The sequence below is a fragment of the Lytechinus variegatus genome, chromosome 4 (genome assembly GCF_018143015.1).
Source record: "Lytechinus variegatus isolate NC3 chromosome 4, Lvar_3.0, whole genome shotgun sequence".
Classification (NCBI taxonomy): Eukaryota; Metazoa; Echinodermata; class Echinoidea; order Temnopleuroida; family Toxopneustidae; genus Lytechinus; species Lytechinus variegatus.
Genome location: NC_054743.1, coordinates 8,829,348 through 8,947,087, shown reverse-complemented (window position 1 = coordinate 8,947,087; position 117,740 = coordinate 8,829,348). Strand labels below are relative to the sequence as shown.

At 36.5% G+C, this 117,740-nt stretch overlaps 4 protein-coding genes across 5 annotated transcripts; 2 read left to right on the top strand and 2 right to left on the bottom strand.

Moving 5' to 3' along the window:
* The first annotated feature begins 22,877 nt into the window (after nucleotides 1-22,877).
* Nucleotides 22,878-30,681, top strand: LOC121412470. Its single transcript, XM_041605283.1, has 2 exons — nucleotides 22,878-29,833; nucleotides 30,578-30,681. The coding sequence occupies exon 1, from the start codon at nucleotides 22,878-22,880 to the stop codon at nucleotides 28,287-28,289; it is 5,412 nt and encodes a 1,803-aa protein (XP_041461217.1). The 3' UTR covers nucleotides 28,290-29,833; nucleotides 30,578-30,681.
* A 7-nt stretch (nucleotides 30,682-30,688) lies between these two features.
* Nucleotides 30,689-38,585, bottom strand: LOC121413308 (guided entry of tail-anchored proteins factor 1-like). Its single transcript, XM_041606087.1, has 4 exons — nucleotides 38,492-38,585; nucleotides 32,903-33,068; nucleotides 31,918-31,985; nucleotides 30,689-31,289 (listed from the first exon to the last, which is right to left on the bottom strand). Exons 1-4 carry the CDS (start codon nucleotides 38,576-38,578, stop codon nucleotides 31,062-31,064), a joined length of 549 nt encoding a protein of 182 aa, XP_041462021.1. The 5' UTR covers nucleotides 38,579-38,585; the 3' UTR covers nucleotides 30,689-31,061.
* Nucleotides 38,586-42,413: 3,828 nt separating this feature from the next.
* On the bottom strand, nucleotides 42,414-72,709 carry LOC121412469 (protein SFI1 homolog). Its single transcript, XM_041605282.1, has 28 exons — nucleotides 72,171-72,709; nucleotides 71,111-71,221; nucleotides 69,915-70,009; nucleotides 69,322-69,546; nucleotides 68,592-68,756; nucleotides 66,790-66,951; nucleotides 66,174-66,244; nucleotides 65,597-65,689; nucleotides 64,424-64,521; nucleotides 63,942-64,008; nucleotides 63,057-63,190; nucleotides 61,965-62,046; nucleotides 60,154-60,246; nucleotides 58,627-58,712; nucleotides 57,838-57,913; nucleotides 57,330-57,425; nucleotides 55,980-56,056; nucleotides 53,794-53,896; nucleotides 52,904-53,000; nucleotides 52,273-52,433; nucleotides 51,752-51,826; nucleotides 50,388-50,639; nucleotides 48,284-48,576; nucleotides 47,605-47,709; nucleotides 46,833-47,269; nucleotides 46,044-46,245; nucleotides 45,429-45,537; nucleotides 42,414-43,408 (listed from the first exon to the last, which is right to left on the bottom strand). Exons 1-28 carry the CDS (start codon nucleotides 72,707-72,709, stop codon nucleotides 43,301-43,303), a joined length of 4,212 nt encoding a protein of 1,403 aa, XP_041461216.1. The 3' UTR covers nucleotides 42,414-43,300.
* An 18,025-nt stretch (nucleotides 72,710-90,734) lies between these two features.
* Nucleotides 90,735-105,078, top strand: LOC121413307. 2 transcript variants are annotated; one of them, XM_041606085.1, is made up of 7 exons: nucleotides 90,735-90,925; nucleotides 91,041-91,385; nucleotides 95,190-95,392; nucleotides 99,527-99,626; nucleotides 100,997-101,308; nucleotides 102,228-102,430; nucleotides 103,249-105,078. In XM_041606085.1, the coding sequence occupies exons 2-7, from the start codon at nucleotides 91,076-91,078 to the stop codon at nucleotides 103,393-103,395; spliced, it is 1,275 nt and encodes a 424-aa protein (XP_041462019.1). In that variant the 5' UTR covers nucleotides 90,735-90,925; nucleotides 91,041-91,075; the 3' UTR covers nucleotides 103,396-105,078. The 2 variants fall into 2 exon arrangements, with proteins under 2 accessions (XP_041462019.1, XP_041462020.1); XM_041606086.1 differs by having other exon boundaries at nucleotides 90,787-90,925; nucleotides 91,038-91,385.
* Nucleotides 105,079-117,740: the final 12,662 nt, after the last annotated feature.

Genomic DNA, 117,740 nt, shown 5'->3' with positions numbered 1-117,740 from the left:
TTTTGGTCCTAAGAAATTTGACAAGGAAAAAAGTTTCACAAATAAATATAGGTCATTTTGCTTACATTTATCAATTTTTACTCCAACCAGAATTTTAGGGGTGCTGCTTATGGAGAATAATACAGGTAGCACCCCCATGCAAGTACAATCTTTGGGGTGTTTTAGCACCCCCAGCACCCTCGTTTCCCCGGACCATGATGATCGCTGTGATTAACAAAATACACTACAGGGTCCAAAAGGTATACACAATAACAATTATATTGAAATCTATACAATGGTAATAATTTTAAGGCCTGGTCCCACTGGACGCAAAACGTATTCAGAAACACAGGGGACGAGCAAAATTTCGGGGGTTGCTCCATCCATTTTCATCTGCTTCAAAATGGAAATAATTAGCGAAAAATTTGCGTAAACATTACGGAAAATAACGGACGCTGGTAGTATTTAGCGGGTATGTTAAACGGATGTTCATAGGAAGCCTAGTGGATGGAAGCTCCGAAGGGGTTACCGGGGGTTTTGAATACTTTATATACGAGATGCATCCGCCTACATCCTTTCAATTTCTGCGCTATTAACGATGTATAGACGTTATCTCCCCCCCTTCCCGTTTTTCAGCTGCAGTGGATACGAGTTGCGATTATGCAGAGAGAATATAGCGGAGGTTTAGCGGATGGTAACGGGCATGGGACGTTTGTTGCCCGTTTACGTTGCGGATTTACATCGTACATGGCGGGAAGTTCATCGGTTCTAAAAGTTTTGTGCAGCTCAAAACTTTTTGTGCGTGTGAAATCACAGTGGACGGATGCTCGATGGATATGTAACACGTATGCAACGAGTACACAATGGATGCATAGCGGTTTCCAACGGATGGCAAGATTTTGTTACATTTTACATCCGATTTGCATCCATAAGAGCAGTGGGACCGGGGGGCGTTTCATCAATATTTTCGTCCGATAAGTTGTCAGATCTGACAACTTTCCTGGATTCTGATTGGTTGAGAAGCACTGTTACTATAGTAACTGTCGGATAAAACAGGACTTGTCGGATAAAACGTCTGACAAGTCCTTTCATGAAACGCTCCCCTGGCCTTTAATAGTAATAAAAATGATGATATTAATGGTAGAGAATGTCACGAATAAAACCATATGAAAAACAATATTTCAAGTGATACATGCAGGCAATCAATCAGAGAAAGATATTGAACAGTATCAACCAATAGAGCATTGCCTGCAGCAAGATAGATTCATGAGTATGGGAATTCATCGAAGATTTATCTCTAATTGGCATGACGTACCGATTTGCAACATGGGGTAAACCGTGTCTAAAACATTGTTAGCCCGCCTACTTGATCAACTTGGGTTTCCCTCCTCATCTAATTGTCGGGATTAAATAACGAATTAACCTTTACCCCTACACTCCTACGCCTCACCATTGAAAAGAAACCGACTCCGTTTTTCTCCTTTTAGCCGAAGTTATTGAATTCATGTTCTTAAATGAATGTGTTTTTCTGTAACTTTTACCACGTAATTGAATGTCTTCACACGTCACAGTATAAACAGACTGGATCTATGTCTATAATTTGTAGGCCTACAGCCTCTTTTAAAAACGATCGCGGTATCAATAGAAAGTTAACAAAGTTCAATCAATAACAAAAAAATATGAAGGTGTGCATATAAATTCTATGTGTAAAGATTAACCCCAATTGAACGAGTACAGTACTGAGTTGAATCTGCATTGATAAATACCCCAATCAATAACAAAAATATAACGTCGGTTTTGACGTAGTACCTATTCGTAAATAAGTATGTTAGTGTATATATGTATACATATACATACATATACACATCCTCACACACCCACTCACACACACACCCATACACACACACCCACTCTCTCTCACACACACACACACATATATATATATGTATATATATATATATATATGATCCTGATGAAGGGCATGTGCCCGAAAGCTTGATGAAGACGGGTATTGACCTTGCTACGGCCCTCTCCATACTACTGATCTCAAATATAATTATGAAGGAGACCCGTACACGTACATCATCAAGAGTGATCACATTTATATGTATATATATATATATATATGAAAACATGAAAACATTTTCTTGATATATATACATATAAGCAAATATTTTCATTCTTGATACACTATTACCATCCCTGGTCACGATTTTTTTATTTGCCCCCTCCCCTCTCCATATTGCCGAAATCACCTGTTTCTTCCGCAGAAAGCTATGCGACAGATTTCAAGTAAGAAATCTCTCTACTCTGTCCTCGTAAGATCGGATTCTCGAGTGTTATGGTTAAGGCTATCGGTTTCCGATGTGATTTCAAGTCAGATTTGAATATCGATCCAGGGGTGTTTTACAAAGACGAATAATGACTAAATCACACATGACATTGAAAGCTACTAGACGTTCTAAACTATAGGGCCTACAAATTTGAAAGTCTCCTAAAACAATGGGATCGAAATACCATTTTGATAGTTTGCATTTTCAGATGTTAAGACCACTATCCGTAACTTGCACTCAGTAGGCCTTGAGGAGGGGAGGGGGTTCATAACCATTCTGTCTACAGTGTTTTAATACATATTTCTTCATTAACAGTAAATATACTGTTATTCATCCACATCTGGTGCATAAAATAAAACAAGAAAGAGAGACAGACAAAGAGGGAAGGAGAGAGTGAGAAAGAGAGAGAGAGAGGGGGGGGGGGTATCCATGCAAAATAAAGTAAACTGTCGAGCTTTGCTTGATTTTCAGGATTAAATTCAATATCGGTAAAAAAAAATATATAAAAAGGTTAGAACTCAAATAAACGTGACGCAATGCAGTTGACAGTTCGTAACAGTTCAGCTATGATTTGTAATATTAGACAATCGGTAATAACCTAGCAGTGAGCAGATGTATTCCCTCACAATATGGATTGATTATGGCGATTTAATTTTGCTTCATTAATAACGCTGTAGTTTTCATGCATTTGCAGGAAAAGTTTAGTGGGTCCAAATTGTGCCAACTGTACTCATCGGGAAAGTAAATGAAAAATGTTTGATGGGATAAATGCGGCCAAATTGCTTCATTACGACTTCCTGAATTTCCTTTAAAAACTTATTTTTAACAGTGACAGTTAGACGAACAGTTTCAGTTGCATTATGGTAGAGAAGACCAATTGTTCTTATTGAGTAGTATCCAGATGTGCACTCTTTCCCTCTTACAATATGGAATGATTATGATTTTATACTTCATCAGTCAGACTGTGATATTACTGCACTTACAAAAAAAAGATAAGTGGGCTCAAATTTTACCAACTGAATCTCCTCAGGAAAGTAAATATCTTCATCAAGAGCTTGCAATGGATTAACTTAACAGTACAAGTTGAAGTTAAGTTTGAGTTCCATAATGCAACTGCGCGTTGATTGTACTTATTGAGCAGCGCGCAGATGTGGAATACTTTTCTCTAACAATATGAAATAATACTTTGATGCATTAGATCCGGTTGCAATATTCTTGCATTTACAAAAAAAATGGTTCAACGTGTGCATTCTGCAATCATCGAGTAAGCAAATGTAAGGGTCGGATGAATATATGGCGCCAAAAAGCTTCACCAAGATTTCTAAGATTTCATGAAAAGTTTTAACTATTGAGATTAATCATTTATTCGAATTGCTCAATGCAGCATTTCTTGTAGACTTCGAATCCTAGGCTGACAAGAATGAAAAAGAGTAAAATATTAATGCGTGGTTGGATGAATAGAGAAGTAGGTTATTTTCAGCTAAGGTATTTGCCACATTCGTCCTTTTATGGAATATTGCGTCCCAGTTTTTAATGGAGGGCTTACAAAGAAACATGTAAGAAGTTTAGAGCAAATTCAGAAAAGAGCTTGTAGAATCATGTTGGGCCCAAACTACACAGATTATGCCAGTGCTTGCCTATCATGTGAAATTCCTACTCTAAAATACAGAAGGGAGAAACTCAGCCAGGATTTCGCAATGTCTTTAACCAAACATCCAACATTCAGTACCTCCTCCAAAAACTTAACAATCAATCTCCGACGTACTCCTAGATATCAGCAATACAAATGTTAGATAAATCGATTTCGCAATAGCCCCATACCATTTTTCATAGATCTCCTGAATAAAGACATGCCCAATCAATAAACCCATTGCTCATTTGAAAGCAATTATACCAGCCTACCTGCAATATCAAGTTTTTTCATGAATGAGGAAATCAACTCTTCTATTTAATATCCATATATTTTTATTGATCTTTTACAGCTTACTTATCTTGTTTTTATTTTTCTTAATTTATCTTTTCCTCATTATCTTATGTACATGTATATAAATTTTCATTGCCTAAGTATTTGTGCCTATACACAATTTTTTTTATGTCAGTTTTTACAAAGGTTACTGTTTTTCAATGTTTGAAATATGTAACGAGTTTTTTAATTGTTTTTACTGTGTATACGAAACCAATTCAGCCATTTGGCTGCGACTCATGTTTGTAATGAACCTTAAATTGAATTGAATTAAATTAAACACACATTTCGTTTTTAACAAAATCTTCATTTATGGAAATAAATCAGTCATATGAGCTTGAGCGTTCATCTCGTAGTACGCTATATATTGATTTTGAACATTATACTGTCAATAAATCCCGCTTCTCAAAACTGTTGATACTTTCTTTTGTTCTCATTTGAAATATTTTAACCCTTTCTTCAGTTGGGAATACTGTGCAATATCAAATTTTGCTTCGATTGGTTTATATCTAACCAAGATTCGAATATTGTTCAGTGTATGTAGATGAAAGAATGTTATTTATCTATCTATCTATATCTAAACTACTCTTTTTCAACCTCTTTACGATGTCCTCAATTAAAGATCAATTGCAATCCATGATTTAAGACAGGCCGATTGGAAGTTTTCTGTTACAGGGCACCAATCACCATGTACAGTGGCTTAATGGATCAATATTTCGAAGGGTTCGAAACATGGCATAAAAGACAACATTACCTAAAAGCTAAGAGAGAGAGAGAGAGGGAGCGAAGCTAGCGAAAAAATACTAGCTTTGTGATTGATTACGATAGATCCAGAATTCCTTTTATTTTTGTTTTCTTGTTTAATTTATTGCAAGTGAAAATTTTTGAGGGTCTATGGCCCAAAGCTGGCTCCCCCGCCCCAAGCTGTATACGCAAGTGATGGCGTATGTTCCAAAAGATTCATCCGTCATGAATCTTGTAGACATTCTTTGAGACAAGCTCAGCTTTTGCTTTAAATCTTCCCTGTAGAAAGCGGGACACTGAGATAAACCCAGACTTCGTGACTTAACCTGTTCCGGGTACGACCTTGACGTTTCATCCCTGACATATCAACGACACTTCCTCGTCAAGAGGCCGTCATTGATCGGCTAATCGTCCACGATGGGAATCTGGGGTAATGAAGTTTCAACTCGCTCGTCCACCGAGTCTACCGTCCAAGGGTTACACGATCACCTGACCGGTTACATCTCTTCAACCTCAGAGAATCGTCTCGTTTCGATCGATACCAGCTATTATACAACGACCAGGAGAATTAGGTCCGTTTTCCAAGAGGATGAACACTGGATATTTGGCTCTATTTTTTAGAACAATATACCCTCAAAGTATTTCTAATAGCATTCGATTAAAATGACTTTATTGATCAATTTTGGACTTCATTTTATTCTGAACTAAATAGGGAACCTCCCCCTTTTTTGGGGGGTGATGGGTCTTCCAATTATCACTTTTTTAACAAAGATAACTACCCAAGTAATGTGTTACAAATACAATATATAAAAATTAAACCTATAGACATAGTGATATACTGAGGTATTTTTTTTTTTTAGGATGTTAAGGAATGAAAAATAAAGTGATGATAACCAACATGATTTACATGAGATATTTTCTTTTTTGTTATCACTACACGATCGTGGATCGATTCATTACAGTTTTAGGGAAATAGAAAGTGTCTATTATGCCCAATAAGAAGACAATTTTTACATTTTCATCTTCAGAGCTTATCGATAGACATTTCAACTTTACCAAGTCAAATACATACTATAGTTTGTGCAATGTCGTTTACTGTCACACACTGTAGACATGGTAGAGTTCTTCTGCAAGAAAAAAAATGTTTTGAAATAAAACTTTTAAGTTAATAAATCTGCACTTCAAACCAGGGCAACAGATTAGACAACATTCTTCACAACAGCCGTAAATTAGCAGCGTTTTGTTTACCTGAAAAAGAATAGCAAGATAGATTGTGGCATTAAAAAATAAAACAAGTGTGGATCACAAATATAACATTGCTTATCATGTACTTACATGTAGTAATCAGTGAATATCACCGAAGAAAAAAAAATCATACTTTGAACATAACAAGAAAATAAAAACAAATACCAGCACAAGTTCCAATCTATCAAAAGTTTGATTGGACCGGAAATAAAATTTTGCGAAGTGGGCTGCCATTTTGACGCATGAATACCTGGGGAACCACATTTCAAATGTTGTTTCAACTTGAATGATATCTGTCTTTAGTTTCATACCGTTTTATTGCAGCATGGATTGCGATTACAGCTACTACTACTTATATGATATTTCATGCATTTCAGAGCCTGGTAAGAACTGTCAACGCGCTTTACACACATAATAGTAACAAAAGTAGAATTATAATAATAATAATGAACACAGGAAATTCATTATTCTACACTTAATAAAGAAAATCTCCAAGAAATCACTTAAATTGTTTATTTAAGTTACTGCAGATTATCGTAACGTTAATAATTGCACATTCCCAATAATGATAAATGTCGACACCATTTCCTTTCGCTTGCGTATATAATGAGAAATACATCATCAAGCTTTATTCATTGCATCTTTTACCTTTTTAGAAATGGCTTGTAGTCATGCCTCGAAGATCTACCTGGCTATACTGATGAAAAAGGTATTGGACAAAAAATTATCAAAATCCAATTATCTGTTTTAAACCTGCAAGAAGAGATTTCATGCAATGTAAACATTAGCTAGTCCCTAATTGATTATAGTCGGTTATTTGTATTTCCTTACTCAACGCTAATAATGGCATCTAATCAAATATAAATTCCGTTAAATCTACTGGACTTAATAAATTAAAGTAATCTTGCATAACCGTACACAGCACCCCACCCCAAACAGATTTACGAAGTTTTTATGCCAACTATTACCGAAATCGAATGTAGTAAGGAACTAATTTTCTTCCATCTATTGGTTTAAACACACACATCTTTTATTTGGTCATTATTTCATTGGTTTCGATTTATTGGTTGATGTTTTTCATAATTTGGCGTGTGAAGTGGTGACTGCGTTTCACTATCCGACATCCTATGTGTGACCACGCATTTCATAAATACAAGACGTCTCTACTTCTTCTTTACCCTGTTGCTGATGTACTCAAATCAGACACTGTACATGGTGCCACAATCTCCTGTCTAATTCTACGGTAGCGTTTTAAAGTTGCAGTGATGCACAGGGATTTTAGAGATAGACACGGGATTTCGTGTGTGAAAGGAGTCGGAGACGTGGACAAACAGTGGGGATGGTCAGGTGCAATGCTCTTGCTAATGAATTTCATGAAGATTCACCGCTCTTTAACGAGAGCAACTAGATTAAACCATCTTCTCACTGCCGCCAAAGTTGTGCTTGGTCATGAGCTAGCTACGAAGAAATCGGCGACGCCCTGAATAAGTTCTTTTCTATTGCACATGAATGTACACTAATTTCAAGTCTCCATATCCAGGGATGAGCGCAGCATCTGTAAAGGCATCTCAGACATGCTGAACAAGGAATCTAAATTCTGTCGGTTTCAGTGTGAATGTAGATTGACCGGAATACTGTGGTCCTAATGAGGCGGTGTGTTTCAACAGCTGATCGCCAAGGTGATTAGAAGGTCTTTTTCTTTAACCGATCATGATGTTAACATGTTCCTTCCTGCGTTTCAAAACTTGCATAGGCCTTAACGTATACATCGCTGTTTATTCATATGGAAGTTATTCCATCATGATTTTAATTTGCGAGAATATAGAAAGTGAGTAAAGGAACAGGAAATGGCAGTTAAGAGTAAAATTAAGAGTAAATTCAGAACTGCAGAAATGTACTTTGCATTAATAGTCCATGAAGAATTTGAATCAAAACTTTCGATCAAGCATGCTAGCAAACGTTTCTAGTTGCAGATATTAGATGTGTATAAGTTGCAATTTCGAGAGTTTGAAGATTCATATATTAAGTTTTATGATGCAACAGGTGAATATTTAGAGGTAATCTTAAAAAATATTGGTTGATTAAATGGTCAAGTTCATTCAACATTGAAATGAATATTGATATGTAAGACGAGCATAAAACTGAAAATGAAAACTGAAATGGGTGGATGTAAAATAAAGAAAGTTCCTGCATTGATTTAATTTCATTTAATTTCATAAGGTAAAATGCAATGCAATTTATTGTGTATATCTCTGTACAAATGTTTTTACTGATGTAAAAGTCTTTGTCTCAACCTTCTGGTTATGGAAATATATTTTGAAATAAACCATTAGTACTAGAATTTGAATTATTATATTTATATCATTTATTCTGGGGGAAAAGATGAAAACAAATTAGATGAAAGCACATCATCGAACAAATAAAGAGACATTCGTCTGTTTCCTTATTTCTATTTTCACTATTATCATTTTGTATTTCTTTGTTTCTTAATACTTTCTCAATCAGAACCGTACGAAACTGGAAATATAACGGCATTATTTGAGCTTGTCATACGACATTGTGTTCTCCATTACATGTATTCTGGGAGAAAAGTGAAATGCATACAACTAAATATTATGTCAGGCAAATTGTCATGCAGACTCATGATTTTTGGTCTCATGTGCAAATTATCGGAGTTCACGAACGGGAAAATCGGGTTGAGATGCGATCACATTTCTGTGACTAAAGACACAAAAACGTACGTCTTCAATTTTCAAAGATGTCCATGAAAAAGATTTAAGTTTAAAAGAGGAAAATATTCATTATTTTGGGGTAAAAGGAAGTGATATGCTGGAATTGCATTTACAAGGAAATAATTTAAATGTTGTCTGTAATCCAGGCAAGAGGGGTGTATTATTACAGACAAGTTAGGGTGTGTGTAAATGTGCGTTTGGTGAAAAGTGGGATGAGTGTGTTTATGTAAGGGTGAGTGTGGCGGAGTGTGGGGGTGGGTGTGTATGGATGCGTACGGTAGAGGTGGGGTAAGTGTATGTGTAATGGTGCGTGTTGTGTAGGGTGAAGAAAGTGTGCGTGACTGTGTGTGTGTGTCCAAGGATTTCAGAGGAGGGTGTGATGTGTGTAAGTGAGCGTGTAGTATAAGATGAGTGTTTATGTGTGCGCGTATGGTGAAGGTCAGGATAGGTGTGTGTGTGTGTGTGTAAGAGTTCGAGTGGTGGAAGCTGAAGTCAATTTTTGCTTGTGTAAGGGTTCGAGTGTTGGAGGACGATTGAGTGTGGAAGATTGCTTGTGGTGTAGGGTGAAGTCGTGCACTTTGTGCGTGCGCGTGTGTGTAAGGGTTCGAGTGAGGGAGTGTGGGGTGTATGTAAGTGAGCATGTAGTGGAAGGTGGTGAGGCAAGTGTCTGTGTGTAAGTGTTCTTGTGGTGGAGGGTGGCCGTGCGCGTGTGTGTAAGGGTGAGTGTGTATGCAAGAAAGAGTGAAATGGAGGATGAAGTAAGTGTGAGAGGTTGTGTGCGTGTGTGTGTGTATGTATGTGAGTACATAATGGTCCCAGTGGATGGATGTGCACAGCAAAAACTGTGGTGTTAACCGGTGTACATAGAGAACCACGCCAGTTATTTTACACCGGTGTTAAATTGGTGGTGTTAGTTTTACACCTATAGGTGTTATCACAACACAATTTGTTGTTACATTTACACTATTTGGTGTTGTGTTTAATCTCTAGGGTGTAATTTTAACACCTCAGGGTGTGGTATTCTATTAACGCTAATTGGTGTCAGTTTTAACACCGCAGTTTTTACAGTGTGGGTGTGTGAGTGAGCGTATTGTGGAAGGTGAGGTGTGTGTGGGGGAGTGGGGTCTGTTCGCATGTGTAAAACATGGATTTTGGGTGCGGGAATGGAATAGAAGGGGGGATTCAACTCTATTACCATGATTTGAAACAGCAATTTCTTTCATCATAAAATAATATTCGATATATTCGAATAATCGTATTATTTGTTTCTTTTAGTAACCTGTCCATTTTTAAAAGTTCATTTTAATCATATTGTAGTATCATGACTACTATCATTTTGGCCTACTAGTAATTCAACAATATAAATTCTTATAATGGTCTTGATGTTTTGAATTCAATTTCATGAAAAGCAAAGTTAGTCGAGCCTGTTCTGCCAAAAGGACACTGAAAGGTTATGTGAGGGAGGTTTATAGTCACTTGGAACGTCTATGATCAGAGGACGTGCTCAAGAGTTTGTAAATATGCATACTTGAAGAAGGAAATAGAGCATGGTTTATATTGCATCGTTCTTCTCTAATGGGTATTATGGGGTCGTGTCTTACAACCTAGATCATACTCACCTTGGATTTTTTTTTACATCAATTGCATACTGAAAACATTATGTCAGTACAACTCCATTTCGTGATTTTACAAAAAGTTAAACTATGTAACCCGTATTTTAAAGTCTTTATATTAAACCCCTTAGATAACGATCATACGTCTCTCTTTCACTTTTCCATCTCCAATGTCAAACACAACAAGTAAAACTAAATCTGAAAATACCCGGATTCCGATTATTAATTATGATTCAAATGCCATAATAGGTCTCAAATTCAAAGAAATGTTTAGCGGTATTTTTTTATTGCTAACTGCCATAAACAAAAAAAAAATCGACAAAATAAATTTCGTTGCTAGAGGACGAATTATTTGAGCACCTCATAGGCTGTCGCTCGAGAAAGATGACATATATCTTGCTGAGAGTATTCTTAATTCGTTTCTATATCTATTTGACATGCTTGTTATAAATCCTACGTTATAAAGTTAAAATGGTAATCTCTACCGTGCACATGATTACATGAAAATAATGTGCACAAAATCATTAGCAGTTTTTAGCCGTCGAATTCTTAAAACTAAATGAAGTTGTATCTAACTAATAATTTCTCTATATAACCGGGATTAAATAAAAAAAATAATATTCTATGATAATGTCCACCACATTTTTCATCAGTATAAGTCTCAGAATTTGTTGCCATCCTTATATTTGCCCGGGATTTATACCGATCGGTGTTTTTTTAAAAATAGTTTTTAAATTATTTTTCAAAGACATAATTATAAAACACTAGAACCTAATGCAAAATAGCCGTAGTAATTTTTATTAACGTCTTTGAAATTATTTATTTCCCTTTTCGTAAAATTTGCAGGTTTTCAAATGGGATGGTCGTGAAAGCTGTTACCTCATATGTTGTTCCCCCTCCCGGGGGGGCCACTTACATTGACGAGTGGATACCATGCGCGACCAAAAAACCACGTAAAAAGGATGTCTTTTTCACGATAGGGCACGTTACGTACGTAACGTGATAAGGGTGTCAAAAACACAAAAATAATGAAAAAAGGGTATCTATTTCGCTAGGAAAATTACGTGTTTAGGGTCGAATTTGCGGGGATGATGAAACAAAATTAAAATGTTTTATAAAGGATGTCCTTTTTGCCCCAACACTTCGTGTTTAGAGTCCGATTTGCGCGAGGTGGTAAAGCCGGCGATCCGAATGATCGTAACAATAAAACATCCTGTACTTGTTTAGGGGTTCATTGTTCAGGGAATATTTGCCAAGAGTATCGTTTTGTTTCCAATACTTGTTAAGGGTAGGGTTTCACACGCCAATACTTGTTAAGGGGTGCATTTTCAGAACATGAAAATTACGTGTTTAGGGTGCTTTTCGAGACCCCATGGTCGCGCATGGTATCCACTCGTGAATGGAAGTGGCCCCCCGGGCTCCCCCTTCCGTGCTAATGACTGTCATTTCCGCTCGGCCTTCTTCTTCGTCTTTTCAGCATTTTCTCTTCTTTTTTCATTAAAAATTAATTGTCTGTCACAACTTCTAAATCAGTTTCTAATCAATCATCCTTTTGGAAGTTAAGATGACTCACTTGACTCGGTTTCTTAGATTTATTGGAGGCATATTATCATGCTATGTTTGCCACTCTTCACCCAGGTGTAGACGACAAAAATAGACAGCTGGTATAAAAGCCTAATACAATATATTTTTAGATGTCAATGTGACGGAACAAAACTTACTCTCCCCCATTTTTGTAACCTTTTTTCATCATTTGAAACTGATAAACATACCATAGCACAAAGGAAAGGCAAATTAGAGAAACATGATGGCAAGTGGGCCATCATTCTGAATACTTTAAAGAGGCGATAAAGCAGAAGGCTGTTTTTGTTATGTTTGTTATTATTTTTTTATATAGGCCAAGTGCCTGATTTTTTTTGTTGTAAACAAACATATATGTTTTTTTATCTTATACTATTTTGTATATTAGACATGTTATTTTATATGTCAACGTCATCTGAAATTTTATATGTGATCCATTATAACATATATGTTTTGTTATGTATACTTTGATGAATTGGATCAATTAAACATGAATTACAAAAAAATGAACGCCTAATACGAACTTCGAATAATTATCAATGGCAACATATTTATTCTATTTTCGAGATGTATTTTGTATTTTTTTCTAACTCATAATATCTCCATTTGCGATGAACATTCCTAAGGTACACTGAATAAATGACCACTTACTTCCATCTATTTTCTATTTGCTTTAATTTTTTTGTCTCTGCTAAATTTCATAATTTTGCCTTGTCTATAAGCGATACATTTTTCATATTTATACTTACATGTAATATCTATCTTTACGATATTTTATTTATAAGAACGTGTTCTCATTATGATAATAATAAAGAGGGTGCTTACGAAGATAAGTTGCTATTGTGTTTGCAAGGTCTGTTTAAACATATTTCTGTGTAAAATATTTCGAGAGAATTCCGGGAAATTTTAATCACTCCACTCATCTCCACCGTCCTTTTTGTTTAATATACTTACAATTATTTTATTTCCCTTTTATTATTTTTTCTTCGATTTCTTAAGTTTTCAGTTATCTTCCCTCATCCTCCCCTTTAATCAAGTGTTTACCTCAAACGTGGTCATCTGGACGGTTATTTCCCAGGTTCATCAACTCTCCTAACCCCCCCCACTATCTATCTGTATGTCCTTCCTTTCGAGGTGCCCTCGTCCGGACGGCGTCTTCCGGAGCCACTAGGATTCTCAAAAAGCGGGACTAACAGCCCTCGTAAATGGGCGCGACTTCGCCTCTGTCCCAGAGCAGCCCTATATCATCGGGTGATTCTACACTCCTAATCATCAAGCATCTAGAGTGATTTGTCAATGTTTGGAGACGATGACCAGCTTAATGTCAATCTCTTAAACGGATAATGCCATTTCTATGTTTTGAATCTCCCCGGACCATTTGCAAGAGCTTCTACATTTTTGATGTCGTATCGAAAGGGCGTAAGAAGCATCCAACAACTATAAGAATATACACTTTAAATGCAAGCAGCTCGGACAATTTACTTGATCGTAAGGATCGTAAGGAACTTCGTGTATCTATACTCAAAAGTACTTTTTAAAAGTAGTTTTACTGATTAATTCCCAGCATTTGTATCGAGGTTAAAGTTTATTTAAAAGTATTTTGAAGACGCTTAGACACTTTACAATTCACCCAAAGCCGCAAAGAATCGGGACAACTGGTTGACATATGCGAGGAGATATCTGTTATGATAGTAGGAGTTTTTTTTTTAAGAGAGGTTATCGAGATTCGAAACAGTGCAGTGTTGACTTAAACGTCAGCATTAATTAAATACTAGATAAAGGATTTTAGTACAAATGAGCACAAACATTCACAAACTATGAATAAATAAAGGATCTGTCAAATCATGAGCATCAATATTATATAGTAATTGTCAATATCGTTGAAGAAGGCCCAGTCCAAGCTAAAAGATACATCATTAAAGGGGGAAAAAATCACAAGAGTCAATGATTCATTTTGGCCAACAAATTAAATGGTACAACTCTGTCGATATTTGCATGCTTTCTATGCGGTTTCCTAGAATTCAATTCAATTATGATCCCTTTGCTTTGACAAACTTCAAGAGACAGGACACATAATACCTTATAGCGCCCTCCCCCTTTCCCAGGTCCCTTTTTATGAGTGCATCCCTGGGAGAAATAATGAGTGGTTTGGGGACTATTTTCATTGTATGATTAAGGGCTTTTAAAGGTTTATCTAAACTCACTCATAAGAAATATGCCGAGGAAAAAGTTATCTATCATCGCTTTAATGGATAATGTAAAATTACTTTTTGAAATAAAACTGTCATGAAGAGTATTTACGGCAGAAGAAACATGGTCAGTAATTATATTCTTAACACAACATCCCTATCAGACATTGAATATTGATAGGTGCGATTCGTCATCGTCATCACTAGCACCACCACTGACACCAAGACCACCACCATCACCATTATCGTCGTTATCATCATCATCATCATCAGCATCAGTATCATCATCATCAACACCACCCTCATCATCACCATCATCACCATCATCGTCGTCATCATCAGCATCATCACCATCATCATCAGCAGCATCAGTATCATCATCATCATCAACACCACCCTCATCATCACCATCATCACCATCATCGTCGTCATCATCAGCATCATCATCATCATCATCTTCACTATCACCCTCATCAGCATCATCAACACCACCACCATCATCACCACCACCATCATCATCGTCGTCATCATCACCATCATGATCATTTTCATAATCAACAACACCACCCTCATCATCATTATCATTTTCATAATCAACAACACCACCCTCATCATCATCATCATCATCATCATCATCATCATCATCATCACCATCATCATAATAGTCGTCATCATCATCATCATTATCATAATCAACAACACCACCCTCATCATCATCATCACCATCATCATCATCGTCGTCATCATCACCATCATCATAATTTTCATAATCAACAACACCACCCTCACCATCATCATCATCGTCGTCATCATCACCATCATCATCATTTTCATAATCAACAACACCACCCTCATCATCATCATCATCATCACCATCATCATCATCGTCGTCATCATCACCATCATCATCATTATCATTTTCATAATCAACAACACCACCCTCATCATCATCATCATCACCATCATCATCATCGTCGTCATCATCACCAACATCATCATCATCATTATCATTTTCATAATCAACAACACCACCCTCATCATCGTCGTCGTCATCATCAGCATCATCACCACCATCATCATCATCTTCACCACCACCCTCATCACCATCATCATCACCCTCATCAGCATTGATGATGTTAATGATCATTACCATCATCAACCCTAATCACCCCTTTCGTCGACATTCTATCATAACCTCTAACCATTTAACCCATTCAACAAAATCATTATTAATTACTTTTAAAATTACAACACAAAGATTTAGAAACAAAAATAAAATGATATTAATAAAAAAAATCCGACGTGAATAATATTCAATCAATGATTATTTGGAATTTATGCATTTTTTTAATTAAAGAGCTTTGAAGATTGATCCAACTAATCTGTCATCAATAAGGTGTTTGCATTGTCCATCTTTCTGTCTTAAATGAAAGAACATGGAAAGGAATTCATGCAATATACACGGGTATCATTGTCATTATTATATTCGAGAAACAATCACAACTTAAACCACATATTTATGAAATAACAGTGCATAGCATATCAAAATACATATTTTTCAAAGTACAGATATCATTCGACCTCAAGTAATATATACCGATTATCAATTATTAAAAATAAAAATTCGAGACTACCCTGGATAAACAAGACTTTATAATTATGATAAAACTATTGGACCGAGTCGCCATTACTTTCATTCAAATCTTACGGAGGTACCTTCGCAGGTCATGTATTTCTGGAAGAAGATCAACAAACCAATACTTTGGATACTGTACAGAGATGTAAGGGGATGTAATGATACATGATATGTGAGAAAAATTGACAGCACGCAGGTCCGAATTATATTTCGTGTTATATCGATCTGTGTGAATAATCAATTGTAAATGGGGCATTCCAGTAGGAAAAAAAGAATCAAAATGAATAAATCAACTTCGTTTAAACCTCTGATCAGGTGGTAACAAAACCAGAAATGACAGGCTGTTGGATGGAGAGGGAAAATGGACGGAAAAGCGGATGTGAGTTTGTTAGCCAAGCTAATCACCTATGTGATTAGTTTTTCCAGAGTAATTTCGCCGAACCAGATACACCGAGGAGCAAATTTGATTACAATACACAGATGATGACAGTTGACAACTCACGTCCTTGTTCTGGTAAAACAACAACAACAACAAAAATCGTAACAACTTGATTTTTTGTTAATGTCCCTCATTAACATTATCTTTTTTTAGCAATCCTCATAATCATCATCATCATCACCATCATCATCATCATCACCATCATCATCATCATCATCACCATCATCATCATCATCACCATCATCATCACCACCATCATCATCATCACCATCATCATCATCATCATCATCATCATCATCATCATGATCATCACCAACACAACCACCACCACCACAACCATCATTATCAGCACAACCACCACCAAAATTATCACTGCTACCATTCCCACCAACACCTCTACCCGCATCGTCATCATCGTCGTCATTGAAATCCCAAAATACTTATCAACATATTCATCTTCCTAGCTTTAAAATGAAGGCCTGATCTAATGGGACGCTGAATATTTTTTTATGAAAAAAATCTAAAATGATGCAGATGCTTGGATGAAGAAAGACCATTATGACGGATCACTCGAAGGGGACAAGAGCTTCTAGTTGAGTTCAATTTTCTTGGAATACATTCGCATCCCTCAAGAAATGTATTCTCAATAGAAGATGATTGATGTTTGATGGGTCATACATAAAAAGCTTAACACATCCTCGTTTAAAATGTTGGATTCCTACCTAGAGTCAATGCATTCTTTGTGTGTTTAAGATTCCATCGTTTTGATTTAATATGATTTTCATTGCCATTGTAAGCAATTGCTTAAAAATATACAAAATGATTTCCTTATTGGTTACCATGGTTGCCCAAATTCAAATCATATTTTCAAAATGTATGAATAATAAATACCTACTTTTTACTCATCAAATTTACTTCGGCTTTAAATGTGTTAGCAATAGGGCAAACATGTAACAAAATCTGTGCCCAAACCACACAATTCTACATTTCAGTGAGCAACGGTTCGCCATGGAAGATAATAGATAAACTAAGAATTCATCCTTGGTATTGCAAAATGATCGGGAACGTAGAGGGAGTTTTAACACATCTCTTGTTGAAGTGATCGACATCAAGCACAATACGATCGCACGCTTGTTAGCCTCTTATGAAGAGAGCAAAGAAAAAAAATAATCTGAGTCTCTTGCAGGTGGGGTCAGATGGAAACATGTGATGACATGATAGTTAAAAGAAAGAGGTTTACAGGCAAATGGTAATCTAGTTTTTAAGGAAAGTAGTGAAAGAAAATAGCAAGAACTATTGGACACTTTTACAGTATGACAAGTATAGTAGTAATGATCGTGGTGATAGTAATGATAAGATTTAGGACTCCTGCTACTACTAAAACTACTACTACTTTATGCTTCCGCCAATCGTACGTGGTTGCTACTGGGGTTGCTACTACTACTACTTCAGTTTGAACTACTTCGTTCTATCCATTTATCCATCACCATTCCATCATCCTTCACATCATTTGCAAGTATTTAACCCGCTCTGCTACAGAAGTTAGTACATGCTCTGATATCATCTCGACTTGATTTTGGCAATTCTCTTTTGTTTCAGCTTCCACAATCCCAACTCTCACGCTTTAACAAAATTCTGCAGCCCGTATTGCTTCCCTTATCAGACGCTCTACTCATATATCTCCAAATTTGTCCTCACTGCATCGGTTACCCATTGAGTACCCTATTGTATTTGAATTGTTATTGTTAGTTTTTCACTGTATCCATGGATATGCCCCAGAATATGTTAATTTGTTGATGCCATCATCTTCATCATCACCATCATCATCATCACCATCACCATCATCACCATCATCATCATCACCATCATCATCACCATCATCATCACCATCATCACCATCATCATCACCATCATCATCATCACCATCATCACCATCATCATCACCATCATCATCACCATCATCATCATCACCATCATCATCACCATCATCATCATCACCATCATCACCATCTTCATCACCATCATCATCACCATCATCTTCATCATCCTCATTGTTGCCATCATTACCATCGGTATCATTTGCTATTCTTTATCTTTTCTGTTGTCGTAACTTCCCTCCATGACCATTATCCCACGTTAATGATCTTCATGCTGCATCTGAATTTTTTTTTACCACATCTTCCCCATCTCTTGGATACACTTACATACACTTACATCCATTATTACAATGACTAATCTCTTTCATCACCAACATCAATATCATATTCAAACAGATGCATAGAACGTTTTAAAAGTATGTGACAGCTCATTTTATAAAGAGTTGAGATACATGTACAGCGCTTTTAGCTCAATCCATCACAAAAGATGAACAATATTTAATTACTGTATTCATTTCTAGAAATTTGGCATCAAAATTATAATAGGGTGATGTTTACTATTTAGGAAATAATTGTCCATTTTTTTCATGATAAATTCTGCTCCAGATATTTAGAAAATATAATACTCTTCAAATAAAGTCATGTCCAAACATAATAACGTATCAAGTTGATTGTCTCTTCACCACTATCCCTTTCTATTATTCAATATAACTTGCATATGATTGAGGAAGGGTATAAATAGAGGATAGACATCTAGAAATTGAAATGTTTTCACAGTAAGCAAAGCTAATATTTGACTATAATTAACTTACAAATACCATAATGCAAGATACATGCAATGATAATGAAGTCTTTGCGATTTTGCATTTGTAAGAACTCATAGAACAATAATACTGGTTGTTAACTATCACAATACGAATTTCAACAGAACCTTACTAGATAATCTGAAAGTGTTGGTATTAATGATTCAGAACAATTCAATGTTGCTAAGTAATTAACAATGAAATGTTATTTAGGAATAACAATGAGTAAGGCATTTATTATCGAATGGTTGAATCAGTGCATGTCCCCATGTGTGGTAAATTTGTGCAGGCAATTTTTTATTACTTCAAGTTTGACTTGATTAAATCATGTAATAATAATAATATATAGTATTTATGAGGCGCCGATCTATCTAGTTGCATATTCAGTGGCGCACTATATATTACCCCGGCTGTAGCTCCAGCTGCTAAAGGCGCTTGGTGCATTCAAGGAATTAATCCTGCCGGGTATCCATTCACCTCACCTGGGTCGAGTGCAGCAGTGTTGATAAATTTCTCGCTGAAGGAAACACGCCATGGCTAGGATTAGAACCCACGACCCTCTGTTTAAAAGGAGAGAGTCAGAACCACTAGACCATGACGCGCCCACTAAGAACTAATCATTCTGATGATCCCCAAAATTATAATTCATCCTGACCTCAAAGACATGTTGTAATTATTACTCACTGCTTCTCCAACTTGCGTTATCCATGCAAACTCAAGATTAAACAATGTAATGACATGACTTTCAATATCATAATCAAACAAAAAAGTAAGACCATTGTCCCTGTCATATGTGAATAGAAATCTCCCAGTGTGCTTACTTTCAAGGAGACCTTTTAAATATTCCTTCTAACATGTGTGATAAACCTCTGTAAACAAATAGAATGTCTTCTTACTGTGCAACAAAAAATAAATAAAAACTATTTTCCTTCCAGAATCCTAATAAAAATTATCTCAAAGGGGAATACAAGTCCCTAACCACAGAAAATTGAATTGTATTCAATTTTGAAATGGCTTTAAAACGGTTTTCGCATACATGTAATAATCCGTTCCATGATCGGTCTACATGTAGTATGATAAAAATTCTGACAGACAGTACAAATTCAACTGAAATCAGAAGTGTCATTTATTTCTGGCTTTCAAAGTTTTCAATAACCCTATTAAAACCTAGACTTTTACCAAGTCTCGTGATTCTCATACCAAAACTTCAACTTTGTTTATTAAACCAATAAAAAATATAGATCAATTACAAAGCATAATATGTAACAAAATGGTTAGGACTAGAATAATATGCAACCCTGTATTATTTACATTTATATCGTTTAGTAGCTATGTTTTGCAAAGCTTTTTTAATCAAAGTACCCTGCAACATAATTTATGTTTGAAAGTAATTTCTGGTTCCTCAGTCTACACCGAATTCCCTTGCCTTCTTCTCTTCGACCACAGCCCAGAAACAGTCTAGTTTGCTAGCATTTCTCGTAATTGTTTTTCCATAAAGCGGCTTGATTGATTTCTCACTGCACAAACTTTGTAGAATTGGGAAATAAAAACAAGGCACTTAGCATGATTATTTTCTTGTATGGAACCCGAGCTAGAATAGATATTCCACAGCACTGTACATACTCTAGCATAATTCTACAAGTACAATGATACACCAACCTGGTGGACTGTACTTTAACAGATGATGAAGCAGAGAATGTTCATATATATGCCTATTTCCCCCTCATAGAATAGTCAATTAACTGCCACTTTTTGCGGACGAACTCATGGCATCATCTCATTACTATCACATCATAACATCATAATGAATTTAAATGAACCCATTATGACGTCATAAGTTTCTGTCCATATCGCTGTGACCATTTTGGGGATATGAAGAAATGTAATCCCTGAATGAGGACAAGACCAGGAGAGACATTGATGAGAATTATAGGACAGAAGATGAAGCCAGTAAACTAAACTCGGAGTGGGCTGGGGATAGTTGCACAGAACAAAAGAAACTGGTGCTCAAGTCACTGTGGAGGCCTTCACCACTGACAAGTGTGAAGATAATTAAGTAACTCTGAACATATATCTCACTAACCTATCCACATAGTGTCATCCATACCTGCCAAAAAAGCACCTTATTCTATAATTTTTTTTTAAAGGTGACATACATTGCACATTTCAAAATGCTATACAAAAATGAATGATGACTTGGCCACTTAACACAGTTATTTACCTGTAGTTTCATATGCTTATTCTAATAATGCAAAATGGCAAGATACTAGTGCATAATATATTTCCATCAGCCCCTAAACAGGAAAAGAATTAATATATGCACACATTCCAAATTAGCTGTACAAGTGGCTAATGTCAATAGGATGGGAAATGGATGTGGACATCTAATTCATTCACTCATTCACCATTCAATATTCTGGACATGAAAAAGTTTCAGTGATCGATCTTTTTTGACAATTATTTGGACTGGTTTAGGTTTAGTTATGTAGCGCCATCTTCAGGCTACTAATTTTGCTATCTGGAAATGGCACCATTTTCGAATTCCAGTTGATGAAATCTGTCTAATTTGGAGACATCGACGTGTATTATGAAAATATACACATAAGAAGGCAGAAAGGAGGTATGTAACGATCCAAGGTAGTGATTATTAAGAATAATTAAAGTTCAATGATAAGATTATCTCTGTATAAGTGCATTCAATAAGCACAGATCCATGATAGATAACTCAATGTGTGTACATTAGGCCGATGTACATTACTTTCCGGCGGCCGACCCAATGTTGATTCGCAAATTCCAATTGTTATGTAATGTAGATTACGGCACGCGAACGAAATGCACATGAATGAAAGAATGTAAACAAACGTTTGCCACTGTTAGGTTGATGTACTATTATGAGTAAATTAAGTGCATGACATGGAGAAATTGAGAAGGTTAATGCAAGTTTGATACAGTGAAAGGTTGATTCATTCTGATAGAAGTATAGTTAGGAATGAAGAGTTATACAGGTTTAAGACATGTTATCGTTATGAACAGAGTTGAGATACAAAGAATGCAAATGGTCAGAAATCTTGACTTTAGTTGAATGATGAAGGATAACAAATATGAGAAAGGTTACATTATGAAGAATACAGATATGGAATTATGGTTTCAGATAGATTATATGTGTGCATAATGTATGAAAGCACAGAACAATGAAATCATGGTATTATAATGGAAATATGTTAAGTTGAAGTTAAGACAAAGGGTTATAATTAGACAATGTAAGATGCATATTTCTTTAGGTCATTGTTTTCTGTACATGCCTATTCGTGAACGGTTGATTTATTATTCGTTCGATTTGTTTCATTTGTATACAGTTTTTACGGAGCATACGGAGTATATGGATCATTTGAGATAATTAAAGAATGATTGGAACCCCAAAGAAATGACCAATTGTCCTTTATAGAGATGCTTCAGCTACAGTAAAAACTCCTTTTACGTCTAGACGTCTCCTCGGAAACAGTTTCGTCATGGCTGAGGCTGAAGGTAGACCACACCGTGAAGCCAAAGCAACGGAAAAGGGACTCTTGTGGCAAATCGACATCAAGTCGAAGGAGTTTGAAAGTCTCATCAAGACTTGGAGGTGCACAGCAAATAAACTTCGAGTGCTGCTGGGTGACGAGAGTGCTACCTCGACTATCCAAGAAACCAGAGATTGTCTACAAACTAATGTAGACAAGTTGATACTGACACAAGATGAGTTGATGGCACTTCGTGCCACTGCCAAGATTGATGACGACAGTGTCAGTAAATTAGATGAAGTAGAGGAAGAGCACAGCAACCTGATGAAACAAACTCTTGAGGTCTTGATCGCACAAAGAGAAGGAACTGCCTCATCACGGACTTCGACAAAGAGGTCGAAGAAATCTCACGCTGTACGCGTGGTATCAGAGAAGCAGCAAGATTGTCAAGATTGGGTGAATGGCATCCGCGAAGTTGAACCAGAAACTCACCCAAATGTAAATGACCTTCGAGGTGACGCAGTGAACGTCTTAATAGAACAGATGCGGATGACAAGGCTCCCATTGCCCGAACCAGTGACATTTGCAGGAGATCCTATGTCCTTTCCTGCGTGGAAGCACGCGTTTGATGTTTTAATCCAACAAAGCGGTATTCAGCCTATGGATCGGTTTTTCTACCTACAGAAATACTTAAGAAGTCAACCTCTAGAACTTGTTCGAGGATATGCTCTAGTTGGAAATGACAAGGCATATGGGGAAGCCATGACAGCCCTCACCAGTAGATATGGTGACCCCTTCATCATAGCAAATGCCTTTCGCGATAAATTGGACCGATGGCCAAAGATATCTCCGAAGGATGCCATCGGTCTGAGGAATCTGTCAGATTTCCTCCATCAATGTGTCAGTGCCATGGACAAGATTGGTAACCTTCACCACCTAAACGACGAAAGGGAGAATCAAAAGATCTTGTATAAATTGCCAGACTGGCTCGTTGCACGATGGTCACGCAAGGTTATCGATTGGAGAGACGTGAATGGACAGTTTCCTCCTTTTCAGATATTTGCAAAATTCATCGAAGCAGAAGCTAAGGTAGCATGCTACCCTGTTACCTCTCTCCATGGCAAAATCGATGGAAGATCTAACAAGACGATGTCTTTATCAGATGTCAGAACCCTCTCAACCAATGTGACGTATCCAAACTCAGGCAGCAAGGAAAGGGAGAAGAGAGTTAAGCCACAATCATGTTCATGCTGCAAGAAAGACCACTCCCTACAAGAATGTACCGAGTTTGCGTCAAAGAACATGGCGGATCGTAAAAGTCACATAAGAGAGAAAGGTCTATGTTACGGCTGCCTAAAGTATGGTCACATGTCTAAGGCTTGTAGGCGAAGAAGTACCTGTGACATTTGTAACGGACGACATCCATCTTTACTACATGAAAGCAGAAAGAGACCAGAACCAAAGAAGGAACAAGAGATAGATCCAAGACCCAATGAAACTCAGTCGTCATGGTCTCATGCTTCATTTAGCCAACACTCTAACGCTGGATTGACCATTACAAAGAGTACAATGATAGTTCCTGTCTGGCTTTCTCACTCGACCACATCGGATGAGCGAATGATGTATGCATTACTTGACACTCAATCCGACACCACGTTTCTGCTAGAGAAAACCAAGAATGAGATGAATTTGCATGGAACTCTTGTAAGTCTCCTTCTTTCAACGATGTCGGCTGTGGATGAAAGAGTACCAAGCGAACGCATTGAAGGTCTTTCCATCAGGTCATTTGATGGAGAACAGAAGATAGCTTTACCATCAACCTATACCAGACAGTTCATACCAGCAAATCGTAATCACATACCCACTCCAGAGATGGCGACCAGTATCCCTCACCTTTCCAAGATTTCACATAACCTACTGCCCTTACAAGATTGTGAAATTGGTTTGTTGATTGGGTACGACTGTGCTAGAGCCCTCATTCCAAGAGATGTCATTCCTCCTGATCGTGATTGGCCTAATGGTCCATATGGCCTAAAGACAGACTTAGGATGGAGCATTGTGGGTACTGTGAAAGAAAATGAACACAACTATGAGGATGATCCAGTTGGTGTAAGTCATCGATTGACAGCCTGTGAGATTCCTGCTGAGCTAAAAACAGGAAACAAGGATGTGTTGTTTGCTCATAACACATCAGTCAAGGAAGAGATCACCCCTGCAACAGTGACAAGATTGATGGAAGCTGATTTCCTTGACACCAAGGCTGAAGGAGTGGCATACTCACAAAATGACGTCAAATTTATGAACATTATGAGAGATAAGATTCACAAATTAGACGATGGGCATTATGAAATGCCTTTGCCATTCAAGGATGAGAAGCCAAAGTTGCCGAATAACACAGTTCTTGCGAAGGGAAGACTTGATCATCTTGGAAGAAAGTTCAAGCAAAATGACGAGTATCGCAAGAAGTACACCAAGGTAATGGAAACTCTTCTAGAGAAAGGTTATGCGGAACCAGCACCAGACCATAACACAGATGGTAAAGTGTGGTATATCCCACACCATGGGGTAGTTCAACCAAATAAACTGAGAGTCGAATTTGACTGCAGTGCGAAATGCAGAGGAGAGTCGTTAAATTCGCACCTACTCACAGGACCAGACTTAACAAATAAGTTAGTCGGAGTACTCTGCCGCTTCAGACTGGATCACGTCGCATTCATGTGTGACATTCAAGAAATGTTCCACCAGTTCAGAGTCAACATGGAAGACAGAGATTATCTCAGATTTCTGTGGTGGAAGGATGGTAATTACGATGAAGTACCAAATGAATTCAGGATGAAAGTACATCTATTTGGGGCAGCCTCCTCACCGGGATGTGCCAACTTTGGTCTCCGACAAACTGCTTCAGACCATGCTGTTGAGTTCGGTGAAGATGTAAGAGACTTCATTCATCAAGAATTTTACGTGGACGATGGCTTGAAGTCCTTGCCTACAGTACACCAAGCTGTAGATCTCATATCCAGAACCAAGAAACTATGTGAGAAGGGCGGTCTCCATCTCCATAAGCTTGTATCTAACTCAAGAGAGGTACTGCAGACGTTTCCCGAAAGAGATAGAGCAAAAAATGTAAGAGAGATTAATCTGCTCCAGGATGATCTACCACTAGAGCGAGCTCTTGGAGTCCAGTGGTGTGTTGAATCTGACTCATTTAACTTCAGAATCACACTTCAGGACAAGCCGCTAACCAGACGAGGGATACTTTCTACAGTTATGTCTATCTACGATCCCCTCGGATTATTAGCACCTGTGGTGCTTAAAGGAAAGCAGATCCTCCAGGCACTTTGCAAGATGTCAACAGACTGGGACGATCCTCTTCCTGATGATCTCCGGGTACAATGGCAAAAATGGAGAACGGACATACTGCAACTTGAATCCATATCAATTGCTAGGTGCTACAAACCTACTGATTTCAAGTCAATAAAGTCGGTACAATACCATCACTTTACTGACGCAAGTACTACAGGATATGGTCAATGTACTTACATGAGGTTGACTGATGCCACTAACAAAATACATTGCTCACTAGTACTTGGAAAAAGCAGAGTAGCACCACTGAAGTCTGTAACAGTACCTCGCCTGGAATTGACTGCTGCTGTTGTCGCCGCTAAGGTTAAGAAGTTTCTGGAAGCAGAGCTCAAATTTGATGATGCAGAACATGTGTTCTGGACTGACAGCAGAGTCGTGCTTGGCTACATAAATAACACTGACAAACGCTTTCACGTATTTGTAGCCAACAGGATTCAACAGATCCGGGACTTTTCCAGACCTTCAGAGTGGAAGTACATTGAGTCAAAAAATAACCCAGCTGATGAAGCATCCAGAGGTCTAACAGTTAATCAGCTAAATGACTCAAAATGGCTACATGGACCAGAAATGCTATGGGAACAGTCAATTCCCACAGATGAAGTTAGAGAGACATTCGATGTTCTTCCCAATGACCCAGAGGTGAAAAGGACTCAAGTACATGTCTCTCAATCCAGAGAAGATGGGTTCGACCTGCAAAGACTTCAACGTTTCTCTAGTTGGCTTGTAGCAAGGAAAGCTGTTGCATACTGCCTGATATTCATCTCACGTTTGAAACAACGCTGTAGAGAGAGACATGCCAAAAAAGCAAAGGACGATCCATCAACCAAGGCTAATGTTGCAGTGCTGGATCTCCATCAAGCAGAGATTGAAATTCTGAAGCATGTTCAAAGAGAAGCCTTTGGAGATGAAATCCAGATTCTGAAATCTATCCAAAATGATCAGGGTCTAACTGAAAGAAAGAAGAAACGTCAGATAAAGAAAGCTAGCCGTCTCCATGGTCTTGACGCCTTCCTAGATAAAGACGATATCCTGAGGGTAGGAGGACGGATTCGAAGAGGTGATGATTCGTACATAAGGAAGCATCCCGCAATCCTTCCTCAAAGCCACCATATCACAGAAATAATCCTTCGTCATTGCCATGCATTAACAGCACATCAGGGTAGAGGCATGACGCTCAATCAAGTCAGAGAGAATGGATTCTGGATTCTCGGAGGCAGTAATCGAGTATCAAAACTCATACGGAAATGTGTCATATGTCAGAAACTACGAAGTCCAACTCAAATCCAAAAAATGTCAGATCTTCCTTCCGACAGAGTAACAGAGGCTCCACCATTCACATATTGCGGGATGGACTGTTTTGGACCTTGGATGATTAAGGAAGGTAGAAAGGATTTGAAGAGATACGGTCTCATCTTCACATGTATGGCCTCTCGGGCGGTACACGTCGAGACACTCAACAGCTTGACTACTGATTCATTCATTCAAGCATTTCGTCGTTTCACAGCTCTCCGAGGACCAGTTCAACAACTGAGATGTGATAGAGGGACAAATTTCGTCGGAGCGGATGCAGAACTAAAAAAAGCCTGGCATGAAATGGATCATCAGAAGGTCAAGGACTGTCTTCTCAGTGAAGGATGTGATTATGTTCACTTTATCTTCAACGTTCCCTCTGCCAGCCACATGGGAGGAGTATGGGAGCGGCAGATACGCTCTATTCGCAGTGTTCTAGATACTCTCCTGTACCAATCTGGAAGGCAGCTTGATGATGAATCACTACGAACCTTGATGTGTGAGGCTGCAGCTATCATCAACAGCAGACCATTGACAGTAACTCATCTCAATGATCCAACGTATCTAGCACCTCTGACACCAAACCACCTCATAACAATGAAGTCAAAGGTGTTCCTTCCTCCCCCAGGAAACTTCCAGAATGCAGATATCTACTCGAGAAAGCGATGGAGGAGGGTACAACACCTCATTAATGAATTCTGGAGTAGATGGAGAAAGGAGTTTCTTCAGAACCTTCAGGTCCGCCAGAAGTGGACACGCCCACAACGCGAAGCTTGTGTTGGAGACATCGTCATTCTGAAGGACAACAATACTCCAAGAAATCAGTGGTCCCTAGCGCGTGTTGCCGAAATCCTACCATCTGAAGATGGACACATTCGCAAAGTGAAACTCACCTTGGGAGACCCCGGAATAGGTAATAGTGGTAAGCGTAAAGGTCCGCTTCAAGAATTGGAGCGTCCTATTCACAAACTGATCTTACTGTTACCGCAAGAAGACCAATAGGAATTCCCGGCCAAGGAACCTGACTTCGAACATTTACGCAGGGAATCTATTCAATTAGGATTAAAATGTTGAGAAAGCCTAGAAAGTATGGGCCTTATTATAGTTTGATTAATCGAAAAAGTCTGTAAATGAGACTAATTGATATGAATTTTTCCAGAAACATTAATTTCTATAATATATCAGCATGTTCCATTGATTAAGTCTGAGAAGAAGGCTACAACATTCATCAGGAGCAACAAATTAATTTGGAAGTCTAGAGTCAAGACTATTCATATCTTCAAGGTCTGCATGATGAAAGACTATACAAACTCATTTATTACAGACCTTATTAGTGCCTGAACTGAGACTGACTGAACTTCTAAATTTGCACAAGAAAAATGTGAAAACTTTCATTGAACAGCAAAGTTTATGTATTGCATTTTTCTATGTAATAACCATTCATCTCTTTACAGGTCATTTATGATGTTTCAACAAGTTTGGATTTAACAAGTCAATGCTCTGGAATTCACACGTTTATGTAATACAGCAGCCAAAATTTTCAAAATTGGGAATATGTTTATTTGATTTGTTTTAAAAGGGTGAATGTAAAAGGGAAATCACATTCATCTTTGATGGCTAAATTTACAAAGTGGCTGAATTCCAGAAATTATTGAAATGTATAATATAGTATCAATGGGCATATGTGTGATTCACTATGAAACCTTTATTTATATATGAATATTAGAAACATGTATGAACATTGTTTCTGTGTTGTTGTTTTTTTTTCATACAATTTACGAAGATTTATGCTTATCAATATGAAATTGTTAATTGAGATAAGCAAGAGGCTAGATGAATTTATTCGCACTTGAATTCAGACGAAAACTCGTGCGAGATGTTAAGATGTATTGTTTATTCAAAGTAGAAAAGATGTTATACAAACATTAATTGGATTGTGCTAGTTGCACTTGGTTTAATTATTGGTGAAAGACCTCAACTAATTTACCTTTTTGGAGCTAAGTTTGAATTTGGTTGCAAACCTTTACAATCATTTAAAGGCAATCAATGTCAGCAAAATTTAATAGGAAACAATTTTTTTTTTCATAAGATTGTGCTGTATATCATTGAGAGTAAGCAGCTTGAGATTGATTACCTAGTTAATATATACAGTGTTTATTTGGTAACATGTTTAATTGATCTTAAGAATGTTTGACATGCATAGTATGTACATTAGTTTCATATTGTTGTTGATAATGCACGAGCAAAATTTAAACTAGAAAAAGATAGAAAGAAAGTCTATTTAGGTTATCGACGATCTGTGATAATTCGATCAATCGTTATTTGGTAAATTATATTAATAATTTAAAGGAGCCATGTTTCAGTGATCGATCTTTTTTGACAATTATTTGGACTGGTTTAAATTTAGTTATGTAGCGCCATCTTCAGGCTACTAAATTTGCTATCTGGAAATGGCACCATTTTCGAATTCCAGTTGATGAAATCTGTCTAATTTGGAGACATCGACGTGTATTATGAAAATATACACATAAGAAGGCAGAAAGGAGGTATGTAACGATCCAAGGTAGTGATTATTAAGAATAATTAAAGTTCAATGATAAGATTATCTCTGTATAAGTGCATTCAATAAGCACAGATCCATGATAGATAACTCAATGTGTGTACATTACATTAGGCCGATGTACATTACTTTCCGGCGGCCGACCCAATGTTGATTCGCAAATTCCAATTGTTATTATGTAATGTAGATTACGGCACGCGAACGAAATGCACATGAATGAAAGAATGTAAACAAACGTTTGCCACTGTTAGGTTGATGTACTATTATGAGTAAATTAAGTGCATGACATGGAGAAATTGAGAAGGTTAATGCAAGTTTGATACAGTGAAAGGTTGATTCATTCTGATAGAAGTATAGTTAGGAATGAAGAGTTATACAGGTTTAAGACATGTTATCGTTATGAACAGAGTTGAGATACAAAGAATGCAAATGGTCAGAAATCTTGACTTTAGTTGAATGATGAAGGATAACAAATATGAGAAAGGTTACATTATGAAGAATACAGATATGGAATTATGGTTTCAGATAGATTATATGTGTGCATAATGTATGAAAGCACAGAACAATGAAATCATGGTATTATAATGGAAATATGTTAAGTTGAAGTTAAGACAAAGGGTTATAATTAGACAATGTAAGATGCATATTTCTTTAGGTCATTGTTTTCAGTACATGCCTATTCGTGAACGGTTGATTTATTATTCGTTCGATTTGTTTCATTTGTATACAGTTTTTACGGAGCATACGGAGTATATGGATCATTTGAGATAATTAAAGAATGATTGGAACCCCAAAGAAATGACCAATTGTCCTTTATAGAGATGCTTCAGCTACAGTGTTGCAGGCTGACTATGCCGGTTCAGAAACACGGTCACCCACTGGACGCTCTAAGCACTGTTTACAGCAAACATCTATCATTTTTATTTTCAATTAGTAATGAATTCTGTTTTGTCTAAAAGCTATCATCGATGTTGCACTAAGAGAAGAGACAGTATACCTCTCATTCTGTTGAAAGCAAATTCTTATACTATCATCGAAGCCAATCTAGGCCTATGAGAGATCTTGAAGAAAATGCCTGTAGACACATTCAGCCTATGGTTTGAGGACACAAAGATCAATCAGACATCAAGGTCATGAAACTGTAGCAAGTTCCTGATGTCTTCACAGTGTACCCGACTGAATCCTAGAACTGCAATCTGTGTATCTATGTACCTTCAAGAAGCCTTTGGAATTGTCCTCTCCCCTGGCACAAAGCTCTTGACAGATTCCTGTAACCTTGCAACCATTGCTGAGCAGACAGCCAGCCAGGCAGTGATACCTATAGCTCCAGGAACACCACATGGGAAGGCCAAGATCCGCCCGAAAGGCCAGGTCCACTCCTCCTCTAAGAGAATGACAGGTTCATATCGATAGGTCCAGATCAGGCCAATCATGAAAATACTCTATCAAAGGAAAATGTTGAGTGAATTAGTTGAAGGGAATATCCAATACTTTAAAAAAATATACTTCACTTAAAAATCATTCACTTCACTTAAAAATTTAGCTGGCATGCAGCTCAAGCTGCATGTCAGCTAAAATGCGCACTGCTCTTGCAGGTGAAAAAAAATAAACATGTTTATATCTCAACCTGGTTTTAACAAAATTAAAAACAATAATGAAAAAAAAAAAGTTTTTTGTTGTTGCAAAAACGTAATAAATATGCCAAAAACGTACTGGTTGGCAGGTCTGGATCTGCCTATAATTCTAAAATAGTTGACCAATTACAGTAAATACAAGTATGATATGATTCCAGCAAACTTTTTTGCACCTCTGTGGTGGCCCAGTTTTCTCTGAGGTTAAACCAACATGCATGTGGTTGTCTTTGACACAAGTTCAGCAAAGTGTGTGCCATGTATAATAGATGACATACAGATCAACTACAATGAGCAAGATTGGATAATCATATCTATCTCATTCTTTCCTCAGTAAAAAAAATCAACTAAAGTGTAATCATTTGAGTATTTGTATTTTGAGTGAGAGAAAGCAACAAGTTGACAGAAATTCTTCTGCAAAAAACATTTTCTTACTTACATAGACTGTGTTCAAAGCCAATGTGAGCCCCCAGCTGACAGTAAATCTCGTTGCAACTTGTGAATTTTCTACGACAGAGATAAAAGAAAATAATGAAAAAATAATGTACAATTTTCCTGTCAGGAATAGGAATCTCAAAACAATTGTCTCATCAAAAAAGCAACATTGCCCTTATGCATGTGAAACGATTGCTGCCACCATCACTTCAATCAAATCCTTGTTAAATTCTGTATTATAAAATAAAACAGATACGAGTTTAAAAATTTTGAATAGTAAAGACAGCACTAGGGAAATAAATTCTATAGCTCTTTAAAGATACATTTTACTTATCAAATCTGTGAGAATTTGGGCAAATAGTTATTTTTAGAGTTGATGCGTAAACATACATGCTTGTTCATTTATAATATATGAGGCGATTTGTTGTACCAAGTCAGGGGTACGTTTCATAAAGCTGTTCGTAAGTTAAGAGCGACTTCAAGAATGACTGGTGATCCTTTTTACGCTCTAAACCATCGCCAATGAATCTACCATTTACCACAAGAAAGTATGACCAGTCGTTCTTAAAGTTGCTCTTAACCTACAAACACCTTTATGAAACAACCCCTGGTCTGATCAGTACAAGAAAAGTTCCTGGGATTTAGCATATACATACATCAGGGTAGGGAATAATTTTCATGTTTTAAGGGACTTTTTTCTCCACATAGGGGCAATTGCAGAATATTGGGGGCTATTACTTTCATTTTAAGGGCTACTTTGTAGGGGTAATAAACAATTGGGCAGTAAAAGGAAATATCATTCTGCCATAGTTAGGTTAATATTTTTCTAAATAATCTTGAATATTGTTTGTGACAGATCTTGGAGCAACTCCAAGGGGAATGTTAGAGGTGATTTGGGCTGGCATGAGGGCCTCTTGCTCTCATGTATATCCTATGCAGATATACATATATCTGAACAAGCCCCAGAGACTTTCAGACTTTATACTTACTTAATGATTTCAATTCCTCTTTGAGTTTAATGATTTTCCGTTCAACCTTTGCATACTTTGCAAATTCTTCTTTCATATTGATTTCAGATTGCTGATCCAGCAGATCTTGTAGTTCCCTTTTCTTGTCCTCATTTTCTGCACACAGCAATTTGAATTTCTTCAGAATCTACATGAGAGAGAAACAGAGAAAACAATCAATATGTAAGGCCTATAGTGAAAGCGATTTTGGTAATGGATACTGTAGGGACAGTGATTTTCCGTTTCAAAAAATTGCCTTTTCCGTTTCAAAAAATCTCAAATTCCGTTTCAGCACTGGTCAAAATTGTATCTGCTACTGTACCAACAACACAATAGAATCCGTTCTAATCGGATCTATGCTGGTGTATATAATAATTTTACAAAGATATTCAGCATGCATACATCCTCACCTTTCACATTATTAGCATTATTTCACGGTGAAATTATATTTCATCAATAATTTTGGGGTTTTTTTGACATCGTTATCATCAGTCAACGGCTTTTGCCAATCCGCCATCTTGGATTTTAAGACCACGATATCGTGCTGTTACATCTTCAAATGTAGAGGGCAGCAACACACGACCGTGTAGTTGGAACGATATAATGTATGTACCGTGCAGCCCAACACGGACGGCCGGGTACGTACGGGCGCAGGGTACATTCGAATGTGCTGATGTCAAGTGCAGTCACGATGTGTGAATTGTCATGATTGTAGCGAAGTGAGATTGTGTTTTCTGGGGTTTTGTGGCCATTTAATATTCTCATTTTGTTGTGATTTTGGAGTAATTTTTGTTGCTATTCTGTGTATTTTGAGGGAAAATACGTTTTCCGTGATTTTCCGTTTGAAATGCCACTTTCCGTTTCAAAAGGCCCTTTCCGTGAATTCCGTCCGTTTTCCGCGATCGCGGAAAAACACTGTCCCTAATACTGGCAAGAAAGTTTTATTTTTCTGGTAAGCAGTATAAAATTTAACTGAAATTCATTGACAGGGATGAAAAAAAAGATGATATGTGTCTTGTAGCTTGGCGAGGACAAAAGAGAACAAGATGGCGAAGTACTCAGTATATAACGCATAGTGGGTATGTGCCGCGGAGGGGACCCCCAATTTTACACTTCTGTCCCAAGGCATAGCATTTTCTTCTTATCGAGAAAAAAAGAAGAAATCCGCTCCAAAGCTTCCCATATTTTTGTTATGCCATTCCGGTTGCATTGATCTGCTACAATGAGCTGTAATTTTGGTGAAAAGCGGTCGCAGAGCGCTATCCTACCATCGCCTCGGCGCGAGTCTACCCGGCGAACGTGCAGCCAGGCTAGCTGCATCATGCACGCATGTTCGTTCCATTGGGATGCATTTAAGCACTCACACACTGGCGATCCGTTCCAAAGACCCCCGTTTTCACAAACATTTGTAGTTCTGAAGCCCGTTCCGAGGACCCTCCTTTTTACAATAAGCCCGCTGCAAGGCCCCCGTTTTTCACTTACCCCGTCTGTTTACGTCGCCATTTTTATTTCTTTTGTTATCGATACCTAGATACACACGCGTGCAGAGTTGCAACTTAGATTTTAAAAATACTTGCATTTGCCGATTAATATCACGATTTGTAAAATATTTGTTTCGGTTGATAAATATCATAAAGTAATTTATATGATATTTATTGATTAAAACAAATTAAAATTTTTTTAATCCAAGTTGGCAGCTCTAATGTAGAGCTGCCAACTTGGATAAAAAAATACAAAGTGAATGAGTGCGCTGACATGGGGTACCATGTTTTGTTTCAATCTGAAAATGACAGCCCAAGGTTTTTTCAAGAAAATCGTATATTTTCTTTCATTTTTTAATGAGAAATTTGGTACACTTACTCATAATGGCCAAATCGTGGTTTTGGGAACCACTCGTCGATTTGTATATGTGCACTTGTGTACAAAGTGAATGGCCCAGGACCTTACCGTCTAATCGACCATACCTCACGGACTAGCGTGAAGTATGGTCAAAATAATTCTCTGAATAAATAGTTAAAACAGAAATCAAGCACTTACCACGATTATATGGATGAAGGTCTAATGCGTGGCAGTTTCCCGACATCGAGGCACAGACTGGAACCTCAAAAAAAACCACGAAAAGTTCTGTCGTGAGAGCTCCCCTTCTTCAAAATTAAAAACAAAATGGCCGATTGAGCCCGGGGCTATACGTGTGCGCAACAGCCTCAGTACCGGTCTCGATCGGCCATTTTTATTTGAATTTGAAAGAAGGGGAGCTACCGCGACAGAACTTTTCGTTTTTTTTAGGTTCCAGTCTGTGCCTCGATGTCGGGAAAATGCCACTCGTTAGACCTTCATCCATATAATCGTGGTAAGTGCTTGATTTCTGTTTTAACTATTTATTCGGAGAATTATTTTGACCATACTTCTTCTTCTTCCAGGTGTAGTACAGACCTCTGGGTAGAGTATTTTCGTACTTTGTGCAGTGCTGAAAAACGAGTGTGCCATGCTGCATTGCCAAACCTCAGTAATATGCTTATTAGGTTAAAGGTGTATGTACATACGGGGTAAAAGTGCTCCTTGTGCAAGTAAAAATTAACCTTTCCATCTAAGCCTGGCGCAGCGTTATCCCGTCCAGCTGCCTCTTAAACTGTTCCAGAGAAGAAGCAGATGTTACACTGGCAGGGAGCTGGTTCAAATGGCGTACAACACTAGGAAAGAAGGAGTTCTGAAACCCAGAGGTCCCACACAATTGTTGTCGATATTGAGTATGTCGTCATCCAGATGATCGTAGTGCTGGGTACTTCACGCTAGTCCGTGAGGTATGGTCAATTACACGGTAAGGTCCCAGGGAGTTCCCTGGGAACAGCAGCCTGGGTTATAGACAGCTGGCAGCCGTCTGCTTCGAGGAGTTTTTTAACATTTTTTTTCTCCTCGTACACAGACGGCTCGCTATCGTGCATCCACCATTAGGGGACTTGCAATGCAAAATCCCCCCGTCGGGGCTCTTCAGTTTTTGTCTTTAATGAATAAAATTTTTTGAAATGAACGCGACCAAAATGCAAATTAATATTCCCTCTTGGCATTAATTGCCAAAAAACAGAAAAATCAAGTTAAAAGGAACAAAAACAGTGACTTACCTCGGCTGTTGCGCAAATTCACTTCCCCGTTTTATCTGATCTTAAGTACACAAACATATGGCCATTGAGTCCCCTGTACAGATCGCGCTAGAACTTCGGTCTCTGTATTTGGTGAGTGAAGCCAACGGAGTTCAGCTGAACAACATAACAGAGACCGAAGCTTTTGGTCTAGATCTACGTGGGTTGAATATACAAATAGCGAATAGGCATGAGTGCGATGGTACGAGATTTCGCATGAGGTGAAAGAAAGTTGCTCTATTCAACGAGGCGTTAGCCGAGTTGAATAGAGCGTTTCTTTCTTTCACCGAATGCGAAATCTCACACCATCGCACGAATAAGAATATTCGCTATTTGTGTTGTACAACGCCTCGGTAATTTCTAGCGAAAATATGAAAAAACAAGAGTTTTTCCCTGCAGTAATCTATGAAAAGGGAGCAAAAATATCGAAAGCGAAAAGCAAAATCCCACAAGCCGGGCCCACAAGCGCGCATGATCTTGGACAGCATTGCGCATTTAGCCAGCGGGCTGTACGCGCATTGTCACCTTATTCAATGAAATCGCATTGTGACGTCACCTCCTAAAGCCGTGCAATGGTACATTTTGGACGGTACATTTAGGATGGTACGTCTTCTGTGCAACGGTACGAATGTGTAACATTCAGCCTCCCATTTGATCGCGTACAACAAGCTAAGTAGGCATTGTACAATATTCATTGGCCGTGCGCCTCTAGCTACTGATGGTGGTTCCCAATCAGGGCGACCAGATGTCCCGTATTTCCCGGGATTGTCCCGTATTTTGCTGCTTTGTCCCGGCGTCCCGACAAACCCTTCCCGGGACGCCCATTTGTCCCGTATTTCAGAATATTGAACAAAATGTAGTTCATACATTTAAAAGTGACGAATTTTCATCAAATAACCAACAGATGACGAAGCAGAGACAACAATAAATTCAATAACTAAACCACTGTAAATCTTTGCAAGTTCTGCGGTGATTTTCTTGCTAACCCAATACATTGCAAACGAACTGGCCTCCTGCCTGTGTGTGACAGGTACTATAGGCAATTAGGATCGGAGTAGATTCTCAATGGTGCAAACAATGACATGATAACCAATTTTTCCACCAAAATAATCACAAAATCGGCGGAAAATTGGCACAATTATATTTCTTAGATTACTGATTTGGAGATGTAATCGGAGGATTAACTAGATCTAGTTGTTTCAGCTTTTGTTTTGAGTCTTAATGTGTATGATGCAGCGATATTTCATCTAATTTTTAAGTTGACAATGTCTCACTTTGAAATTTTATTAATTTCTAAAACATTTTTTCTATTTATTAAGAAAACCCACCGTATATCATGATTTTTGTTACATGATTAGATTGTTTTTGTTTGCGTGAAGTTTGAACTTTTTCCTCTTTCGTTTCTATCCTTCCTGCTTGCTCTGTTTTGTCCCATCTATCTTTATTTCTATATAGATCTTTCTTTTCTGATCCTTTCTCTCTTTGTTCATTTTTCTTTCCTTCTTTCTCTTACCTGCCTTCTTTATTAAAGTTCTTTTTTATTTATTTCCTTCATTCCTTTTTCCTTAAACTTTTCTTTGCTTCCTTCTCCTTTCCTCTTCTTATCGTTCTTTCTCTCCCCCATTATTTTCTTGTTTTCATTCTCTCCTCCCTTCATTCTTTCCACCTTCCTTTCATTCTTTATTTCATAATTTCACTTATTCTTTGTTTCTTTTTCCCCCTCCCTTCCTAATTTTCTTCTTTCTTTCAAAGAATAAAGGAAACATGACTTTCCTTCATTTTTTTTCTTTCCTCCCTTTTTTTTCTTACTGATTTTCTCTCCTTTATTTTGTCTTTCACACATTTATTCACCTTCCCTTCCTTTCTTTCTATATTCAATTTAAAGAATGACGGAAACCTTTTTTCTCTCTATTATTCTTTCTTTCATCCTTTTATTCTATTTTACATTTTCCTTTCTTTCTTCTCAATTCATCTCTTTTCTTTCTTTCTCTCCTTCATTCTTTCGTTCACCCTCCCTTCTGATTCTTTATATTTTTCAAAAGTCTAACACTGTGTATAGCCTTCTTTGTTGACTTTTTTGTCGATTGTCCCGTATTTCATTTTGTGAAATCTGGTCACACTGTTCCCAATATCACGATAATGCCCTAATAATAATATAAGGAACATTATTAACTGAAAGATTTCGTGAAATAAGAAGAAATTCATGTTAAATCTTAACTCAAATTGTTAGGTGCGCAGACTAGGGGCCCACCATCATATGATTCATAAATAACCTTGTTCATTGAACGAGTGCAAAATCACAACACGAAATTCAACTGATGGGACTGAAATTTCGTGACGACGTCGACGTAAAAATATGGGGATTAAATGAGTATTCCCCAAAATTCAAGATTTGTAAGAATCATCTCCTTTTTAAAACCGCATAATTACTTACAATCTTCGATAAAGTGGGTATATACAGTCGATAAGTGTGAACTACGGAGACGTAAATGAACACAAATAGGGCAGTAGAAGAAGACATCACGCAGCAGCTACAATGTATCTCTGAACTCAAGAGGGCGATATCGCAGAATGCAAACAGTGGCGAAAAATGGATTGGGGTACTCATGGGGGGGGGGGGGTGATGATTGACACAAAAGTTCTTGTGGATGGGGATCTTTCAACATTACCCCCACTAAAATCGCAAGTTAGGACATTTGGGAGAGGTTGATATGCATGGTGTTCTTGGAAATTCCTTCATTGTTGTAGTGTAGTGTACTTTTTTTTTTTTAATTCAATTTGTGTTACAAATGAGCCTATTCTAAACTCATACGAAAGAAAAAAAATGACAAAAATTGTCTGGACCATGTACATACACGTAGTGATCTGTTGATTGAGCATGATACACAGGGGCGTCGATCCATTTTTCAGATGGGGGGGGGGCAAAATCACGAATCGATGTTCCAAAGGCGCTCGATCGCACAAAACGAACAAACTCACCCACACCCCCCAACACACATAGGCTTATATTTATATATGACTCATGGGAAAGAGACGCATATATCTCACCCTCACCAACAATGCGAGCGCGAAGCGCGTGCTGAAATTTTTTAGTATGACATGTACAAAAATGTACCTGTTTAGGTTTGTTTGTAGTAACTCATGAGGAAAGATATGTATCTCACTAGAGAGTGAGCTGAAATTTCTTTATATTCTGACCTGAAAACTTGATATTCTAAGCATTTTCGGTACCAATGATTAAGATGGGTATCTAGAAGAACAATAGATGCGAGCATTGGCGGCGGAAGCCAAACAATTTAGGGGGTGTCCACCTGAAATTTTTGGATGGACACAGGTGAAAAATTTGATAAGCGTCCCCCCAAAAAAAAAGGTTATCGACCGAAATTATATGACTTGCTAACCAAAAAAAATTTGACAAGCAAAAAAAAAAAACAAAAAAAAAAAAAAGGTCATCAGCCTAAATTTTAGGGGGGGATAACACACGTTTCAGGGGATGTCCAAGTGAATTTAGGGGGGACGCAGGAAAAAAAGTTGACAAGCAAAAAAAAAAAAAAAAAAAAAGGGTATTAAAAAAAAATTTAGGGGGGACACGTCCCCCCCGCTTCCGCCGCCTATGGATGCGAGCGCAAAGCGCGAATTGAAAATTTTTATATTTCGATCTGGAAAAAAAAGACAGTGTAATGGACGCTTTTAATAAAGAACAAGATATATATCCAACAAAAGATTATTGCAAATCGAAGTGGGAGCTCTTTTGAGGTTTAGAACTGAAAACGGGACATTTTACTCACCTATTTAATCATGAAAAGTATGGGTTTTTGGTACAGAAATGATGCGAGCGCGAAGCTATAAAATTTTTTATATTCCAGTCTGAAAAGCAGACATTTTGAGCATGATTTTAAATCAAAATCGAGTCGGTACATGTATCTCAATCTCGCTTGCTTATTTCAGTGTAGCATTACAATCTTATTTTATTTTTTTAGCTGCACATGCGTAATTATTGGGGAAGGGGGAAACAATGTTTGCCTCCCCCATATTTTCATTGGTGGGGTGATCGCCCCCTGCCCCCCTAGGATCGATGCCTCTCTGTATGCAACTTCTCTCTTAAATCTAACCCGACTGGCAATATCTTTTTTCTTCTTAATGCATGATGATAAAATGCAGATTCGGACCAATTAAGACTAGCACAAATTACAAACTGTGTGGCTTCTCGTGCGCCATCGGGCTTACCGTCATTCCTTAGACGATTTATCTTGCCACCCTTTTACTCCCGTTTATTTTTCCACCCTTTTGAATTAATTGATTTATTAAAATTAATTTATTCACCACTGATGGGATGGAACACCCTATCAATAAAAGTTGTTTTTCATTGGGGTCCTTTTATGTCATGTGTTAAAAAATATCATATACATAAACATTTCATTCTTTTTCATCTTGAACCTCCACCCATCTGTTTAATAGTCCTGAAAAAGAATGTTTTTATTTAATAACAATATACACAAATTGCAAGGGAAACAAACTGATTGATGGCATACTATAATCATCATGATCAAACTTTTCATTTTTTTCATCATTATTTTTCTACCCTAAATTATTGGGGGGGGGGGGTGATAATACAGGCCATCCCCCCACTTGAAATATTGGGGGGTATGTATCCCCCCATCTGCCCCCCCCCCCCGTGATCGACACCCATGCATGTAGGAGTTTGGAAGTACACACTCCCTTTAAGTACTTTCTAAATTCCTCTCCCCACTCATACACCATCGGCACACCATATAAGCACAATTTCACAACAGTTTATTTTCTGCCAAACTGAAGAGATACAGACATTATTTCTTGAATATATTCATATATTTAATTGGTATCAAAGGATAATATTTATTTCATTATCATACATATCTAATTTTCAACCTTGCAACATATTCATATTTCTTACATGGAGCTTGGTAAACCGACCAAACAAGAATAATATTACACCAGATGGTTGCAATATCCATCCTTAATTTCTATTAACAAATTACTGTGAAAGAGTACTAGGAATCTATCCTATAGGAATCTATTCTATTCAACATATAAACATTGTATATCAAAATAATTGACCCAGTGTAGGCTGTCTGTATTGTATATAAAATCCTACTTCAGTTGTAATGTGTGATCTGAAAATGAGTCTCTATAATATATAGATCTCTCAATTACACAACAGACCCTAAGACATGTTGGCTACAAGACATGGAGATATGGATTCTTGTTTGAGAAAAGCTTAATTGGTGCTAAATCAAATAGTGACGTAAAGAGTAGTACAGCGATCATTGATGATTAAAAATTGATTTGGGTTTTTATCATGGATGTTAAGCCTAGAAATAAGCTTGCTACAAATTCAAATATCAATTTTACTGTTCAGAGCCTTAGTACAGTTGATTTCATCTGTAAAAATGAAAATGCTTAGAATTAATGCCTTAGGTTTCTATCTTCATAAATTATCCCAATTGCATGTAGTGGGTTGCAAAGTGAGAGGCGACCACAAAAATGTATATGTGTGTAGAAAGCAGATTTATCAAATCTTATGGATACTCAAATATGCATTCGTCAAAATGCATCTTACAGGTGACCTTTTGTTTTCATGGCAGCTTTATCTATTTCAATAGATAGTTCTTAAAGGGATACTTCAAGGCTGAAAAATAAACAGAGTAAAATTCACAAAGCAAAATACTGAAAATTTCATCAAAATTTGATAACAAATAATGAAGTTTATTGAATTTTAAAGTTAAGCAATATTTTGTGAAAACAATTATATTTGCATCACCATAAATATTCATAAATAGATGGGCTGATGATGTCACATTCCCATTTTCGTTTTCCTTGTGTTATTACATGAAATCATAATTGTATCATTTTTCATACATGTGTGAATGATATGACTTCCTTACAATGAAATAAGTTGCAGGAATGAAGATCTAATGCATTAAATCAGTTGTAAACCATTTTCGTTTTAATACTAAATAGGTTCATTATTGCGGATTGAAATAATCGCTAGAGGGTATTCATTTGTCTCGCAATCTACTATGGTCAACAAGGAAATTCGTGATCACTCTCGCAAAGAGTGTTCACTAGCTTACAAGTTCACAAGCTTTCGAGTGCCGCTGCAACTCTTTATCAAGTGACGAAAATTAAAGTTGATAAAGTTGATAAATTGATAGAGTTGCAGCGGCACTCGAAAGCTCGTGAACTTGTAAGCTAGTGAACACTTTTTGCGTGATCACAAATTTCCTAGAAAGCCAGTGAACACTTTTTGCGATCACGAATTTCCTTGTTGACCATAGTAGATTGCGGGACAAATGAATACCCTCTAGCGATCATTTTCGTTTTCCTTGTGTTATTACATGAAATAATAATTGTATCATTTTTCATACATGTGTGAATGATATGTCTTCCTTACAATGAAATAAGTTCCAGGAATGAACATCTAATGCATTAAATCAGTTGTAAACCATTTTGTTTTTGTTCCTGGGAGGAAAAAAAAATTAATAAACCAAGTTCCATATAATGAAATACAAAAGAACAATTGGTATATGACATTATCAGTTTGCTTATTGAACATTCATTAAGACATGCCTAGATCTTTTTCACCAAAACAATGCAAATCTTTAAAATTCATTGTCTGATTTTGATCAAATTTTTAGTGTTTCGTTTTACACCAGGGGAAGGGGGATGCAATGTATGTAAATATACTGAATACTTTGTACTGCACCATCTACTGCTCAGATGTGATACAATTGGTACTTAATAAAGACACTCTGTAACCGTATCTCTTGGAGTCAAGACGTATTATTATTGTGCTTGTCACATCACAGATTTCGCACACTTTTTAGCACCACTGTATGGCTGCTATACGTCTTCTTTGCGGCACCTAAGATGATTTGAAAAGAAAAGCTACTTGCAGAATTTCAGCGGGGAAAACTCAGATCTGACTTTTGACAAGGTGCCTGAAGTATCTCTCTCCTGTATATTAAAATCAAGGATGATTTAATGCATTCCACAAGGATCCAAACAAGATTCTGCATTCATGGATAATGTAACTGGCTCAATCTACTTAACACAAGCCTAGCTTGAATTTGGTGAAGGGACCAGAGTTATTGTCTCAACACTGATAGTGTTGAGACTTCCCAACTTCCAGTTGGGTGTTTTGGCTTATCTATAAATGATGTAGCCTAAGCACCAACACCAAGTTTGGACACCATACTTGAAATCACCCTGTAGCTTGCTGAGTTAGTTGAGTGATCTGTGAGAGGATATTCTTGATGTGTGGTTTCTTCTGATGTAGCTGGGATGTCAGCAAGGCTATCTCCTCCTGAACCTGTAAGATACACACAGTTATTGATATTGAGAGACAGGTTGTAATGGGGAATTGGGGAAAGGAAGTAAAGGGAGAGGATGAGATATAAAGAGGGTAAGGACAGCATATAAGAAATAGTTATATTACAACACAATAAAGCATGCAATTTACTGGCATAATAAATTCAACTTAACCCTATCTAGGCCGGGGTATTTGGGGAGTTCCTATGGCCGGGGGGGGGGGGCCTCCCAGGCCCCCCCCCTAAGATCTCGGCCGTCGACCACGCGGTCGCGCCGAAAATTGGCACGCGGGTTGCCTGGGACATAATCTACAAGATTGTATAGTAATTTATTTCATGCGAATCGCTATTAAGTGATTATGCTAATTTATGCGTAATTAGTATGCGAAATCATACTTTTTCCTCTAACTCCCTAAATAAAGCTCCAAATGTACTAATTTTTGGTATAGAAACTCTTTGTGGTGTCCTTAGCAAGTGTACATGAAAAAATTTGTGATAGCAAATCATTTTCTTATGTATTATATTGTTTTTTGCAATTTCTTATGTATTTCTTTGTTTTTTGACCTTTTGTTTTTCATTGTTTTTTCAATGAAATTTGTTGGGGACTCTTCTGTGATCATAAAAAGCATAAAATGAATACATTTAGACTAGCAAAACTAAAAATAATCATACATTTATGAATTTTGGTTGAAAACACAATTTGCATTGACTTTGTACACGAAATCACGTTTTTGAGCAAATTTTCGGTCTGACATGCACTTACATAATGTTGCGTAATTTCGGAACCACGTACCCGGGTGAAGCAAAATTGGTCTCAAAAGTTGCGCAAGACTTGAAAGTAAAAAGTCAGCGAGCGGTGCGGTCAAAAAATTTCGCACGGCAAAAATATCGCGCGATTTGTTGAGGGGGGGGCCTCCGAGGCCCCCCCCCCGGTCTAGATAGGGTTAACTCTTTGCCCACTGAATGAATTTAAAGGTGAGAATAATGACTGCCCTTTGAATAGTTCTATAAATTTTATGTTCCTCAAGAATTGACGATGGTCATCACTAATGTCCATGAGAAGTTTTTAAAGGTTAAGTCCACCTCAGAAAAATGTTGATTTGAATCAATAGAGAAAAATCAGACAAGCACAATGCTGAAAATTTCTTCAAAATTGGATGTAAAATAAGAAAGTTATGACATTTCAAAATTTCGCTTATTTTTAACAAAATAGTTACATGAACGAGCCAGTTACATCCAAATAAGAGAGTCAATGATGTCACTCACTATTTCTTTTTTTTTTGTACGAATTTTACGATTAGGACCTCCTTGCCTGAACCACAAAATGTAGAAGTAATGGAATTCCACGTGATCAGGGAGGAATGAAACTTCTTTTCACATGACAATGACGAGAAAATAAAAATATTTCACATTTCATATAATAAAATACAAAAGAAATAGTGAGTGATGTCACCAGTTCCCTCATTTGCATACTGAGCGAGATGTGCATATTACTGTTTTGTGAAATGAAGCGAAACTTTAAAATGTCATAACTTTCTTCTTTTACATCCGATTTTAATGAATTTTTCAGTGTTATGCTTGTTGAATTTTTCACTTAATATTTAAATCAAGTTTTTGTTGGGGTGGACTTGTCCTTTAAGAAGTTTTCTGGTACATTGGAGTCTACTGAAGCTGGCACGAGTGTATGACAAGAGAAAATTTCATTTGATTTCAAATTCAATAAGGAACAAAAATGAACAAAATATTACTAGCAAAATACACTTGTGCTTGTTAAGTTCATATATTGATGCATATTTTATGTGTAATCTGCTATAAAGGATTGTCAATTGCTGAAATCTATAATACTATGATACCTAGGGTGCTCGTCAATTTCATCCTGTTATGGCTTTACCTTGGAATGTAATGTGAACTTTTTCTGTCATACACTAGAGAAGTGCCATTTCAACATCTGACATTGCAGTCCCTCACACAAACTCAAATCAAAATCCCCTGTACAAGAGTTAAATTGATTTTTAAACTAACCTGTGTGAGTTCATCACCAATTAATAATGCTGCACTGTCCTCCGTTGATGAAGGTAAATTCAGCTCCTTAACCCATCCCTGTAACTCAGCCTCCTGACTCTTCAATCTCCTGCAATATAATACAACAGTTTGTCAACAAGGTGAACATAGTCATATCTACTTGGAATTAATATCAAATACCTTTGACAGCAATTAGGTCTTAAAGAATGTTTGTAGCTTTACATTATTCATTGTATGGACTGCGATTTAATCATGCACGAAAAAAACAATACAATGCATTTAAGTCTTACAAACTGGAGTGATTCACTACAAGCACTCCCCCAACACCCGGTTGGGAATCACAACAAAACATCTAGGAAGTAGCATAAAGAGATGTGTTGGAAACATCATTATTGTCAGAATGACATTCACACCCTCAGAAATCCCTGGGACCTGTCTTACAAGTTTCAATAGACTTAAATCAAATCTAAATTGTGATTGATCTAAAATTTTGTAGTTTAAAGAGGAATTTTAAATCAACTGCAGTTAAGACATTGATTTAAATTTATCGCAACAAACTTTGAAACAAAAAGTGAATTTTTAACACAATGGCGAATGGTTCTTGTCATCTCTTACTTGAGTTTATGTTTCATATCTTGGTATCCTTGGAGGATATTCTTCAGCCCTTGTATCTCAGCGTAGAGAACCTCAGTGGAATCTGCTCTACTCTTATCTTTTACTTCATCACCAAACCTTGGGGTTTGCTCAATATTAAATGGAATGGAAGACGTCCTTCTCGGCAACATGCCCACTCCATCAGATGTAGATTGTGATGCACCTGTGGGTTAAAAAAGAAATGCATGTTTTGAACTTCCTTTTCGTGATGATAAAAGATGTGTCCAGTGGAAATATGTAATGAACTGCTACATGTAGATAAAAAGTATAATATTTTATATATTGTGTCACCCAGAGCTTAATACTAGTAATTCTCAGTACTTGTAAGAAGTAATGCTTTGAAAGGTTTCGAAGGGATAAGAGTGACTATGGGGATCGGTGGGGGAGGGGGGAAGAGGACATTCTGTGTTATACAAATACTGAGATGACATGATAAACACACCAAGTGAGGAATAAAGGAAGTGGAGAGGGAGAGAGACATACCCAGAGTTCAGACTATCTCAGAGTCAGAGGCTACACCCCTCCTTTCAGGAACCACCCTTCCAATATTCTCAAGCTCCACAATTCTTTTTTTTCATAATGGTGATCTCAACACGGTCCCATACCAAAATCTGCGACACTTACCATGCAAATAGATACAGGAGCACTCAATACAATTGTAGGAAATGGTATGATCTCTGTTTCATTAAAATGATGATTCAGGGGAAAGTTTGACAGTTGGAGGGATGTGGGAGAAGAGAACATAATCACCTTTAGAGGGTCTATAAGAGGTAGAAGGTTGGCCTGATGAAAAAGCAGATGGTGGAAGAAGAACAGGAGGCTTCATCTCTATCCCAGAAACATCACCACTCTGAGTATGCCTTGGACCATCCGTGGTCTTTGGTAGGGTAAATGCTCTGGCACTTCTAGAATCAAACTTGGTATCAATAATTTTCTTCTTGTTATCGCTGTCATCTCTTTCAGAATGTACAAATTCACTGTCAGTAGTTCTTGGTTCATCAGCTTGTCCCTCCAATCCACATGATCTAGTCTTCCCCATATCCTCCGGGGGTACACTATTAGGGATTGGTTTTCTTGTTCCAACAGGTTCATTCAAATTTGATAGATCATGAAACGTTCTACTAATGGGTGGTGCTTTGCTTCGCTTCGGAGGAATACTATGGTGATGTTCTTCTTCAGAATTATTTCTATAAAAAAAAGGAAATTAGTCTACTTTTTCTTTCAATTTATAATCATCATCACAAATCTATAATGATCTTAAAATTTATCATTAAAAAGTATCATTATCACAGTAATTCAAATAAACAGAATATTTATTGTCATTTCCTACATGCACACTTGCATCAAATTGACCAGCCAAACAATTCTATAGTTATAGCAAGGGCAACAAAGAGGATAACACAACCCCAAAACATAATGCCTCTGGAAACTCCCTACGTCCTATTGTGGGCATAACACCTCACCCCCCTCCCCTTATACATAAAGGTTTTGTTTAAATAAAGAAAGAGCTTGATCAACTTACGATATTGCATGAAGATCTGACCGTGACCATAGTCCTTCTCTCTGAAGTGAATCTCTCAGGAAATCTGGCTTTCTGGGTTGAGGGCGAACTTTACCCATCACAGGTCTGTCACAGAGGAAAGGGAATAAATTAATGGCTCATAGAAATTTGTTGATAGCAGAGTACAAACACACTTTCCTTTCACATTCTAATAGCTGAAACTGTAGTTTGCTGAAAGGTCTCAATCAATACCACGAGTGTTCTGTTCTTGGAGAGTGCGCACCCTCTCAGTTTTCAACTAGAAATATTTGAAAACAACTAAATAGTTTTCATCCAGCAAAACATCAACCACAAACTGAATGAATTAAGTGCCAAGATGTATGTCAAGTTACTTCACAATTATCAAACTGTAAATAAAAAAGGAAATCCTGCTACATAAAATAAAATAAGACATCTTTATTTCCTCACAGAATAAAGAAAGTGTATTGCATAAAGTAATTGGGAAATTGGCCCTTCCCTGGAAAAGATGGGATTTAACAATACCACAGGTAACATGTTCAAAAAGCATCATGCTACAGACAAGTAAAGAGATGAATCCTTTCCTAAAGTAGATAAATGAATTCTCACATGCTCCTGTATGTTTTTTTTTTAAATGAAATCATGAAATCAATAAACCATTAACTGCATAAATATATCTTACTTTGTAGAAAAGGACGTTTCTCCTACTGCACGGTCCATCACCCTTTCTTCCACAGAAGCACTTATCACTGGAAGACCCCTTGATCCTAACGGTTCCACTGTCATGCTTGACATTAGGGTCGTGGGAGGGAGGGTGACCTTTGACCTATGACCTCTAGTAGGGTGCTCATCTTCAAACCTGACCTTCCTCTGTTTCATGCTGCGATGTTTCTTCTTCTTTCCTCTGTTGGCGATAGTCTTCTGTCTCCAGAGGGCAGCACAGCGTTGGACAACTTGGTAGGACTTCAGGGATGTCTGTAAATATCAGAGACAAAGTCAAAATTTGTTGAACTTCCATGAGGTAAACTTACAATGAAATATGATCGACTCTACAAATTAATCTGTAAATGATTCCTATATGTCTGACTTGCATAAATGATAAATGCAGTATATGATTCTCATATATCGAATAGGGGCTCTCCTCTTGCCCCTACACTGGCAAACCTATTTATGGGTCATCATGAAAAGAAATGGTTGGAAGAGTTTGAAGGACCCAATGTTCCATTCTATCGCAGATATGTAGACGATGTGTTTTGTCTATTTAACAATGAAGATGAGGTTCAAACCTTTCATGACTATTTGAACTCCAGGCATCCCAATATAAATTTCACTGTTGAAAAGGAAGAACGTGGACAGTTGCCCTTTTTAGATATTTTAATCAACAATATCACAGATTTTATACTACTTCAGTCTTTCATAAGAAGAATTGCACTGGGTTGTATACAAATTTTCTTAGCTTCACTTGTTACAAATACAAAACTGGATTGATTAGAACATTGATAGATAGGGCTTACAAAATTTGCAGTCACTCTCATCTCTTTGATACTTGTATCGAGAATTTGAAAGAAGTGTTGAACAGAAACATGTACCCAGGTTGGTTAATCGAAAGGTCATTGAACCAATACCTTCAAAACATCCAAAACCCAAACAATGGTCAGGAGAAAAAGACTACAAGATTTTTTAAGTTACCATATATTGGTAAAGCATCAAAGGAACTTGAAAAGAGAATCAACATTATGGTTAAACAATATTGCCAAGATCTTCATATTACTCTTTCTTTCTCATCTTTCAAGCTCAGTTCTTTACTTTCTGTGAAAGACTCCATTCCCCAGGAGCTCCGTGCTCGTGTCATATATCAATTTACATGTGCGAGATGTAAAGCTCGCTATATTGGTCAAACCAAGCGTCATTATTAGACACAAGTACAGGAGCATCTGGGGAAGGACAAAAACTCCCATGTCTGGAGACACTTGCAATCGTCACCCCAGTGCAGCACTTGTTAGAATGCAATACCCACTGTTTCAAAATTCTCGATACTGCTCAAACAGATTTTCAACTAAAAATAAAAGAAGGGCTTTTCATCAAATGGAAACAACCTCAACTAAACCAACAGGTGTACAATTACCAAATAATGTTATCCATTTAATTTAAACCCACCCCTATCTGATAAATCCATAGACTTTGTAACTTTTTACTTCATTCCATTCAACAATTGCATTCCTTGTAATCCTGTGTAACTACATTCTTAAAATTTTTACTTGACATCTCAACTGTATAAATACCAATGACTCTGTTAATAATTTTCAGGCTGAGGATGAGGTGCGACACCTCAAAACATGTTCCGTTTATTAAAATGTTATGTTCTATTCCTAATTTTTGTCTAAAAAAAAAGACTACAACTAATTTGCCAAAAGAAAAACATAAAACAATCATAACGAAATGTAAATTCAGAATGATCTCTGCATCATTCACTTCATGATATAGTAAATGCTGCTTATAGGCATGTGTTTTATAGAGGTAATAAGTGTTTTATAGAGGTAATATGAAGTTCACATGTAGCTTTGTTTTCTTGCCTTACATACAAGTGTAGGGGTAGACATACAACATTCAAACTAAATTCATGCTAAGGGGTTTTATTTTACCAAATCAATAACATTTGCTTACTTTTTAAAAGCCTGCAAATCTTCAACGGTAGCTCCTAGAAGAATACATTGCCACAAAGTATACAGAAAATTTCAAGAAATTCGCAACACACTAGGTCCTACAGTAGGAGCCTACTCATATACCTGAGCATGGTGTTGAGCAGCCACTGCAGCCCTTCTCTCCCCTAAACTCCCGGCTACCATCAGCCACTGACGCACCCCTTCTCTCAGCAGCTCTACCCTGCGTTGTTCAAGAGCTTGTGTGATACGTGCCTTCTTCCTCCGACGTTCTTTGACGTACCTGATCCAGGCATGGAGTGTGTGCTGCTGAAGTCTCATGCTCCAGAGCCACAAGGCCATTACTGTCTTGCCGTTCTCTTCTTTGGCTTCACTATACTGCAGGTTGAGAAAATAATAATAATATGCAATTTTTTATATAGCACTTTTATATTATAGCGCTTATATATTATATGTATATAAAAATGTTTCTAAGCACTGAATACTATTACCCCGGCTTTAGCACAGCTACCCTGATCGGGCGCATCAAGCATTCAAGGAATTCCTTCCTACCGGATACCCATTTACTACACCTGGGTCGAGAGTGGCTAATGTAGATAAGCGCCTTGCCAAAGGACACTACTGCTGTGATGGGATTTGAACCCCAGACCTTGTATTCACAGTCCGGAGACTTATCCACTGAGCCAAAGAATAAAGGAGCTTTCTAAACAAATGGAAAATACAATTATTCATAATTTGATTTAAAAATAAAAAAATGTAATACAAAATCTACATAAAAAAAAACAATAACATAAAGTTACAGCAATGAAATGAAAAGCTGACACATGCAGGGATGAATATAGCCTCATTAGACAGAATGGTTTTCAGAGGCCAACTATAGTACAAAAACAATATGGCCCCTGAAATGGTATATAGGCCCGTATTCTGAAGTCGGGTTTAACTTAAACTCAGGTTTAAAGTTGTGGTTTAAGTATGGACAGCCAATTGTCACATAAATCTCTAACAGTAGAGATATCAAATTTCAGCTCATTTTGGCTCTCAAGTCATTTATAATTGTCTAGGAAGTATATATAGTTATTGTCTTCACCATCAATGAATCAGGAAAGAGCACAGTAAACATGAGAAATGTACAACTTAATAAAAAAATTGATACTTTTGGCTTCCCATACTTAAACCACAATTTTAAACCTGAGTCTAAGTTAAACCTGACTTCAGAATACGGGCCACTTGTTCAACCTGGCTAGATCTGCCACTGGAAACATGACATACATTACTGTGTTGTTTTAGGTGGACATGAATTAAAAACACCCCTTTTTATTCAATAGAGATGTTCAATAGTTCATGAACTGAATAGTATTATCATTACTATTGTTGACAACACTTGATCGATAGAGCCCCTGACATATTGGTGATAGAGAATATAATTTCCTCTGGCATGAACGGCTGCTTATCATATATTCAATGATTGAGCAGTTGAATGCACAGTATACCTGTTGTTTCCATTGCTTGAAGAACTTTGCTTGCATCCTGATCCTATTCAACCACAATGCCTGACGAGCCATAAGCTGTAGAAATGAAATAATAGTACATGTACAGCAGAACAGAATAGTTAAAGACTACACAAGAAGAACACAAAACGGTGGTTAACAAGATAAGAGTATTCAAAAAGAGGTTTTTCGGATCAGGAAAAAAACCCCACTAAAAACGAAAAGACTTTGATTTTTATTTACTTACTACTGAAACTGATAGATTGACTATTCTGTTTCCATATCCTTATGTATATACACATGCATTATTGTATATAATTGTATAAGCTGAAATATCTGAGGTGCTTAATTTTCTCTAATTTTGTTAGTAAGAAACTGCTAAAAAAATGTCCACTTCGTTGTATGTGTCACTGGTGCATATGAAACCGAAAATGATAATGCCGAATCAGTAGCATATCATAAAAATGTATCTCTACTAATTTGGGTGAACTTAATGCTTTTTATTTCCATTATGTGTTATTTACTGTTTTCTTGATGGCAAGAAGCCTGTATGCCTTCCATTGTTGGAAGCATCTCTGTCTCAATTTCTCAGCATGGAAAGTATCTGCTTTCGTCTCTCGCCTTCTGTCCTCTGCTTCCGTCTTAGCACACTGCTTCCACGCTAGAAATGCTCTCCGTAATATACCTATACAAACAACATGATCATCATTGTCATTACCATCATCATCATCATCACCATCACCATCATCATCATCATCAATATCAACATCATTGTTATCATTATTTTCTCAGTGTGGGAACGGATGAAATCTTTATATGTACATGTACATTACGGAGTTGCTAATTCTCTTGTTATCAAAGTGTCATAAATATGTAAAAAAAAAACACGATATGTGATTCTTCAGAAAATGGCATAATATCATCCACCCCTTAATATCTAAATGAACTTGACTACTGGCATAAGCCTACTTAATACTATATTTCAGTGAGAGATAAAGAAACTAGAACTCTTGTACACTGTAATAATGTAATGTTAGATAACATTCTTTTATTCTTCACATTATTGATCACTTTCTAAAGCTTTGTTTTCTCTAAAATCTTAAAAAATTGAATATAATTCAGATCTTTAAAGCTTTTAAAATAAAATATTTCTACCTCTATCTAACTGAGCTTGTAGTTCATGTAATCTCCAGACTTTCAACGCAGTATCAGCTGCGTGCTGCTGAGCATAGGCATGCCAAGTTGCTACAATCTGAAAAAAAAATGACAGGAATCAACATCAATCTACGATCACAACCCTTTCTAATTTAGCTCTATAAAGATTTTGGTCCACCGAACCAATCCCAGGCAATTCTTGCACCTCACTAAGTTTTGGGGTGGAAAAAGCTTCTTCCAGTTGTAAATATTTTGGGGAGCTTAAATACTGTCAGAATCCCACATGCTGTCATGGGACCTTGGGATTTGGCCAGACTGAATATTTACACCCTTCCTCACCAGACTTAGGTCGACCCTTGCTCTATCTGCACCACTTCTATGCCCGACATGAATTTTTTGGTGGCCATAATAATTTTATATCTAAATTTTGGCCAAGAAATGTTGGTTAGCTGCTAAATGTGAAAGAGGGTATCAGTTTACAAGGCCAAGGGCCCATTGGCAAAAAGTTACATGTCCGATTTCAGGAAATATAGATTGTTGATAAACCATCTTCATGCCTTTTGATCCATTTTTTTCTCTTTAATTTTGAATATATATGCATGCTAATATATACAGAATACACCAGTTCACTACATGTATCTGGAAGTGTTAGTAAATTGATGGAAAGTCCCATTTTTCAAAAGAGGGACATCGAGGGTTGAATTATTGTTAGAAAGTTTAAGTTATGTTAAATAAAATATGTTTTCAAATTAGAACATGATATTATAATTTTCCACTCTTGGATATATTTAAATATATGATGACTTTTTTTTCAATAATCAGGGATGAAACGTTAAAAAAATGGCATGCATCATAGATAAATGAGTGTCCATTTACACTAAACAACAAACCTTGTTGAGCATTCTTGTATTCCAATGATGGATAGCAATTCTCTCCAGTAATCTCTCCTCTTTGGCTGTCTCTACACAGACCTTCCAGTCTGAAAATGCATGCCTTGATAGGCAAAATGAGATTGTTAGGAAGTTGCATTAACATACAAAACTTGATGGCCCAAATTCACAAAGGTGGTTTTGAAAACCCACGGTTGAGTTTATGGTTTATGCAGATTTCCTGTATAAATTGCGCTTAATTTAGCGCGTATCTGTCACAGTGCGCCAAATTGACGCCTGTTACCATGGTTAGATATGCTATTTTATTCATAGAGTAGACTCATGAATAAAATAGCATATCTAACCATGGTAACAGGCGTCAATTTGGCGCACTGTGACAAAAGCGCGCATCAGAATTGGAATTTTTTATACACGTGCCAGATACGCGCTAAATTAAGCGTTATTTATATAGGAAATCTGCATAAACCATGGACTCAACCGTGGGTTTTCAAAACCACTTTTGTGCAGAATTCAGGCCAATCAATATCGAAATTAAAATTCATTACAGCTTTTTCTCAAAGTGATGGTACATGTACTGGGAGTGGAAGTATTCAAACATTTATTTGCAGTCAAATGGCTGAAGTAAAGACTTTTATATATCATGGAAAAAATCATGAGTAATCACACAGAGATATACAAATTAATGGTTACGTTTTTAAGAAAAATATATAAAAAGAATATTTGATACTAAATTAGTGCAAATAAGAATAAACACTGCACCAGGTAACAAACTAAATTGGTGATGTCTCTCTCTCTTTTCTTTTATACAGTTGCTGGATACTGCTTATTGAAATCCCCCCTGACTTGAGTCAAGTGTATAAAGCAGAAAATAAACTTTGGGGCCAGTATTCTGAAGTCAGGTTTAACTTAAACTCAGGTTAAAGTTGTGGTTTAAGTATGGGAAGCCGAAAGTATCAAAACTTTTATTAATTTGTATGTTTCTTATTTTTACTAAGCTCTTTCCTGATTCATGGATGGTGAAGACTATCATCTATGTATATTTCCTAGACAATTATGAATGGCAAAAATGAAGCTGCTGTAAACTGCTTATCTAAAAAAAGAGCCAATGGAGTAAATAAGAGAGTCAAAAGGGGCCTAAGCTTTCGATCCTAGCAGAATCTTCTTGAAGGCAAAATGACAAACATATAAGGTGGAACAACCATAATATGGACCACAGACATTCAACAGCAACACTGGAAACAAGGAGACAAAAGGGGCATTAGTGAGAAGAGATGACCAATCAAGTTAATGAAGGGGATGAAAGAAAAGGATAGGCAGACACAAAGGGATGTTAGTGTGAGTGAGGCCAAAGAAAGACCTCAAGTGGGGAGGGATTAAGATATGAGGCAGGCAACATCAAACAGGATCTAGAACAAAACAGTGATAGAGGGTATGAGGAAGATATGAATAACAAGAGAATTAGTGAGAGGTGGGTCAAACAGGTAACAAAGAAAGGCATAATAAACTTGTGCATAAGAGTAGGGAAAAAAGGGAAAGAGTAGGGAACAACTGGTAATGTGCAAAAGACATAAGTATGTATGATAGAGCATTAAACAAACTAAGAGAAGAAAGTAAGTGTAAAAATAAATCTGCAAGTATAAAAGTATATAAATATATCAAAAATGAAAAAACAATATATACAAATGGTGTAACTGATATTGTAATCCGCTAGGTGTGAGGGGCAATGATATAGTACAAAAAAAACCCCTGTATATATGGAAGGGAAGCAAATTGCCTAAAAGGGTAAAAGCAAATAAAGAAGCTGATGCTGTATGAGAGAGAGGGCGTATTGAGAAAAAAAACTAAACACAGTAAACATGAAAAATTATGAATGATTTGAGAGCCGAATGAGCTGAAGTACAATATCTCACTGTTAGTGATTTATGTAACAATTGGCTATTCATATTTAAACCACAACTTTAAACCTAAGTTTAAGTTAAACCTGCTATCAGAAAAAGGGCCTGGTACATGTAGTTTAACCTGTCAAAGGACTGCAAAATTGGATGCAGTATTCTCTAATACTTTTAGTGAATACAAGAGTTTCAAAGATATTTATTCATTTATTGAGTCATATCCAATTTTAATGGTAATTTTCTCACTAAAAGAGAAAGATGCTGAGAGAGAAGTAAATACTTGTTATCCAATACCTGAGTCTTCTACGATTGACAGCTGTTTCTTTGGTTGCTACAACCTGATACACAACATGCATCTTCTGACAATGGAACTGTAAGAAATGAGAAAGTCAATAATATATTTGAAATGCATGGATAGTTTGAGGAAGCCGTCTTTCATTCTACAAGGTCAAATTCCTGAAATTCATCACACAACGGTGGATTATAGTTGGAATATACTTACCCCAAAATTTATTTCACTTGCCCCTCAAAAGTCCTTGAAAAAGAAAGTTTCACCTCTTCAAAAAAAAGTTTTGCAGTTTTATAAACCACTGATCTTTTTTCTCTCTTTTGACATGAATTGAGCTACCTTGTTATTGCATTTCTTTTTCCAAAGTGATTTTATCTTGCCTGCCATGACCAAACTTAGGGTCAATATCATATCATATCGACCCTAATATTGGTCATTCTGTGAGAATTTTGCTTTCTACTGTATGAATTTTGCTTGCCCAATTTTGGTCTTAACTTCAAATCACTTGCCCGACTTTTACTTGCCCCTGGCAATCGGGCAAGTGCTTATGTAGCACCCTGGGTGTGAATAGTCCATCATTTCCTCCATAGGTTTTTCCCAGGTCAGATTCTGAACAGCACACTATAAAGAGCATACCTTACAATTATTATTTTTTTCTTTGAAAGATGAAATTTTTTTTTAAAGGTCCATATGGTATGACATATTTTCACTTTGTTATACTGTTAGTTGCTGGTTGTATGTCACAATATCAAATGCTAAATACACAAAGAATACACCCAGGAAATTCAAAGAAAAGTTGACACTTGCAAAGCATTATAAAATTTACTGTGTTTTATGAATTATTTGTGCTATCATGATGAATTTGATATAAAACAAATGAGTACATCATGCCCCTTCATCACATTGCTTTGTCACCAGGAGCTGAAAAAGGTGTCATTTTCCCTCCAAAATCATTTCATATTTTTGCTGGTTACTTCTTAACACAAACATTTCAGATTACACTTTTTTGTTCAGTGGTGACATATCATGATAGAAAATGTAATATGAATCATAGATTTGATTTTTATATAATTCTATGAAACGATTTTTAAAAACACAATAACAAAAAATAGAATACATTCGGCACAAATATTACTTTTTTCTTCAAAGAAAATTCCACCTGAATATACTTTAATATCAATCATGTGAAAGAGTCTATTACTCTCTTTCATTTGATACCCAATCCGTCATGGTAGTATTTATATTTCTGAATATAAAGTCACTTTTTATGTCTAGCAAGCGAACAAATTTCACTGAATTCCATAGGTGTATGTAAACTTTTGGCCTCAACTGTATGTGATTGTTTATCTTCTCACCTTCCATGCAATGAAGACCCTCCTAATCTGTTTCCTGTTATAATGAAGATCAGCTCTCTCCTTCTTCACTTCCTTCAGTCTACGGTATGAGACATACTGATCAAACGAAATGATAATCAATCTTTGTAAAATGTTAAATACTATGCGAATAGTCTCTCAATGTAAGAAAAGTCAACATTCTTCACCTTAATACAAGAATAGAAAAAAAGGGAGAAAATAACCAAAGGTGCACAGACAATAATTATGTTTATAACCATAAGATAAATGGCTAGATGGCCATTTGAAAAGCAGTATCAAAATGTTGACACCGAGAGCAATATTAAACAATTTAATGATGCAGCAAACACAAAAAGAATGTAGTAAATTGTAAAAGCTTGATATTTTTAAAATCATATACAACTAATATAACAGCTAAATATATATAAAAAAAAATTTCAACTGACAAATGAAATTCTACACATACAATTCTATATAAACACTTTGATAGAGCACAGAAATGCAAGATTACCTTTCTCCATATATCCCATGCTTTCCTGGTTGTTTGAATATAGGCATGCTCAGATGCTTTCCTCTCAAATTCACTCCTGGAAAGATTAAGTGATTCAATCAGTCAAAGAAAAAGAGATGAAATAAAACAAATATCATGCGATGATGGGAGCATATCATAAAAGATAAACAGATAATCATTAAGATTTAGAGAGATTTCATACAACAAATAAACAAAAGATTTTCACTGACAATTTGTTACAAGCCACACAAATCCTTGCAGCTGATTGGCCCAGAGCAAATTTGCGTGTGAAAATCACTCATAAGACACTATAATGTGCATGTAAATGCATGTTCCGCTGTCAGTCACATGCATAGCATACAGGAATGTAGGCAATGTACTACTCCACATACATGTTAAGGCCTGAACATTTCACTGGATCTTTTTTAAAATTAGTTGATGCTATGGCATCTGGAGATCAATAGTTTCCAGTGACATTTTACCATAATACTCTTCTTATTTAATATAAGACCATGAAACTCATTTTTTTTATATATATACATGTACATTTCCAAAACAGGAATTCCCTATTTATACAGCCTAGTAACATTTGCTCAGAGGAAATTGTAAGAATACAGTGACTTTCAATACAAAAACATGTACCATGCAGGCCTACCATGCACATAATGCTACAAAATGACGTTTGCATACAGTGTTGAATTCATAATATCCTAACAAGTATTAGCAATAATAACATGTAATATCTTTTGCATTTCTAGAACAGACTTCTTTTTAAAAATAAGATCATACCTCTGTCTTGATTCTACTGTGAATTCCATCCACCTTTTCAAGGCCTTAGCACTCAGGGATACATGGTGATGGTCCAAGGCATGAAACTGACAGAAATAAATAAATTAATAGCAAATTTAATGGTTGTTGATGTATTTTAGGCTAATCTTGCATTCAATAATTATACTAAGCTATTCGGTAAACAGAATTTGTACAAGAATAGACGATTTCTAGACTACATTCAGGTGTGCATATATATCCAAGATCCTCTAAAAGTAAATATCAATGCCTTAAAAGAGCACTTCAAATATTCTGGCCAAACATTATTGGCATGGAGGAGCTCAATAATCTCAGTCAACTTAACAAGATGAGTCAGGAAGTCAAAAGATGTTGGAATTGGATAGGTCATGTCCTCAGAAAGCAAGGTGACCATCATTGTTACACTGCTCTAACATGGAATCCAGGAGGAAATGGTAAAAAGGGTAGACCAAAAACAACATGGAGGAGAACTGTAGAGAAGGAGAGAAATATCTACGGATGGAAGAGTTGGAATGAGCCCAGGGGTTGTGCTAGAGACCGCCAAAAATGGAAAGAAAGCGTGGAAGCCTTATGTGCCACAGGGCATGAATAAGGATAGTAGAAGTAATGGTGAATAAATAATCGAAAAAAGGCCAACAACAAATTGCCTCATAATCTTTTACTACATGAAATCTTCGTCATGGAAATAACACATGAGAATCCTTATGAAAGCTGTTTCCATCTATGGTTTAATGCTATAACCCTACAGAACTAATGAACTCAATGTTTCATATCATACAATCTCTATGAGGATGAACATTCTGATATAACGATGAAAACATTTTAAGGACTCCCTACTGGGATCATAGAATCTATAATTTTATAAGGTGTGAAGACTGACAAATTAAAAAAAAATTGTAAGCCTGTAGTCAATAAACTTAGGGAAGGTGTGAATCAGTGCAAGGGTAATAATAATAATAATTGTCATTTATATAGCGCTTTATCAATCTATGACTGTTCAAAGCGCTTCACAATTATTATTACCCGGTCACTGGATTCATAGCATGTCATGCAGCCTGTTAGGCGCACACTTGCTAAACCAGCCAAAATGACGATTGTTTCCTACCGGTACCCAATTAGCCCCTGGGTGAGAGTGGCAAAGTGTGGATAATATAGGGAGTAATATAAAGGGTAATATAGGAAGTCTGCACACAGTGACTGTATGATGTATGGTAGACATGTGGGACTAGCAAAGATCACCACTGAATGATCACTCTGTATAGACTCTAGACAAAAACTGTACGATATTGATAGATCATCTAAAACAGCCACAAAATCTTTAAAATTATGGAATTGTTTACAAAATCAGCAGTAACATAAGACATACTCATTGACAAGCAATAAAGAGCAATTTTTTCACATGTACATGTACTTGTAGTGGTGAATCCGGTATGTAAGTGTTTGAAGAGCTTTCTGCCAGCATAATTTTAATGAGTAGACATAAGAAATAACAGGTGCCTGGATACACACCATCTTCTCAGATTCCTGCAGCTTAGATCTTGTTCTTTCTCTCCACTCAGTAAAGAACCTCCTCGCAAGTATGCTCTCGTGGTGTAGGAAGGCCTGAAAATAAGAATATTTCAAGCACAACAGCTGTGTTGTAATTCTCTTCAAGTAATAGTCTTACAAGAGGCTGTTATTAATACAATGTATTTGTAGAAATAATCCATTGAGATGTATACAGACTTATCCAAATGATCCAACAAAATGTGTTTTATGAGACAGTTTAATAGAGCAAAATTTCCATAATGTATATATATATATAGTGCACCAGACCCCCTATATTGGAGACCTACCTGAAATGATTTTTCTTTGTTTTCTAGTTCATATGGAAGGGTGTAATAATCTCAATTGATCATGGCATGAACACAACATGAAGTGAAGTAAGAATGGAAAAATGTGGTTCAGGCACACGAAACAGTTTATTATTTTACGGGATTGGCTGACAGTAACAGTCGGACACCTGTCATTCTCGGTCATCAAACTAAAAAAAGTTGCCAAACAAGAAATTTTGATGAAACACTCTCAAGGTTAACCGTAAAAGGACTTGGCTATTCGCGTGATAATGCAAAAATTTTGGATGTAAATTTTTTACCAAATATACTACAAGCCAGTATAAAAATTCTTGAAATAATAATTTTTAATATATATTATGAATAAAATATGCAAATTTATTTGTGAAAAAACACCCAATTCACTTCAAATTTTCTTTTTTTTTTTCAGATGTCATCTTTGTAATCTGATGTAAAGGTTTTTACAAAGAAAAATTGCGAAAAGCCAATTTTTTTTTTATGTATTTCTTTGTTTTTAGAATTTCTTACGTATTTCTTTGTTTCTTCAACTTTTCATCTTTGTTCTTTTGTATTTTTTCAATAGAAATTATTACAGACCATTTAAAAACTAAATTAAACCCAAAATTATTTAAGCAGACCAATAAGAATGAAAAATATTCACCCTATTATGAATTTCATCTCCCAAAGACTTTGTACACAAAGTATAAAAATGAGCCATTTTCGGCAGGACATTGACTCGTCAAAAGTCATGTGGCCTTGTGATGCTATTCCTGTGTGTCGCGAATTTGGTCCAGAATTCCAGAAATCTTCCCTGTAGAAACAGACACCATGCCGTTTAATTATAAACTGCATCGTGCCAAATACGGATTCTCATAACCACATCTAGGCGGTGGTTATTGGCATGTTAATCCGTTTGGAGTGTGAGTTAATTGGATTATTTGCTCTGTAGAAACATGTTGGTTTATTGGGTAATACGTTTTTTTGAATCTGCAAAAGATAAACCGTTTTTAGTGATTCTCTGTAGAAACCCGCCGTAAGACACTCATCCAATCTATCTAATTATTTCTTTTCTCATGTGTGCCTCGGAATAGAATATTTCAGATAGATGGCACTATATGAATGCCTATTACTATTAAGTCCAATGCCTGCATGCAAGGACCAATTAGAATTATCTCATACATCGTATACATATAAAATGACCCATTCATGAGAGAACAAAAGCTAATAATAATAGCTGGCTTTAGCTCAAGCTACCATCACCAGCACTCAGTGCATGCAAGGAATTAATCCTGCCGGGTACCCATTCACCTCCCCTGGGTCGAGTGCAGCACAGTGTGGATAGATTTCTTGCTGTAGGAAAACACGCCATGGCTAGGATTCAAACCCACGACCCTGTTTGAAAGGCGAAAGTCAGAACCACTAGACCACGACGCACCCAAATGGAACAAGATCCACACTTGGAATACCTTGGTACCTACAGGGACTTACCATTCTTTCCATCATCCTAACATCTTGACTCAGCTGAAATGATTGACACCAACGATAAAAACATCTACCAAGCTCACCTTCCCTGGTAACAAATAATAATAACAAATGATAGAAGGTATCAATGGAAAATAGAGCTTGGACGTACCATATACTCAAAGATGTTTCAATTCTACAATGAGTTATGCAGATTTCTTGCATTATCATGCTTAATTTAAGCATGAATTTAGCGCCCTTTGCCAAAGTGAACAATTATAATTGGAATTTTTCAGTATGTACACAATAAAACAAGTGCAATTATGTACACACAAAATCTGGATAATCCATGGTTTTGTAACATGATACAAAATGAAACTCCTTTAGAGAAATGCAGGTATACATGTCATGATGAGTAGTCATAGCTGTATCATGATTGGCATAAAACTGACCAAAGGTTGTCTCATTCTGTCTGAATTCCATGAAAACATACATTAAAACTTTCATTGGACATTCCACTCATATGATCTGGTGAATTTTTTTTTCAGTTAAACATTTCAAATTTTGAATATTAACTCTTTGCCTCCTATCTGCGACTTTCGTAATATACAGCAAACCACCGAACGCCTCTCTAACTACTAGTCAATAAGCAAAGATAGTTTCTACTGAAGTGGAAAGAACAAAGTAAAATTTTATTCTCAGACAAATTAATACAAAATTGAACAGTACCATACATATATGTTCTATAATGTTCTTTTATGGGTGCTTTGTATGGAAGATTGAATTGTAATGAGATAAAGGGTATAGAAATGAATAATAATAACAATAATACTATGCAACTTTTCTATAGTGCTTTATACAAATGTTTTTAAGCACTGCATACTATTACCCCGGCTTTAGCACGGCTAACCTGATCGGGCGCTCGAGCATTCAAGGAATTCCTTCCTACCGGGTACCTATTTACTACACCTGGGTGGAGAGTGGCAAATGTAGATAAGCGCCTTGCCAAAGGACACGAGTGCTGCGGCGGGATTTGAACCCGGACCTTGTGGTTCAAAGTCAGGAGACTTATCCATTGATCCACAACACCTCAACAAATATAAATGGACCTTTCAATACCTGTAGAATTCCATAGCCTGTGCATGGAGCGCCCTCTTCTTCTTCTCTAGCTCAGCATTATCTCTAAGACTGTGGATACACTTAGGAAGCAGGTTGCTTCTAGCATAGTGAGCATCTGCCCTGGCATACTGTGCCTGCATATAAGTGATAGAGGTAACATTAATTAAACTAATGAGTATGGGCTAAAGTTCAAAGAGTGATAATACCCTCCACAGAGAATCACATTTAAGATCCTAATGATAGTTTTTAAAGGTCTTAATGGTCAGGCCCTAAGTTACATCTCAGATCTCTTGAAATTGAAATCCCTATCTCATGACCATCATCTATGTAGCTCAAAAGATACACTCACACTACAAGTACCCCCACACAAGACTAAAGCAACACTAGGAGATTTCTGATGTCAGCCCACGACTATGGAACAAACTTCCCCTCAACATTAGGAATTCAACAAATTTACATAATTTCAAGTTCAAATTAAAAACCTATCTATTCCAATAGTATGTATAGCACCTAGGAAGCTCTTGCAGCGTAATAGAATATATAGATATAGTTTTTGCACTATATAAATGCATATGATTATTAAGGAGAACTAAACTAATATTGCATTAGAAATACAAGTTTTCACCTCTCCTTACTACAAAAATGACTATTTTTCCCATTGGAATTGTAAATATAGATAATGAAAACATCCACATGTTTCACAAATACCCTGTTGTCAAAATAAAGCAATGCCGACAATCTGAATTTTTATGGTAGAAAACAACATCTTGACCAGATTAATAAAACATGTCTTTTCTTTTGCTTCTCAAACTTTTTTTCAGTCGAGCATATGGAAGGCTCTCATCAAATGGAAAATAAGACAATATTAGACAGTTGAAATGTTACCTTACGATGTCTCCTCCATACTGTGTAGTGGCACCATTGCTGAAATACTGCAGTCAAAAGGTGCTTCCTGTGAACAAAAGGTTTATCAATGGTCATCAATTCCTCCATATTTGACTTGATTTTGTTATTGGTTTATTTCTTTTCAGGTATTTTAAACAGGAGCCAATATGAGGAGTTTTCAATCATATTTCATGCTTGTAAAATACCGAAAACCCCTTATAATTACTGGAGTCAATGCCCAAGTAACATATATATACATGAATATTCCTTTTTGTAAATTGGATATCCTTATTTTTCACTATTCCTTCATTAAAAATATCTTACAAATAATCTGATATTCAATCTCTTTCCTATAATAGTTTTAATCAGGACTGTACACATTCACATGGAAATGGTCAGTACCCTGAACTGTAATTACTGTATCTCATGAGCACAAAGCAAGCATTTCTGTGAAGGAATGTTTGAAGATATATGTTTGCTACCTGTGCATTTGTCTTGCTTTCCTTGTAGCTGAAAAGAGTCTAAGCTCTTCTCTGTGTTCACACTGCAGGATCCATTGATTCCAACAACGTTTCACCAACTGCAAGAAATTAAATAGCAATTTATAGATAAAACCGATAGTAACGATTCAATACTAACTAAATTATAGTTGCTGAAACTGAAGAAAAATCAATCAATAATGATATAAATGAATTTGTTGAAATTGAACAAGAAAAGATAGCGACAACTCAAATTATAATAATAATTTACATGTGCATGTAGATGTTGAAACTGAAAAAAAGTCACTGTGACAATTCAATAAATGATAAGTTACTTGTACATGCACATACATATATAATTGTTGAAAATGACAAAATGGGTTTCTAAAATCCAAATTCCTTATCAACCAAGTAATAAAAAGCCTAGGGATTTGATAATTTTGTTTCCAACATAACAACAGGATGGTTGATATACAAACATCCTTACAATATTCAAATGACTAATATTAACAAATGAATTTTTACCAGACCGGTTTACAGTGCATCAAAAAAAAGGGAAACCTGTTTTGAGAGATAGATTTCACAATTATTAAACATGTTTTTACTATAAATTTGATACTCATGGCAAGAGTGGAATCTCATCTCTGATTTGACACCAACAGCTCAGCAAATCAAGGCAGATTACAGACAATAAATATTGAGACATATCAGAAATGATTTGCACAGAAACTCATGTGTGAATCTGAATCCACTCTCATTTCAGGGATCAGTGAGAGAACCTAAACAAATAATACAAAAGAGATGCTAATGAGCCAGTCATTGAATAATAATGGTTGTAGTATCACAAACCAACCTTGTCAAATTTTTCTGCGCAATCTGGTTTTGACATTAAAATTTCAAACTGGTCTTGCTCATTAATGCACGGATTGTTCATCTCGAATTAGGTATCAATTAAAGAGGAATAATGGAATCTTATGATTATGTAAATGAAATATCATAATTCATTTGCTTTTGACGAAAAAGGACATAGGAATCCTGGTGTCCTCTTTTTCTGCGATGCACTGTATAATAACACAGAAATGCACATATTTTTATTCATAGACTTGTGAATATTTTATTACCTGTACAACATCCATAATTCAACATCCTAAAATCAAGGCTAATGGAGACACTTACCATCTCTTGGTGCAATTCTATTGCTTGTTCTTTTCTTCTTTCTTTCACTCTTCTCTGAACAACAGCAAGTCTCAGCATCAACAGGCCCAGTTTCTATTATTGAAAATTAGAGAGGTCAAGAACACAGAAACTTGAAATTTTTCACAGAATAGCTGACATGTATTAAATGTAAAAGACAAGTGAAAATGAAGTGCTTCAATAAAGTAAGATTACAAACTGATCAATTAAGAACTTCTTCATCCCACTTCCCATCAGGAAGGATCACCTGATCATCCATCCAGTTTGCATTGTTTGTTTTAAGCTTTATCTTCATAGAAACTCATGTTTGTCGATTTTTTTTACTATTTTCAATTGCTTTATCATGTTTTGTACATGTCAATGAAGAAGATATGGAATGCAATGTAGAACACTTAAAACAGAATTTGGAATTTAAAAATGCATAAATGCATGCTTAAAATGTCACATTTATTTCTGAATGAGAAAAAAATGGCAGCAAATTCAATTTTCCTATAAATTCTATTATCGTCTTTGATCTCTTAGAGAACATTCTTCAATGACAGATAAACTTAGGACTTACCTTAAGTTGTGTGTTATGATGTATCCTTGCTATATCTTCTTTTCTCCTCTCAATGTGTACTTGATGAATATCTTTTTACATTTATGATATGAATCAAGGAATATATGCATCAGTGTCTTTTGCTTTCAGTGAAGACAGCCAGAGCTATAGGAGACAAAATTAAAATAGGATTGTGTAATGATTAGTGTTTGAATAAACAGAAGTTTTTGAAAAAGTTCAAATATGTTTCAAGCAATGTTCATGGAGGAGTGCTCATGAAATATCTCAAATAAGTTAATCATCATCAATTCCACAACATTCATTCTTATGAAAAATCATTGCATTGCAAGCCCAAAAAGCCCCCCCCCCCTAAAAAAAAAAAGAGAGAAAAAACAAAAAAAAAAAACTTATTAAAATAGGTTGAAAATTTGAATTTATCCTTGCTTATAAAGCATTTAACACATAATTGATGAAAAAGTCTTACATGCAATATGTTGCTTTACTTGTGTGATATTAATAAATCTCAATCAGTATATCCAGCAATTGAAAAATCAGATTATGGACTTTAATGTAAATCTCAAAATACATCTAAACCTACAGACAAATAACATGATGAAAGCAAAATAATAAAGGATACAGAATCTCCAATGAGTGAGGAGTCTCCTCATCCTGGCTCTGTTACCAAGACGATCAACCTGTTCTTGGCGCTGTGCTAAGGATCGACGGGTAAACCATCTCTGATTCCAATGCTGCCAGGAATGGGTTAATAGTCTGTCAGAGTACACCTGGTAAGCTTGTGCTAAATGTAGTATGAAAAGGAGAGTGACAGATAAAAGGGTGATGATTATTAAAGAGTATATATGAGAATACGTGCCTCAACCTACCAACACATGTGTATCTAGAATTCTTGATGTAGAATTTTCACTATAGTACCTTCTTCGTTAAATGCTCTGATCATTGATAGCAATCTCTTCATCTCTGAAGACATTTCTTTGTTCCAGTCCAGAGTTTTAGGTTTACAATTTCATTCTATACTTTGATGCGTTCTTTTGTTGTAAGCACTTTGGGCCAATTTGGGAAAAAGTGCAGTACATAAATAATGTATAATAATAAATAATGATTAAGGTAATAATATTAATAATCTCTTTCATCAGCTTCAGAGCTGTCTTAGGATGATGATACTCCTCTTGAAAAGAAAAGTATTCAGAATTTACTCTCATTTGCAGCACCTGTGATCCAAAATAAAGTGAAACTTTGAAATGACACAACTTTCATATTTTGCATCCAATTTCTTTGAATTTTCTGCATTATGCTTGTTAGATTTTCTAAATTCATCGTGGCCTTCAAAAAGTGAAAACAAGATCCATTTAACTGTATTTTATCATCTAAATATATATACCCACACTCCATGCAGGTGTAGGCAATAGTGATTCTTCTTCACAAAGTTTTAAAGATAACATAGAAATAAACTAATATATTTAATCATAATGATCATACTTGCTTGTAGTGATTGATATTTTTTTTTAATCAAAACTCTTTAAAACACTCTACAATAATGGAGAGTAATAATATTGCCTTTACCAAAGTAGATGTTAAGCACTCAAAGTATTAAGGTATAATTCCTGCCTTTTCCTCCATCTGGGTTGAAAGCAATACAATATGGAAAGATTTCTTGCTGTGAAAATTCAGTAGGATTAAGTAGGATTTGAACCCATGACCCTCTGATTGAGAAACAGGAGTCAGAACCACAACACCATGATGCCCCTGATGTGAAGATTAGCAACTCAACCACCTTTCAACCTAGTAGTCTCTACAATCAGTCTATACGAATCAGGGGGCCATTTCATAAAGTTGTTTGTAAGTTAAGAGTGACTGTAAGAACTGGTGATCCTTTATTGTGGTAAATGGTGTATTCATTGGTGATGGTTACGCGCGTAAGAAAGGTTCACCAGTTATTCTTAAAGTTGCTCTTAACTTACAAACAGCTTTATGAAACACACCCCCCCCTGATCAATAAAGATTCAAGGTGGTGATCGTAAATTGGTTCTCCTTTCTTCTATGAGTCTAACCCATTTGCTACCAAATCATGGGTATTCCTTGAACAAAAACTATGGAAACTTAAGTTATTAGTATTGTATTGTAGAGGTGTTGTGGCTCAGTGGATAAGTCTCCGGACTGTGAACCACAAGGACCAAGGTTCAAATCCCACCGCAGCACTAACGTCCTTTGGCACGGCGTTTATCTACAATCGCCACTACGACCCAGGTGTAGTAAATGGGTACCTGGTAGGAAGAAATTCCTTGGAATGCTCGATGCGCTCGATCAGGGTAGCCGTGCTAAAGCTGGGGTAATAGTATGCAGCGCTTAGAAACATTTGTATTAAGTGCTATATAAATGTTGCATATTATTTTTTGTATTCTTTGGGTTAAGGACACTCACCATTGATTCTCCTTTTCTCCTTCCTATGATGAGTGTATGGTATAAAGCCTTGGTAATAACATCTAGATACCAGTGTCTTTTCATAGTGATGCTGAGCTTGCCTTTCTTTCTCCTTCATCTCCTGTTTCTGTAACCATCTTCTTCTCCAGCGGAGGCATTCCATGCCTGAGAAAAATAAAACCAATAGATTAATACAATATTATTAACATATCAAGCATATTGGCCATGACTCCTTCTGTGTACTCAGCATTCAAAGAAGGAACAAATAAAGATATTGTACCAGTATGTATTAACTAAAAGCTCATATTGTAATACAATATACATAACAAAGGGAAATAATGTTCAAAATGATTAAACAGACTTCTTTGAATTAACCATTAGTCATTTTGCCTCCGAAGAAGATTCTGCTAGGATCGAAAGCTTAGGCCCCTTTTGACTCTCTTTTCTTTGAATTACAGATATATCATCAAAGGAATTGTATGTTTTAGTAATTGCATAATGGCACATACATGTACATGGCAGACAACAAACAAGATTCATATAAAAATTTCCACAATTAAAAAACTAAAGGATATTAGAAATTCAGTTTATTATTTCCTATTAAAAAGAATCTTAAACAAACACCTACAATACTTTCCTTACTTTAGTGTTTAAACAATTTCCCTACTCTATTTTCCCTGCCCACCCCCACTCACTCCCCCTCTCTCCATCTCCATCTTTCTCTTTCAACTCACCCTCTGGACGAGACTCTCAGCCCAGTACTGCAAGGCAAACACCTCAGCATCATTCTCTTCTCTGCGCTGCTGCATGGCAGCCCTCCACTCATTCCAACAGAATTGCAGTGCATGTCTCTGATGAACCTTCTCAGCTTTCTGCTTCAGTACTCTCTTTGCTCTCCTCAATGTGACATAGTGCTTCCATGCTAACATGGCCTTGAGTAGCAATGTACTTGAGGCTTTCAAGTTGAAAGTAATAAAAAAGACAATTACATGCACTTTGAATAATTACGTATGTATAATTAGTCATAGATGCACAAGAAAATTTAACATATGATTTTACACCCCATTCAAAACTTTTACAATTCATAGACAAGTATTCAGAATTTAGAATATACCATATTCTAAGGAGAAAGCAAACATGGAAGTAAAAGGGGAAAAATAAATAAATAAAAATAATGAAGAAAAAGAAAGACAAAGACAAAAGATTAAAGAATTTTAAAGAATTAGAATAAAGAAAAGCCAGAAAGAGAGAAGCAAAAGAAAAAAGAGAAAGGATATCATTTTAAGCGGGGGGCAGGGGCAAAGAAAATTATTGTTATATTACCATGGATAGTTGAGATTTCTTTCTTGGCATTCTTCACCTTTTCTCTCACAACAAATGCTCTCCAACATATCCATACATGTTGGTACATCTTGTATCTGTGATAGGAAGGAAATAGGTGATAAATACAGGATTCATACCTTTCCTATTTAGTATGTCTTCAAACATAGAGAAGTGAAAAGCAAAGAAATCATAAAGGTTATGAGCACAAATCACAAGTCATCTACATACAGAGCTACCAACCTGAACAAGAACATTTTAGTATTTTTAAAGCTGAAAATCAGTATTTTGGCGAGGAAATCAGTATTTTCAAAGAAATACCATAGGACAACACATAAAAATGAAACTTGAGAAATCAGTATTTTGCATGAAACCATCAGTATTCTTCTCATTTTTCAGTACTAAATACGGAAAATCAATACTACTTGGCAGCTCTGTACATGTATCTGCCCGTGAACTCAGTCATAACACAAACAAGTCATATTTGACTTCTTATTTAGGAAGGGGTTTGTGTATTTGCTTCTAGGAAAGCTGCATTCCATCCAATACTGTCTTTTCAAATTTAACTGTGGACCCGTGCATGTTCTCTTAAAAGAACAAATGTATATATTGGCATTTGAAACTGCATTTTAACAAATTAACATCCTCTGCAGAAATGACTACACCAATGTGTCCAATTATGACTTGGCCTAATACCATGTAAGCAATTTCACTATGAAATACTATTTAACATTTTTTACAGGCATGCATAAAACCACTGATACTGCAGTATTTCACAAATACAGGTATAACTTTTTTACGGATTCACTAACAAAAGCTGCCTTTTTCCAGTTTCACACCTCACAATATCTCACTGTCAAACAGAGACAGGTTGCTATGTATTTTTTGTTCAATTTTTTTCATGGCAGTGTTGTGGTGTAGAAATAAGTTGATATACATGTACATGTTACATGTACCCCATAGGAGGGAAAAAGTAAGAAAGTTACATTCTCTCAACAGGAGCCTCTTCATAAAGCATCAGTCAATGCCAAGATTTGGGTTCAAATCCCAGTCTGGGCAGAGTGGTTTTCTCACATTCTTCTTCAATGATTTTTATAAATCCTACAAATTATATTGAATTATGATAATACTTTAAAATCCCCTGGAGCCTTCTGATTCTTCCTGAAAACCCTCTCAACCATGAACAAGTTTTCTCTTACCTATGATGATACTCAGCTCTTATCATAAGGGTCCATTCTCTGCGCTGTATCCACCAGAATTCTCTCCACTCATCAAACATCTTCCGCATCAACCGAGAGTTGTAATGCTCCCTGGAGTTCAAGAAATGGAAATCACAATTCAACTTTCTGTCTGCTTGAAAATAGGACAAACAGAGCTACATGTTCATTTTTTATTTGACAGGTACAAACTAATCCTTTCTCGAATCAAAATTTAAGATCATTTTTAACAAAAGGATGTCAAGGAATGTCCAATATCACAAACTAGCAATCTCCATGAGTAATGTTACATTCAAATATATTTGTTGTTGCGGGCAGGTAATAAGAAACCCCAAATTCTCAGAGCCCCTTCAAACCAAACATCACAATATGGGTTCAAACCATCAAGGGGTTTGAACCCACATTTCCACAACCTAGGTTTAAAGTGCCATTTAATTAAAACAAATAAGTACATATTGCAAATATGCACACCTGTAAATAGGATCAGGTTACAGAATAGTGCTAGGAACCTCTTTAGTAGATTTGTGCCACAAAGAATATGTCTGGTTTTCATTTCGGAATGCATTAATACACCCATAAATGAAGTAATAAAATTATTATTATCATGACTACATTATAATTTTAAAGTGAGGGCTCTAGATACCTGATAATTGATGGTCTGACACCAGTGCAAGCATTCCTTCTCCACACCCCAAAGTACTTCCTTGCAAGAAACCTGGAAAAGAGAAAAGTGTACATCAACACCCCTGGCATATTCAAGACTGTTAGGCCCGAATTCACAAAGGTAGTTTTCAAAACCCACGGTGGAGTCCATGGTTTATGCAGATTTCCTTCATAAATCACGCTTAATTTAGCGCGTGTATAAAACATGTCCAAGACTGTTAGAGTATTTAATGTCCATTTGGTCTCTTAGCAGATGGTTTGATTCTCACACCATTGGAGCAATGTTGAAATAAATCTTCTCACTGAAGCATATTTTTTCAGATTATTCAGGATTTCTTGGACATTCCAGTGATAGCATAAAAGATTCAAGACATTTTACCTGATTCTGAGTTCATTCAACCTTCCTCTTTGTCCCCACGTATACTCAAAGTTTACAGTTTGGTTCCCATGATGCTTTTGGTCACCATCACCTCTTCTTCTGACACTTTGTGTAATCCTGCTTCTAGCATCCTGCCCCTTTACATTGGATACCTTGTGACTTCTTGACCTTTGGTTTGGGTCTTGACGAACTGGAACAGGGATTCGGGATTGGAGCCTTGGTTCTAAATGTGCTTCACCAAATGTCACATGTTTGGTTTGACATTGGGAGGGGACCTGCGTTACTGGCTTCCTCTCATCAGCGTCTTTGACATTGTCATCACTATCATCATGATGAGTATCAGAGGAACCTTTCCGATGGAGACGAATCCTCTCTGCTCGAAGCTGCATCGATGAGTGGAGCTCATAGAGGATGGCCTGTTTGGCGGCAGAATTGGTCTGGCGGTGCAGGTCACTCAGAGAAAATTTGTCAGCTTTGTGATGGGCTTCGGCTAATGAGAGGTTGGGAAGTGTTACCTTGGAATTGCGCTTCTCGGTCATTTTCATTGGTTTCCTAACCATACACATAACCTGGGCTGTATGAAAGAACGAAAAATAGGGAATCTAATTACTTGACATGCAACCAGTACAATTAATTTCTCTTTAAAAATTTGCTTTTTCGCAGGATAAGACATTAAATTTACATTAAAGGACAAGTCCACCCCAACAAAAACTTGATTTGAACAAAAAGAGAAAAATTCAACAAGCATAACAGGGCAAGTCCAAGAAAAGGTCACCCTGGAAGGCGAAATTTAATCTTTAATTTAAGAAGTTATCTTTGGTGGGGTAAGAAAGCCCAAATGTGGAATTTTAAAATTTCATTAAGAAAAATTTGATAATATGCATATTTATGCTAATTTGGGGCACCTAATTTGCATAATCAGTAAAATGGGCGTTACGTATGGGACAATTATAAAAACTCATAGAAAATGAAAACAAAACTTCTGAGATTCAGTCATAGGTGGGACATGGACCCCCTTACATCTTATTACTTTTGGCAGAAAAAAGTGGTGTCATCTAATTAATTATGCAAATTAGGTCTTGTCCAAGGATGGAATGTCCCATACGTAATATTTTGAGGATGTTTTTTTAAGTTATTTCTCATAATACAATACTTGTATTGTTGCATCTCTGGGAAGTTCTAATTTATTAAGTATGAAAATGTTATACCACAAAAAGTTTCAAAAATGGAGTTTACTTTTTAATTAAAAGTTAATTAAAAAATTGTTACGTATGGGACAACATGTTACGTATGGGACATTTACACACAATGTCAATGGGGAGATTTGTGTACAAAGTGAATGGAGAAAAACAAATTTGAAGAGTGCTCTAAAAACTGATTATTTACCTTTTCTTTAGTTTTTAAACACTGATTTGTTATGAATACTGATTAATGAATACAAATGAAGCCAAAAAAAATGTGAAAATGGAAAAATATGAAAAAATAAAAACAATAGAAATACATAAGAAATTCATAAAACCATGAAAAACAAGGAATAAAAAGGTTGAAATGGCTAATTTCCCCTTCAGTGATATCAAATATGTCTCAGTAGAACATTTAAAAAGAAAGAAACTCTTTTGTTATTTCCATATTTTAAATTATTTCAATTTTTGAATTATGGGGAAAATTGTGTACGTTCTCTATGGGGACAAAATGTCCCATACGTAACTGTCCCATACGTAACATGTCATTAATTTGTTTAATTAGAGTCTGTAATTAGAGGGATTTGGCTTATGACATGAAACTTGCCATAAATGTACTATAGTATTGAGACTTCTATCACACTAAGTTTCAAGTTGTCAAGTGAAATACTTTCAGAGAATTCTCAACTTGAAACTAATGTATTAAAAATTGTCTTTTCTCTGCGTCCCATACGTAACGGCGCATCTTTTCGCTCTAAAAGGTCAAGATCAAGGTCATATGTCACAATTTTTTGCATGATTATTCTTCTCCTAGATGTCTACCATCATGAGGGTATTCAATCTAATCAAAGTCATTTAACACTATTTTTCAGGTCATTAAAGCCTCTGAAATGTCCCATACGTAACGGGCGCGAATTCTTGGACTTGCCCAACACTGAAAATTTCATCAAAATCCTATGTAAAATAAGAAAGTTATGGCATTTCAAAGTTTCGCTTATTTTCAACAAAATAGTTATATGAACGAGCCACTTACATCCAAATGAGAGAGTTGATGACATCACTATTTATTTTGTATTTTATTATATGAAATATGAAATATTGTTATTTTCTCGTCATTGTCATGTGAAATGAAGTTTCATTCCTCCCTGAAAAAGTGGAATTCCATTATTTGAACATTTTGTGCTTCAGGCAAGGAGGTCCTAATCGTCAAATTCGTAAAAATCGTATAATTCAAACAATAAAAAACAAAAGAAATAGTGAGTGACATCATCGACTCTCTCATTTGGATGTAACTGGCTCATTCATATTTTGTTGAAAATAAGCGAAATTTTGAAATGTTACAACTTTCTTATTTTACATCCGATTTGGATGAAATTTTCAGCATTGTGCTTGCCTGATTTTTCTCTATTGATTCAAATCAACATTTTCTGAGGTGGACTTGACCTTTTAAAATTAAATACATGTATCAAAGGTAAATTTCTTGTACTTGTAGTGAACTGTAGGCTATTTATGAATACATTCATGAATTCCAATTACAAACAACATTTACTTAAAATTCATCATCAAAGTTCAAACTTCTACCATTATTTAAACAAAAATAATTTATAATTTTTCCTTCATTCTTTTCTGTTAGTTCTTCTCCTTTGTCTTTGAAAGTTTGATCATAATTCATATTTCCTTCCTCGACTTGAAGGAAACCTTTCTATCTTTCAATTTCATTACCGCATAGCCATATCTACACGTATTGTAGATCTAACTTAGATCTGGCCTCATTTTTTTTTTCTTTCCTTCCTTAATTCTCCCTTCATCCCCCCCCCCCTCAAGCTATGTATGACGAAGACTCGGCGGAGCATGTCTCGATCTAGCTATATTACATGATTTTTTTTTTTTTTTAAATACAGACAAATTATACATCACTTCAAAGGTTTTTTCAAGACAAATTCAATGGTGAAGACCAAATTACAATTGGAGCACTATAACTGAAGATATGGCCTCTTAAAGGGACGCTATACGCAGAACTTTTCTGCCACCAAGACTAGTACCCATTGGGTGGCAGATCTACAGGTACTTGTAGATCTAAGAAACTTCCATACTTTTTTTTCATGTAGGTGACTAAGTTAATTTGACTAAAATGCAACACAAGAGGTGATCTTGTAGAGCATGGCTGTGTTATCCTTATATTTTTCTCATTCAAACAGCTTCTATTTGTGAAAATATAGTATACAAGAAAGATAACAAATTCGAATAAGACAAGAGAAATGCATGGAACGCTTTGCGTTGTTAAAAAAAATTAATCAACTCTTGGGGGTCTCATTCCTCAACAGACTTTAATCAGAAAATAAAAATGAATGTCCCACTATACTTCCCGGTATCTGTAAGATTTATATCATTCAAAAGTAGAAAATTAAGTTTTGCAAGTAAATTTTTTTTTCTTTCTGTTTGTCCATGTTCACTCTGTATTCTGTATAATTACCATGTGTGGTAAAATGTACCACAGTCTGGGGCACGCGCGACTGCTCCCTACATATAGTACTGTGGGATGGGTTGGAACATAGATGATTCATGTACTAAAGAGGCTGTGTGCACACAACAATAGACCCCAAGCCATGTGCATTCATCCATGCTTGGGTGCACAACTCAGCAGAGCTGCATTGTCAGGCCAGCCAAGAGATCTTATGATCACTTTGAGAGTCGACATGAGCGAGACGAGGACGTCTGTTTTCTAACACAACCTTTGCTTCGCCCGTTCGCTCTTCGAGTTTATCTACAACAGCTACAAGTACATTATATCTACAAGCTACATCTACATCAGGAATACGTCACATCCCATTAATATCACCACATCGTGCAAGTTACTTTGGCCTGCTTTTTGGTTCTACCTGCATTATTGTTTTCACCGTGCTTTCGGTTATTTTCAACGTGCCCTGCACCATCACTTTCTTGGTAAGTATCACTGATACTTCCCTCCTGATAACCCCCACCCTTCCTTCCCAACAAATATCCTATTATTTTACCACAATGGCGCTTGCGAATCTTACTTTGCGCAAATTGGCATCCCATTAGATTTCAATTCATTTGTTTCATTTATTTTGAGTGTGCTTTGGGAGTGTTCTGCTTCCTTCATAAATTTTTGGAAGGGGGTAGATTGGATAATTTTGAGTGTGCTTAAAAGATATAAAGTACATTGGGCTTTTGATTTTTTATTACTTGTGATATGATAGTGATATTCAGATTATTTTTCTGAATGCTTGTTGTCTTGCATGGGAGCGAGACTCCAGAAATAAATTTGTATCTTTGACATTTTGCAAAGCATAAGTCAATCCTTGTATTTAATACGCAATTTGTTTTTTGGATTTAAACTTGTACTAATTTTACTGTCCAATTTTAGTGGGATAATTGTATCAAATTCTCCAGATTATCCCAGCTATCAATTTTGTTATATTTCCCACATTGCGCAAAATTGCGAGATTTTGGAACTTTGATTTTCTAGTCTCTTTCCCATATTTTGTTTGTGTAATTTTTGAGTGATTCTGAATGCTGAATTTTCATGCTCTTTGCTGTGTTCTGTTTGTGAATTTTTGCCTTGGGCGTGGCTCAGTTAGTGAATGAACCAAGCTGCATTGTGCTTGTTTTCTTTCACTTGTTTGGCTGAGCATTAGTTCAATAGTTTGTTGAATATTGTATAGTCACCACATTTTCCAATTTGAAATAATTATTGTTTTCTGGATTAAAATAAAATAAGTGGATACTTATTTTCAGCCATTTTCCAAGGAAGTTCCTTGTTTAATAATAAAAAAAAGATAGCTTGATTTTAGGAATTGAAATCAGGGTAGACTATATTTGATTTTCTTTGGTAAATTTTCTTGCTATCAAATCTCAAGGTGGAATTAGCAAATTTATTTTCTGCTTGGAATTCCACATTAATATCAAATTTTAAATTGTTCTGCGCTGAATGCAATTTAGTAGGAAGGTATTTTCAGCCTGAAATTTTATATTCTACTTACATGTATATTCCTTCACTGTGATTGGTTTAAGTCTTTAAACTAAGCAAATTTGCAAAGAATTTTCTGTTTTAAAAATTCAAATTGGGTTTCACATTTTTGAAATATGGTTGTTTAAAATACATGTACTTTTGATCAAACTGTGGAGGATACCACATGTTTTCTAGAAGTCGATGGCAGACCTCTTCCACTTGGTTTAATAAAGAAAAAGTTTCTGTTTTAGACAAACCAATTTATGATGGCATTAATGGTAGTTGGAAAGTTTTTCTTCAACAATTTTCTCGGTATGCCGATAAAGCAGGTTGGACCGCCAGGCAGAGAATCAATAATTTGTATTTGTGTTTGCAGGGGCAAGCTGCTGAATTTTGTGCAGCTATATTTGAAAGCAACCCCAGAATTGATTACTTTGATTTAGTTTTTGAATTGGGACATAGGTTTCGACATGATCCACCTAATACATACATGTACCCTCAGAATGTCCAAACTCACCGAGGGCATCCTGCTTTTGTTTATAGCCAATTTTCTTCACATTATTTTCCAAACCCCAGAACACAATGTCCAGTCCAGGCTACCCCTGATATTTTGCGGGATTCTACCCCAAAGTCATGTAACTATAATTCAAGGGACTCTGATGGAGTTGGAAAGTCTCAATGGAAGGCTGAGATGGCCTGTATTAATAACAAGTTAGACAATCTCATTAGTACCCTTGCTTCATGTAAACGTTCAAAATCTAATAATTACCCAAACTGGGAAGGGTTGAAGATAGAGGCCGACCTTCAACCCCAATAACAGAAGGCCAGGGTTCCAAAAAGAAATCAGATCCGCCCAAGTCTGGTAGTCTGATCTCTGGCAATGGGGAGGGTTTTGACCCAACAGTTGAAATAAATGTGGCTTTGACCACAGCTCTTGAAACTGAGGGCTCCCAATCCAATGGGGAGGGCTTTGACCCAACAGTTGAGATAAATGTGGCTTTGACCACAGCTTTTGAAACTGAGGGCTCCCAATCCAGTGGGGAGGATTCTGACCCGAAAGTTGAATCAGAAGTGGCTTTGACCACAACTTTTGAAACTGAGGGCTTCCAATCCATACCTGACCAGGGACTGACTTCAACAGTAAGGGGGAAGTTTGATTTCAGTAACAAATTAGATGAAGGTGTTTCCTCATTTTCTAGTAAGGGTCCATCCTTATTTGTTAATACTCGTATTATTTCTGAATCTGCAAAGGAGCAGTGCAATAATAATTTTTCTGATCCTTTATTTTCAAGTCCTAAAGTGGTAGAAAGAGAAGCCACTCCAGCCAAAACAGAGTTGAGAGCTAACACTGTAAATAATAAGACTATCAACTCTGATGACATTTCTGATAGTTCAGAAATTTTATTTCAATCAAAGTCTGAAATGTTTGTTGTAAATACTGTTGTAAATACATGTAAGATTGGGTTGGATTTGTTACATGTAGGATTTAATCCTTACCCAGATGCATGTAAGCGTGCAGTCTGCTGGGATAGTGCTGTAACTGTCTCTTGTCAAGGTCTCTCTTGCAATGACCTTCAAATGCAGCATAGGTTTGCGCATGATCACCGTTGCTATCCTTTTAGGTTGTACGGTACCACCTTGGTACCACCATGGAATTGCGTAAATTATTTTGCCTGCATACTTTCAAGAAATTGTATTTTGGCATTGATGATTTTCCTTTACTATAATTTGAAAATACCTTGTTATTAATTTGCTCAAATTTGACAAGGTATTCACTGAAGAGAATTCTCGTAACCTAATTTGTGTATTTATTACTCATATCATTCAGAGACAAATTGTCTGTATTCTTTGATTTTGTTCAATTTTTGACTTGGGAATTTACACCATTGCTTAGTATTCATATTTTCTACCAAATTTGATTTAAATTTAAAAGCATGGTGTTCTAAATATCCAAATCTGAAGATAGTCTTTCATTTGTGATTAGGAATCAAAATCCTACATTCGTCATCTGCACAGGTGTCTCGAACACAATTAACTCAAAGTGTCGAGAACACAACCCCAAAATATCAGTCCCAGGGGAACGAAACCCAAGAAGAACTAAAAGACAATCGTTCACTTTAATAAACATTAAATGAATAAAAAGGAGGGGGTAGGGAATAATGAAAATTTCATTAAATATTTAGTGATTTTATTGATTTAAAATAAATCATGTCTGTGAACATTGTTACTTTATCCCTTTAAAGTTTAAATAATTATATTGAGGAATGCTTTGGAAGTTAAGTTTCTTCTATCCAGGCTTAACATGCGCATATAACATACAGCACACCCTTTAGGTTTTATCAAAAGGGGTAAAATGCTTCTGAATTCAAAATGATTCAAAGTTATTTCCATTCATAATGTTTGTAAACAGATTCCTCAGGTAATTGTGTTCAAAGTTTTTATACAAAACTACTCCCCTTTTAATTAAGCAGATGCTTTAGATAATTTCTTTAAGTGCTTTCTATAGAAAGCTATTTCCATTGACCAGGTTCTTCAGTCAATTGGAGGATTTGCAGAAAGCCTCCGAAAATAAGCTATTGATCAATTTCAATCAAATAATACAAATGTATTTCTTTTGTTTAGTTTCTTAAGCAGACCCTCTGAATATTTGAGAGCAGACTTGAGAAACCCAAATTTGTTGTCTTCAACCCTGGTTGCAGAACATACATAATAGGTTGGAATTGCTATTGTCTATAGAAAGTAGGGCAATCTATTAAACTCTTTAAGGGTGACACAAACTTTTCAGACTATAGGTGAAAACATTGTAAATAGTTCACCTTTGGAGTAATTTCTCTTTTAGGGCAATGAGTTATGTAATTTGCATTCTTTCTCTAAAAATCTTCCAGGGTTGGGTGTTAGTTTGTGAATCTAAATTGTTCAGACAAGTTTGTCTGAATTATTAAATCTTAATGTTAATCAGGGGTGTTACTAGGGAGTTCCAATTCAGTTGGTTTTATTCAGCACATATTTATTTTGAGAGTACTTGTTATTTCCCCATGTGCTTGTCCGTGGTGAAAATACATGTAGTTACCTCAGAATATTTTTTGTGCTGACAACTAACAATGTCTTTGTTAGAGTAGCTGCAAAATTGACATTCATTTGCATTTTTATTATCACTCGGGATGTCATTGACACTATTTAATACAATTATTCTTTAACATTGACATACATAAGTCACTTAAATAATGGGACACGTTATTTATCATTATGCTATACAAATCATTAATTAACTTGAAAAGCTGACACTGTTTTAGCATATATGTAATTGGAGACAAGAATTACACAAATGTAAACACTTGTCAATAATCTTAATATATCTTTTTGATAGATGAGTTTAATTTGTGGTCTTTTCTTGAATTAGTTAATGAATAGAACTTATACCTTGAGCAATGAGTTTCCAGTCCATTGATTTCAAAATGTAGTTTACAAATCAGGTGAAAAATATTATGCTACTTAACATTTTGGCACGATTATATTCCTGGGATATTTAATGTAGGTTACATGTGTGTGAGGTCTTGAATTTTATGACTTCAGACTTCATCATTGTGCAGAGCTATGTATTCATTTTTAAACTTCACAACAACCAGAATGTGTTTTTCTTTATTCTGGTTATAACCTCCTTGGGAATCTGTTAACTTATAGATTTCTGCAAGGAAGATATAAAAATTGTTAACTAAGCAAATTGATAGAGTTCACTAAGGTTCTCTTTTTACTGGATAGATGACAAATATTAACAGATTCTCCTGAATCTGATTGCTTGTCTCTTGGCAAGGAGGGCGGAGATCTATCAGAGGACTCCAGACCCAATCCTGTCCGAGGACTAGCCCCAGAAATTGGGATTTGTACATTGTATTTATTCAGTAATAATAATCAAGCCCCAAATTCTTACAAGTCTAAGAATTTATCTTTTTGGAAGGGGTTAAGAGTAAAGTCAATTTTATAGAAATGTTGTTAGACCTTTGGGTCAACCATTTTTCTGGCTGCTGCAAGCATTCGTTCATATGTACATTACAAATTTTAGGATGAGGCTAAACTTGTCAAGTGAAAGGTTCAATAATTAAAGGATCCTTTCATAAATTCACATTGATAAGCTACACCATTAACCGTCTGCTCAAAAAGCTTAACCTTTTTCTGGTTTAAAACGAAATGTGCATATCGGCTTCCGTAGACAATTGTTCAGGTGTCGTTCCCTTACAGGAGTAAGATTTCTAGATCTTGACTTGTGGGATGATAGCCACCAACAAAGTCTTCCCAAACATATCAATGAATATATGCATTCATGTATTCTCCTTTCCCTTGCGGGCGTAAGGCTTGACCTTCGCTCTTCTGGTTGTCCATTTCCCTTGTGGGCGTAAGGCTTGACCTTAGCTCTTCTGGCAGTCCATTTTGATATTAATATATTTTTGCAAAACTTTAGAAATCCCTCTTGTAGTCTCGGTATTAGCATCAAGTTTATCATGTGGCAGCGTTTGTTTGATTAAAATACTTGTATCCAAAAGTCACATTGATAAGTCCCCCCTTGACCTTTTACCTGAGAAGTTGGATAGTTGTTTTATTTAAAATAAATTTGGGCATATAAATATACCGACTAAATGGCATGTTCATCCTCTGACCCTTGCGACTCCAGACAGTTTCTTGCAAACCTCTGAGAGCGGCAGTGGATTAACATTTATCGTTCCCTCCTTTCACTGAGGACTGCTTAGATCCACATGTGTACATATGACATATGGCCGGACGATGACAGTCCAAAAATAAGGGAAGTAACGATGTTCTAAAGTCGGGGGGAGTGTGGTAAAATGTACCACAGTCTGGGGCACGCGCGACTGCTCCCTACATATAGTACTGTGGGATGGGTTGGAACATAGATGATTCATGTACTAAAGAGGCTGTGTGCACAACAATAGACCCCAAGCCATGTGCATTCATCCATGCTTGGGTGCACAACTCAGCAGAGCTGCATTGTCAGGCCAGCCAAGAGATCTTATGATCACTTTGAGAGTCGACATGAGCGAGACGAGGACGTCTGTTTTCTAACACAACCTTTGCTTCGCCCGTTCGCTCTTCGAGTTTATCTACAACAGCTACAAGTACATTATATCTACAAGCTACATCTACATCAGGAATACGTCACATCCCATTAATATCACCACATCGTGCAAGTTACTTTGGCCTGCTTTTTGGTTCTACCTGCATTATTGTTTTCACCGTGCTTTCGGTTATTTTCAACGTGCCCTGCACCATCACTTTCTTGGTAAGTATCACTGATACTTCCCTCCTGATAACCCCCACCCTTCCTTCCCAACAAATATCCTATTATTTTACCACACATGATGTCTCTTTTTGTTTGCAGATCTGAGAATGCGAGATCAGACAGCTGGAGCTGCAACAGTAGCTAGAAATGTACTCCACTGCTTAGAATTATAGAATATATTAACATTAAATATATTGGAATATATAAAGTTAAAAAGCAAGTCTCTGACATTATCTGAATTTCTACTACATTTAAAATCACATTTACAAAATAATCTCCCTCCTAGTAAACATAATAAAACAGGGACCCATTATTGTGTACATCATGTGAATTGATGAGACAGCTTATTGATATGATGACACAAAACAACAGAATATAGATATAGTCATGTATCTATTCATTTTAATACCAGTACCAGGCAGCAGTCAATGCATGGTCTGCGCCTGTACACCATGAAAAAAAATGAGACTGGAATTAAACGTGCTTTAATTCCCGCCTGTTTTTTTTTTCTTGAAATATTAAGTTGAAATTATCATTAATTTATCATCAATACACATAATTCATGCAGAAATCAAATGCACAACTTATCACCTACAACTAATTTCAATGGGTTTAACAACATACATGCATCAAGTACCACACCCATGGCCACCACGCCCACTCACTCCTTTCGGTCAGCCATGGCACCAAAATCACACTCTAGGCGGCACAACATGGGCTTGCATTCGCCTCTTGCGCAGCTATGCGACACATTCTTATATATCAAAATTAGATTTTCTGATACAAATACACTTCAAAGAATTAATTCATATCTGATATTTGACTGTTCCCTGGGAAATTTTCTGTTTATACGGCTTTAAACACGATTTACCGTAAGTGTCCAAAAAATCCTTTTTTTTGCCGATATTGAACTGAAATAATCACTAACTTGTAGAAGAAAGTCTGCCGATTTTAATGATACATAACACATGGTTATTTGATGCCCCTAGAGGGTGTCAACAAGTAAAAGTAACTTGCAAGATTAACCCGGTTCTGGAGTCATATTTTCCAAAATGGCGACTTCCATCGTGTGACGACGGACAGGTGGTGCTCTCGAAAACGGCCTTAAAAACAACATTTTGGCGATGCAAATGTGAGTAAATTGACTAGAAATAAGAAGTTTAGATATAATAGAAAAAGATCGTAACATTTTATGAAAAAAGGATTTGAAATGTTGATACACTGGCTCAATGAATTTTGCCCATGTTGGCAGAATAGGAAATGTGTTAAACGCGAACCCGTTGCGATCGCTACTCGATCACCAGTCCTCCGATCCGGCCCGGCTAGCGGCTCCGCACCACACGGGCGCGGTGCAGCGAGGCCGAAGCTTTAAGTATAATAGCGCCGTGGTCAATTATCGAAGACCTTGTTTTTAATTTAAATTATATCACTTAAAAAACAGTAGTAAAGATGGGTAGCCGTGAAGGAGGTGGGGAGATATACATTTAAATGTTTTCACTCTCCTGGCTTTTATATTCTTCCTCAAATTTATAAAAAAATCGAAAATTTTTTTTTATTTAACATCAACTTACCGCGGGCTCCGTTCAAAGTCGTAGACGTCTATGGGCCGCCAATTGTCTCTTTCTGTCTTTCATTTGATTATGTTTATTTTTAGTGGAAAAAACAATTCTATATCCAATTTGACTGGTGTTAATCGGGGGGGGGGGGGGGTAAAACCTCATATCTTTTAACGATCTTGTCCATTTGTATCGGAGATAAATAATAATTAAAACATAAATGAAATTAAAAATAGAAAATATGTAAATCATGCCGCCGCTATTATATATTTTCCGGACATGATATTAATGGTTATGATTTTTTTTATTCAAATTGTTGTGTTTGTAATGAATGTTTTCGTGTTGTTTGCTATTGAAAAAAAAAATCCATATACCATGGATTTTTTTTCTAGCATTTTAGCAATCTATGTTTAAAAAATATCTAATATAAAATCTTCAAAAGATACTGACGTGGACCAACAACGCGTAGCCAGGGTTTATTTTGGAGGGCCGGGGGCGCGATAAGTGTCGTGCCTGGTGGGGGGGGGGGGGGGGGGGTAGGAGCAGGACGTTTTTGGTATCTCATCAAATTAAAATCAAAATAAGACGTCTCTTTCGTCTCTAGTACAAATTGAATTGACCTTCCGTGAATTAAAAAACTTTTATTTTTCAAAAGAAATTATGAGCGCTCCCGAAATTTTGAAATAATTCCTCTTACCGCGCAAAGCGCAGCTAGAATAAATATGAAAAAGGAAACAGAAAAACACCTACCTAGTTCCTTTTAGGTTGCAAAGACTTATATAGCTGCATTAGATTTCTTTTAACTCGCAAACTAATAGAAGACGGCCTGCATGGAGGAAGTATTCATTCCCCCGAATGGCGTTAAAGCCCGCGTTAAAGTTTCATGGCGCCTAAAAAAAAACATAAAAAGGATGTGCAGCGATATTGTCAGTAAAAAAAAATGGGGAACAGAGAAGAAAGAAATGTGTGGGAAACAAATAAGGGGAGAGGCAATTTAGTTATTTTGTATGAAGAGAGAGAAGAAGTTTAGGTTTCTATTCTTTTGACAAAAATGAAAAAAAGCTATACCCTTCTTCCGGTTTCTCCCTTCGCTTTCCCTTTTTCTTCCTTTCCCCTTCTTTTTATTTTCTTTTTAGGAACTTTTTTTTTTGGGGGGGGGGGCACCGCCCCCATGGCCCCTGGCTAAGCACCCGTCGATCAACAAAAAAAGAAGAAACATACAAAATAAACAAAAAAAACTTTTTGCAAGCTCTGTAAAAAGAGAGTATTATGATAAAAAGTTAACATCTTAAAAGGGAACATGATAAAGCATGGAAAAAAGAATCGAAAGGAAAACCTTAAGTTTCTCTACCTACCCCCCCCCAAAAAAAACAATAACTTGAATGTATATTATAACAATGAATCTCGTCGACAACTTTGGAAACTTGGGTATAAATCTTGCTGAAGTTATCTCCAACTTTAGCAATGACTTCATGAGCTTTTAGGAAAAAACAATATTCATTCAATGCTTTTTTAAACAAACCAACCAACTTATAAATGAAGTATTAAATGGTCCCCCTTCCTGTCATGGTGGCTCTGATGTTATTTTCCCATCTATTGTGAAATCAGAGGCGTCGATCCTGGGGGGCAGGGGGGGGGGGGATCGCCCCACCAATGAAAATATTGGGGGGCAAACATATTGTTTTGCCCCCCCCCCCAATAATTCCGCATGTGCAAAAAATAAAATATGATTGTAATGTTACACAGAAATCAGCAAGCGAGATTGAGATACACAACTCATTCTTAATTTTAAAATCGTGCTCAAAATGTCCGCTTTTCAGATTGGAATATACAAATTTTCAGCTCGCGCTTCGCGGTCGTCCCATTTCTGTAGCAAAAACCCTTACTTTTCATGATTAAATAGGTGAATAGAATGTCCCGTTTTCAGTTTTTTAAACATCAAAAGAACTCCCGCTTCGATTTGCAATAATCTTTTATTGGATCTTATATTATTCACCTTGTTCTTTATTAAAATCGTCCATTAAACTAATTTTTTTTCAGATCGAAATATCCAAATTTTTAGCTCGCGCTTCGCGCTCGCATCTATTGTTTGTTTTAGATACCAATCTTAATCATTGGTACCAAAAATGCTTAAAATATCAAACTTTCAGGTCTCAGCTCGCTCTTGGCACTCGCATTATCTGTGTAGTGAGATATGTATTCTCCTAATGAGTTACTACAAACAGTCCTAAACAGGCACCTTTTTCCTGTTATCAGGTCAGTACATTACAAAACTTCAGCTCGCGCTTCGCGCTCGCATAATTTGTTGGTCAGATAATGTGTCTCTATCTCACAAGTCACATAAATTATATATTATATATATATATGTGTGTGTGTGTGTGGGTTTGTTTGCTTGTTTGTTTTGTCTTTGGAAAGTTGATTCATGATTTTTGCCCCCCCCCAATCTGAAAAATGGATCGACGCCCTGTGCGAAATGATGTATCCACTGTGTCATTTTGTAACAGTCATGTCTCTCGTATATAATGAGGTTCCCAATGCACTTTAGATAGCAACAATTGCTCACATTTAAACGAAAGGTGACTTTGAAAAGTTTTGTTAATTACTAATATTCTCGAAGATCTGAAATGTTTACAACATATCATATGGATTTCACAACAATTGTTTTTTGTAAAAGGTATTCAACACACGCTAATATTGCATATGTGTGATCGTATAAAGCAATAAATAGATAAGGTTGATTTCACCATTGGTATATTTTATTATCTTTCAAAAACATTTGACACCGTTGACACACTTCTTTCAAAAGAATGGAACATTATGGAATAACAGGTCGCTCTTGGATGGTTTGATAATTATTTATCAAATCGTATGTTGTGGTCAACGGGGTCAAATCCATTCAGCCATGTATCACACGGCGTTCCGCAGGGGTCCGTTCTCGGCCTGTTGCTTTTTTTCATTTGGATGTTTATGACCCAAGTTGTAAATTGTTTGTCAATCCTTTGTACTCTTTGCGGATGATACCAGTGTTACTATTTGTATACAAACTTGTCATTGATACCATAGACAGTGGTGGACCGTGACCCGGAGGGAGACAAAGCATGGGGGGGGGGGGCACAGCATTGTTCACAGACAATGCAGTGCCCCCAATGCTTTGTCTCCTCCGGGTCACGGTCTGCTACTGACCATACATAAAGAATTTTATCGGGCTCCATTACAACGAACAATCCATGAACCTCTATTATTTCTTAGGTATAAGGAATGATTAATTAACAAAAATAATATTATCATATTGATGATTTATGCACTCACTTATAAAAAACTAATAGGGTCCTCAGCAAACTGATTTTTTTTCACCCAGACTTGTTTTGAATTCATTATAATACTTTGTTTTTACTATATCTCACTTATTTCTTTTCTAGGCAGACCCTGAACTTGCTGCTGAAGTATTTCAACCATTATTAGAAAAAAAAATGGGAAAAGAAGCAGATCCCTGATGGCCGTCTGAAGGAGTCATTAATATTCCAAAGAAGGGCAACCTTGCGAGATTGTAATATCTGGCGCGGAATCCCTCTACTTTCTATACCGAGCAAGATCTTGTTAAAAGATATAATACAACGAATCTCTTATTAAGTATATAAATGCACAACCAAGGAATGGACAGGCTTGATTTCGAAGAGAAAGGGGATGCATCGACCACTTATTTGTCATAAGAAAGGTCATAGAACAATGCACAGAGGCAGGTTTACATCAACTTTGTAGATTTTGAAAAAGGCTTAGGACAGCCTACACCATGTACACCGGGAAAGCCTTTGGGCACTGACGGATCCAGGGGGGGGGCACATCCGTCCCGTGCTCCCCTTTTGAGAAGCAAAATAAAAATTTGTAAGGTAAAAATGTAGAAACAGTAGTGTGCCCCCTCGTTAGAAAATGTTATGTATCCGTTTTGTACTCTTTGCATACGTGTTTCATGCGCATTTCCATCGAGCATCCGCCCACTGTGATAATTCGCCCATTCTAGGGCGGATGGAAACGGATGGAGCCACCACAGCTTGTCCACTGTATCAGTTGGCCAGTGGGACCAGGCCTTAGGAAATGGATAGCATTCTATAAATCCTATTATTTTTTTCTTCCTTTTTTGTTTTGTTTCTTTTAAACATCTACACTATAGTCTTCTGCATTGTAGGGACGCTGTCTGGGGTCACGATCTTGGGCAGTGCCGGCAACAGGATTGTTTTTAACTAAGGAGCCCGGGGGGGGGGGCACTTTAATTGACGAGTGGATACCATGCGCGACCCAAAAACACGTAAAAAAGAATGTCTTTTTCAAGATAGGGCACGTTACGTACGTAACGTAATAAGGGTGTCAAAAACACTGAAATAATGAAAAAGGGTCTATACTTCGCTAGGAAAGTTACGTGTTTAGGGTCAAATTTGCGAGGGTATACCCAATGATGTAGGTAAAGGGAAAACCGACGACCGACGTCCGTGACATAACATAGAAATATCGCATACTTGCCAATACTATCGTTTTGTTTCCAATACTTGTTAAGGGTAGGGTTTCACACGCCAATACTTGTTAAGGGGTTCATTTTCAGAATATGGAAAATACGTGCTTGGGTGCTTTTATAGATCTCATGGTCGCGCATGGCATCCACTCGTGAATGGAAGTGGCCCCTCCCCCGGGCTAAGGAGGCAAAGGCGGCAAGATTTTTTTGCCTGTTTCAAAATAGCGAGCGCGAAGCGTGATCTAAAAATTTTTAATGTAGGCCCTCTCCTTTTTTTAAATGAAACCACTTTTGGTTTTTTTTTCGAACTTACAGCAGCACCCCGGTAAAAAAAAAGTTCCCAGGGCCCAGCGCGTGAATCGCCAATTTTGTAAGAACTTTGCCTATGGTATAGATCAGTGCTCCTATCATCATGCAAAGGTTATATCCGGGAAATAAGTGGTAGAAAGTCTAGACAAAACCCCTCCAAGGAGAAATTAAATAGCCGCTCAAGTGTTGTTTAATCCAGATGCAGCTATTAAATAGTTATTATGATGGTGGGGATCACTTGGAGCTGCAATGTGATAGAAAATGCTGGTACACCTACCCCAAGGATAAAACAAAGTTTTGTAGGCCTATACTTTCAATGTAGGCGTCTATTAAAAAAATACCCTACGTGCAGGAACTGATATTGTCATTTAAAAAATGTAGATCAAAACAATAATGATAGCAAATATTTACAATACTGCTACTACGACGAATTCGACTACTACTATTGTTGTTGCTGCTGCTGCTGCTGCTACTATACTACTACTACTACTACTACTACTACTACTACTACTACTACTACTACTACTACTACTACTACTACTACTACTACTACTACTATACTACTACTACTACTACTACTACTACTACTACCACTACTGCTACTACTACTACTACTACTACTACTATACTACTACTACTACTAATACTACTACTGCTATACTACTACTACTACTACTACTACTACTACTACTCTACTACTACTACTTCTACTACGACTATTACTACATTTTTCCTCCTCCTTCTATACTTCTACGACTAAGACTACCGGTACTACTATTACCACTACATTGCTCCTACTACTACCCTTTTTGTGCTGGGATGGGATACTGTTTATCTATTTAGACATCCCTAGCTAAAAATATCTCTGCCAAAATGAACGTCAATAGTGAATAAAGGGCGGGTTGTGTTTTACGGAATAAATAACAAAAAAACAGCCTTTCTCACATTTTGTCACCAGTCGAATGCAATACTTAAGGCATTGCCTTGGGAAGCGGGGGTGCTGAAGCCCCGACAATATTTTTGCTTTGGGGCGCTGCGTGTATTATTCTCCATACGCAGCACCCCCTGGAATTCTGGTACATGACAAAAAATGCTTTTTTTGCTTGTCAAATTTCTCTGGACCAACATAACGTTCATTTTGTAGCGACCCCCACACTTTTTTGTTTGTCCAATAATAATAGTAATAGTTGGCTTTTACATAGGGCTTTTCCCTTAATGGCTCAAAGTGCTTTACAGTATTACCCCCGTCATTGGATAGATTTCAATCCCGCACAAAAAGTGCACAATTTCCATTACTTGGGAAGCATTCCTTGCATTCATCGCAGCCTCACTATGGCGCTGGCAAATTTAAACATACCATATTTTCGCATCCTACCGGGTACCTATTTAGCACTTGGATCGAGAGTGGCAATGTGTGGATTAACGCCTTGCCAAAGGACGCTATAGACCGTGGTGGAATTCGAACACACGACCCTCTGTTTACAAGGCGAGAGTTAGACACTACATCACGGCTCCTCCACCAGCACCCCCAGTAAGAATAAATCTTTCCCAGGGTCCTGACCAAAGGATGACTAAACCTTTGAGTGAAACAGGGGTTTACGTCATTGATATTGGACCACGTGATTGGAGGGGCAGAACCAATACTTTCATTTCCCGCCCATTTTCGCTTTCCTGATCGCTTCAATATTGGTTACTGCTATTCATGACGCGTTACACGTTGTATGTTTGCTTTCCCTATTGGTCAGTTAAAAATGTGGGCCCGATCTGTAAGAAATCAATGTCATCAACCTATTTTCACAATATATAAATAGAAGCATTTCTACTCTCTATACACTATTTGCAGATCAACATACCGCTGGGAGTCTTCCTGCAACTTATCTTACTTTCTGGCGAAAACGGTCTTCAATAGCTTCGTGGCCCTTCTCCGTGTTCACATATCAAAGTAACTACTTCGCTGTCGAGTTAAAGCTTTTTTTCACCAGAAGCATTATTGTTCAAATAATTTGTTCAATTATTATTCAATCCGAATACATTTTCTTTTATCTTTTAAACAGTAGATCTTCACAGAAGTGAAGCTGGTAGACTCTGTACCATGGCTGCTTGTATCTTCTTCCTCCTGATGTTGATGGTGTGCCATTCCTACGCGCAGACCTGGCCATCTGGTACCTACGGTCTTCCTAAACCTTTGACTGGGTGTCCATCTGGCTGGGTTGACGGGCGTAGAAAGCATGATACTGAGGACACAAGTCCAAATAACAACTGGAGTGACCCTCTTAATCTGGCTGGTTATCAATATAGCAGCAGCATGGAGCATGAATTCTGCATCAAGACCTCTACTTCTGGTAGCTCTGGTTGGCCAGCAGGAGAGTACTGCATCTATAAATATGGATCTTGTCCATCAGGTAGGACTTTTAGCACATGTATCTAGTAAAACGCGGCGCCAAATTCACGCCTGTATGTCTTAAATATTTATTTATTTATTAGAACATATTTAATCAGGTACAAAAGATCAGTATAAAACTGTTTTTCATCGATGACCTGATGAAAACATAAAGAACAACATAAATCATCAAGTCATACATGAAAATAAAGTCAAAATCTAAATCAAAGATAACAATACTTAGTAACATAAATAAACAAATATTAATTGTTACTTAAAATAATGATAATATGAATCAAACTAAAATATTTTAAATTATTAAAAGGGAACAGTAACTAGTTTTAAAACTACTAATTGTATAATTTATTCGCTGATAAAAACAATTAATGAACAATGAAATAATTCTGGCACAATAGAAAATCGAGTGAAAAAAATGGCAATCAGTATAAATATGCTAAAGACAAGGAAACATTGTGTAGTGGGTTTCACGGTACACCATGTATTTTTCGTGGGCAAATTGCAAACTTTTGCTCATTCTCCTGAAGACAAGAACGTCGAGTTTGGTTGGTCCTGTTCAGGACCAACAATTGCTCAAGAACGATATTTGATGTACCGTGAAACCGACTACACTCTTCGCCATGGAAACCTTCGGATGTAAGCAAAAAACAATATAACACATATAATGAATGAAACGCGAATACAGTGCGCCCCCCCAAAAAAAAAAAAATCATGAAACCGAGAATTATCGGTGATTTATCATTAATTATCACAATCTTAAAAAAAGACAAATGACTTTTCATTTCAAGCTTATAAAAGATAATTCCTCATCCACACATGAGTGAGTATAAGCTATTTGAAGAGAGGATACAAAATCACTTGGCGCGCGAATTATGGATTTCTAAATGAAAAACACTCGTTTAAACATATCAAGATCTGTTCTTTAATTTGATACCTCAATCTCAGAGGATTGTCAAGAAGTTAAGTAAAAAAAATAATAATAATTATGGAAATATGTATTTCCATAATTCCATTAAACAGATCACAGATTCTCTACAGTAGCTATAAAAAGCTACAAACCTGTACAACGTATTTATACTATCAAATTAGGTTTCAGGGATTATTTAAAAAACAAACTTTTTTATGTCTAGACCATTTTCTGCATGTGATCGAAGTTATTAAATGAAAAAGCAGATGTTGAAATTGTTGGACATGTTGTACTTGTTATTTGAAATTCAGATACCGTCCGTCAACGTATCCTTTCTTCAAATTGTTTTATTCACTCATACTATGCTTGACTGAAGAATTTTTTAAAATTTATTGTAGCAAACTAAAGAAAGGGGAAGTTGTAAGCCTTATGATATTAGGTCATTTGTCTATTGATAAATCATCAACAACTCCCTTTTTCTGGGACCACTGTAAATAGGTAGCAATTCAAAACAGCTCTTAGAGGATTGCTGGTTAGCGCATACATTCGTAATTCCGAAGGTTCGTTATCCCGAAGGTTCGTTATTCCGAAGGTTCGTATTTCTGAAGGTTCGTATTTCCGAAGGTTCGTTTCCGAAAACGAAATGAGGTTCGTAATTCCGAAGGTTCGTTAGTCCGAAAACGAAATGATTAACGAACCTTATTTTGTTTTCGGATTAACGAATCTTCGGAAAAACGAACCTTAATTCATTTTCGGATAAACGAATCTACGGAACAACGAACCGTATTTTGTTTTCGCATTATCGCACCGTCGGAATAACTAACCTTCGGAAAAACGCCACAAATGTTCGGATTAACGAACCCTTTTACGTTTTCGGATTAAAGAACATCGAGGAATAGGCAATTTACGTGTTTCGGAATTACGAACCTTCGTAATAAAGATCCTTCGTAATTACGAACCTTCGGAATTACGAAGTGTAACCGCTGGTTAGATATTGAAAGCCACGTCATTTATAGTGCTATTGAAGAGGACGTGGAGCTGAAATTATTAATGCTGGAACAGCTATTGCGGATAATCAACTACATTTATTCTTTTTTATATTACAGTTTACTCATCTGGAAAAAAAGTGTTCTGACATCATCGGCATTACTACTTCGCTAATTCAGATTAATTCGGGTACTATCAATGACGTTTATGTAAAGCCTCCTTGTCTAGACACATACTTGAAATTGACTTGAATCGTGCGTTCGTTATGGGAGGGGTGCCAAAATTAAACATTTCAAAGCAACAAATCTATCAAGCAAGAAAAGGGTGGTGCACTGCCGTCATGACTCATCAAGAGTTGAACAGTTTTAATCGAGGAAATTGAACCGAGGTGGTGACACGACATTTGCTCCTGCGAAAATTGCTTCGGTCTTAATATCCCAGGGGGGTGTTTCACAAAGATTTAAGTATGACTTAGAGTCGCACTTAAATACCGAGTTGCGTACGATTTGAAAGGCTTGACCGCAGTGGTCAGATCGTGTCGTGAGGACGCGCACTAATGTGTATCTCGCGCGTTGCATATAATATACGCGTCGGCATTAAAGTGCGACTTAAGTCAGACTTAAATCTTTTTGAAACACCCCCAGGGGGCATATAGAGTTACGATTTTAATATGGTTTTTGGTTCAGAATAATGTTAAGATAAGGATTGGGGTTTATTTAGTTTCGGTGGTTCGGATTTATGTTTGGCTTAAGGACGTTCCGCAGTTAAAGTGAAATCCATGTCATTTTCACAAAACTTTGCACATAGATACTTTAGAACCTGAATATTCGAAATATGCAAAAATTAACATAGGTCCATGTGCTTGATTTTTTGCTATAGAGCTTCAAAGTTCACTCAAATGGATCTTCTTAAGAATTGCGCATTCAAAATAATTTGGCATTTTTAGACCTCGCAAGATCACTACAATGAATTCAAACCTCTATTACTCAGTCAAAATACATGAAAAAGTCACCAAATTTTGCCAGAGAGTCAATAAGTGCATCGTTAGAATGGAGAATTTATTTACAGTGCTCTTTGTTTGCAATTTTAAGTCTAACAGCACTGTCAGTTCTTAAAAATGACGTAAAAGATAACAAAAACCCAATCTCAAAAATGTGAAATTTCAATAACAAACTACAAAAGGACAATAAAAGCTGCACTTTATTCAAAATCCATGTCATTTTCACCAAAATTTGCAAAGTTGTAGAGGAAGGTATACATAAGAGGAGCACAAATTAAAAAATAGGGGTTCATGTGCTTGTTTTCAAACTATCAGCATTTTATTAGAGCAAATGTGCTTTTTAAAACACCAAATATGTGCCAAATGCGTTGTATCTATGTAAAGAACAAAATCAAAACCACTCTACCATTTATTCAAAGTCGTTGTCATATTCGTGATATTTGGCTGCACTGCAGAGTATTTTGAAATTGAACTGTTTTTTTTTTTAAATGGTCCAGGGAATAATTCAAGTTTTTTGGCTTCATAAAATAACGCATCGGGTCTGCAGTAAGAGTGCAGATGATGAGAAAAATCAGCTCACACCCACAGCTAATTAATCACCTGTTCATCCATTGTGACGTCAGCGCGCACTTTAAAATATGCGCAGATCATAATGCGCACAAACATAACTGTGGAACGTCCTTAATACGCACATTTTCCATCGGATTAATTGTCGTCTGCGCAAATACCATGGTACCTGAGAGTATAGAGTCTACTATACATGTATCTCTTTCAATATGAGTGCGAATTGAGCAGGCCAACAAAATAAAGAAATAATTTTATAATACGTTTGGTTGATTTTCACATTATTTTTGGTCGGAGATCCTTTTTTTTAGAGCGTACCAGTCAACCCATATTCCAATCGACTTTTATAGGATTCCAGGAAAAATTCGTTTATTGGGATGATGAAGACAGCAGTAATGCGAATAGTAGGAGTGGCACTCTACCTGATGGCGTTTACGACAATAACACAAAGTACAGGTTCTGCTGCCGAAATGACGGTGATACCTCGCAGGCCATCTCTCTTCCAACGGGAAACAATTTCTATCTTTTCGCCATAAAGGCTACATGTCAGCAGGTGAGTCCATATTTATAATGGCTAATTACTGCAGTATTCATACCCCCCTCTATTGAATAAGGCCCCCATTTCAAAAAGGGATACCTTTGAGGGACCTTTGAAAGACCACCAAAAATGGCAATGTGTTACAGCAGTCTCATTGTCATCTCTGTGGAATGGCTCTGAAAGACCACTCAAATAACTTAGAAAAACTGATTGATACTTCTTGGCTTACTGGGCTTAGACTCGTCCTCTCGTGATCTTTCAATGGTCTTCAGCGATCCTTCAGAATTCTTTCCATGGACTTTCTTCTTTTTTTTGGGTGGGGGTGGGGGTGGGAGGGTCTTTCAATGATCTTTTAATGATCTCTCATGAGTCTTTCAGAGATTTCCGCAAAAACCTTGAGAGACTATCAAGAGATCATGGAAAGACTAATAAGAACTTTAAAAGTTCATCAAGAGACTGCTGAGAGCCAATCAAAAGACAATTTTCCTGAAAGACTGTTTTGACCCGTTTCAACAAGTTTTGAAGACCATGGAGACCATGAAGACAACTGAAAGATCAATCAGGAATCATGAAAGACCTCAGAGATCTTTGAAAGTTCATTGATGGACCCAGGCGCGCCGGAACACTTTCAGTTTTGGGGGGGCAAAATCCCGAAGGGGGCACAATATTTTTGACAGCGTGAGATACCGAAGCGATCGAGCGGGAGAGGGCGTGGGACCCCCCCCCACACACACGGTAAGGACTTTGTGTAAAAATGGAGTTTAAAAGTTACGTTTCTAAGAGAATTCAAAAATAAATTTCTTGAAAATTAAACATAGAATTCACTACGAAAGGCTATACTCAGTGTTTATGAGAACCTATGAAATCTACGCGCAAAACGATCGCTTAATTCGGAATGTGGTTTTCGTGTCTGATTACGTAAATTACGTAATACGCTGATATTGACTCAAAATAACAGAAATTACATTTTTCATACAATATCCTTTCAGAAATATTTATTTATGTACATTCACATACACGGACGACGCGAGAGAGCACAATTATCATAAGTTTCAAGGAGTGTATTAAGCAGAAGAAGCGTAACAACAGAAACAAAATACATTCTAATGAATGTCTTTTAAAATTCAAAATGTCATACTGTTCTGACGTGGCAGACGACGATAAGCGCTTAAATCCCCATTCTATTTAAATCATTTCTGACCTCAGCATTGGAGAGAGTCCCTGATTATCCATGCATAGGCAAAACGTTTCATAATTTGTAACTAGAGGAAAAAGAAATATGACCTGCTTAATTATTGTCTAACAATTTAAAACTTTTCTCGATTTATGTGTTTCCTTTGGCATGTTTTGTATGGCTGGGAAGCACTTTTGGATGACCCCTTCAAAATCTTCTTTTTCCTTTACATATTTTCTGGGGAAAATGTGACCATAACTAGGAAATGATGAATATCTAATTCCAGGAAATATTCATTTGTAAATAATCATGAACTAACAAACTACGGCAGTTCATAATGTACATTATGTAACATTATTTAGAAGAAAACAATTACATTCCAAGAGCGGATGTGGTTGACGGTACACCATGTGGAGTTTTCGAAAAAAAAGTGGATAGAGGAAGAAGTGAAATAGAAAGGAGGAAGTAGACAGTTGATAGTCGAGTAATTTTTTGTTCAAACGAGCGTAGTCCTGATAAAGAAAGTAAACCAGAAAAGGTTGAAGAAGAGGCTTGATTAGTTGATAGATGAGTACTTCTGCTCTGCACTCCATTCGCCGACTCAAGCTAGCATCTTCTCATTTATCCAATAAGCAACTACTCAATATCCTCTATAGCTCTTTAAACTTTTCGATTTTACAGCTATTTTCAGATTCCATATGTTGCTCGAGTAACTAGCGTTCACGCGCGTTGGTGATATCGGGTCCGGGGAGCGTTTCATGAAAGGACTTGTAGGACGTTTTATCCGACAAGTCCTGTTTTATCCGACAGTTACTATGATAACAATGCTTCTCAACCAATCAGAATACAGGAAAGTTGTCAGATCTTACAACTTGTCGGACGAAAATATTGATGAAACACCACCCCGGTCTGAGCGTTTCTGGGCGACCGCGCGTTTGTTAGCCGACACAGCCAGCATGCAATTTTTTTAGTCTGAAATGTATTCACTAATAGGCCCCCATTCCACAGAACGGAGACCATTGAGAGACCACTGAAAGACCAGACTTGAAATTGGTGAGGTCTTACAGCGGTTTTCAAGATCAATGAAATTTGTCATCTCTGTGGAATGGCTCAGAAAGACCCCTCAAAGAACTCTGAAAGACTGATTGATATTTCTTGTCGTACTGGTCTTAGACTAGTCCTCTCGAATTCTTTCAATGGTCTTTCAGATATCTTTTATGCAAAAAGTGATCTTTCAGAATTCTTTCCATGGACTTTGCCTGGTCTTTCAATGGTCTTTCAATGATCTTTCAATAATCTCTCATGAGTCTTACAGTGATCTCCGCAAAAATCTTGAGAGACTGCCGAAAGATCAATGAAAGACTATGAAGACCTTTGAAAGTTCATCGAAAGACCGCTGAAAGACTGCTGAAAGACCACTGAAAGACAATTTTCCTGTAAGACCGTTGTAAGACTGTTTTGAACCGTTTCAAAAAGTTTTGGAGCCCATGAAGACCACTGAAAGATTGGTCAGGACTCGTGTAAGACCTCAAAGACCATTGTAGGTTCTTTGAGAGACCTCTGAAAGATCAACCAAAATTCATGGTCTTTCAAAGGTCTTCCAGCGGTCTTGTTCTCTGTGGAATGGGGGTTTAAAAGGTTAAACGTTATCACACTGTAATAAGATGGAAAGGGGCTTATCAAAGGTATGTTTCACAGAGGGACATGTTCGTCAAAAGACGCAAGGCTTGTGTAATTGCCCCGTCAGGGGCGAAATTTTTTCATTTTTGACAAAAGAAATGACAATTCTTAGGCAGAAAAGTGCCTTCATCGTTACTTTTGTCCTTAAATAATATCATTTTTCTACTTTTAGGGGGGCACATTGGGGGGGGGGGGGCAAAATCTCGTTTTGCCCCCCAAAAATTTTCTTTGGGGGGGCAAGTGCCCCCCCTGCCCCCCCGCTTCCGGCGCCCTTGGATGGACCTTGAAAGTGCAAGCAAGTTTCATGATCTTCTTACAGCGGTCTTTCAGAGGTTTTGCTGTCTGTGGAATGGAGATTTAAAAAAAAGCCCGATATGAACATGATCTCTGTAACTATCGTATATCTGTATTAGACTATCTTCTATCTTTTATATTTTGCTGCACATTGATGAGTAATTTGTATCCTCTCAAAAATGGAATTCTTTAATTTTTACTTGGTTGTCTGTTGGAATCGACATATCACTGCTTGATTTTGTCAAATTTCTTTCTTTGTTACGTTTATGATGGTGTTAGGGTTGTAATATTGATAAGACAAAATCGAACGTGTTAATCGCCTTCATTTTTTATGCCATTATACAATCTATAGCCTATTATGACGTACGATGTTTTAGAGGATCAAGTTATCACTGAGTGATCTAGGCGCCATTTTGCAAAAGTGCATTATTGATTGTTGGTCATTAACATCATTAGGAAATTTAAATAATCATATTAACATCATTAATACAAAATTTCATATCAAATCAAGGTCATAAGTTGATAGGTCATGGTTTTTATTCAGGTCATTTTAAGCATTTCAAAGGTCTGGTTGAGCACAGGATGTCTTTTTATCCCATTACATTCGATATGATGCTTTTTTTTTTAGATGGCATCATTGCACACATTGGCAATTTATGGAGATTTGTTATGTTTGAGGTAATTTTACGTGCACTCTCTATGGGATATGATTTTAACATCCGTGTCTTTCGTGAGCCATATCTCCATTATTGGCATGCAGTTTTTGCTGAGCTTTCGACATGTTTTAGCGAAGACTGGAGACTACTCCAACTCTGTACTAAGTTATATGGTCATCATGATCACATCGAAATACCAGAACTCATTACTCCTGATAGAATACCTAATACCGTCTTCACGACGAATCAGACATTTATTATGTTTGTTTCATGTTTTATTGCTGTACCACGAACCCCTTTTAACTAAATTTGTTTTTTTTTCTTCATTTTGATTTTGAAATACAGGTTAATGGTATGGATGTTACTCTGGAGTATTTTTATTGGGATAATGAGGATTCTAGTAATGCAGACGATGAAAGTTCTGGTACCAACACTCCCTATCCAGGTGCGTTTGACAACTGAATTTCTTTTCCAAGTATTTTGTTTTCGGAAAGTTACATTAAACTGATGAATATTTTTTGTAGAAGGTCAAAATTGCAGAAAAAATATTATTGTATATGTTCGTCACGCTTTTTTACCTTTTTTTCAATTTTTTCTTCTTTCACTTTGGTGAAAGATGGAGGGCTCAAGTTTATAAGATTAGAGAGGGGAAAAGATCAACCCGATTTTTTTATATATAAAAATGGTATTCAGCATAATTAAGCTCATCTTTTATTATTTTAATAATTTTTCGTATTATACCAAATGCAATAAGAGTCTAAATTCTTTTTTCAATTGGTAGAGTCCTTCAATTATCTACCTCGGTCATAATCATGGTAATCAATCGTCGAAATATTATGTTTGGAATTCGCTGCAAGGTGGGAATATGTACAGTACACACTCTTATATTTTGTGGTTGCAGAACTGTTGATGTTTATTCTACGTTCAATACCCCTTTCATAAACCCAATTATGCGGCTAATAGCAGCATAATTTGGTCGTAAAATCGGAGGAGGACCAGAGTTATCCGCATTATTTTGATGCTGCAATTATCCGCATAATAGCAGCATCGGGACCAGATTTTGGCTTTATGAACGTATTTCGAAAGTAATGCGGATAATTGCCATGGAGCGGTCACAAAGTCACCCTTTTCCAACGCAACCGCATCGGAGGGGGTGTGTGCGGGCCATGGCGATTATCCTCCTTTTTCAGGACGGGCGATCCTAAAAATAGTGTGGATTATTTTCGGAGTTTATGAATGCAATTTTTATTGAATTATCCGCATTACTCTTAGGCGGCTAATTGGAGGATAGGTTTATGAAAGAGGTTTGTAACTTAACTCATGTGATAAATTCGTTTTCTTGTAATATTCATATAATTTAGTTATATCAAGTTTGTTGACCAGGGGGCATCCGCTGCTGGAAAGAAAACAGTATCACACAGTGTGACACTGTATTCACACAGTGGTTCATATGAACATATTATTCACACTGGTGAAATGCTCAAATTTAGTAATGTGAATTGAATTCACATTGTTCATATTCTGAATATATAATGGCACACACTGCGAGACACTGTTCTTTCTAGTAGATATACATGTAGCATGACCGAAAGGTCAAAAATAAAAATAACCATCTACATAAGTCTTATTTATCATCACGCGTCTTCCAAGAACATAACTACAACGAGTACCTGCACCTGAAAACACCTTTTCAAAATGTAAAGAGCCATTATACCAAAACGATTTAAAAAAATGTTATTGGTAAATATCATCATATAAAAGATTGGTGCTCTCAGAGAAAGTTAAGACTATCATAATTATTCTTTGATTTGAAAGGTGTTATACTTGGGGGAATAAAGCTGAATTTCTGCTACTACCAACCTGCAAGTACCCAGACCTGGCCATCTGGTACATACGGTCTTCCTAAACCTTTGACTGGGTGCCCAGCTGGTTGGCTTGATGGACGTAGAAAGCATGATACTGAAGACACACATCCAAATAACGTCTGGAGCGATTCTCTTCACTTGGCTGGTTATCAACAAAGCAGCAGCATGGAACATGAATTCTGCATGAAGACTTCTACTTCCGGAAGCATTAACTGGCCCGCAGGAGACTACTGCATCTACAAGAAATTGGCGTGTCCATCAGGTAATCATGTGGGAAATATGAATAGGTAAACCGTCAATGAATCTTTGAATCTGATGATTATAGACCCGTATTCCCAATCGATTAACTTAATCCTGGGGTGATAGAATAGATATCATATTGAAAATGAATTAGAATTATGTTCAAATCGATTTCTTTTCAATCCATTATCTCTCTCTGCAGTTGTTATTTACTATCACAGGCCGAGTAAAATGATGAACATACATCTCGCATGCAACCACTTCCTGATAAATCTTTTTATAACCACCCTGCTCATTTTCTTGTTACAAAATTATATTAAAGTTCTCTAGATAATTGCTTCTTCCTTCCTTCAATTCTGTCATCATTTTCCTCTTTAATGTATGATTGACAGCGCATCTTCGTTATCATGCTAATTTGATTGTAATTATAGTTGACCTACCTAAACTGCATCGCCGTATATACGCAGCAGAGGATTTAGAGGGAGCCACCTCCCATCCGGCTCCCCAAAAATTTGTAACATATTTTTACGATAAATTTTGACATTCTTGCTTGCTTATGCTTCCATAATTTCATTTGATGATTATAGACTCGTATTCCCAATCGATGAACTTGATCCTGGGGTGACCGTACGCAGCAGACGGTTTAGAAGGTTGTCACCTCCCACCCGGCTCCCATAATTTTTAGAAACATATTTGTACGATAATTTTTGACATTCTCTCTTGCTTATGCTTTCAAAAATGTTATTAATTCTGGTTCCCCTAAAAAAATTCAGCCCATGGCCTTGTCAATTTGCAAATGTACTGCCCCTCCGTAGAAATAACGCTTATATCAGTCTGTCAGGAACAAAAGTTTATCATTATGGTGCTCATGTAACAGTAATTGTTATGATGTAAGTGCCTTTCATCGATCTCTATATCATACCTGTCATCCTCTTCTACAGGTTTCCAGGAAGGTTACATTTACTGGGACGATGAAGATAGCAGCAATAGCAATACTCAGAGTGGCACTTTGCCCGATGGGGAATACGACAATAACACAAAGTACAAGTTCTGTTGCCGAGATGACGGTGTTGTCTCACAGGCCATCACCCTCCCTACCACAGATAACTTTTATCTCTTTGCAGTGGGAGATACTTGTCAGCAGGTAAGTGTTATTGAGAACTTTCTCCATTTACCAAAAAAAAAATAAACTCAGATCAACCCACCATGTCCTATCCATTGTAACTCATGCGACATTTATATTAAAAAAAAAAAAAAACATCCGTCTATTTCATCAGGATAGTATATTAAATTTTTCAGACCTATTCAAATTACAAATCAACGTATTGATCATCATACAAATCTGAAAACTTGCTTGCCGAAGATATTTTATTTTCTAGTCTTGACTCGGATGACGCGACGCTATTGAAGATTTGACTATCCTGAATAATACTCTTATTTGACTTGATCTTCGGAAGAAGTTATTGGTCCAATGAATCGACGCACATTTCTTAATTTAGTTTATTATTTGCCAAATATTTGGCAGGTGTTATTTTATTCTGGGGATAAATAGTGCAACTAATCATCGGGGTCGTGTGGTCCAGGGGTTAGAGCATTGGACTCATAATCGCAAGGTTGTGAGTTCGAATCCCAACTCTGCCATTGTCTCGACTTTGATTAAAAAGGCCCAAGAGTGATATCTGTCGTCTATTATGTCAGCTACTATGACTGATTAACCTAGACGTAAAATGTTTCCAAGGTAATTGGTTATATACCAGCTTGGCGTTTACCAGCAAAATGCTGTCCTGCCAAGTTCCTACGGGAGTTACCATAAACAGAAACAGAAAAAAAATTGGAAAGGGGTCATCATTAAGGTCAAACTCTAGAGCTAGATGTATACATTACAAAACAGACCACGAATTGAATATTCTATTTTTCGTTGATCACGAGATTATGACATTACGTTTTAATACTTGCCCACAGGTGGCTGGTAAGACAGTGATCTCAGAATGGTTCTACTGGGATAACGAGGATTCCTCTAATACTGATAGCCAGTATGGTGAACATCCATATCTTGGTGTGACTGCTAGCGGTGAAAACATCAAGCTAACCTTCTGTTACTACAACTAGCAAGAAGCCACCGCTATTGACACAGAACCTGAGCCTGTTTTACCAAGATGACGACAAAATGACGATGATTAATAAAGTTTTTTTTTATTAACTTTTGATAATTGGTGTATGGCCTTTGTTATTGATAACCATTTTTTCTCTCTTATTTTAAAATCGTTCTTATATTAGTCAATGAATATAATCATTTTGGCATTACCATACTATATGTGACTATATAATTATGTCTAGTCACACTTCTGATATATATTCAGAAATAACTATGTTCTTGAATAGTAAAACACGACTAAAAAATAGATAAATACGACTAGAGTAACAGTTGCACCCAGCTGATCATATCAACTAGTCCTTTTTTACTGATTTGTTTTTAGAGTGTTCGACTCTAAAAGTACATCTTTATATCCTAACTTAAATACTCAAATAGGATGGCGATGCTTCTATCGAAAATTCTACACATTCATCTTAATTTATATAACTTCATACTTTATTACCCCGGGGTATTAATGTTGTGAAATATTCATAGTTATAGAAGATTTTCAAACGTGACGATGTTTCTAGTTTCACATGTCATATGAAAATTTGTAGTTATGATACCATTAAGCCGTCATTTAGAGAATCTGTCCGATCAAGGCTTATATTGTGTAAAACACCTTTTAGGAAACATGATCTGTTCTGTGACGTGTGTACGATTTCTCATAATACATAGTCATTACCAATGATGAGTGGTATGGTCCCCCCCCCCCATTTTCCTTGTAGTTGGACTGTCTTATCTTCTTAATTGCACACACTCCATTTTCAATGCAAATGAATTAAGCTCCAACAAAGTAACTGAACTCCTTGAACTACAATTTATGCAAATGGGGGTGTTTGAAATATTATTAGATATGTAGGCGAGTGAATATTACATTCACGTTGAACAATAATTTTATTATCACTTACGATTATAGCCCGAGTACCCGAAAAATAATGATATTGTAATGCCCATTTTTTCTTTCTTTTCTTTTCTTTTTTTAAAATATCATGTATGAAAAGAAGGATAATCTCAAAATGATATTTGAAATTCTCAGATACATTTCTTTTCATATACACTGTAAATGAAAAATATAATGCTTTGAACAATTGGTTGAAGGTTTCTATGTTAAAATTAGAAATAATAAAATAATGCATTGGTGTTAGGAATGGAAATGTATGTTTTGTTTTTTGATTGTGCAAATCTTATACTCCGTACTTGAAGTAATCTTAAATCTCTTTCTTGTATTCCTCATTTTAATTTTCCTCCTGCTCGTTTTCATTCTTCTTCTTGTTTTTCTTAATGGGATGAGAGCGAGATCGATGAAGTAAGCATCGAAAGAAATGATATCAAGGAAAACAGGTTGATGAATTGATATTTAGTTATAGTGCGAGAGAAAGGGGAGAGGGCAAGATAATGAGAGGGACGAAGCGGAGGGGGTGAATTCTCTTGCCCCTGATTTCATCTATACACAACTCTTTAATCCATTCAACAAATTCTTACCATCAGAGGCGTCCTTCCATATTTCTTCAATTTTCTACGCGCCAAATTATAGAACAGAATTTTGCGCGCTAAGCTCGTCGAAAAATTGTCAATGTGTGTTTGATGATATTGTCAAGCTAGTACTTTCCAATGTTTTTAAAAACAATTTTGCCTTGATTTATCACATTTTATTTCAAATTGTCTTATGGGTGGAAAATCGATATTTTGAAATATATTTTTAATCCATCATTTGAAATAATGCTTGAATTTCAATAATTTCATGAAATGAAGAAGTTCTCCAGGCTGGCTTTCAAACTCACTCGACACTCTGTTTTGTTGACGATCAGCCATGCATTAAATCTTTTGTTCACCATGCGGAAGCTTCTGTAAGAAACCGGTGAAAACACGTTTATCTCATGAATTAATGGAAATACAAGCCTTATTTCAAATGACCAGAACTTTTTTATTTCTTGACCATTTTCTATAATTGAGGTACCAAATTAAAGAGCAGATATTGAACTTGTCAGAAATGTGGTTTTCTTTTTGAAACCCTGATACCCCCCGCCAAATGACCTTTTGGTATCCTTTCTTCATATTGTTTTTGCTCACTCATGCGTGAATAAGAAGTAACCTAAGTAATATCAGATGAAAGAGGAGATTCTAAGCTTTAAATTGGTAGGTCATTTGTCTATTCTATTTATGATTAAGTTATGATAAATGATCGCTAAATCTCGGTTTCGTTTATTCTGGGACGCACTGTATAAGAGAATGGAGATTCTGAATGATCTCATAGACTGGGCCTATTTTAGAAAAAAGAGACCTGTGTAAACTTCTTAAGGCATTTTGGGGAAAAGGTGAGAACCGGTCTATTGCACATAATTCAAATGTGCTGAATCTGATCAGACCGTTCCCCAAGCTGATTTATCATGTTTTGACTATATATAATTTCCATAGACAGAGTGGCTGCCAATTTGACCATTTTATGATCTTTTTTTACAAAAGATTCAGTCGCTTTCATTATTATTATATTACTATACATATTGTGTATCATTAGTGAAGATTATTTATTTATGATAAGTTGATAATGCAAGTTTATGAATATTTTGAAATATGATGATATCATTTATTTTCAGTTATAAAGACAACCTTCGAGTATTATTAATAATTATCCGGCCCTAGAATATAACATAGCGGTTAATACTAATGTGTTTTAATGTTCTTTGAATTCGTATGTATTTTTTTTTGTTTTTTTCAATATTTGATTTGTACACTGCAAAAACATGAAGTGCTAATTTGGCACTTACAGTGCAGTCATTATACAAGCACTGCTAAATAAGCACTTCATTTTTTTTTACAGTGTACATGTTTTGTTATAGGATCTGTCAAAGTATTGACTATAATATAAAAATAGAAACTAGCTTCAATGATATGAATACTTAATGACGCGTTTACAATCTTAATTGAAAAGAGTATACAATCGAATACTCAATTGTGCCCCCCCTCCACGTTTGAGGAGAGATTTAGAGATTTTCACACATGTAACAAACCAACAGACTATCGGGAAAAGTCAATGGCTCCGGGGTTGAACCTTTTTTTTACCTTGTCAAATTTACTTCAGCACCCCAGTTTCCAGATGTTCTCAGCACCCTCCCTATTCAATAAGCACAAATCCCCCAAACCTTGAATTGCGTAAAGTAATTTGAGAAAATATATTGCCCTATGTGGTGTACAGAATTTATTCTATTATATAAAAGTGAAATTCAGATATACATATCCTAAGAAATACACAACAAAAAAGTAAGTCCCACTAAATCAAATTGCTGTAACTTTTGAACGGAATCATTTTGAGATATGATATTTGATATAGGTTGTTTTCTACATTCATTAAGCAACTGCTGGGTAAAAATGGGATTGATCGGTTGAGTCATGCATGAGTAATTAAAAATGACCATTTTTGAAAGTCACAAGAGTCGTTTTTCAGATTGTGCAAATACAAAGTTGGGCAAAAGTTGTTGTAAGGTGAATTTTATGGTGTTAATGCTGTTTTACTATTCATCATTTAGCCACTGCACACACAATTTTGATATCGTATGTTCATGGTTGAGTGAGCACAATATTGCAGGGGCCGAAGAAGCAGGGCTGGGGGGGGGGGGGGGCTCCCACTTTTTTTTCCAGAAGCATGTACAAAAATGTAAAAATGACCATACGATTGTGATTATATGTATTGTCAGCCCCCCCACTTTTGGCTCAGCCCCTCCCTCCACATTTTGAAAACCGTTCCGTTCTGTGACGTCTCATTATAGGGATTTTTGGTAGTATCCTCTACACCTTGTTAGGTCATATTAGAAGTTTAAATGTTGGTGGCTCTCCCGATTACAGACCCCTCCTCCAAATATAAATTCTGGGTCTACCACTGATTTGTCCATAAATAAACCTGATCATAAGAAATTGTTAGGAAGAGAATACATTTATGCAAAATAAAGAGTATTCATTCTAAGTTTTCGAATGTGCTCCCTCAACCATGAAATGTTAAAAGTTCGGAAAGTGTGTGTTGATAGAAATGATGGATGATAAAAAAACAGCAATTAAAGTCACATTTGAAACTGAATATTCCCCAGTTTTCACCTTATTACCCTTTAAAATGAGTATGTGACATTGAAAATACTAATTTTCCCACTTTGATGCGTGCTCACTCATCCATAGATAAACAAATCGATTTCATTTTTGCACAGAATTCTGCCCATATGTTGATAAACATTATAGTCCGGGAGCCAAACCCTGATTGGGGGGGGGGGGTAAGGTTGCATTAGAATGTCATAGTTTTTTTTTAAACTGATTTTGACTGGTGAGACCTTCTATTTGAAGAATCTACATGCTGGAGCTCTGTCAGCATTGATCAATCCAAAATGGCCGCCGGCAGCCATCTTGGATTTTCTGTTTACTCACTTTAGCATAATAAGATGTTTAAAAACTTGGGAGTTACAGGTTTTAGGGGGCGGAGAATCCAAATCTGAAGTTATTTTGAGGAAAGAAAAAACATGCATTGATGTCAAAATATACAGATAGCGGTCATTTTTCAAGATGGCCGCCATATAACATGCATTATATTGTCTATTTCCTGTATAGGATACCTAGAATTTTCAAAACATGGAATATACTGGTTAAAGGGGATGGAGAGTCCATATCTGAGGTTTATTTGGGGATATAATCATGCTACGATGTCGAAATATATACAAATAGTGGCTATTTTCCAAGATGGCCGCCATATTACATGAATTATATTGTTTATTCTTGTAAAGGGTTCCTATAGAATTTTCAAAACATGGAATATACTGGTTTTAGGGGATGGAGAGTCCAAATCTAAGGTTTATTTGGGGATATAACCATGCTTCGATGTCGAAATATACAAGTAGCGGCCATTTTCCAAGATGGCTGCCATAACATGCATTATAATGTTTATTTCCTGTATAGGGTACCTAGAATTGTCAAAACATGAAATATACTGATTTTAGGGGATGGAGAGTCCAAATCTAAGGTTTGTTTGGGGATATGACCATGCTTTGATGTCGAAACATACTTGTAAATATTCCTCATCGCCAGAATGTATATGCGCAAAATTACTAGCAGGGTCCCGACGTTTGCAGGCCCTGGTGGAAACTTGGCTCAACATTCTCCTTTTCCCACTTTAATATCCAATTCAGCTAAAGAAGCGCTAAGGTTCTGTCAGGAGGCCCCAATTTGAGATCTGTTGACCATCGGCCTTTTGACATTGCACCACTCTTTTCCATGGCATGCTAACCTCATACTTCTTTTTTCCTAGATAGCACTCTGTAGGTCTCATCTTGATGCAGGTGTCACCTTAAGTTGTCTGTCTTTGCTGGCCATTCAGCAGCGGGGTCGATATCCCAGGAATTAAGATTTTCCACCGGCTGTGAGACGTCATGTTAGGGGCTGTGTGGTGCTTGCTTGCTTGCTCTGTCTGTGCTCATTACATAGTCTCTCAATTAACAAAGAAGTTCGAGAGGTAAAGATATATTGCCTACAGAAAGGAATCAGTTGAGTGCTACATATGGTAAGCCGTTGTGATTAGGCTACTGTCTGGAAAAGAGCTACAGGAGAACGCTTCATACTCTTCATAGTGCAATACAGCCTGATGGTACCAAGTAATTGACTAGATAATACAGTTTGGGCATTTATCATTATTGGTGTTGAAAGTCCTAAGAAATAATTCAGGGCTGCAGTCGATAGGAATCATTGTTGCTGACATGATGATGCCATACGTGAACCGACTAGACTAGAAATTTCAATTGGATATTGTTAGTGGCCAAATCAGAGATGTTTTCAGTGGACTGGACGGACGGGAGAGGAAGGTGCAGTTAGAGGGAGAGAAAAGGAGGGGGTAACGTGTACAAGAGCAAAATAAAAAAAATATGTGAGATGACTAAATTGTTGATATGGGGGTGGGATTATATTAAAGCGATTGTCAAATTTTAATATGTAATAAATATGTAATGTAATTCATTTTTTATCAAAAGGGGAATGTACTTTTCTTCCAAGAGAGTAATTTTTTCAGATTATTTTTCTTGATTAATAGGCCTATCACACCAAAAATATTATTACTGGTAGATAAAGGCTAGAATAAGATAAAAATAAATAATACACAAAAATAGTTTGAGTATACTATTGTATTGCTTCAAAGTAATTATGAAGAATGAAACATGCTCAGAAATTAACTATTTCTGTCACCTCCGTCCCTCTTAAAAAATCTGCCTTATGGTAGACAGACACAATCTCTATGAACGTTGTATTTTGATTGGTATTTTATTTATAGTGTGCATGGAGATTCGTTCACTATTATATAGTGGAAATGTTATATTGTACTATATACTTTAATGTGTGTGAAATTTGATGATGGATATATTCTGTATAAACTAAATAATTTCCATGTTAATTGTGTGATTGATATTATTACGATATATTTTGCTTGTTATCTTAATATTTACTTATTGTGGCTTCCTTGTATGAAAATAAATTGCAGCAATGAATATTTAATGCACAAAATTAGTTGTCAATTCAATTTTTTTTTTAGAAGAAAAATTGGAATAGATGTAATTTCATAAAATTAATACAAAAATGAAGTGGTGATGTCATATGATCAGCCCATTTAATGAATATTCATGACAGCTGTTGTCACTAACTATTACTATACTTTAAAATGTAATAACTTTATTATTGTTATTCAGTTTTGATGACATCTTTGGCACTTTCCTTAGTGAATTTTACATGATTTGTGATGCTGTCAATATTTTCAGCCCGAATTATCTTTTTAAAGGTCAAGTCCACTTCAGAAAAATGTTGTTTTAAATCAATAGAGAAAAATCAGACAAACACAATGCTGAAAAATTCATCAAAATGAGGTGTAAAATAAAAAAGTTATGACATTTGAAAATGTCGCTTATTTGAACAAAATTAGTTATATGAACAAGCCAGTTACATTCAAATGAGAGTCAATGATGTTAATCACTCACTATTTCTTTTGTTTTTTATTGTTTGAATTATACAATATTTCAATTTTTACAAATTTGACTGCCTTGCTTGAAGCATAAAATTTTTAAATAATGAAATTCCACATGTTCAGGGAGGAATGAAAGTTTATTTTACATGCTATTGTCGAGAAAATAAAAATATTTCATATAATGAAATACAAACAAAATCGTGAGTGATGTTATCATGTCCTCATTTGCATACCGACCAGAATGTGCAAATAACTGTTTTGTGAAATGAAGCAGAAGTTTAAAATGCCATAACTTTCTTATTTTACATTCGATTTGATGAAATTTTCAGTGTTATGCTTGTTGATTTCTTTTTATTCAACTAAAGTTTTCGTTGAAGTGAACTTGTCCATTCAGTTCTTTTTTTTTCTTATAACAACTATTTTAATCATTCTCATTAACATTGAAACCATCATCATCATTATCATCATCCTCATCATCAATATCATCATCATACTATCATCATTAGTATAATTAACATTATTATTATGATCACTCACAATACATTTTTACAAACAAATAAGTTGCATAAAACCATCATACATTTTTACATACAACTAATTCGCATTTACCACCAATGTTAAACACAATAATAAAACAAATTTTGTACAATGTGAAACGTCATAATTTGGTTTAAGTTGTAAATTTTAATACCAAGAAAAATAAACAAAGGATATGAGTTGTAGAAATGCACTATAACTTATTGTGATTATAATGTTAACATTATCACTCACAATATATTTTACATACAATTAAGTTGCATAAACCATCATATGTTTACATACAACTAATTCGCATATTACCACCAATGTAAAACACAATAATAAAACAAATTTTGTACAATGTGAAACGTCATAATTTGATTTAAGTTGTAAATTTTAATACCAAGAAAAATAAACAAAGGATATGAGTTGTAGAAATGCACTATAACATATTGTGATTATAATGTTAACATTATCATTACGAGTTATGCGTTTTCGTAGATACCATGTCACTTTTTACTTATATCAATTTTATAAGCAAGGTTGGAATAAAGGTTGACTTTAAAAATGGAGCGACATTGGAGGGGATGGGAGTCAGAATGAAATGAAGCAATCAAGAAGTGCAAGAAAAATGGAAATAAAATAGTTACTGTTTAGAAAACATTTGTACAAACTTAAAACTTTTCAGATTGTAACTAACATATGAATAATAACACAAAGTAAGCATAATTATTTATGTCATTGTATAAAAGACATAATTAGAGAGTAATACAAAATTTATTCAAAAATACTTTTTTTTATAATACTTCTTGCACGAGGTAAGGGTTTGTTGATTTCGTATGTTAATGTACATGGAAAGAAGTGCTTTTAATTTTGTTTTATACTTTGAAATGGGCATAGGAGATCATGTGAGACGTGGTAAAAGGAATCAAAATGCAAAAATCATTAAAACCTAGTGCATGGGCTAGAAGTCCCCAAGCGCCCATGGAAAACTAATGCATGTTGACACCGAACATTTTCATTATGTCTATGATGTAAGGAAAATGAGAGATTTTCAAAGCTGGCTTTGAAGTAGGAAGGGTGCATATGGACACAATATGCAGCCATAGGGTACTCAGGTTTTTTTTTTATCACTAAACACCTACTGCGTGTTCTGTAAGAACAAGAAAGAAACCGAGATAATGTGATGAGCGGGTCGACAATTTAAGAATAGCTGGTGTGTGTTTTGCAAAAAAAAAAAAGCGAGATGATGCGAGGAGTAGGCCGACGCACCAATAGCAGTAGAAATAATCAACGGGTTCAACGGTTTGGCTGCCAATTATGAAGTAATACAAAATTTATACAAAAATATTTTTGTTTATAATATTTCTTGCACAAGGTAAGGGTTTGTTGATTTCGTATTTTAATGTACTGTATTTGGAAAGAAGTGCTTTTAATCTCGTTTTATACTTTGAAATGGGCATAGGAGATCATGTGAGACGTGGTAAAAGGAATAAACAAGTGGAATGCCTCTGGCCGTCTCACCTGCATCACGCGATTCAACATAGCAGCAGTGCTGACTTTGAAAAGTACTATAACTCACACAAGATGTTCAGTGATACTTGGTTACTCTTATTTCCACGTTTTATGAATTATACCAATACACTTACAGAGATAGGATGGTAATTCAACAAATACCCCCAATGCGGCCAAAGTTCATTGATCTCACATGACCTTTGACCTTGATCATGTGACCTGAAACTTGCACAGGATATTCAGTGATACTTGATTACTCTTAGGTCCAAGTTTCAAAAGTCAGATCAATAAACTTGCAAAGTTATGATAGTAATTCAACAGATACCCCCATTTATGGCCAAAGTTCATTGACCTTTGACCCTGGTCATGTGACCTAAAATGCGCACATGATGTTCGTTGAAGAGGACGTTCCCTTGTCAAGGTGGGATCTTTATTAAAGGAGAATGAAACCTTTGGACAAAGATAGCTTGTGTGAAAACAGAAAAATCAAAGAAACAGATCAACGAAAGTTTGAGAAAAATCGGACAAGTAATGAGAAACTTATGAGCTTTTGAATATTACAATCACTAATGCTATGGAGATCCTCACATTGGCAATGCGACAAACATGTGTGATGTCACTCTTGAACAACTCTCCCCATTACTTTAGTATATATTTCACTTAAATTGCCTCTTGTATTACATCTATCAATAGAACATGTATTCTTTCTATAGGAGGGCATGTAATACAGATTTTTAAAGAATACATCATGGATAAAGAGTTTGTATCACCATACGAAAAAGCAAAAAGACACATTTTCAGGGTATTTCATAGTCCATCAAAGGGAAAGTTGTTCATCAGTGACATCACACATCCTTGTCGCGTTGCCAATGGGAGGATCTCCATAGCATTATAGATTGCAATATTCAAATGCTCATAACTTTCTCATTATTTGTCCGATTTTTCTCAAACTTTCTTTGTTCTTATTCTTTGATTTTTCTGTTTCGACACAAGCCTACTTGTTCCAAAGGTTTCATTCCCCCTTAAGTTGATTGTATCGAGAATTTGAAAGAAGTGTTGAACAGAAACATGTACCCAGGTTGGTTAATCGAAAGGTCATTGAACAAATACATTCAAAACATCCAAAACCCAAACAATGGTCAGGAGAAAAGACTACAAGATTTTTTAAGTTACCATATATTGGTAAAGCATCAACATGATCAAAGGAACTTGAAAGAAGAATCAAAATTATGGTTAAACAATATTGCCAAGATCTTCATATTACTCTTTCTTTCTCATCTTTCAAGCTCAGTTCTCTACTTTCTTTGAAAGACTCCATTCCCCAGGAGCTCCGTGCTCGTGTCATATATCAATTTACATGTGCGAGATGTAAAGCTCGCTATATTGGTCAAACCAAGCGTCATTATAAGACACGAGTACAGGAGCACCTGGGGAAGGACAAAAACTCCCATGTCTGGAGACATTTGCAATCGTCACCCCAATGCTTGTTAGAATGCAATACCCACTGTTTCAAAATTCTCGATACTGCTCAAACAGATTTTCAACTAAAAATAAAAGAAGGGCTTTTCATCAAATGGAAACACCCTCAACTAAACCAACAGGTGTACAATTACCAAATAATGTTATCCATTTAATTTAAACCCACCCCTATCTGATAAATCCATAGACTTTGTAACTTTTTACTTCATTCCATTCAACAATTGCATTCCTTGTAATCCTGTGTAACTACATTATTGAAATTTTTACTTGACATCCCAACTGGATAAAAATACCAATGACTCTGTTAATAATTTTCAGGCTGAGGATGAGGTGCGACACCTCGAAACATGTTCCGTTTATTAAAATGTTATGTTCTATTCTTTATTTTTGTCTTCAATTTAGTATCGTGTCGTTTTTTTGGAATTATTATACTGTACAACGAATCTCTCATTAAGTATATAGATGCACAACTAAGGAATGAACAGGCTTGATTTCGAGGAGGAAGGGGGTGCATCGACCACTTCATATTTGTCATAAGAAAGGTCATAGAACAATGCACAGAGCTAGGGCAGATGCAGGTTTACATCAACTTTGAGATTTTGAAATGGCTTCCGATAGTCTACACCGCGAAAGCCTTTGGGCACTGGCGGATCCAGGGAGGCACATCCGGCCCGTGCCCCCCTATTGAGAAGCAAAATAAACATTTGTAATGTAAAAATGCCATTGAAACAGTGGTGTGCCCCCCTCGTTAGAAAACGTTATGTATCCGTTGTGTACTCTTTGCATACGTGTTTCATACGCATTTCCATCGAGCATCCGCCCACTGTGGAAAACGGATGGAGCCACCCCCGGCTTGTCCACTGTATCCGTTGGCCAGTGGGACCAGGGGAGCGTTTCATGAAAGGACTTGTCGGACGTTTTCGGACAAGTCCTATTTCATCCGACAGATACCATAGTAACACTGCCTCTCAGCCAATCAAAGTCAAGGAAAGATGTCAGATCTGACAACTTGTCGGACAAAAACGCTCCCCTGGCCTTAGGACCCGGGGGGGGGGGGCACTTCAATTCACGAGTGGATACCATGCGCGACCATGGGGTCTCGAAAAGCACCCTGAACACGTAATTTCCATATTCTGAAAATGCACCCCTTAACAAGTATTGGCGTGTGAAACCCTACCCTTTACAAGTATAGGAAACAAATCGATACTCTTGGCAAATATTCCTGAAATGAACCCTAAACAAGAGCAGGAATGTTTTATTGTTACGGGTCCTTCGGTCGTCGGATTTACCTTATTTGGTTTAGTACGACCCCCCCCCCCCCTTCTACACATCGCGCAAATCGGACTCTAAACACGAAGTGTTGGGGCAAAAAGGACAGGCCTTTATAAAACATTTTAATTTTGTTTAATCATCCCCGCAAATTCGACCCTAAACACGTAATTTTCCTAGCGAAATAGATACCCTCGGCTTTTTTCATAATTTTCGTGTTTTTGACACCCTTATCACGTTACGTACGTAACGTGCCCTATCGTGAAAAAGACACTCTTTTTACGTGTTTTTTTGGTCGCGCATGGTATCCACTCGTCAATGTAGTGGCCCCCGGGCCTAAGGAAATGAATAGCATTCTATAAATCCTATTATTTTTGTTTTTGTCTTCCTTTTTTGTTTTGTTTCTTTTAAACATCTACACTATAGTCTTCTGCATTGTAGGGACGCTGTCTGGGTCTGGGGTCACGGTCTTGAGCAGTGGCGGCAACAGGATTTTTTTTTTTTTAACTAAGGAGCCCGGGGGGGCACTTACATTGACGAGTGGATACCATGCGCGACCCCAAAACACGTAGAAAAGGATGTCTTTTTCAAGATAGGGCACGTTACGTACGTAACGTAATAAGGGTGTCAAAGACACTGAAATAATGAAAAAAGAGTATATATTTCGCTAGGAAAGTTACGTGTTTAGGGTCAAATTTGCGAGGGTATACCCAATGATGTAGGTAAAGGGAAAACCGACGACCGACGTCCGTGACATAACACATAGAAATATCGCATACTTGCCAATACTATCGTTTTGTTTCCAATACTTGTTAAGGGTAGGGTTTCACACGCCATTACTTGTTAAGGGGTGCATTTTCAGAATATTGAAAATACGTGCTAAAGGTGCTTTTATAGATCTCAAGGTCGCGCATGGCATCCACTCGTGAATGGAAGTTGCCCCTCCCCGGGCTAAGGAGGCAAAGGCGGGCAAGATTTTTTTTGCCTGTTTCAAAATAGCGAGCGCGAAGCGTTATCTATAAATTTTTATTGTAGGCCCTCTCCTTTTTTTAAATGAAACCACTTTTGGTTTTTTTTTTCGAACTTACAGCAGCACCCCGTAAAAAAAGTTCCCAGGGCCCAGCGCGTGAATTGCCAATTTTGTAAGCACTTATTTTCCCCTGGTATAGATCCGTGCTCCTATCGTCATGCAAAGGGTATATCCGGGAAAGAAGTGGTACAAAGTCTAGACAAAACCCCTCCAAGAAGAAATTAAATCGCCGCTCAAGTATTGGTTTAATCCAGATCATATAGCTATTAAATAGTTGTTATGATGGTGGGGATCACTTGGAGCTGCAATGTGATAGAAAATGCTGGTACACCTACCCCAAGGATAAAACAAAGTTTTGTAGGCCTATACTTTCAATGTAGGCGTCTATTAAAAAAAAATACCCTACGTGCAGGAACTGATATTGTCATTTTAAAAAATGTAGATCGAAACAATAATGATAGCAAATATTTACAATACTGCTACTACGACGAATTCGACGACTACTACAATTGTTGTTGTTGCTGCTGCTGCTGCTACTATACTACTACTACTACTACTACTACTACTACTACTACTACTACTACTACTACTACTACTACTACTACTACTACTACTACTACTATACTACTACTACTACTACTACTACTACTACTACTACTACTACTACTACTACTACTACTACTACTACTACTACTACTACTACTACTACTACTATATACTACTATATACTACTATACTACTACTACTACTACTACTACTACTACTACTACTACTACTACTACTACTACTACTACTATATACTACTATACTACTACTACTACTACTACTACTACTACTACTACTACTATACTACTACTACTACTACTACTACTGCTACTACTACTACTACTACTACTACTACTACTACTACTGCTACTACTACTACTCTACTACTACTACTTCTACTACTTCTACTACGACTACTACTACCATTTTTCCTCCTCCTTCTACTACTACAACTAAGACTACCGGTACTACTATTACCACTACATTGCTCCTACTACTACCCTTTTTGTGCTGGGATGGGACACTGTTTATCTATTTAGACATCCCTAGCTAAAAATATCTCTGCCAAAATGAACGTCAATACTGAATAAAGGGCGGGTTGTGTTTTACGGAATAAATAACAAAAAAAAAACAGCCTTTCTCACATTTTGTCACCAGTCGAATGCAATACTTAAGGCATTGCTTTGGGAAGCGGGGGTGCTGAAGCCCCGACAATATTTTTGCTTTGGGGCGCTGCGTGTATTATTCTCCATACGCAGCACCCCCTGGAATTCTGGTACATGACAACAAAAAAAAAATGCTTTTTTTGCTTGTCAAATTTCTCTGAACCAACATTACGCTCATTTTGTTGCGACCCCCACACTTTTTGTTTGTCCAATAATAATAGTAAAAGTTGGCTTTTACATAGGGCTTTTCCCATAATGGCTCAAAGTGCTTTACAGTATTACCCCGGTCATTTGATCGATTTCAATCCCGTACGAAAA

Bases quoted from the DNA above. Each gene is read 5' to 3' on its own strand.
- LOC121413307 (XM_041606085.1), top strand. From the start codon at position 91,076: ATGGCTGCTTGTATCTTCTTCCTCCTGATGTTGATGGTGTGCCATTCC. The intron at 95,393-99,526 runs GTGAGTCCATAT...TTTGAAATACAG, and splicing joins TAAAGGCTACATGTCAGCAG to GTTAATGGTATGGATGTTAC. The intron at 99,627-100,996 runs GTGCGTTTGACA...TTGATTTGAAAG, and splicing joins TACCAACACTCCCTATCCAG to GTGTTATACTTGGGGGAATA.
- LOC121413308 (XM_041606087.1), bottom strand. From the start codon at position 38,578: ATGTCTTCTTCTACTGCCCTATTTGTGTTCATTTACGTCTCCGTAGTT. The intron at 33,069-38,491 runs GTAAGTAATTAT...TCTCTCATGTAG, and splicing joins TACCCACTTTATCGAAGATT to ATTCTGAAGAAATTCAAATT. The intron at 31,986-32,902 runs GTAAGTATAAAG...TCTCTGTCGTAG, and splicing joins AGAGGAATTGAAATCATTAA to AAAATTCACAAGTTGCAACG.
- LOC121412469 (XM_041605282.1), bottom strand. From the start codon at position 72,709: ATGACCGAGAAGCGCAATTCCAAGGTAACACTTCCCAACCTCTCATTA. The intron at 65,690-66,173 runs GTAAGTCCTAAG...TTTCAATAATAG, and splicing joins ATCATAACACACAACTTAAG to AAACTGGGCCTGTTGATGCT. The intron at 63,191-63,941 runs GTAACATTTCAA...ACTTATATGCAG, and splicing joins TATGGAGGAGACATCGTAAG to GCACAGTATGCCAGGGCAGA.
- LOC121412470 (XM_041605283.1), top strand. From the start codon at position 22,878: ATGGCACTTCGTGCCACTGCCAAGATTGATGACGACAGTGTCAGTAAA.